Source organism: Eptesicus fuscus, chromosome 19 (assembly GCF_027574615.1).
Source record: "Eptesicus fuscus isolate TK198812 chromosome 19, DD_ASM_mEF_20220401, whole genome shotgun sequence".
Taxonomy (NCBI): domain Eukaryota; kingdom Metazoa; phylum Chordata; class Mammalia; order Chiroptera; family Vespertilionidae; genus Eptesicus; species Eptesicus fuscus.
This window is the reverse complement of record NC_072491.1, coordinates 44,295,881-44,440,059: the sequence shown is the minus strand read 5'-3', so window position 1 is coordinate 44,440,059 and position 144,179 is coordinate 44,295,881. Positions and strand designations below refer to the sequence as shown.

Here is a 144,179-nt window from a genome sequence, read left to right as displayed (position 1 = left end):
AGTATGAAAGAACATCAGATTTTGGGTCAGAGATTTAATAAATAATTCAATAAACTTGGCCAAAATCACTTCTGTCAATTTCATCTACAAAATGAATGGCTTGTGCTAAGTGACTTCTGAGGACCCATTTTGATTCCATGATCCTACCATGAAATTGGCAGTGCAGACAGAGAAAATAGTTACTCTCTTCTAACATGCGAAATACTGATACACCCCAGATGAAGAGTCACTCCAAGGAGGATCCAAGTTGATCCATGTCCTCTCTAATGTGATCGAACACCCCTCTAAGATGTGATGTCAATTGCATTGACACCGATTCACACTGAACTTCTACTAGTTAAGCTGCTTAGTGGCCCAAAGGACAGCCAGTATTTTCTCAAACGTGTCTGTGGCAGTGATACAAACTGTGCCTTCATGTAGTTCTGACATCCTATTACATAACAGAGGCCTTTCAGAAACTTGGTATCCCAGGCTATGCTCATCTTATGCCTTAGCATTAGGTAGGTTATACCTGTCTTCACCATTTTCCTGGAGAAAATCATCAGTCATTCTGAGTGAAATTGCGTTCACCTACTTATCTGTGCCCTAGAGTTCTTTTAAAAAATTTTTTTATTGATTTCAGAGAGGAAGGAAGAGGGAGAGAGAGATAGAAACACCCATGATGAGAGAGAACCATGGATCGGCTGCCTCCCGCAAGTCGCCCTCTGGAGATTGAGCCCACAACTCGGAATTGAACCCGGGACCTTTCAGTTTGCAGACCACCAAGCCAAACCCGGCTAGGGCTAGAGTTCATCTTGAAGGTTTCTTACAACTAAACCTCCAGTTCACATTCAAATGGAGATTATGGGTCATCTTTTCAGGTGCATAGCCCTGGTTAGGTTTTGGATTTCCTCCAGAGTATGGGTCTGTATTTAAATGACAGATTACAGAGCTGCATTCTATGAAGGAGTATCATCAAAGCATCAGCACAAGCATTGGTCTAAATATTTTCTTATGAAAATAATATTTAGCCCTGGCCAGTATGCTCAGTGTTTAGAGCATCAGCCCATGCACTGAAGGGTCATGGGTTCTAGCCCCAGTCAAGGGCACATACCTGGGTTCCCCAGCTGGGTTGAGGAGCGTATGGGAAGCAACCATTCAATGTGTCTCTCACATAGGCATTTCTTTCTCTCTCTCCCCCCTCCCTTTCTCCTTCCCTCCCTTCCACTTTCTCTAAAAATCAATGGAAAAAATATCCTCTGGTGAGGATTAACTACTACTACTACTACTACTACTACTATTACTACTACTACTACTACTACTACTACTACTACTACTACTACTGTTTAGTGATGTTGCTTGAAGGACATCTTAGATATCCTAAAATGTATTCCAGATTCAGTTACAGCAGCAAAACTCTATCTATTTTGAACACCATGCACTATAGCTTGATGTCATCAGCCTCTACTGAGGGACAGCACAAAAAGTCATTGTGTGTCCTGTGAGGATGCAGCTGAGTCCACTGTCCACAGTGATAGGCAGGGTCTTCTTAATGATGCAAAAGCCCAGCTGGTCTCAGCGCCAGGAGTAGCTGTACTTTTCCTGAGCACAGGGTCTGTTGTGACCTCATAGGTACGCTGAGCTGTGTGACTGGTGTCCCTTAAGCACCGATGCTAAGAAACATAGAGCAGTGTTGCTAGCATAGCCACAGCGAGGGAATAGGGCTTTCTGCTCCCCATTCTTCACCCATATCCCTGCCCAATTTTATATTTCCCAACTCGGCTTTTCCTTCTTTTACGCCTCATTTAGATTTATTATACATTCTTAAATGTTATGAATTCTTACGAGCTGCTTTAAGTTCTTTCTGGAACAAATAATACATTAGTAGATAAGTAAGTAAACCAATGGTCTTCTCTGCTTCACCCAGTGATCTGGAGGTTTGGGAAGATGCCAGGTCTGCTCAACGTTGGGCAAGACCTCCTCCTTCTTGCCTGTCTTTGTTCTGCTTCCCATTTTAGGACATGCAGGGGAAGGAACTTGTCTATATTTCAGTCAATACTTAGTACAGCAGGGGAAGCACAGTAAAAAGTGGAATATAGGAAGACTCAGGAAGCCTGTTTGTGTTTGCTGTCCAAATTAACACTCAATTTTTATAATGAAGAACCAATGAGGATTCATTTTTATGTGTACAGACACATTCATGCTGGATCAAATGCTCTTTGCTATTTCTCAATATTTGAATTTTGTCATAATCAGCAAATATGTAGGGAGGAATCTTTGGTGAACTCTGTTCTATCCAAAGGGAGCTTGATGATGAGGGTGAAAATTAATAACTCACCAAGCTTATATTTAGGGGTGAGCTGTGATTGTTAGGCTTCCGTTCGTACCCTGCTTCCTTTCAATCTTACTCTGATCTCAGATGTCTACGCCTGGATGAATTAGCTGCCGAGATGAAAGGCGGGAATGAGACAGCAATCGAGGGGATCCCAGAGAGAATGCATCCAAGATAAGATCAGGGTCTGGCAGCCAGAGCATGTTTCTGCTCTTTGCCACTGCGCCTGACAGCTGTGTGTTACCTCCTAATTCCCAGGTGAAGTGTGTTGACATGAATATCCCGCTTAAAATTTGTATGCAGCAAGAAGAATGTATGACACTGCTCTTAAATATGAGCTTCATAGTAATTATTTTGCCATTTTTTTTGTTAATTAATAATAGATAGATATTTCCACTCAAGTATAAAGCTCTTACGGACATGGATCTTCTAGTGTTCCATATTCTGAGGACACCATCATCTTGAATCCTTCCTAAGGGCAGGTTGAAATTTTATGTTCTTTTTGTTTGTTTGTTTTTCTTTCTTTCTTTCTTTTTTTTTAACTTACCTCTGAGTTTGGAGAGAGAATTGTAGTCTTCCCCCCCCCCTTCCCCATTGCAACTTCCAATTTATTACCTCTCCTTCTAATTTTGAAAATTTCAATTTATGTGACGTTCATGTTATCTTAACCACCCCTTCCTGTTCCTTGTTGCTATCCCACGGTCATAGATGATTCCAGCCCCAGCTCACTATTCTCTTCACACCTCTTGGTCATGTGGGCACCCTTCTCATATACCTGGCTCTCATTTCCAGGGCCTCTCCACCTCCAGTGATCTTTCCTTTAATTCCCCCAAGGGTTTATTCTCATGTCATACCTGAGCTTGTTGTCACGAATACCTGCAATGTCCCAGAAGTCTACATTTTAAGTATCCACCCCTTCCTGATCTCTCTCCTCTTTCACATACCATTGAAACCACCCTCAGCTCTCTTACCCCACCTTCACTCTATTGTACTCACCTGCTTATAAATTGATCCTCCTTATAGCCAACTCCCCTTCAACTCTGCACTGGCAGCCAAACAGTTAAACACTCTCCTGAAGCCACTCTCCCTTCCCTTTCTCAGTGATGGTGGCATAGAGAAACCCCCTCATCCCTCTCCTGAGAATATGCTGCCATTCCGAATCTATACATTTCCTTCACTGTGCAATGGATTTCATGCCCTTTCACTTCCTTAAGGGTTCACTCTTGTGACAATACCCTCCCTTCATTTCATCGTCTGTGCTTCTCTGGTGTATAATTCCTATGAGAACAAAATGATGTATCATTTTTAAACCAACCTTCCCCTGACCTCCATCTTTAACAACACTTATATTCCTACTAGAGGCCCAGTGCACGAATTCATGCATGGGTAGGGTCCGGCCGGCCCAACACCAATTGGGGCGAATCAGGGCCTGGCCTGTCAGGAGGAAGAGATGGCAGGAGGTTGGCTGGCGGGCCCCGCCCCCAATTGGAGGGTGTGTGTGTGGGCAATTAGGGGCAGGGCTGGCCATGGGGAGGGGCTGTGGGCAGTGGGCTGGCCGGCCCTGCCCCTGATTGAAATGGGGGGGGCAGGTCAGGGGTGGAGCTGGCTGTGGGGAGGAGCTGAAGGCTGATCAGGGTGGTGGGAGCCTATCGGGGGTAGGGCTGGGTAGGGGGAGGGGCTTCAGGAGGTTGGCCGGCTGGCCCTGCCCCCTATTGGGATGTGGGGGCGATCAGGGGTGGGGCTGGCTGGGGAAGGGCTGAGGGAGGTTGGCCGGTGGGGCCCCCTTTCCCCTCCCCCCCCAATCCTGCCAGTTCAGGATTGCTGGCTGCAGTGGGCATCATGGCGACTGACCAGTCGTTCTGGTCATTCCGGTGTTCCGGTTGCTGGCTTTTTATATATATAGACCACTCGGCTCATTGTCACAGCAACACATCTTGAAAGAGCCATCTATGGCCCAAGACTCTGCTTCCGTGCATCCGTTTTCTCATCAGTACACTATTTTATACTTACCATTTCTAAAACTGCTCTTGCCTGGCCACTATTGACTTCAAATTGCCAATTCAGTGGTTCCTTTTCTGTCCCCGATTTATTTGACTAATTGCCAGTATCTGATACAGTTGACTGCATGCTTCTTCTAAATAAACTCTTTTTTCTTCATATCTGTGATATCGTCTGCTCAGTCTCTCCTACCGACTTCTCCTCCTGTGCTTGTCCCTAAGTGTTATCTTATTCCATTGTGTGGTCCTTGGGTTCTACTGTTTCCTTTAGCTATACTCTCCCGGTGTAATCTTATCTAACCCCTTTGGCTTTAAATGCCATCTTCATGGCTACAACATCCAAATTTATATTTTCTAAACTATATTTTTCACTGAAATCCAGAATTATTCCCAATAGGTAGCTTAATTTAACATGGCCAAAAGACAACTCTTCTGTTTCCCTACCCTTACTGAAACTTGTTCCTTCCAGTTTCTCTTTGTCGTTAAATGTACTACCTACCATGAAGTTGCTCAGGCCCCCAAATAAGAGGTAATTCTTACTTCCAAAAAATTCTATCTCCAAAATTTTTTCTAAACATGATCATATTTCTCCATCTCTGCTGCTCCCCTTTTAGAACATAAGCTGCCATATAGTTGCCTGGATTATTTTCGTAGCATTTAATATATATATTTTTTAATTTTCACCCCAGAATATTTTCCCATTGAAATTTAGAGAGGTTGGAAGGGAGTGAGGGGAGAGAGAGAGAGAGAGAGAGACATCGGTGTGAGAAAGAAACATTGACCAGCTGCCTCCTGCATACTTCCTACTGGGATTTGAGCCCGCAATCCAGGCATGTGCCCTGGCTGGGAATTACTAGTAAACTGGTGACCTCTTGGTGTATGGGTTGATGCTCAACCACTGAGCAACCCTGGCTGGGCACTTTTTTAAACATCTTAAAGCCTAGGAATTTCTTTAACAACCTTTGAGAACATTTTGTTTTCTTTATCTCCTCAACATGTTACACTTTCCTTTTGTTTGCTTCTACCCTTCTTAATTATAGACTCAAAAATGAAGGCACAAAGCCTGGTCTAATTTCACATATTGATTTACTGCCAGATCTGGGCCCCAGTTCTTTCTGATTCAACATAGTGGTTAAGAGGTTAATTTCTTTGGCCAAATATTTCCTTATACAATATAAACCTCATTTTTTTGTCTCTACTATGGAGATTGTAAAATATACACCTCAGTGTTTTTGTGAGAATCAAGTGACTTAGGAAAATAAAGCACTGGGTAACTAAGTGTTAAATAGATATTAGCTATTGTTAATAATAATATGATTATTAGCCCAGGAAAAGTTTATAATGTTTCTATCCTATCTAATAATAGAGTAGTATGCAAATTAACCGTACCTCCGCGACAAAAATGGCGGCCCCCATAGCCACAAGATGGCGGCGACCAGTACGCTCATCCCCGCCGGAGTTCCCCAGTTCCAGGGAGGACTGCCGCTGAGAGCCGGGCAGCTCGGGGTGTCTGGCTGGGAGGCGTCCGCGCCCCCACGCCGCCAACCCCTCCGGGAGGCCGCCCGGGGTGTCCGGATGGGAGGCATCAGCGCCCCCACGCCGCCAACCCCTCCGGGAGGCCGCCCGGGGTGTCCGGCTGGGAGGCTTCCGCGCCCCCACGCCGCCAACCCCTCCGGGAGGCCGCCCGGGGTGTCCGGATGGGAGGCTTCCGCGCCCCCACGCCGCCATCGCCGCCCGGAGACCGCCCGGGGTGTCCGGATGGGAGGCGTCCGCGCCCCCACACCGCCATCGCCGCCCGGAGGCCGCCCGGGGTGTCCGGATGGGAGGCGTCCGCGCCCCCACACCGCCATCGCCGCCCGGAGGCCGCCCGGGGTGTCCGGATGGGAGGCGTCCGCGCCCCCACGCCGCCATCGCCCCCCGGAGACCGCCCGGGGTGTCCGGCTGGGAGGCTTCCTCGCCCCCATGCCGCCAACCCCTCCGGGAGGCCGCCCGGGGTGTCTGGATGGGAGGCTTCCGCGCCCCCACGCCGCCATCACCGCCCGGAGACCGCCCGGGGTGTCCGGATGGGAGGCGTCCGCACCCCCAAGCCGCCATCGCCCCCCGGAGACCGCCGGGGTGTCCGGATGGGAGGCGTCCGCGCCCACAAGCCGCCATCGCTGCCGGGAGACCGCCCGGGGTGTCCGGATGGGAGGCGTCCGCACCCCCACGCCGCCATCGCCCCCCGGAGACCGCCGGGGTGTCCGGATGGGAGGCATCCGCACCCCCACGCCGCCATCGCCCCCCGGAGACCGCCGGGGTGTCCGGATGGGAGGCTTCCGCGCCCCCACGCCGCCAACCCCTCCGGGAGGCCGCCGGGGTGTCCGGATGGGAGGCGTCCGCGCCCACAAGCCGCCAACCCCTCCGGGAGACCGCCCGGGGTGTCCGGATGGGAGGCATCCGCACCCCCAAGCCGCCATCGCCCCCCGGAGACCGCCGGGGTGTCCGGATGGGAGGCGTCCGCACCCCCACGCCGCCATCGCCGCCCGGAGACCGCCCGGGGTGTCCGGATGGGAGGCGTCCGCGCCCCCACGCCGCCATCGCTGCCCAGAGACCGCCCGGGGTGTCCGGCTGGGAGGCTTCCGCGCCCCCACGCCGCCAACCCCTCCGGGAGGCCGCCCGGGGTGTCCGGATGGGAGGCGTCCGCGCCCCCACGCCGCCATCGCCGCCCGGAGACCGCCCGGGGTGTCCGGATGGGAGGCGCCCAGGACCCAACGCCACCATCCCCTTCCGGAGGCAGCCCGGGGTGTCTGGCTGGGAGGCGTCCTGACCCCACACCGCCAACGCCTCCCAGAGGCAGCATGGGGTGTCTGGATAGGAGGCGCCCAGGACCCCACACTGCCATCCCCTCCCAGAGGCAGCACGGGGTGTCTGGATAGGAGGCGCCCAGGACCCCACACTGCCATCCCCTCCCAGAGGCAGCCCATGACCCCACACTGCCATCCCCTCCCAGAGGCACCCCTCAACCCCACCCCGCCAACCCCTCCCAGAGGCAGCCCTAGGTATCTGGCTGGGAGGCACCCGCGCCCCCCAGGGAGCGAGTCAAGTACTGATGATTCTTCCAAAGGAAAAGTTTAGAGAAAGAGAGGATAGAAAAGGAATAGAAGGAGAAAAGTAAGAAAGGACAAAAGATGGAACATCAAGAAAAAGAAAGAGAAGAAAAAAAGGAAGAAACAACCACAGGATATCACCTTTCCAAGTCTCATGAAATTCCTGTTTAAGGAGTTTATTTTATGATTCTTTTAGTTTGGGTTTACATTTTTACTGTTTTGTCAAGACCACAGCAGGTACACTGTCCAATATGGTTTTTTTTAAATAAATTTTATTTATTTTTTACAGAGAGGAAGGGAAAAGGATAGAAACTAGAAACATCTATGAGAGAGAAACATCGATCAGCTGCCTCCTGCAGTATGTGCCCCCAACCAAGGTACATGCCCTTGACCAGAATCGAACCCGGGACCCTGAGTCTGCAGGCCGACACTCCATCCACTGAGCCAAACCAGTTAGAGCAGTCCAATATGTTAAAGAAAAAACCCTATCTAATAAAGAGAGATTATGCAGGGGAGGGCATTTGGGGGTGACCGGGCTGTCAGGGGAGAACAGTTGGAGATGATCTGGCTGGCAGGGGAGCAGTTAGGCATCGATCAGGCTGGCAGGGGAGTGGTTATGGCAGTGATGGCGAACCTATGACACGCGTGTCAGCACTGACACACGTAGCCATTTCTGATGACATGCGGCAGCATGTAGAGGATGAAACATTTGCTGCTCCTGAGGATGAAACATTTGCGACTAGAGTCTTGGAGTTAGTTTTTTCCTCAAAGTGACACACTACCCGAGTTATGCTCAGTTTTTTGGCGAAGTTTGACACACTAAGCTCTAAAGGTTGCCCATCACTGGGTTAGGGGGTGATCAGGCTGGCAGGCAGAAGTGGTTAGGGGCAATCAGGCAGGCAGGCGAGCAGTTGGGAGCCAGCAGTCCCGGATTGTGAAAGGGATGTCTGACTGCCTCTTTAGGCCCGATCCCTGTTGGGCCTAAAGAGGCAGTCAGACATCCCCCGAGGGGTCCCAGATTGGAGACTGTGCAGGTTAGGCTGAGGGACACCCTCCCCCAGTGCACGAATTTCGTGCACCGGGCCTCTAGTTATTTTTATAACAATCTGGTAGAGCATGAAATGAAATATAGTAAACTTGACTAGTTATATGCATCCACATGCTCGAATCTCTGCTGGCTTAAAGATATGGAAGCTACCGTAACTTAGTTATTTAGCAATTAAAAAATTAAAAGTATACGGATTACTGACAGCACCAAGTGCTGGGAAGAACTCTCAGTCATTGTTGGTGAAAAAGCAAAATTGTACAACCACTTTGGAGAACAGTTTGACAGTTCCTTATAAAACTAAACATAATCTTACTATCTATTCCAGCAAATGCACTCATTGGTGTGTTTTTGTTTGTTTGTGTGTGTTTTTTTTTTAACCCCGAGGAGTTGAAAACACATCTACACAAAAATCTGCACATGGATATGTATAGCAGCCTCATTCAGAATAGTGGAAACTTGAGAGATTGGGTACTAGGTTATGTTAGGAGCTTGGATAGTGAGCAATGAGAGCTTAGAACAAGGCAGTGGAAATAAGGTTGAAAAATACAATTAAAGTAGTAAAGTTCTGTGGGTGGCTGTGGGAATGGGGAAGCACTTCAGGAGCCTGGGGGTCCTGAATGTGGTGTGGGTGGGCATGTTATCTAGAGCCAATTGGGAGCATGGAAAGACGTCAGCATGGTGAGTAGTCAATAACTCAATAGGACTAGAACTTTAAAATCTGAAATACCTGCTCAGATTGAGAAAGTTTATACTTGGGAGTCAGCCCAACGTGAGAATGAACACGTGCCCTGCCTCCTGGACCAGTGAAATGGCTGACGGAGCTCATCAACCAAACTGTGCGTTTCCACGTTGTGGAGAGCTCTTAATCACGCTGTAGGCCAGCCAGACATGAATAGTGAATGGTAAGAGACCCACCAAATCTGAGACAGCCCCCAAGACACTGAGCTTGGGGTCTAACTGGCTTTATTACCAGAATCTGAAACACTTCAAAGTAAACATTTCTCCTTAGCTCTGACAGGATGCTAGTAACTCTCTTAGGGTGCTCTGAGTCAGCAAGGCAGTCAAAACTGGAGAGAATGAATTCCCGTGTCAGATGATTCCAGCTATAACTCAGCAGATTTTAGGGAGGCAGGCTGCTAGGAAGGAAGTGTGGCCAGCATGGTGACAAATTCCACTCCAGGTACTTGTAAATTTTTAGAGTAGAGGATGTTTTTTATCTCTCTAAAAAACACACCAAGTTATGACAGTTTACTGTGTGCTAGGTAGCAATTAACTTTTAAGTTAAAAGGCTTCTAAACTTAGCTCTCAAAATCCCAAAATTAGCTAACATCCTGCTTAGTGGTGAAAGACTGAATTCTTTCCCTCTAAGATCAGGAACAAAAAAAACAACGATGTCTGTTCTTGTCAATTCCAATCCATACTGGATGTTCTAGCAAGGGCAATTAAGAAATAAAATAAAATAAAATAAAATAAAATAAAATAAAATAAAAGTCATCCAGATTGAAAGGAAGTAGTAAAACTATCTTCATTTGCAGATGACAAGATATTGCATATAGAGTTGTGTGTAGAAAATAAGGAATCCACTAGAAAACTGTTAGAGCTAATAGGTAAGTTCAAAATAAACATACAGAAATCAATTGTATTTCTATACAATAACTATGAACAAACTAAACATGAAAGTAAAAAGCAATTTTACTTGTAATGGCATCAAGAAGAATAAAATACTATGGAATAAATTTAACTAGAGAAGCATAAAACTTTGAAAACTATAAAACATTGTTGAAAGGCCTACACAAATGAAAAGATGTTCATGGATTAGAAATTTTAATATTGTAAAGATGGCAATACTAGTCAACGTGATCTAATTCAACACATTCCCTATCAAAATCTCAGCTAGTTTCTTTTTGAAAATTGACAAGCTGATCCCAAATTTTATATTAAAATTCAAGCAACCTAGAAGAGCCAAAACAATCTTGAAAAAGAACAAAGTTAGAGAACTCACACTTCCCATTTCAAAACTTACTCTAAGCCTAAAGTAATCAAGATAGTGTGGCACTGGCATAAAGATACTGGTAGGCCTATAGATTAATGAAATAAAATTGAGAGTCCAGAAGTAAATCCCCACTTCTGAGGTAAATTGATTTTCTGTAAAGATGCCAAGGCAATTCAATGAGGAAAGAATATTTTTCTCAATAGAGGCACTAGAACAACTGGATATTCATATGCAAATGAATGCAGTTGGACCCTACTTTATGTCAAATATAAAAAATTAACTGAAGGTGGATTAAGACCTAAATGTAAGAGCTAAAACTATAAAACTCTTAGAAGAAAACACAGATGTAATCTTTGTGAGCTGGTATTTGGCAGTAGTTTTTAGATATGACAACAAGCAATTGCACAAGCAGTCAAAGAAACACATAGATAAATTGGACTTCTTCAAAATTAAAAACCTTTGTGTTTTGAAGGATGAAGTCAAGAAAGCAAAAAGACACACCATACAGTGGGAGAAAACTTTTTGCAAATTATGTCTCTGATAAGGGGCTTTTATCTAGAATACATATATAAGAAATTCTTACAACTTAAGAATAAAAGACAAATAACCCAATTTAAAAAATGGCCAAAAGACCTGAATAGGCAGTTTTCAAAAAAAAAAAAGACACACAAATAACCAATAAGCACATGAAAATGCAAATCAAAACCATGAGATAGCACTTCACATGCCCTAGGACAGCCATAGTAAGAAAAGACAGTAACAAGTTTTGGTGAAAATATGGAGAAATTAGAACCCTCAAACGCTACTGATAGGAATTTAAAATGGAAAAGTTACTTTGGAAAACCATCTGGGAAGACCTCAAACAGTTAAACATAGGGCTACCAAATGGCCAAGCAATTCCACTCCTGGGTATGGACCCAAGAGAAATAAAAATATATTTTCACACAAAAACTATATATTAATATATATAGCAGCATCATTCATAGATGTCCAGCAGCTGATGAATGAATAAATAAAATATGGTATATTAAAATAAGGAAATATCCTTCAGTAATAAAGAGAAATATACTGACACATGCTATAACATGGGTGAACCTCGAACCTCGAAAATATTACGCTGAGCGAAAGAATCAAATGTTGTATGGTTATTATGGAATGTCCAAAATAGGCAAAGTCATGGAGACTAAGAGTAGATTAGTGGTTTCTGGGCCTGAAGGAGGAAATTGGCGTGGGGGAGGGGCGTGGGGGTGAATGGAGAGTGACTACTAATTGTTATGGCATCGTTTGGAGGGAGTGATACAAATGTTCTAAAATGATGGCAATGGTCGTCCAACTCTACAATATGGTGAAAATCATTGAATGGTACGTATACTTTGAATGGGTAAATAATTTGGTCATTTATATTTCAGTAAAACTTACTTTTTAAATTTCCAATGTTAGGTTTATTTCAGTGTTAATATCTATTAAAGTCACTGAAATTGATCAGGTAACTGGTCTGTCCGTTAGAAATTCATATTGCTACTACACTGTACCTGCAGCAACAACATTTGCATCTTGTGTGAATTTATTTGCATCTCGTAGTGGTATAGCTGATAGCTCGGTAAAGAGGTTCATTTAAAGAGTTGAGTTTAAGTACTATACATTCCCAGCGTGGGTATTTTCAGATTGGACACCTGCTCCCTAATTTCCCTTGCATTGGAGTATTACCTTTAAATAGCACAATAATATTTTGCACTAGGTGAATATTTTATTTACAGTGTATCGCAAAACATTGATGAATTGAGAGCCCGCATGTTAGGAAGGAAAGTGAGGCTACACACCCCCTAATGTGGGAAATGAAACTATTTTTATTATTTTATTCATTTTTAATCCTCACCCAAGGATATTTTTCCATGGATCTTTTAGAGAGAGTGGAAGAGAGAGGGAAAGACAGAGAGAAACATTATCAATTGGTTGCCTCCTGCACTCGCCCAACCAGGGCCGGGGCTGGGGAGGAGCCTGCAACCAAGGTATGTGCCCTTGACTGGAATCGAACCCAGAACCCGTCATCCCACAGAGCCAAAACGGCTAGGGCGGAAATGGAACTATTTTTTAAAGTGAGGTTTTAAAGAATTCATTATTGTACCTGATTTTAGCAAGTAGTAGAATACTTTGTTTAGATTAATATGGACTTGGAGGCTTGAGGAATGCTATCCCTGCCAGTCCCTGGAGGGAAGGTGCTAGGAAGGAAGGCTGGGGCCAAGCAGAAAAGGTGAGCAGGAGTGGGGGTGGGGAGTGAGGAAACCAGGAGTGAGGGTCAGGGGTGGGGGAGTTGCAGTGCTTCGCCTAAAGCTAAGACACTGTAAGAGAACAATGTGGGGAAAGGGTCTCAAACAAGTTATTTAGGTCGTTCTGGAAGAGAAGACAAAGATCTTTTACCTCACACCCATCATTCTGGACAGAGAGCCTATCACAGTGTCTGTGGAGAAAGGATGTGAGGAGGTGTTTTCTTTTAAAAATTTATTTTATCAGCTATTCTCTCTTAAGGCAATGAGTTCTTATTAATATCTCTCTTTTCTGTTATGGACAGAATCTAGTTTGCCCTTATGAGATGATACTGCCATGGTGTTTTTTAAAGCAATACAAAATAAGCAGACTCAAACTTTTAAAAATGTTAAAGTGGTTCACTTATATAACTTCTGGCATAGTAGTGAGAGTATTATTACTGACAAAATAAATGAAACATTATAGTTATATTTTTTAAAAAGTGGTTCAAATCTATAAACGAGCAAAAAATAAATCATTTATTTTTATTGGTTAGCATGAAAATATTTCAAAGGGTGTTTTTTTTTTCCCATTAAATTTTTATTTTATGGGGGGGGGGGGGAGAGAGAGAGAGAGAGAGAGAGAGAGAGAGAGAGAGAAAGAGAGAGAAACATCGATGTGTGAGAGACACATTGATTGGTTGCCTCCTGCAGGTGCCACAAACAGGGACCGGGCAGGGGATGGAGCCTGCATCGAGGTACACGACCTTGACTGGAATGGAACCTGGGACCCTTCAGTTCAGGGGCCAAAGCTCTATTCACCGAGCAAAACTAGTTAGGGCGAAAAGGGTGCTTTAAAAATAGTTTCCGGGGGAAGATTTGGAGACCAGATTTTTCACTCAGATTTTCATCCATACTTGTTTCACAAACGGTCCTGCTTGTTTGGGCAGTTTGATAGTCATTCTTTTATTTATTTATTTTAAAAAATATATATTTTATTGATTTTTTTACAGAGAGGAAGGAGAGGGATAGAGAGTCAGAAACATCGATGAGAGAGAAACATCGACCAGCTGCCTCCTGCACACCTCCCTACTGGGGATGTGCCCGCAACCAAGGTACCTGCCCTTGACCGGAATCGAACCCTGGGACCCTTCAGTCTACAGGCCGACGCTCTATCCACTGAGCCAAACCTGTCAGGGCTGATAGTCGTTCATTTACAATGTGAAAGGGCTTGTTGTACATTCTTAAGGATTGTTTTTCCATTATTTAATTTATTTAGTGATATTAGGAGCGAGAGCACATCGGATATCCACTTGGGGTGAGGGCTGAAGGTAGCCACAGGAAAGACATTCCCCAGTGGAAGGTCACCACCGGGGAAGAGTGAGCGGTGTGAGCTGGTGTCCAGTCCCGACCCCTAGGAAGGGGCTTGGGGCTCTGCCCTCCACGCCCTTCGCCCTGTGTGCCACTCGCAGGGAGCCCAGCGCGGGGAGGAAAGCTTCGCGAAGCTCCACCCCGACGTGTGGTCGCCTTTGTCATTTTAATTGGCCTGTGTTTGTGAAGTGGGGCCTCTATTTACTGATAGCTTGAGGCTTGTGTTTACCAAGCCTGGTGGAGGCCAAGTGACGGGGCTCCCGCTAGCTCCCCCGCTGTATCTTGAGGCACTTTTCTTTTCAGTATCTGTGCCTGTCTAATGCGTGAGCTTCTGTGAAGCAAGCACAGGAGGGTACAAGGCCTACAGGGAGGAATTACACCTAATTACTCAAATAATTGCTAGGCTGTTGCCTTCTTAGTCACTGAAAATAATTTCCAGGTCCCTGGCTTTTATAGATAGTCTTCTCGAGGCAGGAGGACACAGCCCCCTTTTTAACTCAACCCATTCACTCACAAAATCAGAACACTCGAGCCTGCAAAATTAATAAGCACCACTTCCATTACATATATTTTAGGTTGTTGTTGCCGTGGCGATAAAGTCAGGGACATTGAATCTCCTCTGTTGAGCCATTGTTATCATCCCTGGCCATCTGCTGCAGAGGAGTGATATTCCATCTCATTTGCATGATGACTGATATATGGGAGGTTTGGAAGGACATATGCCACAGCAATCATGTGATGAAAATTAAAGTGAAAGTTTTGGGCCCAGAGCCGAAAAAAAAAATCTGTGTATGCGCAAGAGGCTGTTGATGTGCAAATGTGAATTATATTGAGAAGGTCTGAATAGGGAGGTGTGACGTAAAGAGGGGACACAGACGCAGGTGCTTATCTCCACGCAGTCAAAGGCACTGGTTGTCATATCATGGGAACTACCTTTCAAAGAAGCAGCGTCAGTGTTTCCGTTCAGCACACCAGGGAGAAGAGAAATGTAAGTTTTGGAAACAAGCAAAAAAGTAAGTTTAAAACTTCCGAGCCACATATGGCTTGCGCCGATGTTAAAGTCGCTCCGTTAAGTTCTCATGTCTTCTGCCATAACGTGTAGTTCTGTTTGTGGGGGAAATCATACGTGGCTATCGGTTGAAGTTTGGAAGTGTGTGGATGGTGTTCCTGATACGTGTTTTGAACTTCTGTTTCGGGCTCGTGCTGTGATGTATACTTGGTCATTATTTTAAATGCTATTTCTGCCTCCTTTTTGTGTGTGGTAAAAATGATTATTGTATCTGCTTTGAGGAGGATTTCAGAATAAAATGTCATGGTGCAATTGCATTTATACTGCATCAGTAACGCCTTTGTTTATATACAGATTTGAAATGTGCAAATTTGCAGCAGAGGACACTTGATATGAGATGAAACTTTGTACGCTTTTTTTTCTTTGTAACAAAGTAAAGTGGAAATAATTTCTGAAAATGCAAAAATTACCAGTGAGACCCCAAATCTGACATCTCACTATAATAGAGGAGATATTTTGGAGTACAGGGCTGTCAATACAATATAAATTATTTGTATTAAGGAATAACCAATATAAAAAGATGTCTCATATTATTGTTGAAAAGTAAAATTCTGGCCTTGGCTACACATAGGGAAAGAGTTCGTGGCAAGTGGCAAAAAATTAAATTGATAAGTATTGTAATTATAATCTTATTGGTAAATATTTAGAGAATTGAGTAAGAGCAGTCTCCTAAAAAATGATACAGTTCATTTTTGATAAATGCAGATGTCAGAAGACTTTTCAGCAAGTTAAAGAGTGATATTAGAAAAAACTAAAGAATGAGAAAGACTAACCCTGAGCAAAATTTTGCAGAAGGATGAGTTCAATAAAATATTACTAAGAATAGAGAAATTTTTCAAACTTGATAAACAGTACTTCACCTCGTATTTCTCTCATCCTAACAAGGTGTTTATTAAACATGCTTGCTTGGATACATGTGGAATTAGTAGAAGTAGTCTTCTAGATGGGGGTAGTAAGCTTTTACAAAGAACAAAGCAGCTATTAGGCAAAATATGTAAAACAACTTATCCAACATTGATTTTTTAAAGAAGAAAGTGGCTTATTGTCAGAAAAAGTGATACCAACTCTCATCTTATGCCATAACTAAAGGAAAAATGATTAAAAACCTCGAATATAATTGTGTATACTACCTTTATGTTAGGAAAAAAATAAAGTTCCAGGGAATAATCAGATTCATAATCTAAAATAAAACTGAAATTAGACTTTTCCTAACTTTTCTCCCTTGCTAATATCATCTGTCTATTATTCTACTTTTATGCGAGTAACTTAAGATTACCAGTTATCTCTTTTCTTCTTCTTCTAAATATTCAATTACTCAGTGGTGATTATTATGTGGCCTTCTTGGCTTACTCTAATATTAGATTAATATAGATTTCTTGTGCCAAATTAGCGGAAATCACTGTTGAACATAAGAGTGATTCACTCTCCTTTTGGTTATATTTATGTTAAAGAAGCAGCATCATTTTAGCTTAAAAGCTTTTATATTTTAAATTTGAATATACTGTACCTTGGAGAGCATCAGGTAGTTGTATTTAAAACATTTCAAAGTACACTGGAACTTTTATGAGATTCTAATTCAGTTATGTTTAAAGGAGTCCCCCACCATTTTTTTTTGGAAGAGTGGCATTACTATTCTGTTATAAAATTAGACAGTAGGATGTGAAGTTTCCTGGATCTTCTTAAATTAGACAATTGTAAGTGCAAATTAAGTAGAATAGAAATGTTTGGAGCTGTCCATGGTAGTATGCTCTTCAAAATGTTAACTGTTATAAAATTCATATCTACATAATCTGTGTCATTGGCTTTATTACCATTTATAAAGGTCAGTATTAAATTCTTATTAGATAGATTAACCTTGTATATACAGTCGTTTTTTTTCAGGCAATGTCACAATCTTACTCTCATAACTAAATTACAAAACTTTAAATTTCCATAATGTTAATAAATGTTCCTAGTTGCAGCTTTAAAGTATTTATGAGTAAATAAACAAGAGTCACAAGCTATTAAATATATAATTCTTTAGGTTGACAATATAAAAGCACAGTGCAAATAGTTGCCATGGTAGTAGGCCAATGTGAACAAACATCAAAAAATGTAACTTGCCTGACTATTGCTCTTGAAATGAATTCTTGTCCTTATGTGACCTGCCATGTCTGCTATAGAAATCCAAAAGATCATAATTGTTTGATATGAAATGCAAAAAGAATAGTTAAATTGGAAGTTTAACATCATGAAATTCAAAATCCCAAGCGGTATATAAACATTAAAAGAAACTTTGGACTGCTAATCCTAGGAAATGAGTTTTATGGATTGAATTCAACAAGGCTTCAGAAATGGTTCCATCTGCTGCCTAGCAGCTGGTGAAAGGATAAATTTAATTCATTAATTCATTTGGAAAAAAGGATCCAAGTAGTAAAGACTTCATTGCTCATAATGCATATAGGTGAAAACACAAACTGAAATCTGGTCCAGTTGATCATCCTAGATAATGAGCTACATTTTGTCTTCCCTTTTTTGGTAAAGGTCTTAGTGATTGAGTCAATACGGTGTTGATTTTTATGACAATAACCAATCATTTCCAATCGTTTCAATGATTAAAAATAATCTCAGGGAAATTTCAACTAAGTCAGACTTTTTTAAATCTAGAGAACTGTAGGCACTAGAAATTACACCCTTTCTCAGTCTGTGTATGTATATGTGAGTAGCAGTGTGTATATTTATGCTTTATGTGTATATATATATATATATATATGTGTGTGTGTGTGTGTGTGTGTGTGTGTGTGTGTGTGTATTTATTCTGAATCACATATATTCTGACTGAGCTATCTGGGCTCTCTCACACTGAATCATATATATTCTGAGTCACATTAATGAACTACTTATATAAAGACATTTTCCCATTGGTTGACATATTCAAAATTAGCATTCAAGGTTAATAAAGCAAATTTTAGATTCAAAATTCACATTTACTCAAAAGTTTCAAGATTACAAGTAACACTCATTTTGTTTTCTCCTCTTTCGATACTTCAGGCTAGTTGCCGCAGTCTGTTTTCATTCACAGTCTGCAGAGCACCTCACAAGATAGAAACTTGTACGCAGTCTTTTCCCAACTCCTCTGCCATGTTAGTCACTTTGACATAAGACATGGAAAAAAGATTTAGTTAGCTGGCTCGCACAGGACTTTTAGTACTTGTATATAAACATAATGGAAGTTTGATGCTCAGTTTTTGGATTGTTTAAGGTTAATCAATATAATAAGGCGTTGGAAAAGTTACTGTTGAATTCCCTTTAACTTATAGTCCTATTGGTGGATTTTTTTATTTGCTAACATTTTAAGGTGAGTGAGGTCTCCCTTAAATATGCCCAGGTCACCTTTTTGGGCCAGGTAAATGTTTCCCGGTTGCCAGTTATTTGATCCACTTCAAGATAAGAACATCCTTGAAAGCAGGGCTGCTTCAGCAGCCAGCACTCAGTTTAGCAATTCTTTCTGGATGCTGGTTTCATGAATGGGTTTTTGACTTTTCTTTCTCTGTGGCCCAGAGCTCACTGTGGTGGGTTTGTTGGATTTACTATAAAGGTTCTGTTTGCACCCTGTGGGTTGGGTTAAGAATCAGGGTTTATGCATTTACTTGTACTGTTACATTGTTTATATAGCTTTGGTTTAGTTTTGATCTCTCTCTCTCTCTCTCTCTCTCTCTCTCCCCCCCTTTTTTTTTGCCTTTGAGGCTCTTCCACAGTGTCAGCTGCTGACTGATAGTAGGAAAACGGCCTCGTGGTGTGAATGAAAGGGACCTAGCGGTTGGTAAACAGAGATAAGGAATAAATAGAGCACAGGCAAAAGGAGATAGTTCTGTGGGGGCCCAGATTGCTGCCAGTCTGTTCAAGGGAGATGCAGAGCCTGTCCTTTTCCCAGATTAAATTAGTGTGCGAAGTCTCCAGCGACCTGCTCCCCTTCTCCCCACACTCTTTAGCCAAGCTGAACAGCCTCTGCTGTAAAGTATTCATTTTATCCAGGGACAAGCCGGACAATAGAACTCTCCCTGATACTTATGGACAGCTGTCGTCATTCATAGTGCTCACAGCCTTTCATTTTTCATAGGAGTTAAAAGGGTTTTTACCTTGTAACTGAAAGAGGGCATAAATGCAACTTTGCCAGTTCTGAGGTTGCTTGGGCAAGGGGTAGGACTGAGGTGGGGGTAACTTCGGAGTGAGGAGAAACTGCTAAAGGAAGCAATTCTTATTTTATTTATTTATTTTTTGCTAATATTATTAAACTAAGACAGAAATTCAATTTCAAATCTGGGTTCCTTGCAAAGAGAAAATACCATTGATTCTGAAAGTTTCCTAAAATTAAGGTCACCAGTGCAAACTAGATATTTCATCTCTGCCTTTTCTACCCTTGTTTTGGCTAAATATGCATGCGTTTTATTACCTGTGAATATCCACCCATAAATAGTAAGGCTGCAAGATACCTCTGTAGTCCCATTTTTTCTTTCTTTCTTCCTTTTTTTTTTTTTAGTGATTTACTGCAAATATATTCAGCATTTGACTGATTAAATAGACCTTCGGCAACCTTGAGGGTCACTGTGTAGAGTATGTACATAGAAAATGCATCAGCCCATTGTACCCTGGCAGCTAATGAGATTGGTCGTTAAGTAAATGACACAAAGCCTACAAAAAAAGCTTAGCAGCTCACTAGAGTATCACAGAGTGTCCCTGCACACCACACAACGACACAAACACTGGACTAACCTAGCCCACCCCTGCTTTATTCTACATCACTGCCTCCCTGATGTCAGCGTGAGAGGCAGAACAAAGGCTAGGAGGCACCGGTAAGTCAGTCTGGCAATTAAGCCCTAGGGAGAAAGTCGAACAAATCTTAGCCTAACCGTGCGTGGGGCTGAGAGTCCGGCTCTCGACAAGTAGGTCAGAATGAAGGGATTTTGCTGTCACTCTGAAAATATTGTTCCACTGCTCCGTGTTCTTATGTTGTTGTTATTGTTGTGTTGTTTTGCCGGTACATAAAAGTTTTTACCTTTCAAAAGTAAAGTGTACTCCAAAATGCAAGTGAACCTGAATTTGAGGATAGGCTATTTGTTGGAGAAACGGTACTTTCGCAATCATGCAGGTGTGTGTGTTCAGGTTTGAAAAACTTTCAGATGCATGCGGCAACTTTGATTTTAGTTAGTCCTGCTGCTTTGAAAAGAAAATGGAAACCTGGGGTATGAATGTGTGCAGTCAAGTTTATTCTTGTCAATCTAAAATGATCACATCTGCTAATATGTATTTGATATAATATATAGGATGGTCATTTTCTTGATCAATATCTTAAAAAAATCTAATAATAGAACACAACAAAATGAAAAAAAATAAAGGCTCCTCTTTTCTTTGTGTATTCTGTTCTCTTGAATCTGCAAATAAAATCATTGCAAATCTGTGGTATTGAATAGGATTAGTGGTTATTTGCTTGCTTTACTTGGGGAAAAAAAATCAAAGCTGTCTGACACTGAGCGGCATTGGCTTCCTATGTCCCTGGGAAAAATGTATTTGCAGTATTGAAGTCTAAGCTTTCAGAGAAATATGGCAACAGGAAGTTGCCAGAAAGTCTTATTTGCCTTGCTGAAATGTCTGTCTGCCTGAGACTTGTGTACTCACAGGATGTTTAGTTCAAGAGGGGATGATTTTCTTACAAGAAATTCAGGTAAATTAAACATTTTATTTTAGGAAACTGTCAGCTGAGTGGATTGTCACTGGTTTAACAAACTCTGCAATCTCACTGAGAATATTTGAAAAGTATTGTTAACGTAAGTGTGGTGTTTTAAAATAGATGGGATGCATCATATCAGTGTCAGGATTCAATTTTTAATGACACTGTCATTTAATATCAGAATGTCATGTCATAATCATCTGTTCATGAAGTAAAACTCTCCATATTTTATAAAAATCAGTTGCTAACTTGCACGGAGACATTTTTATTTATGTAAGAATACAGAAATATTATGATATGGAATAAGACACTCTTATTAGTATTTAGGAGAGAGTCATAATAGAGGTTCATAATATGATCTGGGTGATTAGAGGTCACATATTCTTTTTTTTTAAAAATCTTTAAATACTTTTCTTCTTCCAAATGTGTTCCCAACATTCATTTTATTCATCTAATTTGTTTATGTCTATATGTACATAATATATAACATGTATTATTAACTCTATTATGTTTATAGTAATAAGAATTTAAAAGAAACAGATTTTGTAAAGAAAGTGGTATAATAGTGTTTTGTTAATTTCAAGTAAAATATATATAGGGAACATGTACCTTTACTTAACTAAATTCAGATTTTTCTAATATGTAATCTCATCATGATGTCTTTAATGTAGTAGCAATCATGGGAAAAGCAAGCTATCTGAAATGGCTACAATTGCTACCTAACAATTTTAGTTTAAGGCAGAGTTATAAAACTAGTCATCCTTACAGATATATTAGATTACCATTCTATGCTGAACATTTTAAGTTTGAATTTCCTGTTTTATAGCTTATTTTTCTATAGTTACTGAATGTTCAGCATGTTAAGACAGGAGTGAAATGTTCAGAAAACGCGCAGTCATTTTGGATGGCAATGACTATTTTACCCCTGTCCTCACCAGTATAGCAAAGGGTGAGCAAACTTGACTAAAATCTGTTTACAGTGTGGATATAACTGAGTAGAATTACTCTCATAGAAATGGAATTGTCATTCTTGAAAAAATATATAGAGCTCTGTTGTAATTAAGAGGAGAGGGTACAGATCATTACTTTTGGTTTATATGAACTTGTTTCCACTAATGTTGGTCCTGAATTGGAGAGATTTAAACATTTTAAACTATGGAAAACCACTAAGGAAATGGTTATATCTAATGTATAACTTTCTTTTTAAAAGAAATTTGAGGGACTTCATTTTTGTTGACAGAAGGAAACTTTATATTTCTGCACTTTTATTTAGATTCACTTATTTGACAAATATGTATTATTTACATGACTTGGTTTAAAGGATTGTATTAGGGGCTGCGGGGACTATCGGGCCTTCATTCCTACCCCCAAGGACCCCTGATCTAAGAAGAACTAGAAAACATTTCCTAGATAAGAAGGTAGTGATTATAAGTGCCATATGAGTGACAAAAGTGACAAGAGAATCTACAACACCCCCTTCTCAAGTTGTTATGTTTGAAACCTGGTTCTTCCATTTACTAAACCGGGAGTCTAAAATAACTAATTACAAGTTATTTAACTATTCTGGCCTCGGTTTCCTGGTCTGTTAGATGGGGGCTAGGGTAGATGAATCTTGCCTTATGATCGATATGAAAATGAAATAAGATAATGTGCCTACAGCCCTGGTGTATAGTGTGTGTGTTTTTTTTTAACTTTCACGTGGAGTTTGAGACAGTAAATGGCCAATATCATGTTGTATGTTCCATCCACATTTACTTCTACCAGTATAGAACTCTTTCTCATGTTTTTACTTTCAGAGCCCTAAATTTTGTGAGATTTCTTGAAGGACTGTGGAAATTCCATTTTACATGACTGAGTGCTCAAGTCTAAGGTAACAAGTTAAAAATACTAAATGTATATGAAGTATATGTGATCAAATGGACCTAATATACATAGTTTTACTAACAGAAATCTAAAGTGTTCATTAGAATTCATTATATTTCAACTTAAACTTTCTATAAGCAGAAATATTTAATTTCATCTAATTTCAAAATGGTTTATCTATAACTTAAGTATTTATAGAAAAGGGTGTTATCTACTAAGATTGTTTAAGTTCATTCTTCATTCTTTTAAAAAAAATTAATATCTTAATTTTGTTCATTTGAGATTTATTTCAAGCTTTGGCTTAGATTAGTTCCTTTATTTGGTACTTTATATTTGGTTAAATAAAATTTCCTCTTCAAGTAAAGTATTATTTTATTTTATCACCTATTAAACCTAGTTTTTTTCTGAATATTTTAAAACTTCATTCCAGTGAGTTCTAAGAGATACCTGAATTTCTTTACAAGTATTTGAATATTGTTTGTCAAGTGTCGCATCAAATTTATAAGGTTTGAGGCAAGAATTTATTACTTTCTTGATTTAACTCTTCAGATTTTTTGTAGGAATATTTGTTCTATATCATTTGACATATACATTTAAGTTACAACTTTGCAAGAAATTTGTTGCTAAAAATTTCTGGTCTATAATTCTTATATCCTCAAGTAAATTGCATTGGCCCACAAAATTTCCAATGCCTTCAAAGTCTTATTAGTAACTTTTTTATACTATTAAGTGGTATTAATTATAATAGTATACTAGCTTTTTAGATCAGAACATTTTAATTTATTCGATTAATATAATGCAAATAGGACGATGCTAGAGATACCTGCACAAAATACATGTTCTCCAAGTATCCCTAAATATCATATTTGCTGGTTTATTGAAGTAAAATATATTTTAATAGCTATACTATTATAATGAAGATTTACATTTGGTAATTCCATGAAAAACACTTACATTATGATTTCATAAAAAATAAGTATGCAATTTTTGAGTATACAATTTTCTCCACCTTTTTCAAAACTTAAAAGTAACATAGCTAATTTAATTTAATTTTCTAAAGGCTGAAGTTTTCCTCATGAAAGAAATATGGCTAAAGGCCAGCGTGTAAACCTCACTTCATCCTTTTTTTCAGATGTATCCTATATGTACCCAATATTTAGAGTAAATTGTTGGCATGAGATGAAACTTAGTTATCTTTACTTGTCATGGTATCCAGAACCAGATCAAAATGAACTGATTAATTATTTAAGTGGAATAAATAGTATTTTCATTCATGAGATGTAAAGAAAGTAAGAAAACAAAAAAATGAACAATTTTGTTATTGAAAACCTAATTTGTAAAAGAATACTATCAGCTAGAAAGATGCATCTACTGTTCGCTTTTTTGTTTTTATAGTATATTTGGTGTGAATTAGAATGAAGGTGTTTACCTCTTTTAAATTTCCTTCTTTCAAATAGCAAACAATCATAGGAAATTAGTTTTAACATTTCTATTCTGAAGGGGGAAAATGGAGGTGAGGGTGAAATATGCTCAAGAAGAAAATAAAATCAAGAAAGATTGGGGCTGACAATATGACTACTGTAGAAAGAGGGCAAAAATCAGAGTATACAACCTTTTATGCACAGAGCTCTTGATCTTTTTGTGTGTGAGAGATACCAGTGTCTACCAAAAGGGTTAAAGAAAATGCATTCTGTTGCATCTGCTTACTAAATCCCTTACTTTAGTAGAAATTCAAATTTTGTAAAGATTATTCGTTTTATTGATGCATATAATTATAATCACAAGCCATCTGCTGATTTGGCAGGCATGGTTAAAATTCTCTAACTCTCATAACCTTTCAAGTACAGTGCCCTTGGGACTCTATTTCACTTTTATATTTTGGAAAACATGTAGGGACAAATAAGGGCGGTCATCTGCAGAATGTCAGACCTGAGGAAATGAAAGAATGGAGATCAGGGTGGCTGTTGTGGTTATTTTTAATGGTAGGAGAAATTATTTTTTTTCTCCTTTTCTCTTTTTTTGCTCATGACTTCATGAAGGATTGTTCTAGTTTCTATGATGTATTTGGGAATTTTTTTTTCCTAGGGATTAAAGCTCTGTCATTAGTCTAAACAAAACAAACAAATGAAAAAAACCCTTCCAAATATTGCTTACATTTGTTTTCACAAATAAATTAAGTGTGTTTAAGTAGATTTTTTTTTGAACAGAATATTCCACTGTTTTTATTTTTCTGAAATTTTCACACTCAACTGATAACCTTCCAGCCATAGATTTTAGGTTGTAGAAGAGTGTGTATGTTTTGATACAGGCTTTTTGGTTTAAATTTTTGGTCACATTTCCAAGTTTTTTTTTTTTTTTTTGTATGAAATTATGTACTGACCAGAATTTTTGTGTGAAATTATGTACATGGCAGGTATCTTCTTGTGGCCCTTCTTTGCTACCACCAAACATTTTGTACCTGATTTACTTCCTTGGAAATATTTCTTCCATCATCAACCTATCAACGAGGGAAGTCCAAGGATTAGGTTTTACAGGTTAGAATTGGTATATAGGCCACGTCACAGCAGACTGCAAGTAGGCTGAGGGAAATTTGAAGAAGCCACAGGATCCTAGGATTTATCTTTGTCAAATAATGGAAACATACACAACCCCCCAACCCTCACCCCCACCACCTTCCTCTCTCTCTCTCTCTCTCTCTCTCTCTCTCTCTCTCTCTCTCTCTCTCTCTCTCTCCTACTTTCCCCTCTCAAACACACACACACACACACACACACACACACACACACACACACACACCCTTAAATATTTGTCCCAAGAACAATTTCTGAGAGTTTGGCAAATAACAGAAAGAACTTTGGGTACAAACATTGGATTTTTTACAAACAATGATGATATATATGACAGTAATAATAATCTTTAACACTCACTGAGTGCTTACACTGTGCCAGGCACTGTGTTGTTTGCATGTCTATATAGTTTATTACTCATAATATTTCCATTGAACCCCCCCCCACCTTTTTTTTTTTTTTTGCAGAGGAAGCGACAGACTGAGAGACATTGAGATGTTTTTTCTTAGGTCACCAGCAGGATAGAGGCTTGAACCCAAATCTAACTGTTCCACAAACCCATGCTTTTAATCTCTCCCTATGCTACATGGCCTCTGGGCAAAAATATAAGAAAAAGAAACAGAAAAAACAAAACAAAACAAAACAGTGTCCCAAGTACACCTGGGTTCAGTCAGAGTTAAATGCCATTAAGTAGTTAAATGATCCTGCTGAAGTGACTTGATGGATCGCTTTATTTCCCTTGTAGACAACATCTGTCCCATTAAGGGGTACGGTAGGTGTGCCCCGGACTCTTTTCATTCCTCAAATTCTAAAGCTCTATGAACTTTTTGTGATTAAAACATCCCATGAATTTGAAAAATAATTCAGCGACAGCATTAGCCTTCATTCTACCTCTCTAAGATGTACATGCCAATTAATCTTGATGTCAGAAGTGGTCATTCTAGGAACCATATGAGCCTTAGCTCTATCATGTTAAAACTCAAACATCTGGCCAGACTAGCTCTGTGAGCACCAACACAGATACTTAGAAACATCTGGTAATTCAATTCTTCCTCTGAGTATCTTGCTGTAAAGCAGAATGTTTTTTTTCAATAATAATAATAATAATAATAACAATAACAACAACAACAACATAACACTGACATAGGTCCAACCACTCTTATAAGAACTTTATGTCTGTGAATTCTTTTAATTCTCACAACAACCACAACCAGAGCAGCAGCTGAGAAGACTGCCCCGAGAAGAGGCACTGCAGTGTGTGTGAGACCCCGTAGCTGCAGTGTCAGGACCCGACTGCACCTCCGCACCATGGCCTTGGTCAGTGTGCCCGAACCACGACACATTTGGCCTCTGTGGGCTCATGCTTATTTCACTTTTGTTTGAAATAATGTTTGGAAACATACACTGAGTGGCCAGATTATTATGATCACTGAACGCATAATAGTCTGGCCACTCGGTGTATATCCTATATAATAAAAGGCTAATATGCAAATTGCCCCCTTGACCAGGAGTTCGACCAGCAGGCAGGCCGGCCAACTGCCCATGTCCCCTCCCCCTGGCCAGGCTGGCCGGACCCCACCCATGCACGAATTCATGCACCGGGCCTCTAATATACACACACACCCACACACATACACACACACACACACACACACACACACTGAGTGGCCAGGTTATTATGCATTCAGAGATCGTAATAATCTGGCCACTCAGTGTTGATTACAGGTTACAAAATGTTTAGACACTTTGTAGTACTTAGTTATTTATTTTTATTTTATTTTAATTCTTACCCAAGGATATTTTTCCATTGATTTTTAGAGAGAGTGGAAGAGAGAGGGAAAATCAGAGAGAAACACTGATGTGAAAGAAACACATCGTTTGGTTGCCTCCTGCACGCTCCCTCACCAGGTTTGGGCCGGGGAGGAGCCTGCAACCGTGGTATGAGCCCTTGACCCGAATCGAACCTGGGAACCTTTGGTCCACAGGCCAATGCTCTATCCACTGAGCCAAACCTGCTAGGGCAATTTTTTAATTTTAGATCTTAATTAGGCAGTTTTAATACTCATATAGTTTCCTTAGATGATTCTAGATTAACCTGAAAGCCTTTTAAAAAATTGTTTGCAAATACCATGTTGAAAATATAATACTAAGTAAAAGGAGTCCAAGTTAATGAGGTCAGACTAAAATCCTTTAAAGAAAACTGTAATTAAAATTATCTTATTCTCAGTATCTAGCAGAGAAACTTTGAACATATTTGAGAAAAACACAAGTGTTTGTTAAAAGGAAAATTTATGTAGGAATGAAGAGTTTCAATCACAATAGATCTCTCCCTAGATACCACATCAAGTTCATAAGAAATTAAGATATTTTATTCCAGTTGGATATGATTTAAGATATGGTTGCATTTTATATCTACTAAAGTTGCCAAGAGAGTGAAGTAAAAAAAGTAACTATCAGCACTAGAAAATTGTGAAGAGGTTATTTAGATTCTGTACAATAAGTTGACTAAGAAATATATATGTTCTTAGAAGGTACCAGAAGTATAGAGAATGAATATAAGACATGGCATCTTCCCTCAGGGACTTTATGAGCCAGTGTAGAGGACCAAGGCTCTCCTAACCTTGTTTATGTGATAGGGGACGCTTGTACCATCATGGCAAAAAAAAAAAAAAAAAAGTAGAGTGTGACCACATGAAATTATACTCTGCCACTTGGCCTTAACGTATGAGGGGCCAGAGAATCTCACCAGACATAGTCAATTCTATTTTTATTCTAAAGATAGAGTTATGGCCCCCAAAATAGAATGACCACCTTTCTTTAGAGGTAGCATCTGGAAAGATTTCAGAGGAGAGGCATTTAAAGATTCATGAATCCATTCATTTAATAAACTCATTGAGAATCTATTATGTTTGAGCAACTGTGTCCAACAGTGAGAATACAGACTTAAGTACTGTATGATCTCACACTAAAGCAGGTGACACAAACAAACTGAATTTACAATAGAGTGAGACTGTGCTATGCAAAAGGCAAGCCCAGGACAATGAATTGAAAACTGGTCAAGAGTCATAAATGACAGCCATCTGGCTTGGATTACAGGATGGATGGGTAACCAAGATAAGAGATCCAGAAGGAAAAAGTTATTTAGAAGAAAAAAATGATGTATACATTGAATGCAAAAACAGCCAGGTGATGTTTGACTATACAGTTGATCAATGGATCTGAGATTCAAGAATGAGATCTGGGATGGAAAGATGGACATTGGATGTGTGGTTTCTAAGGAGAATATGTGGAGTGAGAAGAGGAACAAAATGAGGAACCCCAGGGAGTACCAATATTGAATGGAAAGGTAGGAAAGGGGGTGGGCAACAAAGAAGGAATTTAGAAAAGGCTGAAAGCCAGGATTGTCAGAGAAAACAAAGACATAGAAGATTTCTCTAGGAAACACTGAGCAATAGTGTTAACTACTCAGAAAATAGACTAAAATGCACCAGTAGATATACCAAATAGTGATTTTAGCCAGAGAAAATTCAGTGGAATTGCAGGTGGAAGCAAAAAGCCCATGAGTTGTATAGGGAAGGTAGGGTGGAAAAAAAATGACTATGGGAAGTTAAGAAATTTGACGCTGAAGAATAGAGATAGTAATAAATGGAGGAGAAATGTTTATATACTGAAGAGAAGGAACCACAAGAGATAAGAAATTTGAAAAGTTTGAAGATATATGAAAGAAAAACAAACTAAGTGAAGTAGGAAGCAAATGTATTAGAGCCTATTTTCGATAGGAGGGACCTTCTTCCACTGAAACCAGAGCAAAGATGCAGATAGAAATACATTGGTAAGTGTCAAGATGAGAGGTTAAGACCATTCAGAATTAATAGCATCAAAATTTTCTATAAAATTAGGCAGCAACTCTGTGTTGAAATGTTTTAGACTGAAAGTTCCTTTAACATGTTAGTTTTTATTAATTATTACATTTATACCAAACTATTAAAAACAAAAGGTTCTGTCTCACTCCTAAATGTTATTTGTAATTCATAATGGCATAGAGACTCAGAATATTAATGAGAACCAGAAGAGGTAGGGGTTCTCTCCTTGGATCTGCACGCATTTAGGAAGGGTGAAGGGGAAGTGCAGAACATCCTTCCTTCTGGAGCCATATGGAGGAAGGAGGGCAAAGAGTGGGAGAGGGAGGAATTGGCTTCTCTCCATAGAGGACACGTGTCAGAGAGTTGGGAGTAATGAGTTTGGATCATAGCACGAGCAGCAGATACATTTCTGCTCTTAATATCTGTTCTTTTTTGTATTTTTCCTTGTTATACTGGAGATAGAATTCCAAGCTGTTATCCTTCTCTTTACTTTTACTACCTCCTCCCCAGACAAAGCTCACCTTCTTATACCCGGATGACTTCCACCGCCTAGAAACTGATTTCTCTGCTTTCACTCCTCTGCTCAAAGCTGTCCAAGGGCATCCCATCACACTTAAAATAAAATAGCTCCACCTGTTTTTTTTATTTTTAAATATATTTTTTTATTGATTACAGAGAGGAAGGGAGAGGGAGAAAGAGATAGAAACATTAATGATGAGAGAGAATCATTGATCAGTGACCTCCTGCACTCCCCACACTGGGAATGGAGCCTGCAATCCGAGTATGTGTCCTGACCAGGAATCAAACTGTGACCTCCTGGTTCATAGGTCAGCATTCAGCTAATGAGTCACACTGGTCGGGCTCCACCTGATTTTAGAAAAAATAGCTTTAATGGTGTATAATTCACAAAATATACAATTTACCCACTTAAAGTACACCATTAGATAGTCTTTAGTATATTCATAGTTATGCACTCATCACCACCATGTTAGAACATTTTATTTCCCACAAAAGAAACTCTTATGCCCCTTAGCCAACACCCTCCAGTTCCTCCTCTGTCTCAGATTCTAGGACCCACTAATCTACTTTATGTTTCTGTAGATATGCCTATTGTAGAAATTCTATGTAAATAGAATTACACAATATGTTGGTCTTTTATAGCTGACTTCTTTTATTTAGCATACTGTTTTTAAGCCTTAGTACTTGATTCCTTTTTATTGCAGAATAATATTCCATTGATTGTATGTACCACATTTTATTTATCCACTCATTCGTTGATGGACATTTGGGTTGTTTCCGCTTTTGGGCTATTATGAATAATACTGTGAATATTCATGTACAGTTTTTATGGTGTATGTGGACATATATTTTCATTTCCCTGGGTATGTCACTAGGAGTTGAATTGCCAGATTATATAGTAATCCTATGTTTAATCATCTGAGGAACTTCCAGTCTGTTTTCCAGTGCAGCTGCACCATGTTATATTCCCACCAATCCTATCTAATAGAAGAGTAATATGCAAATTGACCATACCTCTGCCACACCCACAAACCACGCCCACAAGCCAATCAGGAGCGAATATGCAAATAAACCCAACCAAGATGGCTACAGTCACAGAGAGCAGGAGGGAGGCTTGGGTTTCCCTGGCAATGGAGGAAGCCAAGCTTTCCACCTGCCCTTGCTGGCCTAGGCCTCCACTCAAAGCTCCAAAGTTTCAATGATAGAAGATAAATAAATCCAAACAGAAATGGCGGCAGCCACAGAGCTGGAAAGAGCAAGAGGCTAGGGTTTCCCCCGGTGATGGAGGAAGCCAAGCTTCTGAAGCCCTGCTTGCCTTGGCCTCCACTCCAGGCTACAAACTTTCAATTATAGAAGATACATAAATCCCAACAGAAATGGCTGCCTGCCACGGAGCAAGCAGGAGGCTTGGCTCTGCTCCAGGCTACAAAGTTTCAATTGTAGAAGATAAATAAATCCCAGATACCAAGGCCTCTGCTTGGGTCTCCGGGGGGCGTGGCCGGCCTGCAAACCAACACAGGACCCTCGCCCAGGCCGCCCCATGCCCCAAGGGAACCCCCACCCTGATCTGGGACACCCTTCAGGGCAAACCAGCTGGCCCCCACCCATGCACCAGGCCTCTATCCTATCTAATAAAAGATTAATATGCAGATTGACCATCACTCTAACACACAAGATGGCTACCCCCATGTGGTCAAAGATCCTGCCCCCATGTGGACACAGATGGACACCACAAGATGGCCAGCAGGGAGAGGGCAGTTGGGAGGGACCAGGCCTGCAAGGGAGGGCAGTTGGGGCGATCAAGCCTGCAGGGGAGGGCAGTTAGGGGTGACCAGGCCGGCAGAGGAGGGAAGTTGGGGGTGACCGGGCCTGCAGGGGAGGGCAGTTGGGGGGGACCCAGGCCTGCAGGGGAGGGCAGTTAGGGGCAATCAGGCTGGCAGGGGAGTGGTTAGGGGGTGATCAGGCTGGTAGGCAGAAGCAGTTAGGGGCAATCAGGAAGGCAGGCAGGCAAGCAGTTGGGAGCCAGCAGTCCTGCATTGTGAGAGGGATGTCTGACTGCCCGTTTAGGCCCGATCCCACTGGGCAGTCGGACATTAGAGTGGTGACATGCTTTGTTTCAGAAACAAAGCATGTCACCACTTGGCTTCCTCCATTGTGAGAGGGATGTCTGACTGCCCAGTGGGATTGGGCCTAAACGGGCAGTCGGACATCCCTCAAGGAGTCCCAGATTGGAGAGGGTGCAGGCTGGGCTGAGGGCCAACCCCCCCTCCGTGCATGAATTTCGTGCACCAGGCCTCTAGTAATGTATAAAAGTCCACTTTCTTCACCTCTTCTCCAACACTTGTTATTGTCTCTCCCTCTCTTTTAAAATTCTAGTCATCCTTGTGGGTGTAAAGTTATATCTCACTGTGGTTTTGATTTTCATTTCCCTGGTGACTAATGATGTTGAGCATCTTTTCATGTGTTTATTGGCCATTTGTATGCCTTCTTTGGAGAAATGTTTATTTAAGTCCTTTGCCCATTTTTAACTACTGAGTTACAGTCATTCTTTATATATTTTAGATACAGTGGCTCCGTTTTCACTCTAGGCACACGGTTCTTGTACTCTTTCTTGGATGAACAAAGGTTACTCTGACCTCAAACTGAAATATACCCGCATCCTTAGCCTACATTATTTTCCATAGTACTTATCACTGTTTTAAATTGCATTGCATATTTATTATTTCCTCGCTTTGGTTCCCACACTGGAATATTATTTCTGTTTATCTATCCTTGCTTTTCCATCACCTGTCTTGTGATGTTGAGAGACTGTTGTGGTTAAACACATGGGCATTGGAGCTAGAATCCAATTCCCAGTGCTGCTCCTCATTGGCTGTGTGACCCTGGGCAAATACTTCTCCATGTTTTAATCTCCTCATTTGAAAAACAGGAATAATTAATAATCCCTGATTCATATAGTTGTGCAGATTGAGTAATATATAATATACAAAAGCATTTATAATGGTATCAGGTACAAATAAATAATAGAATTAAAGTACCAACAAGTATTTTTGAGTGAGTACTTAGCAAATTTTCCTACTAATTCCATGTTCTCTTTAAGAAAATGAACGGTTTAATCCCCAAGGATTTAACTAATCTCATCTACACATCACCATGAAGGGTTATAATTGTGTAGTGCCCATCTGTGGGCTTTGCCTAGGGACTGATCTCTTTTTGGATCATATAATTTACAGAATTTGTACTGTGTGCAATGTCTTTTATATGTGACATCACATGTAATTCTCACAGCTCTAGAGTGAGGTTCTGTTACTGTACCTTCTCTATGGATGAAGAACCTGAAGATTAGGGAGATTAAATGCAATTCTGGAATCACAGAACTAGTAAATGTGCGAGTTAGGATTCAAACTCAGCTTGGTATTAGTTCAGAAACAAAGCATGTCACCACTCTAAATCTGTGCTCACAGTCTTCAGTCGTTATCAAAGCATTTCCAGGTAATTTATCCCTGTTTCCCCTACATGCCATTTTTTATGATTTTTATCATACTTCAGTGTCCCCCACCCCCACCCCAGAGCTGTCAGCCTGCTCTCTCTCTATCCATGAGTCTGTCTCTATTTTGCTTGCTAGTTCAGTTTGTTCATTATATTCCACATATGAGTGAAATCATATGCTACTTGTCTTTCTCTGATTGGCTTATTTCACTTAGCATAATGTTCTCCAGGTCCATCCAGGCTGTCACAAAGGGTAAAATTTTCTTCTTTTTTTATGGCCCAGTAGTATTCTATTGTGTAAATTTACTATAGCTTTTTTAATCCACTCATCTACTGCTGGACACTTGGGCTGCTTCCAGACCTTGGCTATTATAAATAATGCTGCAATGAGCATATATTCTTTTGAATTAGTCTTTTGGGTTTCTTCGGAGAAAAGACCCTGAATAACAATGGTGATCTTGAGAAGGAATAATAAAGTTGGAGGAATCACACTACCTGATATCAAACTACATTACAAGGCCACAGTAATCAAAGCAGCTTGGTACTAGCATAAAAACAGACTTACAGATCAATGGAATAGAACAGAGAGCCCAGATATAAACCCAGACCTTTGTAGTCAATTAATTCTTGACAAAGGAGGCAAAAACATACGATGGACTAAAGATAGTATATTCAATAAAGTGTGGTGGGGAAATTGGACAGGTATGCACAAAAAAAAAAGAAAGAAAGAAAGAAAGAAAGAAAAGAAACTAGACCACCTTCTTACATCACACACAAGAATGAACTTAAAATGGATCAAAGACTTAAACGTTAGATTCGAAACCATAAAAATCCTAGAAGTCATGCACAATTAATTAACGACAGCTCTTGCTGAAAGCCTCACCTGGTTTTGTTTGTTTTTACCTTTTGCCTCCTTTAGACACCTAAGGCATTGCCTACTACTTTCTATTCTCCACCGCCAATGTCTAATTTGAGGTCAATAAGTCTCTTAGCACATTCATTTATACTTTCATGATAAATAACATTATGTTATTCTATTATCTTTTTATTTCCTGTTTTTTAAAAAACTTCCCAATTTAGTTTATTTAGGCTTTTGTTACATACCAGTCACTCTTCTAATTTTAACACATGATTGAACTGGCTGCAATAGCCCTTAAATTTTAATGCTCCCTCCCCTTTGCATTAAAGTCAATAGTTAGATGTGTTAACAGCAGAGCAGTATCACATGTGCTTTTTGTCCATTTTTTTAATTTTTAAAATGAGTCTCAATTTACAAGTAACTATCCATAGGATTATTTTCTACTTTATTAGTTTTCTGATAGAAAATCAATAATATAATAATTTACTTTAAGCATTACATTTATTATAATTATAAGATAATCTAAGCTGCATATTGTCACCCACATAACTTTTTGCTATATGCTATAAACATTTTTATGTTTTATCTCTAAATATTTGATGCATTGTTTTCTTAAAATTTATTATCACAGAGGCAGTAGACTCATCATATTCCTTATTTTTTTTAAAATAGTCAATAGATACTCAAATAGTCAACACTCCCATTGAGTACCTTGTCTAGGAAAGGGAAGCTAAGAGGAGCTCTTCCTTGTCCTGCAGGAATTTTCAGTCCAAAGCCGAGGATGAACATGTCAACAATTCATGATGGCGGCCAGGTGCTATTCTGGGAGTAGGTGTAGCTTCCTATGGGAACATGGAACCCAGATGTGAAACAAGAGGATTTAACAAAATAAGTTGAAACCCATTCAGATTACTCAGACAAAAATCTTCATTTCATATGCACTCCCTTTATTCACTTTGAAAAGACTGTGTAAATTAGGTCTTTGAAAGTAAGGATTCCATAGTTCTTCCAAGGCATTTTCTTTTTCTTTTTTAAAAATATATTTTTATTGATTTCAGAGAGGAAGGGTGAGGGAGAAAGAGGTAGAAACATCAATGATGAGAGAAAATCATTGATTGGCTGCCTCCTTCACACCCCCTACTAGGGGTTGAGCCCACAACCCGGGCATGTGCCCTGACTCGGAATCGAACTGTGACCTCCTGGTTCACAGATCGGTGCTCAACCACTGAGTAACACTGGCTAGGCCCAAGGCATTTTCTTCTTGCACATGCTTTTTGGGAAAAATTTGAATGTAGCTAAAAAATATTTATTCTGTCACTTCTGCTAGAAAACTAAGGTCAGATTCCCTCAGTCATGCTTATAGCTAAAATAATATTATGATATATAGAGAGAGACCAACTGACCAATGAAAGCCAATAAAAAGAATAGACTGGAATTGGTTAAGCACAGGACAAAATGCTTGATGTGAACTGTACTGACCTGTGATTAACCACAGGAGACAACTATAGAACCAGATGTTCAAATGGCCAAAGGCACTTATTTAGTCTGACTCACTGTAACTCTTAAAAATCATCCAAGGAGAGAGATCAGTTTAGGATCTCCATATTCACATGAGGTCTCAGTCCACGCTAACGAAGTGTATTTCTCATCTAAATGTGTATGGTTATGAGTGCTTGACTCAAATTACATACCCTGATGGGCATACTTCTGAAGGGGAGTTTTTAAGGAGCCCAGCAGATTGTTCTCCCCAGTTACCAAAACGTAAATGGGCACCCACATCTCCTCATAGACGTGTGTGTGTGTGTGTGTGTGTGTGTGTGTTAATCCTCACCCGAGGATATTTTTTCCATTGATTTTTAGAGAGAGTGGAAGGGAGGGGGAGAGACACAGAGAAACATTATTGATGTGTTGATTGGTTGTGCACCAGAGGCACATGCCCTTGACCTGAATCGATCCCAGGACCCTTCATTCCAGAGGCCGATGACACTCTATCCACTGAGTCAAACTGGCTAGGGCTCCTCATAGATTTTTATTTTATTGTCTCTTTGATTTCCACAACAGAAATGCCTACACTATTAGAGTGGCACACACCATACACCCCTCTCCACTTACTGAGGACTCCACTTGTTTATGTAAACAGTTTCTCCTCTTCTCCAAAAGAATAGGTGCTTAATGAAGATTTGAGTAAATAAATTATGAATTCATTAATTAATACTGCTGTGTACTGAAAGGGTGGGTTACACAGATACAATCAAATTCCTTATCTGTGACACTATCATCTCATCTTCTTCTATTTAGGTGAGATGGATGATTTTAAAGTAGCTTTGTTAATCAACGTCAGTGGGGTAGTGCAACCAAATAAGGAGCATGAGAATCCAGGAGTGGCATTTATCCCTTTAAAGTCTTCCTTATGTGCTTACTGATATTTCTTACAGTAAGCCATCTTCCTCCAGAGTTACTGCAGTCCTATTTAACAAGTTTGGGTTTCAGGACAATAAATATTTTTTCCTGGTTGGAGCAGCCCGATGCTAAAGCGCCTAATTTCTGCTCAGAGGGTAACTAGTTTGGAAACTCACCTTCCATGTTTTTTCTGAACCACACTCAGCCAGGTTTCATTCTGTAATTTATCTTATCACCAACTGGTTGCACGCTCTTCTTCCTAATACACTGAGTGGCCAGATTATTATGATCTCTGAACGCATACTAATCTGGCCACTCAGTGTATATCCTATATAATAACAGGCTAATATGCAAGTTGTCCCCTCTACCAGGAGTTCGACCAGCAGGCAGGCTGGCCAACCGCCCATGTCCCCTCCCCTTGGCCAGGCTGGCCGGACCCCACCCATGCACGAATTCATGCACTGGGCCTCTAATATATATATTACACACACACACACACACACACACACACACACACACACACACACACACATTGAGTGGCCAGATTATTATGCGTTCAGAGATCATAATAATCTGGCCACTCAGTGTATATGTATTCCTATGCATTATATTGCAAAATGCCCTTGTAAGAGGTTTATCACTGAGATATTTACACGAACAGCAATGCAAATATATCTTTAGTATTAGACTAAAAGGCTTTTCATCCTTCAAGAAGTTTTCAGGATAATATTCTTCAAAACAGCAGCAATGAAAAGGACACTTCACACAGTGTATACATATAAGACACTCACACCGTTTAGAAAATGTGAGAATTTCCTAGAGCTGGCAAAATAATGAATGCCTCGAGGAACTTTGCATCATTGCTTGACGTTGAAATTTGTGTGTATCATATAATTTTTAATGAATTCATTTTCATATTGTATTTGTTCTTGGCACGTTTAAATGTTGTGCAGCCCTAGATTTGTAATTTGTGTGCTTACATTTGTTAATGACACCTGAGATGAAGGAGTACATAATTGTTATTTCTTTCTTGACGTCAGTGGGCTCATCTGAAGGGAAGATCAAGTTCAGTAAACTATAAAGTGGTTCTCAGAATGTACTTCAATGATAGGCCAGAACATTCACTTTTTACCTGTTCCTTTCTATCATAAAGTATTAACACACAAAGCAGACAAATAGCTCTAGAATAAAGTGGAAGTGTTTCCGTTTCATGTGGATGCATTTAGCCTTTGGCGACTGAGTTGTTTCAACGCATCTAATAGTAAATATCCAAGGCAACCATTCTCAGAGTTTAGTCTCCAAACCATCAGCACCGGTGTCATCTGAAAACTTGATAGAAATGTACATCCTCAGTTCTCATCACAGACTTCCAATCAGTAACCTGTGCTTTAACAAGCCCATGGCTCTGATGCCAACAAAAGTGTATGAACCACTCCTCTGACATTGCTATTCAAAGTGTGGTCCATGGGTCAGCAGGCACACCTGGACCCTTATTAGCAATGTTGGACCTGAGGGTGCCGGAGTTAGGACCTACATTGTAACATGATGCCTAGGTGATCCAGATGCACATGAAAAACGGAGAGCCACTGATCTAAGGTTTACAGCAGGAACGTCACCAGTGGGAGAGTATCCTCGATTCAGAGGCATTTTGGAGGTTGTCAAAGTGGAACTCAATGGATACTTTACTGATTTTATATTCCTCTTAGTTCCCTCTGAAATTTAAAACAAAAGGTGGGGGAAAGAGATGTGTAAATCTCTTGGCTACAATATTAAAAAATATTTAAAGGCACATTGTCTAGATTATGAGATGCAGAGTAGAGTCATTATCTGGGTAGGAGAGCTATTATCTGGGTAATAAATCATGTGTCTATGTATATGGTATATATATTCCATAATCCCACATATAGATCATATATATATATACATACACACATATCACACAATGATCTAGACATATTAGGTGAAAGCATAGTTTCTAAGTTGAAATTTTTTCAAAAACTCAGTTTTCTAATTTACTTTGCATATACAAATAAATCCAATATGTTTTGTGTCTTTTCACATGATATTATTTTCTACCTCTGACTTTAATTTTCTGTAGTGAATCTTTTTAGAAAGTCTTTGTAACCAGTGAAGCAAGTTGCAGATTTTCCAGGCTCTGTCTTAGACAGGGTAATTGTTATGATGCTAAGGAATTAGTAAAACAAAGCATTCTGTGGAGGCAGTGCTGAAGTTTGCTTCGTCCTAAGCATTTGGCATTTTACATTTGCTAGTGGTGAATCCAGTGGAGGAAAAGAAGAGTTGACCAAGTAAAATCTGATTTGCAAAAATATTTTTAGCATGAAAACACATGAGAATTAAAGGATTAAAAAATCCTTTTGAAATTTTTGCACAACACACCCCCCCCTATGTAAATAGGACTGTCACTCGGTGTTTGTCCACAGCTAGAACTCCAGATGAACCAGTGTAGTGTGCGATGACAGGAACAGCTGACTCATTAGCAGAGAGCAGAGAAAGGTAATTAACCCTGGGAAAAGTACAGCTGCCATGCGGGCTGTTCCTTTCTGTAGGATCTGATTAGAAATTAGTGTTAAACCACTGATTCTTTTTTTTTTTTTTTTTAAGACTGTCATTGATAATTTTCACTTTCACTCTCAGGTGTGTCCCTAGAAAAGGTTCTCAAATGTACTTATATACAATAGGGCTCAAATTTAAAAAGCATTTCCTGAAAGCAGTAGACACTTATTTTGCTTGTTGGGGGAGAATTCTTTCAAAGGAATATTTTGCTTGACTATTGAAGATTGGTCGTACCCCAACCCATACATGAATAGTCAGTGTGTAAATTACTTGAAAGGATTGTTTTATATAGTCAATAAGCTGTACTTAATTACCACTTAATTAAGTTTTTGCTTTTTTTTTTTTCATTTTTCCTCTGATGATGCTTCTCATCAGTAGCAATGGAAACTCTCCAGTTCAAATCCAATGGGTGTGAGTGAAGGTAAGTGAAGACTATTTAAAACTAGAGTTTCCCCCCCAAAGAAAAGTAATCCCTCACTTTCAATGCCCGTCATAAACTTGAGATATTGAGGAACTTGTGTTTAGGGGACAACCAAAAATCTTTGACTTTATTACTGTTTGTATCACCCATGGTAATTTGAGCTACATTCTTATATTTTTGAGGAGTGTGTACACCTGTTCATCTTGATTTATGACTTCACTTGTCTCATATAAGGAGCATTAACACTTTAACACAGTCAAAATTCACATACGTAGCTAAGGAATGTGGTAGGCAGAATAATGCCTCCCCCGCCCCCGCCCAAATGTCTGTCTTAATTCCTGAAACCTGTGAATAGGTTACCTCACCAGGCAGGGTGATTAAATTAAGAACATTGAGATGGAGAGATTACCCTGGGGTTAGCCAATAGGCCCAACTAATCACACGGTTCTTAAGAAAAAGGCAGAAGAATGGGTCAGAGAGATGCCAACTTGAGAAGAACTCAACTCACCAATTGTGGCATGGAAGATGGAGACAGGGAGCTATGAATCAAGGAATGCGGAGACCTCTAGAGTCTAAAAATAGCTCTTAGAGTACCGCCAGCAAGAAAATAGGGGCCTCAGTCCTAGAATGTGAAACTGGAGGCTGCCAGCAGCCCAGATGAGCAAGGAAATGAACTCTTGCCCGGGGCCTCCAGAAGAGATGTAGTCCGACTTTAAAGTTCGGCCTGGTGCGACCGTACCAGACTTCGGACTTCCACAGCTGTACAATAACATATCTGTGTTGGTTTAAGCCTTTACGTTTGTGAAGATGTGTTACAACAGCAAAAGAAAACTAATATGGAAGATTAATAAGCCAGCCAATAGATGGGATGTATTTTGCCATTGGCCATATACATTCTAGGAAGAGTTTCCAGTGTTTGAGTGAAGAGTGAGAGCTTCGCTTAGTAGATGCTAATGGTATTGTCACCAAATCTGGGATTTCTGTCTTCTGCTTTGCTATTCCCCTCCCCACACCAAAAATAATTCTCCACGTGATATTTGTGTGAACACAATGCCGATCATCCAAAGTGCAAATGAGCACATGCTTTATTGGAACACCTAGCCACCCGTGGGGACAGTGGGTAAGGCAGTGAGCTTACTTTGTTCCCTTTCTTCATACGGGAGATTGATAGTACCTTCCCCATAGGAAGGCCATTCGGACTAAGGAGAAAGTGCATGTAAATACTTACAAAATGCGTCTTGTTAAGAGTTTAGTCAAGGTGAGCTATCGTTAGTTAGAAAATACTGTCATTTACTATTTTGAGAAAAATAATAGATTACTTTTGTCTTTCCTCATGATTAGTGCTACTTTATCTCCAGTACAAATGTCATTAGTTTGAAATAAAATGTAAGTGCGTAATAGTCAGGACATTCTGACACAGTGTGTGTAGGAAAAGTGAGATATAAAAACTGGGAACTTGGGTATAGGTTGAGTGAGTTGGAGATCTTTTAGATTATTTTCATGCCAAATTGGGAAAAATAAGCTATACCTGGACTTTTCCTTTGGATTTTATTCTCACAAAAGAACCAAATCAAATCACAGACTGTGCTTCTTATATAAATTAAGTAATAGTAGACATTAGGTAAAAGCTGACCACGAAATGGTCATGTTTGCTCTTCTTTGCATTTGGGAGCTGACATCTTCAACAATAAGGGAGGACAAAAAGGCAAATTCTCTTTAGCTGGCAGAGAAATAAAACAGTCGAACTCTATAGAATCCTAGATGCTGTGTACCTGGGATGTTTTGTATTGAACTACAATTAATAAAGTATCTCAGGCATCTGAAGAGGGCTATTTTTTGTTTGTTTCAATTCAGTTCACCTACTCTGGTTGCAACCGTTATGTCTCAGTAAAAGGTCAACAGGACATAGCCTCTCAGTTCCACGAGCTTATACTGGGCACAGAGAACAGGAAGTGGACAGGAGTGAGTATGAAATCAGGCCAAGCATAATCATCAAGATGAAGGTGCCATCCAAACACTTTTGGAACACAGCATTTCTGTGAAATACTGTCCCTTGAACCCCAACATGAGCGATAAATCACATTTCAGCAGATAGATTTCGCGGTTCTGGCTCTGGAGGGAAAAACTTTCTTTGAAAGTGACAAATGAAATGGACAAGTTCTAAACATTTAATTTCAGACATTTCATTTTACCGTCTACTCTCCTTTGACCCTTTTGTAACTCTCTGGCTTAATATATTGTGTAACCGAGCCAAGCACAATGTTGACTCTTTGCATCTTTCCGATTGGTCTTGGAGGACATTTATTTATTTTAGTTAAAGTTCTCTGAATCTCTCTAGGGATGAATTCTTCAGTAATCATCATTTTCTGGAAGCTTTTCCTCCAGTCTGGTCTAAGCCTGCGCTTCCATTTCCCCCTCTGCCTCTCTTCATGGCCATACTTCCCACTTATTGGAATCATCAATTTGCTGGTCTGTACTCGTGAGGACAAGAGTTGAGGTTTATATATCTTTTACTGCCCGCTTTCTAGCATAGAGCAATCTATGCTAGACAAATGTGTATTGAGCCAACAAGTACATTTTTTTAGGAGAAAGGTACTTGTATTAAAATAATGCATATTAAGTTAAACACTGGAGTGAGATTAAAATGCTGCAAAAATCCAGTGCCCATTGCCCTCATCAACTGAGAGTCACGTCATTTTCCTTGTAAATTTCAGTAGGTTCTCCCATTCCACATTTCCTAGTCACATAATGAAGATAAATGACTTTATTATGATTATTTTTTATCTTCATGAAAAACAAACAGCTACTGTTGGGAAAAACAGCAGACTTGTTGAAAAAAAAATTTCTAAAATACCTCATAAAATGGATAAAGGAAAATAGAAAGCACCTAAGGTTATAAAGCATATTTTGTTACAATCTATATAACAAAAATAGCTTAAAAAGAGAAAATTCCCTTTACATAATAAAAAGCCTCATTTTTGAAGCAACAAGTGCTCTTTGAACTTTATTCAAAGTGTTTTGACATTATACGCATGCGTAGTATAGATTTACTCAAAATAGCACATTTAATGGCAACACAAGCCTGGAAGTTAAGTGCTTAGTTTAATAGAACAGAGTTTCCATAGTTACCATAGAGAACAGAGGATAACTTTTATTTCCTTGGAAGCCAGGAAGGGGCTTTAGGGAAAGAATTAAACAAACAGAACCAAGCAGGTCCTGTATTATGTATATGGCTGCACACCTGGTTGGCTTTTTAGAAGAGGGAACTCTTGATATTACCGGAAATGAAAGTTTCCTCCCCCCCACTGAAATCTATAGCAGCACCTTAAGAAATGTGAGCATTCTTTCCTCTGGGCGTTTCAAACTAGCTTCTGAGTCAGAGGGAAAGCCAGCTTAATACGATTATCTCCGTGAGGTGCATTTTTGCTCAGAGTGTTTGGTTCATAAACCACATCATAAACAAGCAGTAAAGACAGCGGTGCCCTGAGTCCATGGCGAATCACGCAGCCTCGGGTCTGACTTGACGGCTCCTGGTCAACATGGTGTTGAAAGTCCTGAGGGAAGGGGAATGGACACCCATGGCTGGCGAAGGCGTCTCCTTGGGCCAGCTTTGTTGCTTCTCTGAGTGCTGATGGAGGTCACTTTCAGCGTTGTTTCTCGCTGAGTCTAATCCAAGGAGTTCTTCCAGGTCGACTTGAGACACAACACGATGTGGTTTCCAGTATCTCACCTTCGCTCCCCAGCCTTTAAAGCAGCAGTGATTAACAGGACTTTTACAAAGTTTCGGTGTAGTTACAAGGACAGTTTCAATCTTCTGTCATTTTTTTGCATTAGCTATGATTATGCTTTTACCACCAAAATGCATTTGTTTTAAAGGTAACAATGCAGACTAGGAGAATAGCTTATGTTTCATCTATATTTATCAGCACTCACTGTACATTTGTGTCTTCATTACCAGGAAATATTAAGGGACATTGTGCCATCTATTCCTGTTTACAGTTTATTATGCAGAGATAGGAAACACTTAGCATGTAAAATGAATGTAGAAATTATTCCTGGATAGAAACACGGACATTTCCCACTCGTTGGCTCTTTCTCCTCCATCACCGGATCAGAGTGTAATTGTCAGTAATCAGGCCTGCTTGCTGCTGATAAAACCACTCTGAATGCTAGCAGCCTTCTTTGTGTGATGACTCAATTATTCCAGAAGTGCCTCATCAAATCTGCCCCATCAGCTGGGCTAATAAATAAGGAGAAGAAACTGGCCCCCCAAAGCAAATTATAAATCCATTTGCATTAACCATTTCACTGGTCCATGATCTAGGCAGAAATAAGCATGGCAGATTGTGCTAAGCTTATTTGAATATGTTTATAATGTTTACAGCATGCAACTTTCCCCCCCACAAGGTGTTGGAATTATCCCTCATGAATGGCATCTAAATGCAGTTATGTTAATGGCAGCAAGGCTGGAGGTATCTGTGAGGGCTATTTTGTTACTTAAATAAGGTGAAAGTCAAATCCTCTTGCCATGAGAAATACAGGTCTTGCACAAGTTACTGGTGTTGCTTCAGAGTTTAGGGAGAAGAGGCCGTGTTCTCGTTTTCCAGGTGCTGGAAGGACAAACACAAACACTCTAATGCCTGCTAGGACAAGGACAATTACTTCACAGATAGTGAAGGCGGAACAGGAGTTGTTTTGAAGCTCGGGCGCCCGGTAGGACTTCCGCAATTTGCAAAACAAAAATTGCGTTTTCTGGGAGAGCAGAGTTGCCTTAGCACTCCTTGTACTTAGAATTCCTTGAAAAAAAATACTGCAGGGCAGAGAATTTCATAAACCTGAGCGAGCCGGTAAAAACCAATGAAATCCATCCGTGGAAATTTTGTACATGGACCAATCTTAGTTTTGTTCTTTTCAAAGTACAAACTAGACTGAATAGCAAGAAGTTTTATTGACATTTGAACTTCCGTGGCCACTTGGGGAAGCCAAAAAAAATGTTCAAAATGGATCGTGAAAAGCAACTTGATTGCTAATATCAAAGACTTAATCTGGTTGACTATGTAGTGATTTAAAACCCAAACATCCTCCCTGAGAGTAAGGGGTACCACTGGCTCACTCTACAACGTGAGCAGTTTCTCCTGCAGAGCGGTTCATGCCCAGGAAGCTCTTTTTCTGCTCCTAGTGGGATCAGGGGCCTGATGATGGGCTGATGGTAAAAGGAAAGCTTGTGGCCCATCAGTGTTTTACTCCCTCTCCTCCCCTCCCCTCCCCTCCCCTCCACTTTCCTCCCCCTCCCCTCTCTGTTTTCCTCTCTCCTTTCCTTTTTGATTTCAGAGAGGAAGGGAGAGGGAGAGAGAGATAGAAACATCAATGATGAGAGAGAATCATTGACTGGATGCCTCCTGCACGCCCCCTACTGGAGATTGAGCCCACAACCTGGGGCATGTGCCCTTGACCTGAATAGAACCTGGGACCCTTCAGTCCGCAGGCCGATGCTCTATCCACTGAGCAAAACCAGCTAGGGCCACAGTATTTTTCTTTGCCTAAAGCAACTTAATGAAACTCACCACTTCCCTTCATCTGCTCCAGCCAATGCAGCATATGCCGAATACCGACCTGGAGAGCTAAGTAGAATGTCATCTGTGAGGCATCAGTATAAAGTGGCAACAGGCTTACAGAATTTTTATGAATCAATTTCTAAATGTCTCTTGCTATAATGGGAAAAAAAACAACTATAGCTCATTGATCAGAAACTCTGAAGTAAGGGGCTTACATGTTCATGGGAAATTTAATACAGCAAAATGGGAAATGGAAAACTGAAGAATTTGATTGTCTGGGCAAAGATATCATTAAAGTTTATACGAAATTGAACTCTAACTTAAAATATCACACTGATGAATATAAAAATAAACCTGGACACTTAGAGCTGCAAAGGACTTGCTATGCCATTCGCAAAAATGAACAAGTGATAAGAACTCCTCCCCCGCCCTCCATCATTTCAACTAATGAGTGGTTGGTAAAGATGTTAAGGCTAGAAGAGTGATTAAGAGACTAAAACTACTAGAAGTTGTGGAGATGGAGGTAGCAATGCTAAGGTAAACATGCTGGCAAGCTGCTGCTTTTATTTTACTTCTTAAGACACTAATTCTGGGCGGGCGTGGTCTTTGGAGCTTGTATTAACTTTCCAGATTTCTGAGGGGACCCTGCTGTGCCTTTGCAACCTGACTGAAATAGACCAGCAAATCCCAGGAACAAGTGGGTGGCTGTGGTGAGCTCATCTTAGTTATATTACAGGGCGCCAAGTGCTACATGCATTTCACATTACATTTATTTGTCTTCTCATCCCATTTTTCACTTTAAGTCTAGTTGGAGGATTTTTTAAATGTTGCAGTTTTTTTTTTTTTTTTTTGGTTTGGAAAGACAGGTAAATCTATGATTCTCTGCTTTAAGGATACAACTGACATATACATCATCTCACTTTAGGTCATTCACCGCCTCCCAATCAAATATAATATGATATGCCTTTTTTTCTCTTAATAGCACAGCAGATTCATTACATTGTGTCATAGGTTTAAAAAGCTTTTTCAGAAGCAGGGACTCACCCAGGAAGCAGCTGTAAAGAACTGAGTCCCTAATTATTGGCATATAGTAAAGCCGACAAATGGAGTACTTAGTGATGACTCCATTAAACAAGTAAAGCCGTGCCTTTGTTTTGTTAATCCTCCCGAGGATATTTTTTCTATTAATTTTTAGAGAGAGTTGAAGGGAGGGAGGGAGGAAGAGAGAGAGGGGGGAGAGAAAGAGAGAGAAACATTGATGTGTAAGAGACACATGGAGCGGTTGCCTCCCGCACCCACCCTAACCAGGGCTAGGGATCAAATCTGCAACCCAGGTACGTGCCCTTGACCGGAAGTCGAACCTGAGATCCTTCAGTTCATGGGGCAAGGCTCTAACCACTGAGAAACACTGCCCAGGGCCGTAGAGACATGTTTTAACAGTGCACACTTAAAGATTTGGTAGCCCATTAGATTACGAACACCTTAGTTGTCATGCAGTTTTATCTCTTACGATTGCTGTTTTATAAAAATACGAGCTTCAGTGTGTAGCTAGAACTAACTCTGTTGCCAGGTGTGGGAAGCTTGGTCAAGATCCCAGGTCTTGACCAGGTTAGCTGTCTTCCAAAATGCGTATTTCCCATAAATATTTTAGTAAGACCTTAAGTGTTATAAAGTGGTTTAAGATTAGCAAAAGAGATTAAAGCCTGGCAATTAATAAAAATGGGGTTCTAAGGGATTGCCTTCAAAATATTATAATAATAGGGCCCATGCAGGGGATGGAGGGAACCAGCCCAGAGGATGGGTGGGGTGTGTGATGATGGACACAGGGAATGAGGAGCCCCTGAGGGGCTTGCACTTTCCCTATGTATTTTGTGTACTTGGACTTTTCGAGCCTGTGTGTGTGTCAAATCATGTTTCTAAAGTCGCATTTTGTCCCAGCCCTCTGCCCGCGTCTCCGAGTCGATCTCAGCTGTGCAGCCTTAGCTCTCGTCCCCGGGGAGGGGAGCGGCAGCAGATGGGGTCAGGGCAGAGGCCTGGTGCGCCTGACAGCAAACGGCCGGGCTGTGGAGTGGAAGCTGCGAGCATCAGGAAGCTGCTTCTCCCCTGAGAACCAACTAACCACTGAAGAAAGTTGGAAATGAGCCCTTGGAGGAACGCTATTAAAAGTAGTAAAAAAATTGCAATTGTGCAGATGATATGCTGCTGTGTGCTTATTCGGATGCTAATGACTTTGACATTAGGGAACTCGGAGGGTTTACAGCTACTCCCTTATGCGATTCCGTTCTTTATTGGCAATCTTTGAGAAAATAAATGGAAAACGTATTGCTAATAAATACATAACACGATAGGGTATTAGACAAAAAGCCATTACTTTTAGGATTTAGAAAGAGCTTTGCTCGCCAGTGGGACTGTTTTCCAGGATCTTTTGTTTTAGGTTCGAGTCTGGCAGACAAAGGGGAATGGGCAGGTGGGAAGCTTCAGAACTCTTTCTGAACTGAGGGCGAAGCAGAATAAGCCAAACACATATGTAGAGAAAGTCTTTTTGTGTATTTTTGGCTGCCATCGACCACAGACTAAGAATTCCCCAACTCCCATGCTACTTTTCAATTCTTGCATCCTGGCAGTAGTCTACTCTAGCACTTGAGAGAGTTTCATCCCTCTTCTTCCCAGGAGCCACAGTTGCTGACTGGCGTTGAAGAAGCAACTGCTTAATGTGTGGTCAAACCTTGCAAGTCACAGAGAAATCTATGGTTCATAATAAGCCGGTCACTTCAATCCACTGCAAAGGGTAAAACACGGGACGAGAGAAATCGGCAAGGAAGGTTGGTGGTGGTGTGTGTGTGTGTTAAAATACCAGAACTGCCAGAGAGAAACATGTTCAGTCTGTGTGATATACATGATGTTTGTATGAACAGCCCCTCTAATATGCTGAGTTGTACTGCCCCGAATTTCAAAGTTTTCTCTCTCAAGGGCCACATGGCCTGCAGACAGATTCTGTTCTTATCCCCGAGACCAAATAGGAGTGCTACAGCTCCGTGCGTTCTGAGTGCAAAGCAAACCAAGGGCAAATTGCTTCCTGGAAAACAGGTTAACTCAGTGGCAAGAAGAATTAGTTGTGTTTTATGACAGCCTCGTCCAAGAGAGCCCTGAATACCAGCAGGCTGCATTTCCATCTGTCTTACAGAAAGGAAGGGAGAGGGATAGAGAGTTGGAAACATCGATGAGAGAGAAACATCGATCAGCTGCCTCCTGCACACTCCCCACTGGGGATGTGCCAGCAACCAAGGTACATGCCCTTGACCGGAATCGAACCTGGGACCCTTCAGTCCACAGGCCGACGCTCTATCCACTGGGCCAAACCAGTCAGGACCATTTCCATCTGTCTTTTGTGACTTGAGGGTAGCACATCCCAAAGCTTGTCTGAACTTTCTCTTTTGGTGGTTGGAAGTAAAATAACAGTGCGAATCGAGGGTCTTTCGTGCCCAGTTTCCCTGGTAAGTTGAAGACATCTATATATATATATATAAAAGCCTAATATGCAAAGTGTCCCCCTCGGGAGTTTGACCGACCGAGAGTTGACATGCACTGACCACCAGGCGGCAGCGCGGGATGAAGGAAGGCCCCAGCTGGCAGCCGCTAGGGACCCTACCGGTGCACAAATGTTGTGCACTGGGCCTCTAGTAATATATATATATATATATATATATATATATTTTGATAATAAAGACAAAAATGAATTTGGCTTACCTCTGAAAAAGTAAAAATGTTTTTACACTGATATGTAGTGTACATTTTTTCATAGTATAGTCCAACTGAATTATAAGTAAAAGCGTCAGCACATCATTTATTGTGCACTTCAGTGTTTATTACTGATCTATGTAACTTGCCCTACCTGATAGACTTCCCTTCTTTTTATCTTAATAGAATGAATTTTAGGATTTCTCACTGAAGTGGGCAGAGACATTTAGTCACTTGAACGAAGCAGGGCAAACCAAGTTGGCATACAAGTTACCTGGAGAAACAGAGAGGTAAGGCAACCTTTTTATGAAAAAGTATCATCTATTGAAAGAAAATGAATCCAATCAAAGCATGCATGTAAAGGCTCTCCTGGGTAGCAGCGCTTTATCTCTGTGAATTTGCTTTGAAACAAAATGTTTTGTTAGTGCTGAATTTAGAAGTGTGATTTTTTTGGTCAGAAACATGGTCACTTTGATATTTAAAAATGTTAAGCAGGCGAAGAAGTCCTCTGAGCCTAAGAACCTTTTACATACCAATTGGGATATGTTATTTGTCCACAGATTTGCCCTTAAAGAAAGGTTCAGTGTTAAAATAGCTTTAAAAATTCAATTTAAATTCATTTGTATTAGAAAATTAGTACTTAAGGATTAAAAGTAAGTGATATGTTTTTAAAGCATGTTTTAAAAAGCACTATATAATGCTATAGATTTAATTCCTATAAACACTGAAAAGTAAGGAATTGGGTTGTCCTTGGGAAAAAAATCTATTTAAAATAATTAATCCATATATGAAGGCACTTGTTTGCTAGCATTTACCTATTTTGCAACATATGCATCTCAAAATATCAATAAGAAAAAAAATTAAGGCCCTTTTAAGGTGTTACTAACTCTGAGTTATTTTTAAATAGGGCCCACTAAAAAAAATACAACAAAAAAATGTCTCCTAAAACATAAAGCCAGCAATTACCCCCTTATGTTACAAAGCTGTGACTCAGAGGCCACTACAGCAACTAATAGAAAACCTTGGCACACGTTGGCTACCTAAGGGAATAATAGAACTATTTGCTGGAGTCGTTTGGCAAAAGGACACAAACATATGGCTTCGGTTTATGTTCAGCATTGCCAGTTGTGCAAAGTTGCAGGATGAAGTCCACAACAGCAGTGACAACTCAGAAATGAGAAGTGAGACTCAAAATAGATCAGCCTCCTTACAATGCTCACCAGCTGGCCTCAGGTTTAAGGTTTCTTTAGTGCCGTGCATGTCCGGAGTGACTCCAGAAAATCAGCTTGTCTCTGGGAAACGTGCATGCACTTGGCCCTGGGGAAGAGCTGTTCTCAGGGAACTGTGCTGACTCTGGTAGCAGACCAGATCTGCCCCTTCCTTTCAGTGTGGTGTTTGCTGGGCGTCAGAGGGGTCCGCGGAGACAAGGAGCGGTATCATACATGTACAGGGTAGACATTATGCAGTTCTTCGGCTTTCTACACAGAGTCGGACAGTACAACAAGAGACAGATAGGAGCAGAGAGTTGAAATCAGGGTCGGTGTGCCCTAAACGAAAGATTCAGAAAATATTTATTTTATTTAGGATAAAGACTTCAGAAAAGATTTAAAAGATTATACATATGTTGTCACAAATGATATAAAAACCCTGTTTTATTAGGTTAGGCTCTTGAATGTTTATTTTCTGAATTACTCTTCCTGAGTTATTAGTAAGTGTATGAAAAAAAAACAACAATCCAGAAAAGTAAGCAGAGGGTACAGAGAAAAACATACTTGAACATTCTGTCTTAGTGTTCCTCTTGGTAAGTCAACTATTCTTTTAGAATCACAACTTATTTCCTTCCATGTTGCCCAGTGTATCAGGGAAACAAACGTCTTTTCCTGCCATTTTGGGCTGATCCAAAGCTGTGTTCAAACAAAGCGATGGCAGAATTACCCAAAGAAAGGGCACTCACGGTAGGGTTCCTGGTTCTTCAACCTTGCCAAGTTTTATTCCAAGGTACTGGCATCATCTAGTTGTTTCATTTTGGGGGGTTTTCCAACTCCCTGAGTCTCTCTTCGTCATTTTTTAAAAAATTGATCCTTATAAAGAAAGGACATCACACAGATGAATGTGACACAGCATATAAAACTACATCATCGGTTCAAAAATATCAGGAGAGGAACACAATGCAATCTGGTTAAACATGGAAGTTATTACAAGTTGAATGTATGTGAAGGACTTTTCAAATGTAAAGTAGCTCCCTGCATAAGACTATATATACCTAGACAGTAATATGATTAATTGTATAAGGATTTTGAGAAAGTGTCCTTAAAACCTTATGATCATCATGACTTTTTATATTAAGACTAGAGGCCTGGTGCACAGATTCGTGCACTGGTGGGGGTCCCTTGGCCTTGCCTGCAGGGATTGGGCTGAAACTGGCTCTCCGATATCCCCTGAGGGGTCCCAGATTGCGAGAGGGTGTAGGCCAGGCCAAGGGACCCCACCGGTGCCCGATTGGGGCCGGGGAGGAACCGTGGGAGGGCTCCAGGGCATGTCTAGCCCATCTTGCCCAGTCCTGATCGGCCGGACCTCAGCAGCAAGCTAACCTACTGTTCGGAGCGTCTGCCCCCTGGTGGTCAGTATGCACATAGTGACTGGATGAACGGTCGGACACTTAGCATATTAGGCTTTCATTCTATAGGATTAAGAAACACAAGACTACTTATAAGCTAGTCTGTGTCTAGAGTTCTGTTGAAGGAGACATAAAACTTAAACATGACCCAAAGATTTGTTTTATATAGTTTTTAAGAAGTAAGTAAATCATGGGAAATATACGAAATAATACTGTGATAACTATGTAGGGTGCCAGTTGGGGTACTGGAAATATCAAGGGGAACACAATGTAAAGTAAATGATTGTCTAACCACTAAGCTGTACACCTAAAACAAAAGCAACATAAAATTGGAAGAAAATAAATTGGAGAAGCAGAAAATTAAAAAATATATATATACTTGAATATTTTTTACCATTAGGTTAAAATAAGATTATAAGTGAAAAATAAAATCAAACTAAATATACTCACATACCAGTAATTTACTTGTGTGAATAAAAGCAAAATTGAGTTTATGAAGGATGTGTACTGCTTCTTGAGTCTCTCTACCCCCCCCAAAATGGTAATTTCAGGGCTCCCTCATTAGCGCAAAGGAAGGTACCAGATCTGTGCACTGGGGTGCTGTGGACAGATCAGGTGATTGTCCCTGATGTAAGCACTAAGCACTAGTGAGAAAAGATGCTCGAGTACCAGTAACTAGAAAATGACTGTGTGTACCTGTATATAGGTTTATAAGTATATAAAGATGTTAAATGAGAACTTCCCAAATTCAACTAAGTAGTTACATTTTATCTTGTGGTCACTTTTCTTCTTCATTGCCTATCTACTTATTTCCATTGTTTGTTCTTGCATGTCCTTCCTCCAACTTTTGCTTCTTTGCTTTCTTTATTTTATAATTTTTTCCCTCTTCTCATTTCTCCTTGCATTAACTCCTAGAGAACTGGGAAATAAAATGTTCTTCAAGATTTCTTCATGCCTTTATCATGATTCAGATACCAAGCAATAACCACTTTTTTCTCCTTTCTATATAAATATTATATTATATATACTAATAAAAGGGTAATATGCTAATTAGACAGGGTCAACCGGGCATCTTCTGGTCATCCTGCTTTCCTTCTGGACAAAGCCACAGTGGCAGGGGCCAAGGCAGAGGTGGTTAGGGGAGATCAGGCCAGAAGGGGAGAGCAGTTAGGGGTGATCAGGCCGGCAGGGGAGGGTAGTTAGGGGTGATCAGGCCAGCAGGGAGGGCAGTTAGGGGCGATCAGGCAGGCAGGTAGTCGGATATCTCCTGAGGGGTTCAGGATTGGAGAGGGTGCAGGCCAGGCTGAGGGACCCTCCCCCCCCATGCACGAATTTTGTGCACCGGGCCTCTAGTTATTTAATATTATACGTATATTAAACATATCCATGCTTATAAGTTAAATAAACTTTTTAAAAAGTAGTTTCAGATCAATGAAAAGAGTGGCAAAGCCTGCCTTTAATATTATTACTTTATTGAGAAGTAGACTGCAAAGCCAGGAGGAATCATAGGAATCTCAGAAAATATCTTGTCTTGTCCTCTATAAACAATGGAATGAGATAGATGAACGCCCTAAGAAACTGAGAGAAAGACAGCTTTTTAGAAAATCACATTTCTGTTTTGAACAAAGAAGTGACTCATTAAATTTTACAAAATTAATTGCAGACTTTCCAATAACATTTGGGACTTAAGTAGTAAAAATGATCAAGTCTCCTTTTCCAATGAAAAACAACTATGTTCCCAATGGGAAAAGTCATTTTAAGATTGCAGCACATGTTATTTAGGTCAGTGTCTTGATTCATACCATAATCACATGCCTCTTCTATAAATCTGAGAGGATTTGGAAGATGATGATCCTCACCACACCCACCTAGGTCTCAGCACATGCACCGAGATACAAGTCTCTTTCTGCCTTTCATCAACCATTACCTGAATGAGGTACCCACTAAATATCAGGTTTGATTTTATAAAAATTAAGGCTATTCATTGGAAATTTATTAAAGTTCCTGATAATAATTCAAATGAAGAACACTTAGAAATTTTTACTCCCATATTTAAGATTTTATTTTTTTAAAAATATGTCTTTATTGACTTTTTTGGTGGACTTTTTTTCTCATATTCAAGATTTTAGAGAACAAAGACTTGTTTTCAAACTAGAGGCCTGGTGCATGATATTCATGCACTGAGGTGGGGGGTCCCCTCAGTCCAGCCCCTACCCTCTCATAGTCCAGGATCCCCGAGGGGTCCCTAGCGCTACTGCAGAGGCGAGATAAGCCCCCACCACTGCCGCTGCACTCACCAGCTTTGAGCCTGGATCCCTGTGGGAGCGCACTGACCACCAGAGGGCAGCTCCTGCTTTGAGCTTCTGCCCCCTGGTGGTCAGTGCTCATCATAGCGACCGGTTGTTCCACTGTTCGGTCGATTTGCATATTAGCCTTTTATTGTATAGGATTGAGATGTATGAGGAGAGCGAGCCATCTCATAAATGGTAGAAACGTCCACTCCCAGCCCAAAGGAAAAGCACATGCTTTAGATTTCTGATATTTTTACTCCCTGACAAACTATAAGACAAGACTGGACACTGATTTTCATACTTTTATTATTCTTCAGGTGTGAGGGAAAGAAAGAAGGTGAAATAGATAGGCTGTATATTATGGCCTTGGTCCACTTTGTTCCTACAACTTGGCCCACAGGTTAAATCTGAAAACGTAGTTGTGTCAATGAGTATCAGTTTTTACAATATTTATATAGGACATACATGCTACACCAACAAGAGGACAGTAGCTCCACAAAATGCAATTATAAACCTGCATGCTAAGCCCAACCAAGCAGAGGGCCATGCGTATTTACATATCCCTTCCAACGACCTTAATGGGGAGGTGGCTGCGTGGGATGATGAAAAAAACAGTTAGGTCCTTGGATAGCCAAGTTGCAAAATGGAAGTAGTCTTGCCCTGGCTGGTGTGGTCAGTGTGGTTCAGTGGTTAGAGCATCAGCGTGCACACTGGAGGGTCACGGGTTTGATTCTTGGTCAAGGGTACATACCTAGGTTGTCGGATCATTCCCTGTCCCTGGTTGGGGCGCATGTAGGAGGCAACAAATAGACGTCTCTCTCTCCCCTCTCCTCTCTGCCTTGCTCCCCCCTCCCTTCCACTCTCTCTAAATATCAATGGGAAAAATATCCTCCCTCCTCAGGTGATGATTAAAAATAGATAAATAAATAAATAAATAAATACATAAACACAGATAGATAGATAGATAGATAGATTGATAGGTAGATAGAACTAGTCTTAAAGCTGTTATAAAGAAGGTTACATTTAAGGAGGTTTCAGAAACTTTTATTTGTGCCCACGGGTACTCTTTGCAGCCTATGCTTCATTTTGGGAAAGAAACTCATGGAGTTCAACCTTCACTTGCCGTTTGGGGAAAATTTTCAGTGGCTGGGGAGAGCTAATACCACCTGTGTGGCAGAATAGCATTTCACCTGAGTTGAGTAGCTTTTTCAGAAAGAGTAGATGGTTTTCATCATTTCAACCCCCATGCTACCATTCTCTCTTAATCTAGTTATTCGCTTAGCACATGGAGGGGAGTTTGCATGAGTTGAGCCACTTTATATGCAACAGAGATACTCACAGAGGAGGAGGATTTTACAACACAGTGCTCACCATCCTGAGTAAACCAAGCCATTGTAATCCTAGTCAGTGTCACATCTGTCATAAATCCATGTGGTTTTAAGAGGGGGGGAAATCTACAGAAAAAAACACCACCTTTGTTTTATCGTTGTTTTGTCTTATTATGTAATTTAAAATATTCATAACAATGAACCATTTTATGCTGTTCAGCAAAAGCAGTGTGCACTTCTTGTTTGCTAATTTAAAAAAGCAGTTCAATGATCGGTGTGGTGTTTATTATGAAATGATGACAAAAGAGTGCTGGTGGTTTTAATAGTTTTAGCTGACGAGAGCTGCTGTTAATTTTGTCTGTAGTGTTGCAGGTGAAAAAATGCACAATGGATAAATAGTCTATATTGGTTTAACTGAACATAATATATAGTGTGTTCTGGAGTTGTTTGTCTCAATAGACTATAGTAATCAAAAGTAATGAACCTATTATGTGCAGGACCTTGGAGAGCGTCAAATGGCAGTAAAAGTGTGGCACATAAAAGGTTTATTAAAGGAAATTAAAGTCCATCATTGCCACACCTGCTCCCCTATTATAAGTCTATGGCAGGTCAGTGCCTTCAATCACAACTCAGCCTCGGAGAGCAGAGATGTGTCTCCCATTACCATCGCAGGCAGTGGCTTCCACGCTCGTGTCAGGATTTAGGGATGGGAGCCACACAGAGCACCTTCTGCCCGTGTCTGATTTTCAACAAGCAAAGCAACTTCTTTCTATTTAAGAAATCCTTCTGACAATGTGTAAAAGTGAATTAAGCTAAGAAATTACTAGGGGAATCTACTGAAACGGATGTATGTACCCAGGTCAGAATCTATCTCCATGTGGACAAAAGCTATAGGCTTCTAGAATTTTTGCATCCCTTTGAGAATGTATTTGATTATATTTAAAATGTTTAGTGGTGGTGTTTTAGGATATTTATGGCCACACCCAACACTCAAATTTCACCTTCTTTATAGATTGGGATGATTATAACCAGTGTTTATTCTGGCATTCTTAAAGTAAATGTATGCCATTTTTGCGAATCAACATTTCCAATGGTATTTTGAAGTAGGGACATTTCAAGGGGTTGCCTTCATGTTGCTTTTTTTTTACAGGGGGAATAATTTTTTTCTGACTTGGCAGGAGGTATGTATCAGAAAAGATCTAAAAATGCAAAGGACTCAAGTTTTAGGAAATCAGTCTGAAACCTTTAGGTTTGGCATTTGTCTCCTTCACAACCACTGTGAATCAGACAATCCTTTTTTCCCCTCTTTCTGTCCTTGTAATGCCAACAGTGTTTGAATCACTAGCAAACACTTATGGACAAGGACATCTGCCCTCTTGTCACTGTTTCCTGTGGCTCCAGCATCTATAGAAGTATTTCCAAAACTCAGGGCGTGTGAGGGCAGCCACCGTTCTGTCCCTGCAGGGTCAGAATGCTATTCAAGAACATGGAAGTCTACTCTGTTTTTCATCGCGACCTTAAGAACTTCTAATGACATGTTTTCACATTTTGGTCAATGTCGAAGGAATGACCTCAGGACTTGTGCTCCTGTTACAGATGGATGCAGAGGCTGAAGATAAAACGCTGCGTACCCGCTCTAAAGGAACGAAGGGTGAGTTAGCAAGCAGGCTCCAGGACACCGTGCCCACCACACCATGAAATATGGGTGTTCGGGTGCTCAGCCCCTGCCATGCAGAATGATGACAACTTCCTCAGAGCTGCTGCCGCTGCTGCAGCCTCCTCCTCCTCCTCCTCCTCCTCCTCCTCCTCCTCCTCCTCCTCCTCCTCCTCCTCCCTTCTTCTTCTTCTTCTTCTTCTTCTTCTTCTTCTTCTTCTTCTTTGTAAGTCAAGCTAGAACACTGGGTCATGGTATTGAGAGGCAGAATATTCCGAACCAGGAGGTAAAGGACTCAGAAAAGCCCCAATGATATAGGATGCTAATTTTTGTGAAGTGCAGTCACGAGTAGACTCGAACATCTTGCAAAGCAATATCAGGGTCCGAGAGGGGAGCATGCTGCTTGGAGACCTTCCATAATTGAGGCGACCTTTAATGGCCCAGGGAAAAGACCAAATTGTTCGTTTATTGCCAAAACGGGTTTTGATTTTTATGTTATCTGGCTTCGTGGCTCCCAATCTAAACTTAGTTCAAGTAAAATGATGATGTTTATCTTTTGACTGCCCCTGCTGGGAATTTCCCACAGCTCCGCAAAGAAATGTGTGAAAGGTTTAACTTAATGGTTCTCCCTCCCTTTTTGTAACCAACAGATGGTAATGTAACATTGAAACAGAAACAGGCCCTTGATGATAAAAACATCTGGAAAACGGGATTGACGTGCAATAATACACCTTAAGGAAAATAACTTTTATTATAATTAGCTGTATTTTTGCGACCCTTAATTTTAAATGGACATCTGTAGGTTCATCATGGCGTCTGAGCAGGCTCTGGGTAGCCGTTCCCCACCCAGTCTTCTCACGGTCGGCCTTGCTGAGAAGGCCTGAGTCAGGTAGCAATGGAGCGATATTTTGGAAGCATTTAGAAATTTATCATTGAAAGTGGCTAATCCAATGGAATGCTTTTGTTAGCTATGCTTACATATGTAGTCAAGGTCAATAATTCCTGTTTGAGAAAAGTTCAGATTCCAAAATTTTAAATAAATACCAGGATGATTTTTTTTCCAGTTAAAATGTAATTATGTTTATCATTAGCCATGATGACCAAAATACAGACTAATGCTATATGAGCTATGGGGCTTTACCTAAACAGAAATTTGACACTGTATTATTTTCCAGTTTTAGTTTTAAGTTACCTTTAAAGTAATTGCATCATATAGTCTAATATTTACTAGTAGAATGCAGTATTTCTAAACATTAAGTTTTTATGTAGCAAACTTCCCCATAAAATATAAATTTAAGAAAAAGAGTTTGCATCATTATTTAGTATAAGCTCATGTCTGCCATAAATATCAGAGTTCTAGGGACTGTATTTGGATTATTTGGATCTCTTGCTTAGACTCCTAAAAGCACACTACTCTAGCGTACTTGGAAATTGTGGCTGTTTTAATTTGCAATTTTTTTTTAACTTCAAATTCCTTTGGCACATACATATACATTCTTAAATAGAGCCAAAATGTTCTTCGAGAAATGAGACAACTGTTTCTCGTGCAGCATGAGTAATCTTTCAAACCACCTGTTGTCTCTCTCAGTATGCTGCTTATCCTTGTGTAGGCAGGTATTTATAAACATGGACCTCTTTAGTTCCCATCATCCCAGTAAGAAAAAGCAAAGCTCTTTTTTCCTATAAATTGCTTATTTTGAAAGATGTTGATATTTAACATGGCCGATGCGTATCCTCCTCTCTCCATGTATAAAATGTATGAAACAATTCTTGGGACATATTCTTTATTTATTTATTTATTTTATTTTTATTTTATTTATTTATTTATTTATTTTTTAAATATATTTTATTGATTTTTTTACAGAGAGGAAGGGAGAGGGATAGAGAGCTAGAAACATCGATGAGAGAGAAACATCCATCAGCTGCCTCCTGCACACCCCCTACTGGGGATGTGCCCGCAACCAAGGTACGTGCCCTTGACCGGAATCGAACCTGGGACCTTTCAGTCCACAGGCCGACGCTCTATCCACTGAGCCAAACTGGTTAGGGCGGGACATATTCTTTAGTGAATCTTTTGCCAGTTTTATTTATATACTTGTTTAATGTCAATTAAAATGTAAATAGGGGTGGGTTGTTTTTCTTTTTTTTTTGGAAAAATTCTCCATAAACAATAAAATGGGTTAAATTGATTTAAAAAGTAATTCAAGTCCTTCATGCCCCTGTGATTTTTGAATGCATCTCTAAAGACACATATTCAGAAAGTCCAACCCATGACATCAAGTTCCCAGGGTCACCCTAGGCACTAAACCTAGAGTCATCTGTTCTGGGCCATAGTCATTTGTCCTCTGTCTCCAAGGAACCAGAACCAGAAAAGATCAACCCACCAGTGGGAACTTGAGTGGGGCCTATCCTAGCCATCTGCTGGTCAGTATGTCTAGGTGGGTGAATAATTTCAGTTGCACAGTTTTCAAAATTAGTAACTGATTTTTTTTTTTTTTTCAACAGTGCCAATGAATTCTCTAATCCAGGAGCTCAGGTAAGGTTTGTCCTACGTTACTTTTTCTAATATTGATTTGCTTTAATTATTAGAATGTCTTATATTCAGAATCCCTGTTTTAGCATGAGGAATAAGCCAATGGGTTTACTCCACGTAGCCTCTGTCTATACACCAAAAAAAGGGAAAAGCTATTGATAATTAACCTAAAACAATTCAAACTACTCGTGTGATAACAAAACCCCACAGCATTTTGCTGTAATGTGAGTAATTTTCCACTTTTCTCCGTAGAGTGTGTGCTGCCTCTGTGTACACACCTCACATGTGGTTTGTTTGTGCACTGATGGTAAGTGAAGAACTTGATTAATGGATAACCCACGTCCTAAATTCTCTACTCTTTTTTTTTTAATACTCAGATAATTCTATCAGGTAACCACATGACTTTTTCTACTGTGACTGATAGGGATTGGGGTGGGTCCAAGCATTTCCACCTTGTACACTGTAAATGCACCTCAGGTAATATTCTGAAAAGTCCACCTTAATAGGTTTTGCAGAATAAACTCCAATCAGATTTTTCTTTCACGGTATCATTGTGAAGTACAGTGTGGTTTTAAAAAAAGTATTTATTTTAAATATATTTTTTATTGATTTCAGAGAGCAAGGGAGAGGGAGAGAGAGACAGAAACATCAGTGATGAGAGAGAATCATTGATCGTCAGCCTTCGGCAGGCCCCCTACTGGGGATCGAGCCCACAACCTGGGCAGGTGCCCTGATTGGGAATGGAACCATGACCTCCTGGTTCATAGGTTGATGCTCGACCACTGAGCCACACCAGCCAGGCTAGTGTGGTTGTTTTAAGTACCTATTTGAAAATAAACACATACTGACAATGTGTTTCCTGTACTGGTGATACTTTGTAGTGAAATTGTGTCAGGAACAGGATTAGAACCTTGTCTCTCCTCTAGGTTTACTGTGGCAATCCCAGAAAGTCCCAGACCCACTAACAAATCCACTTTTGTGAAAACAACAGTGGTCTGTATGTGTTCCTCAGGGAAATGTTTGGAAACTGAAGGATATGTAACAGTGTCTGATCCACATTGAAATTGATCATGTATGCATTAACAATTCACATAGTGATTTTTCCAGGCACCTGTGCTCTGTGGTTTCCCGAAGCAAGGGCCGAGTTACTTCTGTTGTCCCAGGATTCATTCTGTCAGTTTTGGTTCACCCATTTAGTGGGACACAAATCCATCAGAACTGAGTACATGCTTTCACACTAACGCTCTTCGCTGTGGAAATATTTTAGTAGGGAATCCATGTCCCTGCCTCCATTATCAATTTAATCATTGAGAATTTTACATGATAAGCTACTTTTTATGAGAGCAAAACATATAGCATATCCCACATTGAGACAGAATGAAAAGATTGAGTTTTCTGGCTCACTTAAATTTTTGCTTTTAAAATCTGTTCTCATTTAAAAGTCCTGTCTGTTTGGAGACTTTATGTTCCCTGTAGAATGATCAAAAGATGGTTACGTGATCAAAGGCTCCAAGTGGGTGGTGAGATGTTTGCCATCACAGGGAACGGTTTCCTCTTGGTCTGCCACAGAAACTGGGTGCCCAGGAGCCCATGGCCCACTGGCCTGTGGAAGTGGTTGTGTTTTCAGCCAGAGTCTTTTTTAGAGACTCCAATTATTCGGAGGGGAGGGGAGAGACCTTTTGAGTGACGTGTCTTGTATGATAACATGAAAAAGAAAAGAGAATATTGAACAAATGAGTGTGTGCTTTGGCCAAGGAGAAATATATAATTCATAGAGAAAAAGGAAGGAATTCATAGAGAGAAGCAACTTTGTGGGGGAGGGGGAAACATGTTTAATAGAACTTTCTGGAGAAATAGGAATTACTATTTAAGTTACTTTATTAGCATTTATTATAATAACTAGAGGCCCGGTGCATGAAATTCGTGCACGGAAGAGGGGGTGTCCCTCAGCCCAGCCTGCACCCTCTCCAATCTGGGACCCCTCGAGGAATGTCCGACTGCCCGTTTAAACGGGCAGTCGGACATCCCTCTCACAATCCAGGACTGCTGGCTCCCAACTGCTCGCTTGCCTGCCTTCCTGATTGCCCCTAACCACTTCTGCCTGCCAGCCTGATCACCCCCTAACCACTCCCCTGCCAGCCTGAGTGATGCCTAACTGCTCCCCTGCCAGCCTGATTGCTCCTAACTGCCCTCCCCTGCAGGCCTGGTCACTCCCAACTGCCCTCCCCTGCAGGCCTGGTCACCCCCAACTGCTCTCCACTGCAGGCCTGGGTCCTCCCCAACTGTCCTTCCCTGCAGGCCTGGTCACCCACAACTTCCCTCCTCTGCCAGCCTGGTCACCCCTAACTGCCCTCCCCTGCAGGCCTGGTCCCTCCCAACTGCCCTCCCCTGCTGACCATCTTGTGGTGGCCATCTTGTGTCCATATGGGGGCAGGATCTTTGACCACATGGGAGCAGCCATCTTGTGTGTTGGAGTGATGGTCAATTTGCATATTACTCTTTTATTAGATAGGATAGAACTAATATTTATTGTGATCTTATTGTATGCCAGACATTCTTGAGCATTGTCATTTAATCCTCACAACAACATTATAAGGGAAAAAAAAGATGAGAGTTCCAATTTTCAGATGAAAAAAGTGAAACTAAATAGCTTATGTAAATAGTTCAAGATTTCACCACTAGTAAGTAATCCAGACTTCTGACTTAGAGACCAGCTTCTCAACTCCAAACCATGCTTTCGGTCCTACACAATTAATAGTACCTGCCTAGAATATAAATAAAAAAAAAGAAATGGTTCAGCTGGATTTTGAAATTCGATGCTTTAACACTTATGGTGTGTTTCTCAAAGCTTAATTTTCTGAAATTCAAACAAAGAATATGTTTTAATTAAAAATAATAAAACAATAAAATAATAAATTGTTCTAATTCCCTAAAAATTATTTTTATCAAATATTTAATGTTACCTAATTTGTCATTAGACCAACTCAGAAAGCTGGTGATAATTGCTGATAAAATTTAGAAACCAAATTAATTCACCCTTTTTTCTTGAATAAGAACCAGTTTGTAAAAATTACTGATTACTGTTAATTTTATAATTGCTTGTTTTCAACAGAATTGATCATGCTTAGGCTGAGTAGGTCCCAAGTTGCTGCTGAAATGGTTTAAATTGACCCCAGATACAGACCCTAATGATCATTCTATGTAAATTCTTGAAAAAAAGTTCTAGTTTACTTGCTAGGTTATATTTTTAGTGTCTTTTTAATTTTGTACAACTTCATTGGCTACACTTGCTCCTCCATTTTTTTCCCTCAGGTTTGTGGTGATTTAGAATCCAGAATTTCTTTTTGCGTCTGAAATTTGAGTATCTTAGGCAATGTAACATATTTTCCTCGGTATGAAAGTTAAGGCTACTTTGTAGAGAATATTGGCAACTTTATTTAGTTTTCCTTTTTAGACTGCATTGAGCATGCTATTGCTTCTAGAGATACCGCTTACAAAAATACTAAACCAAAAGAAGCTAATTTAAATACACTATATTATTCATGACGCTAATAAAAATTGATACTGACATTCTCATCTTCTTATTATCCTCTGTGTCAGCTACTACCATCACCATTAGAAAAGCAATCTATAACCACAGGCCCACCTTTAATCATATTTCTTATTAGCATTCCCCAGTCTTTCCTCCAACCCAATCCAGGTTACAGGTGGTGTTTAGAAGGCTCTCTTGGCATCTTTCTACATCGTGACCGTTGTATTATCTTTGCGTTTGCTACCGTTATCCTTAATCTGATCCCCACGCTATTGCACCTACTAGCATCGGTCATGGTCTCATGCATCGGAAGAAGGTCCTTGCACCAGTCCAGCCCCTTTGTTCTGATTAGAAGATACATTCCAGCTCCTGAACGGCTTTCCCGTGCTTCTGCCGCAGGGGCTACGGAAAGGCATGGGGCAACCACAGACGACCCAGTGCTGCCTCTGGTTCAGTCACGTGGTTAAAAACCATGTAGAAAGCCCCAAACCGCCCCGAACGTGGCTCATGAGTTAAATGTGGATAATATCATTTGTCCTGACGATCCTGTGAGCTTTGATGGATCCAATTAGACACAGTGCGTATTATGTCAACGGGTCACTCAGTAGGCACATACTGCAGGCCCACTCGATAGCAGACTCAGTGCTAAATGCTATAACAGGCGATGTCACACTACAAATGTGTGAGAGCATTGTAGTTAATGGAATGCACTTATTAAAGAACAAACACTTTTTATTTATTTTCATTCTTGTCAAAAGCCTCCCCAATACATTTTTAAGACACTTTCTTACCCTAGTAAATACAGTACAATAAACAAAACGATCTCTCTGGAATGATTAAGTCATCTTAGACCTCCAAGTTGCACTCCCTGTATGTTCCCTATGTTTTAAAGTGTGTCTTAAAGTATATTTTAGAAAAAAATACTATGAGGCTTATGAATAAAAATTCAGAATGGCATTTCTCAGAAAAGAATCAGAACAATATGCTTTATTTACTTTACCTTTTTCCTGTGATCAAATACTATCACGAGGATATTAACCAATGAGTTATAGGAGTCTAAGGCACTAATATTTCTGGAAATCAGACATTTTCTAATACTGACAAAATGCCACCACTGCAGGTTGCTCACAAAAATTTACTTCACTGTGGCGTTCATGTTTGCAGAGTTCACTCGTAGAGATAATTTTTTTCACCCATCTAGCTTTTATTTTTTGTAACATAAATCTTTTTACATAGCAGAATTGGCCACTCTTGATTGAGGAATGAATATTTCCTTCAATGTTTGTTCACTCAACCCTTCTTCTATAGAGTGTAGTACTAGGTGTTGCAGTGGGGATGAAATTAAAGGTGTCCATGTAATAAACCCAAGGAATTATATAATAGCATCACTGTGGGTGTTATGAGCATTCAGAGGGAGAGATCACTTCCAACTTGAGGATCAAATATAACTCCGGAGCCTGACTACTCAGAGTATCAGCTGGTCGGCATTCCGTGGGAGCTTATTAGAAATGAAGACTTTTGGGCCGCACCAGACCTATTGAACCTGCATTTTAACAGATCTGTAGGCTATTGACATGTGTATACAAGTTTGAGAAGTGCTAGTTTTTTAGTACTTACTTGGGAAAGCTAACTTTCAATGGTGTTTCTTTGGAATTTTCTTGATTTCTGAATTCTTGTTAATGATTGCTTGCATTTCTATTTGATGAAGAGTAGCAGGATCCCAAACAAACAGTTTTGACGGTGGCATAGCAAAAAGCACAAGCCTTGGTCTTTTTCAAGTCTTGGATTTGACCTCTTGGAAGTGTTTGAAATCAATGAAATCTTTCTTAAATACTTTTCAAAGTTCATTAGAAAGAGAATTTATGTAAGGACACCTTTAAACACCATTTTATATGCATCCATAGATGACTAGCCATGTGTGTGTTCTCAGAAAAGTTGTTTTCTCAAACAAAATCCAAAATCTGTCAACTTCCATACGACACATGACTGTCTTGCTACTTTGATGCATTGGTAACCAATATGCGGAGGTTTCTTTCAACCTGCTGAGCACTTCACAGTGTTGTTTTGGTTGGTATCTTCTCATCCTAATGTGCTCTTTGAAAATCTCTGACTCAACACAAAATTATTTAACACTATTTCTTGTTTCTCATCAACCCTCCTTGAAGGAATGCATTAATTTTAATTCTCAAGCAAAACACTTCATTTCTTATTATTGTTTAAGTAAACTATAATCATTTGAAGTCCCATTTCACTTACATGATATGTTTGTGAACAGTATTTCTGATATATTATAATATTGTTCTTGCTTAAAGTGTGAACTGAAATAAATGTCCCACAATATTGACAAATCAACTCCCTACAACCAAGTCATGGAGTGCTTTAGCTTCTAATATTTTCTTAAAATGGGTTACTTTCACAATTCTAAATGCAAACCCTCACTTAGACTTTGACTGGTTCATGTGGTGGAGTGAACAATGGGGTAATAGCAGGCCTGGGTTCTGGGGCTCTATCAGTGACTAGCTGAGTGACCTTGGAGAAGTGTTCAAAAGTCAAGTCTTGCTACCTTCTTGACTAATGAAACTTTTTTTCTAGAAAGCACCTTCAGTTCTGGCCTCTAAATTCACCTCCCTGTCCCATGCCCCATCCCCTTCCCCCATCTCAAAGCATAGCTCAATGTAACCTCTTGCTTTATTCAAACACTAGAGGCCCGATGCATGAAATTCGTGCAAGAGTACGAATTTCCCCCGGCTGTCAGCACTGGCTTCCCTCTGGCACCCAGAACACAGGCTTCCCTCACAGCCCGGGCTTCGTCCAGAAGATCGTCCAGAGGATGTCCGGTCTAATTAGCATATTATGCTTTTACTAGAGGCCCGGTGCACGAAATTTGTGCACTGGGGAGGGTGTCCCTCAATCCAGCTTGCACCCTCTCTAATATGGGACCCCTCGGTGGATGTCCAACTGCAGGTTTAGGCCCGATCGGGCCTAAACCTGCAGTTGGACATCCCTCTCACAATCCGGGACCGCTGGCTCCTAACCGCTCACCACCTGCCTGATTGCCCCCTAACTGCTCCCTTGCTGGCCTGATTGCCCCCTAACTGCTCCTCTGCAGGCCTGATTGCCCCCAAATACTCTCCCCTGCTGGCCTGATCACCCCCAAGGCTTTATTAGTATAGATATGACCCTGCACAGAAAATTTTACTAACCCTGTTTTACAATAAGGGCTTGACGATTGAATCATTAGGACCAGACATCAAGATTTCCTTTCTTTGAATAGTGGAGGGAATAATTATCTTGTCTTTAAGTTGCCCGGAAATTAAAATAAGATAATGACTTAGAAAAGTATAAAAGCAACATATAAAGACAACTGTCTTTTTAATGAAGTGGTAAAATGAAAAACACTATTTTTATTCTCTCCTTCCTTCCTTTACAGCTTTTATTTAAAATTTGAAATTTATAAAAATCTCACTCCAATTTTCATTTCTTTACATTCAACATTATTTTGTATTGGTTTCAGGTTTTATATTAGTTACAGAATAGTGGTTAGACAATCATATACTTTACAAAATGTTCCCCGATATTTCTAGTACCCACCTGGCATCATACCATCATTACAACACTATTGACTATATTCCCTATTTAAGTGACAATGGGTTTACAGGTTCCTTTCAGTCTTTCTTTTGTGTTGCTCGTCCTTCCTTTTCTTTCTCACTTCTTCCCTCATTTTCTCTATATAGTATCTCAATTGGCCATCAAAGCTCAGTGAAGGCACTGGGACACGCTTCATCCATTTTACAGACCAGGAAACTGAGGCCAGTTCCAGTTGGCTGTGGAACTTGACTCAGAAAGCCCTCAGAGCACACAGGAAGCCCTCAGAGCCATGCTCTTTGCACTTCCTAAAGGGCAGCGGCCCAGCAAACAGAACAAACCTTCCAGTCAGGCTTCTGAGCCTCTTTCTCAAGCACCTCTTCATTGGGGATGCTCCACATTCTTTCCTCTTCCCATCTCCTGCCCCCCATTCTTTACTGCCCCCCCCCTTCTCCGGAGCAGGTGGAAGGCTTCGCACTCACTGCCTAGGCATGCTCTGCCATGGGGCAGGGCACCCCGGGCTTGCTTTTGGGTCAAGGCAGGAGCAGGAGTCACTGCCTCTGAAGTGTGAAGGGCGCCTGAGCGAGGCCCGTTAGCACTGAGAGCTTCTCTGAATCACATCAGTCAGTCCAGTACCCTGCAGTGCAGCACCCCTCCACTGAGGTGGCACCACCCCTCAACCCCCGCCTCAGGGGTGAGGGTCCTTGCCCCTCTGCCAGGAGTCCTTCCATGCCCCTTGATCCCTGGCTGGCCCACCCACATCTTGGGGGCACTGCAGAACCTCTGTCTCTCTGTAGATGAGGCAGATCCCTGCCCTAGGTCTCTGCGAAGCTATGAATCTGTGGCCAAAGGCCTGGTCTGGGTCTCAGCAACCCCATGCATGCAATGTTCCCAGGGACCCCGGGAGCGGCTGGGCAGGTCCTGCCTCACCTCCCTGGGGTGCCGATCGCCCCAGGGACCCCCAGGAGCGGCTGGGCGGTCCGGCCATGGCCCCCCGCCCCGGGTTGCTGATCTCCCCAGGGACCCCCGGGAGCCGCTGGGCAGCTGGCCTCGCCTCCCCTGGGTGGCGATCTCCCCAGGGACCCCCGAACTAAGAGCACTGGGCGCCGCCATCTTGATCTTCTCAACGGCCGGATAGGCCACCCCAAGTCCCGCCCCCCAGCCTCCCACCAGCCCAATCGTGGGCGTATCGGAGTGATGGTTATTTGCATATTACCCTTTTATTAGGTAGGATTATTATAAATACCTCCTGAGTTTATCTTTGCCTTTGAGCCTCTCTTTCGCTACCTTTCACTTGTTTTTTTTCTTTGCATATTTTCTCTCATTTATATTCTTCTCCTTGAAAGAGAAAGTATTTTTTTTTTTCCTACGCAACCCCCTCCCCCCAAATTTTGTTCTTCCAATCTCATCACCATACTATTTTCTTCAGGAAATCCATACATAAGGATATTTCATATTTTTCATTTTATAAAATGCTCTTTCCATCTCAACTCTGTTACAGGCTATACTGGCAAAATTCTTTCCTTCATCTTTCCCCATTTGGAATTTGTTCTCATACTTCAAGGCTGATGATTAATGTCATCTCCTCCACGCGTTCTCCCCATGACCTCCCAGCCTGATGGATACTTTTCTCCGTTGTGTACCCAAAGCTCTCCTTTTCCTGTCTGTCATCAAGCACTTACTGCATTTAATCATAGCTATTTTATTATTCATTTCGTCCATCTGTCCACTCATGCAAAGAAAGCAGGTCCCTGCCTTTAAGTTTACAGTTTAGTTGAGAAAACAATAAAAAAAGAGCAAACTATTAAAAAAACAAACCCCACACTTTAAACATATATAATTCTTCCTTTTTTGACACAGTCAACATTTTAAGAGTAAGAAATCTATTTATTCAGTTGTGGCCCTAGTACATGATGCTCCTTGAGAAATATTTTACTTTATATTGTCTATCAGTGTTTGTTTTGAGAATAAATAATGCAATTAGTAGTTCATTGTAAAGGAATTTCTCATATATCGATTTTCTATAACATCTTTAAAGGGACTGCAAGTTTTTGCTTCTAAATTCTTAGATTATTTCGCTAGTTCTGTCCCTTTAAAGTCAAGACGGTTTGCTAACAGAGCTTCCACTGGCCCCTTAACTACAAAACAGCCTCCTCTAGCTACAATCATTTCTAACTCATTTTCCTACTGCCAATAAGTGTTTTCCTCTACAAATATATTTCCTGAAAGTATCAAGTAGAAAAGTGAGGTTCTCTTAATTTTGTTAACCGCTCCCTTGATCTCATTTGGTCATTTTCGGTCCCGAAAAGAAAACAAAACTGGAATAGAAATGCATCACGCCCTTCCTGGGTTTGCTTGTATGAAGGGATCAGCCACGTAAGTCTGTGGACAGGAGTGGCCGATGCCACAAGATGAGAAAGTAAAGCCACGGCTGGATATGTGAGCACAGAAGAAACTGGAGGTGGAGACAGCAAAATACAGAGACTGTAGATAGGAAAGAATACTTTGGGGGCTTTATTTAAAGATCCTCACAGTGGTTCTCAGCCTGAGGCATGGGAGCTCACTCCATCTGTGTGGCTGGTTCTTCCACAGGCACACGTGGGTTTTTTTCTCAGAGTTGGAGTAGACAGTGTGTCTCTAGGGACTCACTCAAACTCAGGGCCAGGGAGTGAAGCGTGGGGAGGGAAATGATTGCAAATGCCCCTGGGGGCTGCTCTTCATCTCTCTCCCCCGTGTGAGTAGAGAGGCTTGAGACACCTGGGCACCCAAAGTGTTCATGGTCATTGCTGCAGAGCCTCCAAGGCCCCTGTGTCCTTGGGGGTGAAAGCCGACACAAAGCCTTCTTTCTTTCTGTCCTGCGGGATCACGGCTCTGAGTTTCTGAAAGGCAAGTCGGGCAGGCTCGCTCTCTGTGGTCATTTTCAAAGAAATGTGGCCTCCCAACACAACATGCTCCCCAATTTCCTTTCACCACACGGACTGTACCTTCTTAGTGTTCATTGCTAGTTCCCCCTCAACACCCCAAACACCCACCACACTCACACTTTTTCCTAATCTCCCTGCCTTCCTCCATTCTGACCCCTTCCACCTCAGACACTTCCTCCCTCTCTTACCTTCCCCTCTTTTTGTATTACCTGTCCTCCTCCTGCAAATTGCTACTCTAACTGTTCATAATAGATCCGCCTTTCTTCAAGCTGGGGAAAACATTCTTTTGAACATTGAGAAATATCTATACTGAAAATAACAGAAATCATCAGAAAAAGAAACTGGAGAATAATGAAAAGGTCAACATTAATAGAATCTGTTCTAGATGACAAATATAATATGACTCTCCTCACTAAGAAATAATACAAATATGAATAACACCCGATAAAAACTATTTATACACGAATTTCACTTACAAGCAGCAAATGTCAAAGAGAAAGAAGCCACCATATTATATTCTAATATGCAAGGTAGTGTTATCTATTGCATGAAAAAGACATTTAATTCTTACATCAAAAGTTTAAACTTAGGTTAAGCTCCAATCTCTGTCATTCTCAATAACCCCCCAGAGCCTTCTCCTTAGGAAGAGTTCATGTCTGTACATCTTGGGGAAAAGAAAAAAACATGTTCATACTAGAGAACAGAAGGACACCTATACTTCATTCATTACGCTACTAATTAGACCTTTGTGCTTCCTGATGTTGATTTCAAGCCCTACTACATTAACTCAGTGGTACTTATGTGGCCCTGGTTTGAGTGTTTCTGGGAGGGATTGACCCACAGTAACAAAGAAGGGCCAACCCCCATCATTAATTAGTTAATGATTTTTACTGTGTGAATAGATGAGATCATTTTCCTTAATAAAGATGTGTCTGCATCATACACATAACCAGAACTTGATATTTGATAGATTTGGATATGGCAGGATAGAGATAATGCCCTTATCGGTTGATCACAATAAACCTTTCCCCCTCGGAGTTCTCTAACTCAGACGATCTGGAGCTTATTCACATGATCACAAATTAAATATTAACCACCTTTGTCATTTTTGTTCAGAAATAATTTAGAGCAGTCCCTTTTCTATGTGTGCTTTACAATCACGATCACTTACTCGATTCTGATGTCCCCATTCAAAAACGAGGGCTGAAATCGAGTTTTTGAAATGGAATTTCGCCAGCGCCTGGATAGTGGTTCTGCATTCTCTCCAACAGCCTTACAGTTCTCGTCCCCGTTAGTAAGTGGCTGCAATTCACTCTGACCTCTAAGTTTTATGAGGAAGTTCGCTGTTTCTTCTTTCGTTAGGAGTGTGCACGAAAGGGTCCTGCTTCTCCCACTGCACAAAACGCTTGCACAGGGCCGAGGTGACCCCCCCAGACTCTCCATGACCTCTAGCAAGCCCTCGCACTGCGCTAAACACAACTCTAGAAAGTCTAGACCAGGTGCAAACTTAGGGAGAGGACATACTGGTATTATTATTCGCCAGGCAAAATAAACTAGGATGTTGACTGACTAAATGGCAGGGTGAATGACGGTTTTCTGTGTCGTTCCTGAAGATACTTGTATTTAAGATTTATTTTTTCCTTTCAAGTTTGAGGTTTGGGGCTTAAAACCCCTTTTCCGACGGGAAAAAGCTGAGCCCATGTGGCTGGTTCTTCCATAGGAAGCAGGAGGGACTCTGGCAGACTGTGCAGTCCTGTAGACCCAGCCCAGGGAGGAGGGAGGGGAGGGGGAGCACCTTCCAATCCCCCCACTTAAGCAGTACCTTGATCTTTTGCTTTTAAAAATGTAACCATTTTTGCAAGCATAATATGCCAACAAAGTTTCTGCTGGCAGCACAATCTATAATAATAAAAGGGTAATATGCTAATTAGACCGGACATCTTCCAGACGTCATTCCAGATGTCCTTCCTGATGAAGCTGGGCTGGAGGGAAGCCAGCCTGGGTCCCAGGTATCTGCAGGCAGCTGGAGGAGGGAAGCCTGGGTCCCGGGTGCCAGAGGGAAGCTGGTGCCAGAAGCTGGGGAAAGGAAGGCCTATGCTTGCATAAATTTTCATGCATCGGGCCTCTAGTTTCTATATAAAATTCTATAAAATACTGTGCAAGAGAAATTAAAGGGGGGTACATTTTATTTTCTTCTAAATCTAGGTATTTGTGAATGTATATGGGCTTATCATATGCTAACAAAAATACAGTATTTTTATCTTCATTATTATAAAAATTTCACAGCTGTCATTCTTATTTTATTGTTAGGAATACAAGTTCAGGTAAAAAATAGTACTCAGATGATTGACTAATTAATTAAAGAAAAAGAGTCACTTTAAACTTGATTTTATAATTGCATTTAACCTGCGTTGTCAAGATGCTGTTCTTATTCAACCACATTTAATTTTTAGCAAATCCAATCTGTAATAGGTCAACTAAGATGCTGTCATCAACATAATTTGCCGATGATGTTTTGTGGGATGTCCTGCTCTCCAGGTCCCTGTGGACTGTGTTATGACGGAGAGCAGTAGAATTTGCACAGTCCTCAGTAAGGCTATAGATCTCCACTCTTTTTTCTTATTATTGGAGTGTTAACTGCTCCTGATTCTGCTCTCTGCGAGCGATGGGAAAGAACGTATTTGTCCTGTTAGTGACTACAAAACACATACTTGAGTCTGTTAATCTGCTGAAGTAAACATCACATATTTTGGTCTAGCAGAAAGGACTATTATTTGTTTGAGTTTGTGGCAGTCCACTGTTAATCACCAGGATCAATCTCATTGGGGTCCACACTTGTAAATTTAGTGGAAAAATGATAGGGACCACCCACCAAGCATTTTCTAAGTTTTAATGGTGGCACTAACCTTTGCCATTCCTTCTAGAATATGATGTTGTAGATTTAATATTTTGGTGCTGGGAAGGGAGAAGTTTTAAAGGGTCCCACTTAGGATTCCTACTTTATTAGCCAAGAAGCCAATGCATATATATATATATATATATATATATATATATATATATGTTTTGTTTTTTTTTTGCGTTTCCCTGGAGATGAAAGAGCCTGAGCACCTCATCATTTGCGTATCAGTTCTTTTGTGATGTGCCTGCCCATGGCTTTTGCTACTTTTTAAGTTGATTGTCATTTTCTTAATTATCCGGAAGATTTTTAAAGTATTCTGTATATATGAGTTAGAAGAAACTTTTCCCACTCGGCAGCTTACTTTTTTACTCTTACTAGTCTTTAAAATGCTGTTTGTTTTTTTTTTTAATATATTTTATTGATTTCTTACAGAGAGGAAGGGAGAGGGATAGAGAGCTAGAAACATCGATGAGAGAGAAACATCGACCAGCTGCCTCCTGCACACCCCCCACCGGGGATGTGCCCGCAACCAAGGTACATGCCCTTGACCGGAATCGAACCCGGGACCCTTCAGTCCGCAGGTCGACGCTCTATCCACTGAGCCAAACCGGTTTCGGCTAAAATGCTGTTTTGAAGGGTATAATGGAAGGAGGTACATATGCTAAGAGTAGAGCTCAATGAATCTTCACAATGTAAACATGCTTGTGTCAACAGATCAAGAATCAGAATATTGATAGGAAGCACTGCTTACTGGTATCATTTGGTGAATGACAGTTTTTAATTTTAATCCATTCTAATTAGTCTTTTCCTTGAAATTAGTGCTTTTTATAATCTTCGCTAAGGTAATGAGGATATTGTTGCACATTTTTTTTTAACAGCTTTAAATCCATACTTTTTCTGGAATTATTTCTTATATCTGCTATACTGTAGAAGTCAAGGCTTTTTTCAGATAGATATCCTATTGACCTGGTGCTATTCATTAAAGTAACAACTCTTTCCCAAATGACACCGTTGTCTTAAATTGACCACATAACGTGTGAGGCTATTTCTGGACCCAATAGATGGAACATCTATCTCTTTGGTCTCATTGGTCTATTTGTTGATGCTTGCTGCAATAACACCCCATCTTAAGTACTACAGATTTATGACAAACTTTGACGTCCAAGACTACAAGTCTTTCAACTTTGGTCTTATTCTTCTTTGAGATGATCTTTGCTATTCGTGGGGCTTTTCATTTTCATACAAATTTTAGAATTAACTTGTTAATTTCTAAATTCTTCTTGAGATTTTTTCTGGGGACTGTATTAAATCTAAAAGATAAGTTTAGGGAGAATTCAAATTGTACAATACTGGGTCTTTTATTCCATGAATATTTTATATTTCTCTATTTGTCTTTAATTTTCTCAAAATGTTATTTGTTTTCTATTCACTTTATACATATGTTGTTATATTTATTCCTAGGTGTTTATTTCTATATAGTATAAATGGTTTTATTTTTTAAATTATTATTTCTAATGTTTATTGCTTCTTTATAGAAATGCAAATAATTTTCTAAAGTGACCTTACTAAATTCACCTCCTTATTTTAGTGTTTTATCTATAGATTCTTTTGGGTTTTCCTCAAACATAATCATGCCTCTGAAAAAATAATAGTTTAAGTTTTTCTTTTTCTATCACCATACACCTTTTTATTTTCTTTTTAATTCAAGTTTATACTTTCTGGTACCTCTCCATGAGTCTGTAGTATTCTGCCTAGATAGAAGAAATCAGTAGGAATACCCACTATGAAATTTCCATGGAAATGTTGGAGCATGTAAATCATTTCTTTGGACTCAGGGATTAATAACTTCCAAATTATTTTTGTTATATTCTTTTGGGGAAATGTTGTTAGAATATATCTATTGCTGAAGCTACATTTTTTAACGTGTTACATATTTTCTGGTAACTTGCATTGAGAATTGATTACTGTGGAAAATAAACTAGAAAACTGTTCTGGAGCCCAGAGCTTAATGGACAAATGTTGGGGGTTACAGTTCCCTAATTTGTTGTACTCTTTTCTGAATCTGAAAAGTTAATGAATTTGATTTCTAAATATATTTCCAGCACTGACTTTTTCATTCATGTTATCTAATTATTGTTTTCCTCAGTCATTTGTTAAATAAAAATTCAGTCATATGTTGTCATCAGAGGGAATACGATTTCAAATTAGAATTTGAGTTTCTAAATGGAAGCATTTATTAAATATGTAACCAAACACTTCCTTTGGGTAAAAATGCAGATATGTTAAAGATATTTTAATAAAATCAAAACCATAGATTTGAAATGTGGCATTGAAAGGTATTTGGTGCGTTGATAAAGTTCCCTGGAGGACTCTGGATGTTTAAAGCAACAGTTTGATTGAATAGAACAATAAATGCAGGGGTATTTTTTCTCTTTCTTTCTCATCTACTAGAAAAATATAGATAATAGAGCTCATTTATTTCCTTAACATTTCAGAGCTCTGCAGATGGGAAAACACAACCCAGTGGAAATTATTTCTGGCAACCTTGAGAAGATATGTTAGCATTTTGTGGCATTTCTTTCAGTGACATGTAAAGCATGGCTTTCCCTCATTGCAGTGTCACAGTGAAGTGTCACAATAAAGCCAAAATAGTGTGCCCTCGGGGAAAACTAGGGAAAGGGACCATTTTCCATGCGCACACAAAGGGTAATATTGATTATAAAGCCTTTTCATTTTAACTCCAAATGCTGTCGGGGGCCATGGCTACTTTGCAGTGGAGAAGTGCACAGAGTGTGAGATTTAAAGCAAATGTTATGTATAAATCTAATGTAATTTATGTAAATATAAATTATATGTAAAAAGAGGAAAGTGCCTTTATGGACAGGCAAACACGCATAAATCCGCACAGTGTGTCGGGGGGAGAGTGTGCGTTGTTGCCGAGTGGGAACATCAGCCTGATGTTGATGGAGTCCAAGAGCACGGATCGGGGAGTCAGACCAGCTCTGATTTGTCCTATTTTTGTTCTTACCAGCCCAGATGTTACCTTCCACCTACAACATGTGATGTAAAAATTGTTACCCTTGTTCTACGGATAAGGAATTTGGTTTTCCAAAAGATTCAAAGATATGTTACAGATTGCACAGCGAATATTACTTAAAGGGACGTCATACACAGTGTATCAAATACCATAGCGTTATTTTCAGTTCAATGTGTACTTTTGCTAAAACCTTGTATTTCCTCTTCGTCCTTGACACAGTTATTATTTGGATCCAAAATACTGATCTTGAGTTTTATTGCCGTTAAATGTCACCTCGTTAGTTTCATTCCACTGCTCCATCTCTGGATACTTTGGGGGTCTTAATTACATTTCGCAACATGCTTTTCATTGCTGCAAGTCAGTAGCACCCCGAGAGCTCATGGACATCAGAGACATCTGCACCCTAAGCATGGGGCAATGCCCGGGGGCAGGCAGCTTCCTTCTGGTTAGAGGGGTGGCCGGTTTATCCAGGCACCACTTCACCCAACTGTCACATGCATATGGAAATCACCCAAGTTCATTGTTCTGATTTGGCAACACGCAGGAGGGAGCCTGAGCTTTGGGGCCCGCAGACTGGGATTTAAACATCAGCACCACCATTTACCGGATGTGTGATTTGGGGAATGTAATTTGTCTTTCTAAGCACGTGTAGGTAACAATGTCAGCAAGACCACGTTTGTAAGGGTGTTACAGGTAGTAGATGTGTAGTCCCATTCATCACCCCAACCATCGAAGAAAAACGACATTTTCCTGACTGACCAGTTCTTCTTAACCATCCCGACCACCGCATGTCTCCTTGATCCGTATTTCCAGGACTGACATGTCTTCATCTTCATAAGCTTTCTCAGCCTCTTTCCATTGTTATGCTTAAATTGGTTTTAAGAATCTACTTTTCCCCCCGCTTTAATATCTGAGTGACATTTTTTAGGACTCTTTCATTTTCTATAAAGCTTCTTAGGTTGAGATAATGGTTTAGTGGTCTTGTATTTCTTCTGAGTATCTTTGATGGAAATTCACTTGATGTAGGAGACTTGTTTAGGGAACTTCTTGAACTCTTTTTTTTTTTATCTAACTAGGAAATTTATTCCCTTTGATTTGTTTTTTTCTGTCCCTCCTTCTTTAAAGGTCAATCTCCTTGACAAAGAAGGCAAGGGGCAGGGTAGTTCTGTGTCTCTGGGCTTGGTCTCATTCTATCATAACCACATCTGTAGGCTGTTTTCTTTGACAAATTGGTAGGTCCCGGCCCGTAAGTTTCTGTTTGCTGCAGTCTTCTTAGAAAGGCGCGTGTTTGCTCTCTGGTTATATTCTCTTTTGCTCCATCTTCTGTACATGGTCAATTTAAATTTGAGCTCCTAAGAGAAATTTTACACAAGCACATTAGCTTATTTAGGCGCTATACCCTTCTCTTCCTCTCTTCCTCAGAATAATTTTAAATTCTTCTATTTTAATCTATTTTTGAGAGATTTCTAACCCTTTTAAGTGATCTTTCCTTCCAGAATCTTTTTTCCCCCTAGAAGAAATAGTATTTTTTCTCCTGGCGTGTTTTTTTTTTTTAAATCTACTCTTTGAAATCCAAGGGTTCATGTATAACTATAATCAAGTAATCCTCATGAATGGGCCACCATCTTTGCATTGATGTTTCTGAGAGAACAACTTAAGGCCTTTGTCTGTTTAGTAATATTACTGAGCATTTCATCAGCTTTTTAGTGATGGAGTAAAGAATAACATATTACTTTGAGACTCACTGTTGCCTGAACCCTCTGGTCTTCTTGTATCTTGCCAAGAGAATGCTTATCTTAACTTCAATGCGTAGAGTGAGCTACATTAAATTTGAGTGAGCTGTATGCAGGAAATCTATTTGAAAGGGCCACCCTCAGGAGCATTTTCAAATAAAATGGTATGAGATTAGGAGTAAGAATAAATTGTCCATTTTTGTGAAATCCAATCTTATTTCTCCTCCTTTTATGTGTTTGTTCTGTGTGCTAAAAGGGTGAGAATTAAAAAATAGAATGCCATATAGCATCTTTTCACTTTTTTGGGGTGAGGGGTCTTCTGGAGATGGGCTAGTTAAATGTTCATAATGTCCCCTCCTTTCATTCTCCTTTCTTTCGAGTCAAAGCTCAAGATGTGGCATCCCAAGTTTGATGTGCAACTGTGGCAGAGATAAGCAGTTTGGGTAGCAAACAACTATTGAAAAACCTTGCAATTTATCCATATTGGACATGTGGGTTTTTTTTTGTATCCAGTGGTAATTTTTCACATTAGCTGTTTCTTAGGATTAGCAAACCAGTGCAAATCTTGTTTCATCCTTCCCTGGGTATTTAGTGTAGTGCCAAGCAAAGCACAGATTAACATACGCTTACTCAGGATTAAGGATGATTTTTAAAAAACTCTTTTGATAGGCAGTAAAATAGAATCCACAATCGATTCAGTGGATGGGCTGTTTTCTTTCATGCCAACAACAAACTCTAAATTTTTAGTCCCAAGTTCCCACAGACTTGGAGTCATACGCATGAACGTCAAAAGGCAAATAGCAGTAAACTCTTTTACCATGTTCTTCATTTGCCTCAATCACTGCAGTGTGGCATATGATTGCTCCATGGCAAAGAAGAGGAGAGCTGAAGAGCAGGCCTCGGGGGTCCCTGTCAATAAGAGAAAGTCCCTGCTGATGAAGCCCAGACATTACAGCCCAAACATGAACGGCCAGGAGGGGCTTGATACTAGGACGGAGGCGGAGGAGGACAACGGCCTGCTGGGGACCAACGCTCACCCGACCACAGGTAGCAAGGAGGGGCCCAAACTCTATATTTGCTCTCAGGCACCGAAGACTCAGTCTTAGCTTCTGTAGAATACATACAGCTTGTGTGTTTGAATTTGGAAGCAAGATTAAATATTTATTTCACGTAGGATCCATTTGTTGAGGGCTGATTTTTATCTGTGACTGTGGGATGTCTAAAGATAAGCATTGGGGAGGCCTTGCCCTGAGTTCGTTTTCAAAATTGAGGATTGGACTGTGCCTCTTTTTGAAGAATATAAAAGATACTAAGCCTGAAAGCTGATGAATACCTTGACTCCCAAATAGGGTAGATGTCTAATGCCTGAAAAAACCTTTCAAAATAAAAGGACAGATTTAATCTTGAGGATATTTAAGATTTGATATACATGAATAAAACATATTTTTGTTTTGTAAATATGTATATAGTATTATTTAGCCCTCAAAATATAATTGGTGATAACAACATGGACCAATGAAGGTGGAATGCAACGTTAATATTTTCAACATTAAAAAAATAAATATTTATAGCAATGGACTGCAGAAGGATATAAAGTTGGCTGTCTAGCATTTCCATCTAGAAAAATGATATAGAAAATTTACTACTGTGCCCAATATTTCCAAATTATTTCCAAACTAAAATCATTTTAATTTGCCTATAAGCACACATTATGATTCATGAATTCAATTCTTCACTCCTTAAATGCTGTGTGCATTACAAGTTATATGTGGTTACAATTTCAGAATTTTAGGATGTTTGTCCCCAGTTCACAGTTACTCCCAGTGGTCTCTGGTAGTCACAGTGCCTCCAGGAGTCAGAATACCACCAACCACATTGTGCATGAGGCTGAAGTTAAAGGACATGCAAAATATCTCAAAAATTATATTTAAAAAAAGGAATCTAAAGCTTGACTTATTAGAAAATGAAATTAGGTGTTCTAAATCAAATACACGTTTTTTTTCTAAATGTGACTTTATAGGAATCAAAATATACCAAATGAGTTGTTATATAAAAAAAAAAGTATCTTATATAATAAAGAGCTAATATGCTAATTAGACCGAACAGTGGAATGACATTCTGGACGTCCTTCCGGACGAAGCCAGGGCTGAATTTCATGCATCAGGCCTCTAGTATATTATACAAACCAAAGGCAATGAGAGTGTTAGATCATAAATATCTATTATATGTAGAAATATAGTAATAGCAATAGGTGTCAACAGAAAAGATGTAAAAGCATATGAAAGATGAGTGTGCACAAATCTCAGATCACAATCAATAGATCCCCAGTAATCTTGGCTTACAAGTAGTTTGAGATTCTGTATTTAAAAAAAATTATATTCAGATTTGATGATGGTTAAGTAAATTTTCTGACTTTCCTATGTTTAACATATGGCTTAAAGCCTCATGGATCATCTGTAAATTATAATCATCTTTGACTTTTTGTTTGTTTGTTTCCTTGAGTTGGTTAGATTTTTGTTGATTCATGAAAATTGCAGATAGAATTTAGAAAGTCCTTGAATCAGTGTGGTTGGACTTGGACTGTATCTGCCCACTAATGGTGTAACCATTGTAGATGCTTAGTATTTACCAAGAAAATATATTGTCAAAATGTACTCAGTTAAAATTTCAGTTATAAGTGTTGAGGGACATCTATTTGCAGGTTCACAAATACTACCTATTTTTTATATTTAGTACTAGAATCACGACTAATAACAATGAATATGCTGAAATTCCAGAAGTAGTGGCCATTATTGTTGAATTTTTAATATATTCTTTTTTTAGGAGAAATTTTTTTTAAAATTTCTTTATTGATTAAGGTATTACATATGTGTCCTTATCCCCACATTACCCCCTCAAAACCGCCTCCCCCCTTGCATGACCTCACCCCCCATGTCTGTGTCCATTTATATTCTTGGAAAATAAGTTATATCACTTAACCAACCCAACAATGACATGTGTATGATTATGGACAGAATTTTACAGACATGATGATTAAGGACCAAGGAGATTTAATACTTAAGATAATGCAGCTTGTCAATGTTTAAAAGGACATAATTAGGAAACAATTGAAGAATAAGCAAAATAGCCAGCTAGCCATGCTTCAGCATCTAATTCTCCCCAAGCTCTGACCACCTTCAGAAAGCAGACTGCGCAAAGTTTCTGCAACATTAGATCAACATTTCCAGAAATGACAGGTCACAGATGCTCCTATCTCTGGTCAAAAGAGCGAAACTCTAAGTTTTCTTCAGTCCTTTGAGCAAGTTATCCACTACCCTCAGCAGGAAAGAGAGCTAAGTTGGTCCCCAGGCCCAGTGTAAGGGCTTCTCATCTCTCGTCTCCTTGACTGCTGGTGCTCCAAGGTTTTCACCTGGCCAGGTGTGCGCCTCGTTGTGTCTTCGGGAGGGCAGTCCAGGTGCTGAAAGAGAGGGAGAAGTGCTCCTGGAAGTTCAGATAACGAGCTTGCATCCATTTAATGGCAAAACTACACCCTGTACCCTCCATGTGCTAAACAAGCTCCACCTCACTTCTGTGGAGGGCCCCTATACTATCATCTAAAATGGTACCCAGTGAAGGGGGAAGAGAGCCATCCTTACTGAGTACCTGTGGGGTGTCACCTGCTTTCCACGCGCTCCCCCGTGATGTCTACCGGTGCCTCACTGTGTGAGTGAGCACGCCAGGATCAGAAAGGTTAGGGACCTGTCAGAGTTTGAACAGAGATACACGCCAGGCCCATAATCAGACCTAGGTTCCTCTGATATTAAAGGCAGAAATCGCCTAGTTATTTCAGTGGCAAAAGCACAAAATAAGTCACTAGGCCGCCCTGGGAAATAGAAACACACTAGCATAAAGAGGCAGGCAGCCCGTGACAAAGCTAGGAGAAACAAGTGTCTCGTCACAGATCTGTAGGGTTCAAAGGCTCGCTCAACGTCCCCCCCCCCCCCCCCGCCTTATAATGACAGTGAGAGCCAGGGAGAGAGGGATTCAAGGAAAGCTGGATTGCAGGTTTTCAGGCCATCCCTGGAAACCTTCGTGCGCAATGCGCACAGGCATGGCTGCCGGCAGGACTCCTCTCTTTCTGAAGAATAATTAATAAATATTTTCTTTTAGCATATAACAAACAGTTGAACCAAGCAATTATGTAAACTGGAAATGACCCAAAATGCTAGCGGTTGGCAGCAGCACAGCGAAGTGCATTGTCGTGCACATGTGCATTTTTGTCACTCCCGCCTCTCTGGTGATCTGCACTTAATAGGAATATTTTAAACTATGTAGCTAAGCAACAGAGGTAATTGTTGCTTTCTAGAGCTTTTGTTAGCACTCTACCACAGCCCAAATATGCATAATTAGGTATAATGTCTATAAATCATTATTGTACACATGTGGGTAGTTAAGTGGAGTGAGAGAATAGTTCAATGAATTGAGCATATTCACTGAAAATGCTTTTTATTTGTTTTCTGTAGTTCATAATACTTTAAAATTATCATAACCCTTTACACTTTCTCTTAATCACCAACCGTGATATTGAGAAAAACTTCATTTGCATTTTAGACTATGTTTAATATATTATTTAAACCTGGAGTTCCTCTGATATGAATTCAGGAGAGGATAGACCATCCTATCAAACATTATGTTCTTGTTTATCCAGTCTCTTTTCTAGGAAGTAAAATGTTAAATTTTTCAGTTTATGTTGAATAGATCCCAACAAAAGACTGCACCCTATAATCAGCATTATTTAAAGGGGCTAGTGTTGTGACTAAATTCTTCCCTTCATCCAAAAATGCTTTTAGTTACTATGGCAATATTTACTTGATCCTGGCAGTCCAGTGTTGATTTAGGGAGATAATTACCAGAAAGGAAGATGATGGAGATGTATTTTTGAGTGTCCTTGTCAGAGACAATGTTTATAAAAAAAAATTAAATGAGACAAAAAAGGCTCATTGTCTTCTGCTCAGACACCCTCGCCCACAGCCCTCACATTGGATGGCTGTGCTTTTCTTCCCTCCAAAGATGCTTATTAACACAGAATGCACTTCACTTGGTGTCTTTATCAGTCTTTAAGGTAGCTGATTATTGTGTGTTGCCCGTCCCCCACTCCCCTCCTGTTCCTCCTTCTTCTCTTCCTCCTCCTCCTCCTCCTCCTCTTTTTTGTCATAGTATTCACTAAAGGAAGCATTGCTGGATTGTCTGGTCATTTCACAGCCTGGTATGTGCTGGGTGCTGTGCTCGCTGGAGTACAGCTTGAGCTGGGCAAGGGTTAGGTCACCAGATAATCTGGACCCTTCATTGGTGTGTTTGGACTGGGACACACGCACACACACACACACACACACACACACACACACACACACTCACACCCCTCCCTCCCCCCCAAATTCCCACTGGGCCATTGCTGAGAAGGAAAGGGGGTGATGCTAACAGTTACCCTGGGACAAGAGGAATCGGTGGACTGTCCTAGGCAGACCAGCACTGGGGCCTGTTCTCAGTCATGGGCTCCGTGACTGTCAGACTCTAGCTGGTCCTGCACCAAGAACAACCAGCTAACATTCAACATCCTCCAAACATCCCCATCTCTCGTCTCATTTCCTTTTCACACAAATGCACGAAGCACCAGACCAGAAACTGTGTTACTATGTGAGATGTTATTTGATCATGCTGATTTTCCCACTTGCTTGTATTTCCTTCCACATGAAACTTTTGGGTGACAGTTATGAAAGTAGTCAGGAAATCTAGAAAGCTTTCAGAACTTGTTTAGTTATCATCATGTAGATGAATTTCTTATTTTAGCAAAAATCCCATAAAATCGGAAAGTATGTTTGAAAAACTATGAAGGCAGAAAACTGAAACCAAATAAGCTTTGAAGTTATATTGCCATGCTAACAGAGAAATCTGATAACTATTTCCTTTGTAATGCATAGCATTATATATGTTTGATTTCCTTTTAGGTGGCTAAGATTTGCAAATATAAGAGGTAAAGTAACAATAATTTCACGTTCAGCATTTGTTACTATTATGTATGGACTTCAGTACCCTAGAAGTTCTTAGTTCTTAATATACTGAAAATTCTAATAGCTCATTTCTTTAAAGTTAATTCTCAGAATATGAAGGTCTTCTAAGTTTTGTTTTAAGAAGATATATATTTTCTCCCTAATGCTTTAAAAATTAATAGAGCCTACATATTCACATATTTCACATATTATATATACATGTTTCTGTATATATTATGCATATTTGAAGTATTTTTGAAAATATTTCTTAAATAATTTTTGATTATTAAACAAATTTAAATAATTTTCTTAGAATAATTTCCATAAACTATTTTTGTTCTTGTCTTTCAAATATTGGTGTGTGTGTGGTTTTTTTTTCCCATAGAAGAAATCATGACAAAACCTATGGATGAGAATGTTCATTCAACTGCACAAGAAAACTCTCATGGGAAGGAAGACAGATATGGTTGCTACCAAGAGCTCGTGGTCAAATCTTTAATGCACCTGGGGACATTTGAAAAAAGTGCACCTGTTCAGACCGCAAATGAAAACTTAAATGACAGTGGCATCCAGTCTCTCAAAGCAGAGAGTGACGAAGTAGATGAGTGCTTTCTGATTCATTCCGATGATGGAAAAGACAAAACCAGCGACTCCCAGCTGAGATTCTGCTCCTCCGACGACAATGAAAGCAACTCGGAAAGTACAGAGAACGGTTGGGACAGTGGCTCCAACTTCTCAGAAGAAACCAAACCACGTAGAGTTCCAAAGTACATTTTAGTGGACAACAGGAAAGACATACTGGATGTTACCGAGATAAAAACCGAAGGTGACAAATTTATCTCGTGTGAAAATAGGTGTGATTCTGACCTAGAAAGGAGAGACCCGCAGCATGCTCACGCGGAAGCATTGGATGGCAAAGCGCAGGCCTCCTTCCCTGGGGTCGAGGAAGATGACAACCAGTGCCTGGCAGCGATGACCGAAGAGTCTGTGGACCTGGAGAAAGCGAAGGGGAATTTAAGTTTGCTGGAGCAGGCAATCGCCCTGCAGGCCGAGCGAGGCTGTGTTTTCCATAACACCTACAAAGAGCTGGACCGGTTTCTGCTGGAGCACCTCGCAGGGGAAAGGAGACAAACCAAAGTTCTTGACCTGGGTGGAAGACAAATCTTTAACAATAAACGTAAGACACGTCTTTGAATTTACTTTAGAAATAAAATTGCGTTAGGGTTGGAACAAAGATTAGTTAAGACTTGATTACTTCTTCCAGGTAGCTGTTTTGACAACTTAACACAATTTGAAAAGTAGCTTATATTTTATATTATAAAATAAATATATATATTTTTTGTTTCCTTACTCTCTAAATTGTTCTCAGGTCAAGCTCAGTCAGTTTGTGTGTTTGTGGTCAGCGTTTTGACACACGATAAAAGGATCATTGCCTCTAATTCTTTTAATTTGATTGCTTTTAAAAAGTATATAGTACTTTTTAAAAAGGACTTTATTGCACATTAGAAGTACATTAGTACTTATTGGATTTTAAATCATCATATTAATCAAGTCAATTCCAGAAATTTATTATTTCTTTCCCACCCTCTTTCTGGGATCATCTGACTGTCTTTAAGCTTCAAAATAGCCCTGCCAGTGTGGCTTAGTGGTTGAGCATCAACCTATGAACCATGAGGTCACGGTTCAATTCCTGGTCAGGGCATATGCCCAGGTTGTGGGCTCCATCCCCAGTGGGGGACATGCAGGAAGCAGCCGATTAATGATTCTCTCTCATCATTGATGTTTCTATCTCTCTCTCCTTCTCCCTTCCTTTGAAATTAATAATAATAATAAAAAATAATGTTAATCTACTTGTAAGTCAAGCAGATGATCTATCTGATCCTTCTTAGGATAAAACTGGCTGTTAATGTTTTTATAAGCCTATGCTTTTTACAAGCTCTCTAGCTCAGGGTCCATAAAAATCTGGGCCAAGCTTGAATGAGAGAGTAAATAAGCTTAAAATTGTTCCTCAGACTTTAGGGAAATTGTGTTTTCTCTCCCATAAAGATAATCCCTTCCCCCACTCTACCCCCAGCCTTGCACAAGGTGGGCCTGATGATGATTTTTACAGCTAAGCCGAGTTTCCCAAATGGTGGTGTGTAAGTGCCTGGAAAGCTTGTATAAGATGGGTATTTCTAGGATCTCATGAGACTCACTTCTCCAGAACTTGACATTTTTAAAGCAAGTTTGTCAAGTGATTCTTGGACACCCTGAAGGCTGGTAACCACAGAAACAGGGCAAATCAAGGTGGTGGCCCAAGCTTGTGCTTATTAGAAGATTTAGATGTTCGGTTGCTATTTATGCATAAATGAATGATATGTTCTGTCATTTTAAGTCCATTTTAGTACTCACCTGCAATCTTGTTAGGCATTGCCTTGCAGCTCAGAGCTGAGAAAGCAGAAAATAAGATGATGTCATGTAGTGAGGAACAAGATAATGCTACGCAAACACACTGCCAGGATTGGGATGGGACAGAATATAAATGACGTGTGTGTGGTTTGGGACAGGACACTGTATTTAGCTCTGTGTACTCCACTAATATGCAACTGTTGGATTTATCTGCATGTTTTTTTTTTATTTGTTTGTTTGATTTTTGTTTTTTAATAAACTACAAGCCAGAAAAAAAAGAAATTTACTTCCAATTCCCCCAACTCATGATATCTAACATATTACATTTCATTCATCTTAAGATAGTTTCCCAGTTCAATATCTTTGAAATCAAAGAATGTGCCATAATTTAATTTTAATAGTTTTTTTCTTTCTTACTAGCACACAAATTACGTTTCATCTTACAATTGATGAAATCTTCCAGCCAATGAAATCCAGCATTTGGAGAAATTTTAATTATTTGTGCTACCGCTTAAAATACTTGATGATCCTTGGGTCAATTTTTTAGATCTTTTGAAACTATTTTTTTTTCTGTTTTCAAAAATTAACAAGGCATTGGAATCTGTGCTTGTAGACTTGGGTCATGTTGGAGATTTACTGAATTATGAATGCTGCTGCATGAGTCAATAGTATATCTTATTACGTAGAGCCTTGTCCTGCCTTGGGGTGTAAACAGCCTATGCAAGGAAGATCCAGACAAGATTAGTATATAGCAGAGAGGGAAAAAGAAGTGGAACTCAGGGAAATTGTAGGTTTGGTCCAGAGAATGCCTACAGAGTCCAAATTAAGTATTAATTTTCCTGTTCCTCTTTTTAGATTTGGGAGCCAGCAGCGTTAGAGGTGCTTTTTTCTCTGGCATAAATTTCATGATTTTAAGTCAACACTTTTCCCAGATGATAGCCACGCTCTTCAAAACATCATCCTCATTTTCCATAGACTGTGGGCATGTGACAGCTGTTAAGGAGAGAACAGTAGAATTTAAAAATATCATTTTACCCAAGACTTCAGATGAGTCAGCAATTCTAAAATAAAGTTTGACTAAGCATCCGGTGAGACTTTAAGTCGAAATACAAGTAGAGTCATCGTATAATGTATGATTCAGCCTCGTAGAGTGAAGGGGAGTGATGTGAACAACCGCACAGGTGTATCAGGTGTGAATTAGGACAGTCCCAGACAAACCAGGATGTAAAGTCACCAGGGGAGAGGGTCATTATGCAGCATTTCACACAGAAAATAGAGGCGCCAGGCCTGAGATCACAGGAGCTCTGGCTTCTCAGCCCGCACACGGGTTCTGCCCTATAGAGCGTTTCATTAGCATCTCGTTTCACCCACAGAAAAGAGCTTGCAGACAAAGGTGCACGACGGACGTCAGGGGACCGCACCTGGTCAGGAGCCAGCCTGCCTTATCTCCCACACCCTCTCTGGCTTCCTGTACACGGAAAGCGTGGCAAAGAGGAGGCACACTCGACGCCAAACCTTTCAGTGTGGTTTAGAAATGTGGCCTCACCTGGGTGAGAGCCAAGAGAGGAAAGGCACCGAATGACCCATTGTTTCTCCTTTTCTCTAATTCACTCTCCTGTGCTGTCAACCCTCCGAGTTTCGCTATCAGCAAACTTCAAGGAATTTGACGAGCGGTCTACTGGAGAGTCCATGCCCAACTCGGACTGAAAGTGGGCAACATTTTTGGATTTAATAAAATCTATCGCCATAAAAATCATAGAACCTGGCGAAGCTCTTAATAGGACCCTTTTGTCTCGTACAGAAAAGTGTATATTCTCCACATGATGGCATTTAAACCCTGTCTCTCTTTAAGCAAAATGCCTGCGCCTCAAGGCATCCCTGTCTTTCCTCTGTTCATTTCTCACTTAACGTAGAGCTTTCTTTGGGCTCCCCTACCCCCGGCCCCTGAGTGACAACTTGAAGGATCCTTGCCTCCTCCCCCTTTGCTGAAACCATGCCCCCAAATAATTGCATTACATACAACCTGCTGTGCCCATCTGCCAGGACCGCCTGTACTCCAACCACTGGGGTGGCATGCTATCACACAGGCACGTCTGCTCTCACTGTCTTCTGCCTGGAGACGCTGCCACATCCCGCGACACTGCCCTCCTCCTCGGGCCACGCTTGGGGCGGCAGCATATGTGCCCTCCGCCTCCGCCAGGCAGGACTCTGCCCCCCACACCCACGCACCCCCATCCCATTGCCGGCAGCTTATTTATTTCCATTATTATTTTTCATTCCATGCACTAGTGAGGGGGGCAGTTTGGGCTATAAGAATGCATTTGTGTTTGAAGTTCATCTGCCATCTCAGCCACAAATATGAAAATTCTATAGAAGGCCTCGCTGTTGGTTCTAACCTCCTTAGTAGTCCTGTTAGCTCTCATTCATTTTATATATGTAGCTAACCCTTTAGCTAACGCTCAGCCATGTGTGTGCCAGAAGATTAAAACCCAGGGCTTGTCTTCAGCCCTTCTCTTGACCAAGGTGTCCCTGGTCCCTGCCTGGCTGTGCCTGGGACCCCCACCCCCACCCCTGCTCTTGGCAGCACACCCCAGGCCATGCACGGCGGCCTCCGCTCTTCGTACTTCCATTCTCTCTAAGTCTCCCGCAAGAATGGTGCTTTGCCAGACCTTCTTCCTATGGCCTCTGCTTTTACCTTTTGCGTTCAGAGTAAAACTAGCAGCCGCTTTTCTGTAGCCACTGCATACAGATCCCGAATGGCAAGCCGTTGGTGTTTTGGAACCCTGGGCCTCTGCAGCACTGGGCATGCGCCAGGCGGCCGGATGGCATCCTCGTCCTAACTCTTGCAGAAGCAGGTTCCACACGTGTCTGGGAGCAGCCGCCGGGCTGCTGGGCCCTGAAGCCTGGGGCCGCCGGCTTTGTGAGTGACAAGGCCAGAGATGTCTTTCTCAGATATGGTGGCTTCTTTGTTTTGTCATTTTGGGCCCGGCTTTTTCCAGATGCCTTCAATTAGGAGACAGGTTTTGGTTTAAATAAAGTCTTTCTTCTCTCTCACGTCTTTTCTTTTCCTTTTCAGGAGCCTGTGTATCCTGTGGTGTGGACTTGCTTTCTCACAAGGAGGCTCTAACTGCAATCTTTGGCATGACAACTTAAAGCCACCTTGTGTTTTAACCCTCCTTTGCCCTGGGTCAGCCTTTGCTTAGGAAACCAAGGACATTGAAAACCTTTTTTTGTGTGTCCTCAGGTCTTAGTTGAGGGTCTCACTCAAGGCAATGTGAGAGGCGTGTTTGTGATGAGTAAAGTGAGAAGGTCGCCTTGCAAGGCCATTCTATTGAAAGCGAAGGCAAAGAAGAATAACCAAAAGAATCTGCATCTTATTTCTCTGCAGACTCACCGCGGCCTGAGAAGAGGGAGACCAAGTGCCCCATCCCCGGGTGCGATGGCACAGGCCATGTGACAGGGCTCTACCCCCACCACCGCAGCCTTTCGGGGTGCCCCCACAAAGTGCGGGTTCCCCTCGAAAGTGAGTACTGCTTAGCCCTAAGAAAAGTAGATGCCTTGTTGTACATCCCACAGCATCACAGTGTGATCCTCTTTCTCCTCTAATTTGGAATTAGGAATGGAGATATAAAGTTTTTAAACATTTCATCAAGGTAATTTTCATCTGGCCTGGTGTTTAAAATACAGTGGAGAGATAGAAAACGTGGGAACAGCCAGGCCCATAGGTCATGCAGTGACTGATATTGAGAAGATAATTTGTTACTCATAGTTCCCAAGAGGAGGGGGCAGGCCTCACCAGGCAGGACCACCCTGGGAAGTCCCAGGGCCAGTCAGAGGGCAGAGTGGTGGTGGGGGGGAGGTGTGGGCAACAGCCTTTATTGTGGTTTCCTGGGAAGGAACAGAGTGAGCAGGTTTAGGATTGGCTAGTTTGACTCCTTTCAGTGGGTTCTGGCCCTCGGAGGTTGGGGCAGGTGAGAGCAGTTCCTCACACTGATTGCCTCAAAAATATACTGTAGTTTTGACTATATATTAGGATGTAGTTTTGACTATATATTAGGATGAAGCTAAACATTATTACATTTCATGGAGATTCATCTCATTGCCAGAACCTGATGAAAGAGGCAGTGGGGTGAGGGCTCAGAAGTGATTGGTTTGCCATTGAAAAGTGTTTACTGTCTCTAAGAATTAGGTAGCCGTGGGAGGGGCAGTCTCCTCAAGGTTAGCAAGGCCCCAGGTATCAAAGCATCAAAGAACAAAAAGTGAAAGGCATGGCCGATACACTGTGTGACCGCACAGTCCTTTCTTGGAGGCATGGTTTCCTTATGCCCACAAGGAGCGTTAGCCTCGGTGCATCATTGAAATGTGGGAAGTGCATCACTTCACCAAAGCCCTCTGGACCGCCTCTGCCCTGAGGGCCACGGAATGTCTGGGATGCTGTCCCAGGACATCCTACAGCAGCTGAGGGCCCTGGGCAAGAGCAAACCTGAGTTGGTCTCCCCACCCACCTGCCCACTGTGAACTAGGAAACGAAAGGAAAAGGAAAGGACTGCCTCCTAAGTTTTCAAGTATCTCTGTGTTACATCCTCTACTTTTTGAACCTACTTATTGAAACACCTCTTGGGTCATAAAAACCACAGTGATGGGAAGGTTTTTTGTTTGTTTGTTTGTTTGTTTTTGCAAATCACTGAAACTAATCAGCTCATCACTGCCCCACTGGGTTAGCAGTTCCTCACATGGATTGCCTCAACCATATTCTTTCACCAATAATTGAATGGCAGTGAGAGTGAGGCGTGGGACGGGTGTGATGGACAAAGAATCAAAATAATGTCTCTTAGGAAATAAAAAAGACCATATTCATAACTTCACACTGTGGGGAAACGATAGAAAGAACAACTATTTGATAAATAATGTTTTCCATTCACTCCAAGGAAAAGCATCTTACCTTATAATAGACAAATATGCAAATTGACCGCACAGTCGCTACGCCCAAGCCACGCCCACCAACAAAGCCACGCCCACCAACCACGCCCACCAGGAAACCGTTGCAGGGACGCTGGGGTGTGGTGGAGCACCAGCAGGGAGCCTGCACCGATCGCAGGAAACCACTGGGGGTCGGCTCCTTCGATCCCTAGCAGGGACGCTGGGTGCGGCCGAGCCCAAGGCTGGGAAAGCCTCAGGCGGAGGCTTTCCCGGCCTTGGGCACCAGCGGGGAGCCTGCACGGATCGCAGGAAACCACTGCGGGTCGGCTCCTGTGATCCTTAGCAGGGATGTTGGGTGCGGCCGAGCCCAAGGCCACTGCCCGGGGCCAAGCCCCGACCCTGAAAGAAGGCAGAAGGCGGTGGCCACAGCCAAGGCCTGGGTCCCCGGTGCCGGCAGAAAACTTGCAGGCAGCCAGGTGAATGAAGGTCTATTGCACGAATCTTCGTGCAAACAGGCTACTAGTATAAATATAAAAGGAAGAATATAAGCTTTTCAGTTTAAGTTAAATATAAGCAGAATCGTCTCATTTAAGTCTAGCGTTAACCATAATGTGAAGTTTAGAAGACCTGACACTTGGGCCAGCTTGCTGAATTTAATTGTTGAAGTCCTTAAGTGCTGATTTACTTCAACCCCAATACCTAAGGGGAGGGAGCAGAGGGGGTTATGTAACTGAATTCATTTGAATGCAGACTTGAGAAGTCCTCTTGTTCCTGTGTTGTGTGCTGATGGCATGTTATTTTCTCCTTTTATGTGACATCTTGTGCTTAGTTCTTGCCATGCATGAAAATGTGCTCAAGTGCCCCACCCCGGGCTGCACAGGAAGAGGGCATGTGAACAGCAACCGGAACACCCACAGGAGGTAATAGTGATGTGTTGCTAACCTGTTACATCCCAGAAAGGAAGTGAGAGGCACTTTCCACCAGGAAAATGAGAAACTAGCCATGTGCTATCCAAATCACTGCATCAGTATCAGATACCTGACCACTGGGAGTAGATAAGAAGTATTCTCAATTTGTGCAGACTGGAAAAAAAAGACCTCATTATTTACTGTCCTAGAAATGTTCATTTAGCAGTCAATGATGCTAACACCAATGTGAAATTGGAAGACCAGGATTACACATTCACATAGTCATACAAGTAGAACATGTTTTCTTTTGCTGTGAACCCATAGCTGTTTTGATATTGAAAAGACTTGTTTAGGAGTTACCTTGAACCCCATTCTAAGAGGTACCCAAAGGGCTTCAATATACTGTGGTTTTGACTATATATTAGGATGAAGCTAAACATTATTACATTTCAGGGAGATTCATCTCATTGCGATCTCACCTACCTTAAAACACATATGTGCATTTATATACAAATATATCGTGTATATGTAAATATTTTTGGTGAAAATGCTCATTGTTTTATGTGTATTTTGTATTATGTATAGACTATGTGGTCTGGAGATACTGTTTGATTCATAAGCGTATTGCCAGACACCTTCATATTCTATTTTAACTAAGACATCCAATGAAGTCACTAACATTTCCCTAAAGATCCGAAGATAAATCATGGAGTTATCATGCTAACATCTGTAGTTGGATACATTGCAATTAGAGTGAGCACTTCCCACTTAAAATATTATAGAAGTTTCAGGATAATTTAGTTATTTCTTCCTTAGGTAATATTTTGATTTTTAATATGAGTTTGTTTATCTACCACCTCTGAGATGTGGTTGAGGGATATATGTTGACACTATAGTTTTTAAACCCATTTACTGTGGTAAGTGAGCTATTAATGTGACTTCATATTTAGTGTGTGCCAGGTATGATGTGAGGTACATGCCAAAGCAAATTATGTTATCGTTTTCTAACTAAAATCCTCACCTTTTTATTTTTGACAGTCTTTCAGGTTGTCCAATCGCTGCGGCTGAAAAATTGGCAATGTCCCAGGACAAAAGTCAGTTTGATTCTTCCCAAACTGGGCAGTGTTCTGACCAGGTTCACAGGTATGATCCTCCCATGACACGCCTGGTACTGTATTCATGCCATGCTCCTACACAATGGGTCTGTCACCTCTAGTGTGCTAGTTCACACTCTGGTCCAACCTCCGTTCTCAGCTACCAATATCTGCTGGAGGGGCTGGTCCAGTTGATCATACTGTCACTTAAATGAACTTCTAGGCCCTCCAGAAGTTTCACTTGAAATTAATCTGTATGCAAAGGTAACATAATGTGGATGAATCTAAAAGAACTAAAGTATATGATAACATATATTAATAAAAAATTTGCATCACTAAAGGCAACCCATCCCACTGGTCAGCTATGGTCTTCCTAATGATTGACTTAACCTTTCTCCCCAGAGAAAATGCCACCATAAACCACTCATATCACTCAAACTACGCGATGCTATATATTCTTCCTTCTCTTCCACATGTACATATAGCTTTTTTAAAACAAAGATTTAATTGAGTAAGTTGATAACTATTAATAAAATATATCTAATTGGTCCTAGGTGCATCACAATCTCTGGTAGTTTAGAAGAAAATAGACAATATTTATACCTAAGTAGTAAACTTAGACAATATTTATACCTAAGTAGTAAACTATATATGATGCCAATATTTATACCTAAGTAGTAAACTATATATGATGCCACTTAATGTGATGTTATACATTTAGTAATACAAAAATTATATATCTAAGAAAAGTGATTTCAGGATGAAAACAGATAATCAGATCTTCATTGTTACTGAGACACTGAAATGCAAAATAGATAGTAGGAATATTATTTTTTTTAGATTTGGCTTCTATTAATATGTGATCCTATAGATTTAATTAAAAGATTCAAAATAGGCATTCAAATCCCATGAGTGAAGAATGTATGTCAAATGAAGTACATGGATTACTGAATAACTAGCAATTTAATACTTTATAACAAGCTTCTTAGTTAGTATTACTGTATTCTTTAGTTTCTCCCTAAGTAGTTTATTTATTAAATATAGAAATAACATTAAGTTTTAATTTGCTAATTTCTTAAAAAAATATATTGTTTTAGACTGGCACACATGCACCATTAGGGGTATAAACCAAGTTATATATACAATAGCAAAATTAATTCATCACTCAAATATTTTTATATTTCAGCAAATAAGTTTTTTACAAATCCAGGAAATATCATCAAAACTTTGACATTCTGATGAGTCAGGCATGTTTTGGTAGGAGACACACACGTATAAATATACATAGGTATCCCCCAGAAATGTATACACACTTTGAATGATAATAAGGTCAGTGTTTATTAACATACAGTTCATTTTCAAGATTTAAAAGAATCTACAGAAATGAATAATTTTTTTTGGTCAACACCTGTTTTCAAACTGATTACTGTTCTGGTCCAGGCAGTGCTGATAATGCAAAGCACTAGAATCCCAAGCATCAAGAATCATTTCCTTTGGGATTTGTGCACCCTCAATTTGTCAACTATTGCCAGTTTTGTACTGTAAACTTTATCTTTTATGTATCCCCATAAAAAAGTCTAGTGGATAAACTTTCTTTGTTCAAAGCTTAGTCTGGTTTCACCTATTATTTCAAATCAGTTAAACCTGAAAAAGAGTGAAAATTAAGTGAGTTACCAGCTGTTAAAGTGTATACATGTTTTTGGGACACCTTGTATATCTATATATCTATGTATCTATCTATATCTATCTATATACATATCTATATATATGTATGTGTGTGTGTATATATATACATATACATATATGTATATGTATATATATATTTTTTTTTCCTAAAAGGTATATTTGTTTAAATTCTTTTACCATTAGACCATAGCACAACGATATTTGTGTTTTCATTGGCTGGAATTGGTACTCCATAAATATGATGCCCTTGTTTAATCCAAACACAATAATTCTAAAGGAATAGTTAATTCACATTTAGCTTAGATTGGGGTAATTTTGTTGAAAACTGTGATAGCTGTGATAACACAGTAATTTAGATTCATATTGAAACGATGGCAATTTAATAGCTAAAATGTTGAAATGCTATTTAAACTATTTGTAAATTAGCAAAAACATTCAGACTGCAGCTAGCAAGAAAGGTGAAAAGCCTGAGAAGAAACTCACACCTCAGGAGTCAGTTTCCCGGTGCCTTTGCCGCCCCTGTTAGTGCTAGGCTCCTGCCCGTTCTGCTGAGCATGCCAGAGAGGCCAGCACCGCTTCTCCTGAACAGAATACAGCGGCTTTTCCTCACTAGTTGTAAGTTACGATCATGACTTTTCACCGCTAATCTGATGAACAGTCCTCGCAAGCAGAATGTGCACACCTTGTCAGTCAGTGCCCTACCAATAGTTCTAAGGCACTTTTCTCTAAGGAGCTCTAAGTACTAACATCCATCAAATACTTGCTCCTTGTGGCACCTGCATAAGATGAATGGGAGATTGTACATTGTTCCTTTACCGGCGGGAGACTCGGACACACAGAATGAAGCCTCGCCTTCGCCACCCAGAGCCCAAAGCGCCTCCCTATCTCTTACTCCGGGTGCGGAGCTGTGACCAGAGGCCTTTCCCACAGTGCAGTGTCGCTAAGGGTACCCACCCGCAGGCATGCCACCTCTGATCTGCTTTAATTCTTTTTTTTTTAAATATATATATTTTATTGATTTTTTACAGAGAGGAAAGAAGAGGGATAGAGAGTTAGAAACATCGATGAGAGAGAAACATGGATCAGCTGCTTCCTGCACACCCCCTACTGGGGATGTGCCCGCAACCAAGGTACATGCCCTTGACCGGAATCGAACCTGGGACCATTTCAGTCCGCAAGCCAACGCTCTATCCGCTGAGCCAAACCAGCCAGGGCATGATCTGCTTTAATTCTGAGGCTGATGTGTTCACCAACAGTTTTACCATATGTCTTTCAATCTCTTCAGGACAAGCGTGGTGAAGCAAATAGAATTCAATTTCCGATCACAAGCCATTGCCTCCCCCAGAGCCACGGTGTCAAAAGAACAAGAGAAATTTGGAAAAGTACCATTTGATTATGCCAGCTTCGATGCACAGGTTTTTGGTAAACGCCCCCTAATACAAACAGGTCAAGGACAAAAACCTCCACCGTTTCCTGAATGTAAGCTTTGAATTCTAATGCTTATTCCAAAAAATGTGTATGGTGTGTGTGTGTGTGTGTGTGTGTGTGTGTGTGTGTGTGTGTGTGTTTTGGGGGGTGTACTTAAATATGCTCCTCACTGCTGGGAGGAGAGAAACTATATTGTACATCAAAATAACAGAAACAATGATAAGTTGATGAGTGTTGCTGATTTTATATGAAGTTACACTGAATATGGTGATTAATGAATGAATGAATTACTCTATAAATGTAGTACTATTATTGAGTCTGAATACAATTTTCTAAAGAAATACTTAATTCACATTTGGCTGAGATTAGGATTTATATATTGAAAATGGTAATAGCTATTATAAGAGAGTAAATTTGACTGAGAGTGAAATTTTGAAAATTTAATAGGTAAAATATTGAAATACTACTTAAAACATTACTTAATTAGCAAAAGTGTTCAGACTGAAAGTAGGAGAAAAAGAGAAAAGTCTAAGAAGAAACACAATTTACTGGGGAAAAAATGTGTGGCTATGGAGATATTTACTCATAAATTTAAGAATTTATATGGAAACATTTAAAATGGGTTAATACTCTAATGCTAACACATCCACATGGAAGATGTGTTCATAACTCAAAGATGCTCTAACACAGTGGTTCTCAACCTTTCTAATGCCGTGACCCTTTAATACAGTTCCTCATGTTGTGGTGACCCCCAACCATAAAGTTATTTTTGTTGCTACTTCATAACTGTAATTTTGCTACTGTTAATGAATCGTAATGTAAATATCTGTGTGTTCCGATGGTCTTACGCAACCCACAGGTTGAGAACCGCTGCTGTAGAGCCTAAGACCATCGGAAAACACAGATATTTACATTACGATTCATTAACAGTAGCAAAATTACAGTTATGAAGTAGCAACGAAAATAATTTTATGGTTGGGGGTCACCACAACATGAGGAACTGTATTAAAGGGTCCGCGGCATTAGAAAGGTTGAGAACCACTGCTCTAACATATAAAACTTGATGGTTTTCCTACCACATTATTTTTCAAGTTGTTTAGAGTCTCTGAATATTTTAATGAAAAGGAGAGAAAGTGATGTTGGTAATAAAGCCAGGAATGATTTTTTCATTATAGCAACTTAATCATAAGGGAAGAAGAAACTAATTTCCCACTTTGAGTCCTCCGTAGACCATGAGTTATATACAACATTCCACAAGTCTCTGAAATCCTTTCATCTCACACCTCTTCACCAAGACTGAGTGCTCCTAGAACACAGAATCTTTGCTCATTCTGTGATATTAACCTCCTCTTTCAAAGAACTAGGATGCTGCATAAAACCCAACCGTGGATAAAACCAGGCTTGAAATGAGTCTGCTATCAATGAGAAGGAGATTAGACTCCAAAATATGCTTTGCCTATTCTTACCAAAAATAGGTACCAGACACCATAAATAACCACTGAAAACCTGTTAGAGTAAGGAAAAAATATCACACACACATGGGCGCGCACACACGCACAGAGTATGTTTTGTATCTATCTATGTAATTTTATGTATAGTTTCATTAAAAATATGCAAAACACACACATGTGCATATATGTTTAATTCTGGTAAAGCTAGTTACTAAGAGCTATCTGTATACTCATATAATATCAATATTGGTTTAGAAATGTGAAATATCCAGTGATATTTTCATATTTTTATGTAAGGATAACATTTGGTAAATTTTCAAATTTTGTTTTATACAAATAATGATAAAACATTTAAAATAAACAATATGCACAGCAAAATGAATAACTAAATGCTTTTATATAATCCCCAATTAAATCTTGGGTGTGTCTCCTGTAATCTTGAGTGATGTTTACAAACACCCAGTGAAGAGAAGTATGTATAATTCTATCTCTCAGCAATGCCTTGCTACCCACAACAGAAACATAAAACAGAAACTCCGCCTTGATATCTAAGTTGCTTTTCTGTTCACCTTGAGGACATTTTCTCTGTCCTTTGCTCATCATGTGCTACCAGAATATGCAAAATGCCAGCTCATTAAAGACTCTGCCACCTAGTTAGTTCCATCTAGTTGGAGGAAGAACAACTTCTACTGGTTTAAGCACAAAGCAAACCTGGGTATCAAATAAACAAAAATGCAATTCCATATCTAAATATAACCTGTTATTGTGAAAGCAAATATTGAAAGGATGTATATTTTCTCTACTGGAATTACTGGTCCGTACACACACAGTTTACAGATGTACAAGCCTTAACCCTCTGCAGGCCCTGATGTGTTTTTGCTGGAGTGGTTTTTAATATACAACCTTTGCTCCGAATGCTTCCAGTGCACCTGCCCCATAACATTAGCTGTGGAGTTTTTGCCATAAGGTGTATAAATACAAAAAATATTAAGAGAATAGGCCTTCTTTTTCTTCTCCAGCCATCACACCATTTGATCTGTGAACTTCTGTGAAAACCAATCTGAATGACCTTCCTTGAATGTACCAGTGCATAATGGATCCTGCTCTAATTTATTCTTCACATATTTTAATGCAAGAAGTTATATCTTTAAAACAAATCTGTTTAATGACCGGCACCGCGTACATGCAATTGCTAATCAAATCTCTTTTCAGCAGCGAAGCATTTCTCAAATCCAGGGAAATTTCCTAATGGACTGCCGAGTGCAGGCGCCCACACACAGAGCCCTTGCCGTGCCAGCTCTTACAGCTACGGTCAGTGCAGCGAAGACACCCACATAGCAGCAGCTGCTGCCATCCTGAACCTTTCCACCCGCTGCAGGGAGGCTGCAGACATCCTCTCCAACAAACCACACAGCCTGCATGCCAAGGTAGGCCGGTCCAAGAGCCTGGAGGGGGGGCCGGCGACTGAGCCGTGAGAATAAACTGCCTTTCATGTTCCTAACCACGTGCACTGCCCTGCCGCTCCCACCCCTAAAGCACACCCCCTCCTTGTCTTAAGAAGAGGGTCAGGGGCACAGGGACAGGGACGAGCGTGGCCGGTTCCAGGAGGCATGAAAGAGGGGCTGTTCTGGAAGCTGGTGCCCCCAAGTTGGGGGAGATGTGAGCTATAGAGACTGGTTGGAGAGATGTGTAGCTTTCAAAGTTATGTTGTTGTTGTTTTTGTTTGTTTGAGGAGTTTGGCACACAAGCAAAGAGGGTTGCCATTAAAATCCGTCTGAACAAGGGAAGCTTTTTGCTGTGTGCAAACCAGCGATGGTAGGAACTGTATGATTCAACAGTGACTCGTAAAACCTTCGCAACATTGACTCAGGACAGCTAGCCCAAGGTGCTGTAGTGTTCTCCAAGGACATGTAGTAAAACCTGGACACATGAAATCCACCAGCGATAGTTCAGGGGGACTTGAGGACTGAGGGCATGCAAATCCAAAATCTAATTCTAGGAGGTTCATGAAGATGCCACATTTCTGACGCCTCAGAAGGTAATTGTATTTCTCTAATGACCTCGCCTTGCTAACCAACAACGAGAAGTCCACGTGCGTGTTTATGATACCTCGATGACAACTAGAAACAGAGGCCTCCATGTCCTGCCTTTTGAGAAGGAGGGGTTGATGGGCTGCGAGTAACCGTGATCCTCCCCAGAGGGCGGGCAGGACTGAGCCTGCCATCAGCCTCAGCCGGAGCCAGGAAGTCCTACCTACACAAAGCGCTCCGTTAAAATAAATCAGTTCCTAACCAGATGACTGAAGGCAACCGAAATAGAGTGTGGGCTTATTTGGAGAAGAGATTTTACTCCCACTTTCAGTGAAAGAACCTTGGGTTAAACGCTAACCCCAAGATTCAGGCGATCAAAGGATATTGGTCTCCTTGCCAATTAAGCGCAGCCCCATCCCCAGTGTGGTCAGCTGCTCACCTGTGCCTGCCAGGCCTTCAGGAGAGCGGGGACGCGGTGCTATGGAGCATTTGACAGAAGAATCGGAATTAGCTTCTGGACAAATCTGAGCCAAGTAAACCCCAGGAAGAGTTGGTGGCCAAGAATCACTCAAAAACAATTTTTAAACAAATGAGATTCTTAAACAAAGAAAAATACATCCTCTAAAAATATAAAGAAAATACCAAGTTATCCAAATTCAAAGGATGCCAAGTGAGAAATGGTTTACTTAAATAAATGATCTAGGATATTTTAAAATGCGACTTTAGTTATTTTAAAATTTATTTTTAAATATGAATAATTTTTTTTTCTTTTTCAATATGCAGGTAATTGGAAAAATACTAAACTATCGTCCTTCTTAGTGCTTTATTATTTCTTTGTATCAGCTGTTCTATGAAAATAAAGGACCAATATTATAATGATTAGTGCTGCTAAATCACTTGAGTAAAAGATTCTAGGTTGAATGCTTTCCACGTGCACATGTAGATATTTTTTTTTGTTCCTCAGAATTCTGACTTTAATCTTAATACACTCCTGTGTTCTATTAATTGATGAAGCCAAACAATGAATCAAAAATGACTAAAATCTGAGAGCATCTTCCCTTATCAATATGTGTCCTCTTTTAAAAACACATTTCTGGTCAGAAAAGTGACTGTTAAGTTGGCTTATTTCGAAAATGCAAATGATGGACTTCCTGTGTACGTTCTTCGGCTCCTACTGGGCGCACGCCGAGTGCCAGTGCTGCCCAGTGGAGCAGAGGCGCCTGCCCAGGGGACAGGGGCTCACCTGCTGGTCTCAGCCTCCCAGCTGCCAGCCCAGACTTTACTGCAGAAGCCAAATCTGCGACGTGATGATGAAGAGGGAAGAGACAGGAAGTGCTTAGATACATAGACTTTTAGAAGGAGTTTGCTCTTCTGGAAGCTTTCTAAACCATTCCCCCATGAAAATGACCTTGTTTGACATAGTGGTTGTTAAAACAGGCTGAAGATGGCACCTCAAAAATGTCACTTTGTAAGGAATCCTTCTCCCAGGCACACATTTGCACACAACTGTAGCAATGGGTAGAATTCTGTCCTTGTCGGATCCTGTTTTCTGAATAAAGAAGAGAACCTCATAAATTTCTAAAACCACAAAATACAATTTTTGTAGCAAAAAAGAAAACAGAGAGAGAGGAAGAGAGAGAGAGAGAGGGAGAGAGAGAGAGAGAGAGAGAGAGAGAGAGAGAGAGAGAGAAAGCCAAAGTAATTAATCCTGAAAAATGGCCTCTGACCAACAGTACCCATTGTGGACCGTTTGTGTCGTCAGCATTGCACTTCGCTCTGAGCCTTTTACTTAACGTTGGATTAACCATCTTCCCCTGCACATTGAGTACTAGACTGCGTCTCTTCCCACTAGATTTGCCTTTTCCTCCAGGGCAGATTGTTAGCATGTTTATTTCGGATAGCAAACAGCCATCGATCTATTGAGTTCCCGATTCAGAACCAAGGATGCAGACATGTGGAGTTTTCCCCTCCTCTTGACTTCTATAGCCAAGCATTAAGATGGACTAGAGAGACAGTTTGGCGGATGGACTCTTAACTATATGGACCAAAGGTGTTGAAGTGCGGGCCTGCGCAAGCCCAGGTTGATTCCATCACAGGCCCTGCCTTCCAGAAGCTCACAGACACAGCGGGCACAATGGTTGTTCCAGGCCGAGGGCTAGGTTTTCAGAGGCCATGATCCTCGTGTCCGGGTGCGGATGGGTGGCTTTGCAGATAATTTGATCAGAACTTGGGCAGGAGCTGATTTCTCATTTTCCTTCTCCATCCAGTCTTTTTTTTTTTTTTTTTTTTTACATAAGCAGCTTCTCTGAAGTCACTTAAGGAGCCCAATGAGAGAACAAAATTATAGATCATGATGTCACCCAGGCACAACCTTCTTAACATCAAGCCTAAGGACAGTAACTTTGACATTGCCTTCCTATTCACCTGTTGAGGTGAATATAGATATTTTTTTTTCATGCTATTTGCAAGCTCTCAACTGATTCCAAGTTTAGTGGGAGATCTGGATTCTTGATTTGCAAAATCCCTACTCTAATGGAAGATAGAAGCAGAGGCTGTTTTCAGAGTGGCAGGAGAGCTTTGAGTTCTTAACACTAAAAACAATGAAGAGTGGGCGTTATGGATATTCTAAAACCTTCTCTTTCTGAAGTTCCTCAGCCCCGAGCAGCTCTCCACCCAACACTGAGACACTGTCTTCATCAGCCCCTTCCCAACACTGCGCTGAGGATGTCAGCACTAACACCCCTGCCCAAACTCAAGTCCATGGTATCGGAATATAACTTTTAAAGGGATTATTCATTAAAATACAACCTGGCATGAATGTAACACAGCCACACTGCCAAAAACTACCCGTATATGTTTTAAGCATCCCTTTGAAGAATCAAGTCAAGAGAAACAATAATATCAATACTTAGTGGATAGCATAATAGTTAGAGGTAATTTTGTGTGAGGTCTGAGCCCTCTTTTGATTCTAGTTCTTACATGTGTTCTAAGATTTATAGAATGTCCTCTATTTTAATTTGGAATTCATATGCGTTTGTAAAGCATCCGTGGACCACAGCCTCAGACACTCTCCCTTTAGTCTGGTGACTGTTGCTGCTGATATTAGCAGAGAAATCAGTCGAATGGGCAGCGGGCACGGAGTGAGCACCCTGGGTGTGTGGAGTTTGCTGAGTGCTTTCCTCCTGCCCCATAATAGCATGTGCCAGCCCGGGTCAGAGGCAACCCCATCTTCCTTCCTCCCGCCCACTCTCACCAGCAGAGGTAGAAACACGCTTCACAGTCTATCTTTATCCCGGTCGCTGCTGCTTGCCAAGCGTTCTGTTGTTTGTTTTGGTGTCTCCCCCACCTGTTTAGACAAAGTGGCATATGCACAGTGTGCCTTCAAAGAAAACAAAAAATTGACACTTGCTTGAAATGTTTAAAGTTCAAAGTCTGTTTTGTGCTTGAACAAGGCCGAGAAACAACATGATATCACATCGCCGTTCTTGCTGCCTGATATCAGAAATAGCCTGGCGGCTCTCTGAAAATCCGAAAGCGGCCTTTTCAGTAACTTTACACCATGTACTGTGTGTAAAATGCTGTAAGGGACTCAGGTCAAGGAACCGATTAATACACGTGTAGGGAAAATAGATATTTAATAACTGGCGCTTTACCTCTGTGCACAGTAGCATAGAATCATGTCTCTTTGGTATTCAAAAACCCAAATTATTATTATTACTAGAGGCCCAGTGCACGAATTCTTGCATGGGTGGAGTCCGGCCGGCCTGCCCCTATCGAGGCTGATTGGGCCAGGCCGGCCGGGGGCAGGGGTTGGAGGTGCTGCTTGGGGGCGGGGCTGGCTGGTGGGGAGGGGCCACGGGTGGTTGGTTGGCTGGCTGGCCTGGTCAAATTCCTGGTTGAACCCCCAAACTCCTGGTCGAGGGGACAATTTGCATATTAGCCTTTTATTATATAGGATTAGTTGTCATTCACTGAATACCTATTATGTACCAGGAACTATAAACTAGCACTTTGCCCACATTAATCCTTTTTAATCTTTCTAGAAATTCCATAAAGCAGATATTATCATCTCATTTTGCAGATGAAGAAGCAGTGGTACAGAGATATTAAATAATTTTCTCCTAGTGGCACAGCTATGAATGTTGGAGCTGCAATTTGAACTCACACCCGTTCCACTTCTCAACTTTTTAGAGAGCTTGTCATTGTGTGGTATTCAGACTGCTGGCCCACCAACAATTTCCACTGACTATGATTCCAAGTCCCAGACAAAGATTTTTGGGAAATTCCATTTTAATTTTATGTATTTTCAGACAAAGACTTGGGGGAAATTCATTTTAATTTTATACCCTATGGCAGACACCTATTTTTCCTCTGAATTCCATCATTCTATTTATATTGAGTACATTTCACTAGTTTATACTCTTAGTTTAGGAGTTTTAATACTCACTATTTAGTAAGAATTAGATATTTATTTTTCCCCTTATTTTTAATAATCTGCCTGCTTTGAAAGCAGATTTCAGATAGCTTTCAATTATGAAAAGATACTCCCCAAACACTGTGAAGCTGGCATGAAAGAATATAGGCCAAGAGATGAAAATGAGGGAGGGGCTAATTCCCGCAGAAACCTAGGCTGAGGGACACTTCATTTTGCCCGCCCTTTTAGCCAAGTCAAAAAGGAAAAGGTGATGGGCGACCTACCTGTATTAATAGAAAATTTTGCTAAATACAGAAAACAAATGGCTTATCCTACCAATATTTGGAATATTAATAATTTCTATAATCAGAACATTTAAAGCAAAAATTATGATTTTGCTTCTTTAACTGTATCATCATCTTTAATGTATGGTGAACGTTTTAATTGTTGAAACAATGCCCTATTTTCATTTGCCTGGAAAATATTGGAGGGAATAGCCACAAGTCCATCCTCTAAATATAAGGGCCATACTTCATGCAGTTTTCTTTTTTGTTCTTCTGGAAACAAATTCCTATTTATTTTTTTCCTACTTGTAAGCATAGTAGAAATGCCAGGTTGTTACCTGCTTTTGGTGGTAGGTGATATGTCTTTTCCATGTTGCTACAAAGTCCTCATAATTATTATTTTACAGGTAGCATAATGTGTCATTAAATAGATGTAGCATAATTTCAGTAATCATTTCTCTGTTGGTGTACAACTGAGACACTTCTTATTTTATAGTGCAGATAACAATTACAATGAATAATTATCTCCATTTTCAGTTTAATTATTTATAACATTTATTAAATCACCTTTTACTACAAATTTCTTATACACATAAAATAAGCTCCTCGGAGGCAGGAACAATGTATTTCTTTTTTCAATTTTCTTTTCCCCCAAATATAGTAGCTTGAAAATATTAAATGCTTTATCAGCAATTTAATGAATGAATAAATAAATCGCAGGTAACATCTTTAACTTGAAAGTGGTTGAAATGGGTAAGATGGTGTTTGATAGGCTCCCAAATTGGAAAGAACATGAGTAGTAACAGACTTATGCCTACCTCAAGAAATCTTAAAATTTAAAGTTAAAATAAAGATCCCAAGTAGCACTTTGAGAAATTAGAATATTAGAAGTCTGGGGGTAGGGCTCCATATCAGCTGAAGGGCTGTTTTCTCCTCCTACAGTCCCCCCGCCTCCCCCCCCCCCCCCAAACTTCTTCCCCCTTTTATCCTGCCATTTGGAGTTTCAGACTCTGGAGAGAAGTGATGTCCCTAGTTACAGCTCTGAATGAAAACCCACGCAGTAAACGTGTGACCCAGCCATCGGTGGGCAGAAAGGGGCCCTTCCCGGGGACTGTGTGTAATTGGTGAGTGCATCTGTGTGCTCGCTCAAAGCCCATCTGCACCCTGGTGCCCAAACCTGCTCTCTCCCAGTCAAGTCAGGTGCTCAGAGCAGCCGGCTGGAGCTTGGGCTGCAGAAAAGTGCCTCTTTTAAACATTAGGAGTGGTTTTTTTCCCCCCAATCAGCACACGATTACTTAAGATATATACTCATAACAACTCTATTTTTAAAAAATTTACTATTTGGAACTTTTTTCCCCCCTGTGAAAACTAAAATACATACTAGCGTTGCCTTGGGATAATTGATATTTTTCAGTGAGCTCAAATCTGCACTATTTGTGGGTTTTGTACTATAAAATTCTGCAGCCCAGTCACATGGCTCCTTTTCCCTAAGCCATCTGTCACAGAGGTCTGGAATTTCATGTGAATGTTAGTTGTGCAGTCTTAACCCAAGTTTTTTTTTCTTTTTAATGAAAAAATGCCAGCAACTATGGCATTTAGCACTTTACGTTGGTTATTAAACTTGATTACTATAGATCTGTTTTATTGCTATCATTACATAGCAGCTATGAAGCCAATAATTGCCTTGATATGCTCATGACAGAATGCATTGTCGTATCCTGGAGAGAGCACATGGCACTGATATGGTTAATATCTTGGATTTTTGTAACTAAGGTTTATTAATGCTGGTATAAAAATGTATTTGATGTTATACAGATGGCATAAGATATTGTGGTTACTAAGTTATTATCCCGGATAAGCTGTGCTGTCAAATTCAGGGCTTAAAACTATCACAGGAGATTAAACTACTTACTAAAAAGGACAGAAAGATATGGCCAAAGCATCTTAATACAAACATGTTAGAAGTGTATTTACCTCCCACAAATACAATAAAGCGTATCTGTCTCTCCGACTGAGAGCCTGAAAATAGGAACTTTACAGGTAGAACAAACACACCAAAGAGGTGATTTTAAAATATATTTGTATCGATTTCAGAGAGGAAGGGAGAGGGAGGGAGAGATGGAAACATCAACAATGAAAGAGAATCATTGATGGGCTGCCTCCTGCAGGCCCCCCACTGGGGACAGAGCCCACAACCCGGGTGTGGGCCCTGACCCGGAATCTACCGTGACCTCCTGGTTCATAGGTCAGTGCTCAACCCCTGAGCCACGCCGGCCGGGCTTCATTTTCTAAATCAGGGGCAAGCCAGGAGCCCAGCTACCTTGCGTGGCCCACACCTGAGTGGCAGCTGTTGGGGCGGGTGAGGCTGTAGGGGAGGTGCAGGCACAGTGTAAATGGGGAGTTAAAGTCAATCCCCTGGGAAGTGACTGGCCACCACACGTTAGGGGTCCTGCTAACATATTCAAGGACGCCTCCTGCTTTGCCAGCCTAAAGGAAAGAGTAGAGGAGTCATTCAAAAATTAACCGTGAATTGACGGATGATGGTGAAAACTCCAGAAAGATACTCACCGGACCCACTTAGGAAGAGGACAGGCATGCTCTTCCCAACATCTGGCCGTGCTCCCGGTTTATGCCATGGAAAACCTGCCTGAGCAGGGACCTTGCAGAATATTCAGAACGCACGGGCACGTGGACCTCAAAAACAAAACAAGAAAACCTTAGCCAAAGGTGTCCCCAACATAAATGCTGTGAGGAGGTTAGTTTTAAGTCTTTTCCTAAGTGTCTGGAAAGTACTCACCTTTCTTCTGGAGATTTGACTGCAGACCTGAAACCGTGAGCGGCCACCCTGGCAGCTGCTACCCAAAGGCCCCCAGAGGGGATCATGGTTTGCACGTCTGCCTCCCCCACTCTGCCTACCCACAATTTAACAAAGATTTTCCGGTTCCAGTAACCCAGGGTAACATGTTACTTTCATGTTAATCTAATATTCCAATAAAAATTCTCTTCCGGTTGGTTATTTTTCCATATTTCTCATGTTAGATTAATATTGTGATTTGGGCGGTAGGGCGGGGGAGGGGGAGGGACACAGTTGTACTTTTTAATGAAGTCCAGTATTAACGCTTTAAATGATGGACTGCGAGTGAGAATTCTGCAAACTAGGAAAGAAGATTGAGAGCCAGACTTTAAAAAAACACCTACCAGGTGTAGCCAATGCATTTAGTATTTGGAACATCTTATTGATATTAGGCTCACTTTGTTGAAACCCAGAAACACGAAGCTCACTCATGGGGCTGCTCTGAAAAGTCTGCCTAAGAATCGAACATTAACCAAAGCAAACCAGAAAGCGAGGTTTAAAATCAGATGTACTTACATAGAAGCTTGCATTTAAAATGATCCCTTAAAAGCTCCACGTGGCTAAGCTATAACAGCAAACAGCTTAAATGTTGTTTGTTTGTTTTTCTGTTTCCTACGTATACCAGGGAGCCGAGATAGAAGTGGATGAAAATGGCACATTGGACTTGAGCATGAAAAAAAATCGAACCCCGGACAAAACTGCACCCCTCACTGCCTCTAACACGTCTATTCCGACTCCTTCCTCTTCCCCATTCAAAACAAGCAGCATCTTGGTCAATGCAGCATTCTACCAGGCCCTGTGTGTCCAAGAGGGCTGGGATGCGCCTATCAACTACAGCAAAGCTCCTGGGAAGACGGAGGAGGAGAAAGAGGTATTGTTTCAGTATGTCGATAAGTTTAAGAAAGCATGATTGAGGAGTATTATTGGCTTTTTTTCTCCTAAATTATTTTTCAGAGTCCTGTTTAGATGATACATCGTTCTGTACCTTGTTTTAGATTTTGGTAGAGTGTTAACTTTAAATTTCAAAGGAAATTTATAAATAAACCCAACTTTTCCTGTTACTTGCCTAAAATAATACGTTATTATTGTGGGGGGAAAAAATCGTTTTTGGTTAATCCTCACCGGAGGATATATATTTTTTTATTTATATATATTTATATTTATTTATTTATATTTATTTATTTATTTATTTTTATTGATTTTTTACAGAGAGGAAGAGAGAGGGATAGAGAGTTAGAAACATCCATGAGAGAGAAACATCGATCAGCTGCCTCTTGCACACCCCCTACTGGGGATGTGCCCGCAACCAAGGTACATGCCCTTGACCGGAATCGAACCTGGGACCCTTGAGTCCGAAGGCCGACGCTCTATCCATTGAGCCAAACCGGTTTCGGCCGGAGGATATTTTTCCATTGATTTTTAGAGAGTGGAAGGGAGAGGGAGAGACACAGAGAGAGAAACATCAATTTGAGAGCGACACATCGATTGGTTGCCTCCCACACTGGGGAATGAGCCTGCAATCAGGTATGTGCCCTTGACCAAATTCGAACCTGAGACCCTTCAATCCACAGGCCAGCGCTCTATCCACTGAGCCAAACAAGCTGGGGCTATTATTGTGAATTTTATCTCCATTATGGCTACAATTGCGTGAACTGGGCCAGAGATTACATTATCTTTCCCTTCAGATACAGCCGCCTGTATTATGAATTCTTTCTGAGCCAGGAAATAGAAGATGAAACCAATTCAGGGACAAATAAGAATCATGTTAAATGTATTTCCTTGGTTTTGTGAAGGAACTGTGTTAGCAAAACTATGTGCTGTCGGCCTTGTAGATTCACCCAACTACAGATAGAAAATATTCAGAAAAAAGTTACGTTGTTGCTGACATGTGCTATGTAGTTAAACCAATGATTGAATGTGTGCTGAACATGTAGAGACATTTTTTCCTTGTCATTATTCCCTAAACAATATAGTATCACAACTATGAACATTGCACTTACATTGTGTTAGATATGATAAATAATCTAGAGATGATTTAAAGTATACAGGAGGATATGTGTAGGTTCTATGCAAATTCCTCAAGTACCCATGGATTTTGGTATTTGAGGGGGTCCTGGAACCAATACCCGAAGACCCCGTGGGACAGCTGTATGGAGTCATTGGGTCACATGCTGGGTGACTGAGTTGTCTCAATCCCAAAGTCAAGAAGATGCATTCACGTACTTGGTTATCTTAGAGGCGCTTTTACTCCTGCAAGCCAGATGTCGTGACCGTGCAGGAGTTCCTGTAGCCTTCATCTCCCTACTTTGAGCCACCTGGCTTGGCCTAATTAGCATGACTTAGTGTCGTTCAAAAGAATTCATGGCCAGAGCCCTCTGTGGTTTAGACTCTCCATCACTGCAAATGTGACCCTCATTGCTACAGTAAGTGATTCTCTTCCGCTTGTTTGTCAAGAAAGTTACAGATACTTGCCAGTTTACATGTTTCAAGAACCGAAATAGCCATTCTCTTGGGAAGTGTGCACCGCCTTTTTCAGGTTTTTGAAGTCCAGAGACTTTTGGGGAAGAGTGATTTCATTCTAGCATATGCTTTAGCATCTCAGAGCATAAGTCAACATAAACAGCAGTGATCTCAGATGGGGTTGTTTGCAATTCCCCTCTCCCCGCCCTCCTTCGTTCCCTCTTCCCCTCCTTCCCTCTCTCTCTCTCCCTCCCTCCCTTCTTTCCTTCCTGGAGCACCTGTTCACTGGCAGTATTATCTCCTGTCCAGTCAGTAAGGTAGGCCCTGAGGATGCAGTCCCATTCTCCCACCACATGTGCGCTCAATCCAGCAGGAGGACTGACATAACAAATCCCGCAGATACGTGGAGCAAGAGCAGGCACCCAAAGTAGAAAGGAAAGGCCAACCCTATGTGTCGTGGCTGGGGACGGGTTCCTGGGAGTCCCCAGGACCCAAGGCCTGTTCTGTGTCACCAGCACACTCACCATCCCAGGAATGGAGAGGGAGGTTGATACAGCAGCTGCTTCCGATTAGATTCTGTCCTGCTGGACTCAGTCACTTCATTATGCCTGGCTTTTAAGAATGTATCTAGAGTGTTGAGGGATGGTCTTAGTTAATCTATCCTAATTGTATTTTAGAAGAACAGTTTCTTGAAATAAAGTATATTTGACTTTAATAAATATAAAACTGACACATACAAAGTATAAAAAGCTGGTTACCGTAAGCGATGACCACAAACTGACAAACATGTGTTCCTCCCACCACATCCCACCCACCCCCTGCCCCTGCCCCTGCAGGCTCCTGTCTATTGTTATAACCCAGAAATCTGCTGAAATTCATAGTAACTGATCAAGCGTAGTCATGATGAGATCAAGATTGTTGATTCAATCCCACTTCATACAAGTCAGCTTTAGAAAAGGGGTGGGGGGGTAACCTCCAATTCACAAGTCTTCCGAGTCTCCAGCCAGCCCATTGCGGATGGGATGGTGGTCTATCCCACCCGTGCCACTGATGGGAATCCTAATCCAAGTGATGAGACCTGTGGCTGGGGGTTCAGTAAAAGTCGTATGTCACGTGAAGGACGGTGCTTTGCCAAGTCAGCATAACTGCATGCTTATTCTTGGCTGGATCCTGCTGGGGTAAAACCCACCATGTTTGAAAGTGTCTCAAGGCCATGTGCAAGGTGGGACTCAGGCTTTCTGGCTTCATCCTTGTGACCGTGCTGTGATGGGCCATGGTCAATGTTCGCCGAGCATCCTTCTATTCCTAAAGTTAGACAAACGGATCCACTCCTGTGTTAATGAAGCAAATTTCAGACAAGTGGGCACTCATTTCCATTTAGGGTCTTGTGTTTGACATTGGTTATAATTCTGTGCCCTCCGCAACAATGCCAACACTGTACCTTTTATATGCTGAGAAACTCCTCCCGTTTGGGGGTCTAATTAGTGCCTAAGAGACCTCCTTGGCTACACTTTTTTTATCACTCAGCCAGAAAGTGAGGTCTTATAACAACAAATAGTTTGTTTACTTTCTAATCTCATATTTTGCATAATTCCAAAAAAAATATGGATTCACCTTGGCAGCTTTTATAATTCAATGGAAGTATGTTCTTATCTAATGCTTATATCTATGAGCATGTTTTATTTTCTGGCAAATTCATGGGGAAAAATGGATTTGTTTATATTCCTGCTCTTTTCGAATGGCTTACTTACTTCAGGTCTGATAGTACAGACTTTTACTTCTACAGTTTGCAACCTAAATAATCTAAAATCTGGAATTTAGAAAGTATGTGGAGATTCAGTGTCCTTAAGAAGAACAAAAAGGAATTTGAAGATGCTAAGTGAGTTCTTGGAGTCAAAGTGCTCGCCCTAGGTTTGAGTTGACAAAGTAGTTTTTAAGCTTCATGCTTCTGACCACAGTTATCTGACATGGGTGAGCCATTGCCTGGGGAAGCTACAGCGGTGGGACAGGCACAGAAAGAGTGCTTCTGGGTCACCTTGGCCCCCAGGACATGTTCTCACCTTTTGTTCTTTGTTCCTTCATCTGTGACAAGGTAATTGACTGATAGAGAGTACTTTTCACATCGTTCTGAATCTTGAAAATGAGAAGTGAGATGCTTCATAGGTATTATTTTGAAAAAGTAGATTGCATTCAATGCCCTCCTTGGGAAGTTATCAGAGGGATACCTTGTTCAGAAAAATAAAGATAAGGGATCTTTATACTGAGATCTATAGATCGAGAAGCAGGATTATCATCCATGTTTTTAGAGGAGAAAATTGAAGCTCAAGGAGGGAAAGGTGTTGATCCTGGGTCATGTAGAAATTAGGTAATGGGCTGGGCTTCCCTATCATGAAGGAAAGGGAGAAGAGAGAAAATAGAGAGAAACAAAAGAAAAAAAAATACACCAAAAAAATGGAGACAACTAGGGAATATTGAAAAAAACTAGAAAGGAAAGAAAAAAGAGAATAAAGAAGAAACAGTATGTGGCAAGGTTGGTGGAGGCAACCGTGGTCTACAGTGCTTCTCAGAGTAGCAGGATCCAGAACTATAGGATGTGATGACACAAGTTACAAGGACTGGTCCACGCTTGTCATTTTCAATGAGCTTTACTGGGATGGCTGCCCATGGCCCAGCGATATATTGAAGACTACCTTGTGGTCTGTTCCTGCTCCCCTACCCCCATCCTTCCTGTTGCCACCTCCGCCATCTCCCCACCCCACCTCACATGAAGCACATACATCTACACACAGGCAACCAGAAATTGAGCGATTATTTCTAATTCATTGTTATCTAGCTCATATGCACAACAGTTGCTTAATTTTGGTGGCAATTTTCAGAAAATATTGTCTGTCTCTCTCAGTGAAATAGCCTGTCCAGATGCCCCCTAAAAAATTCCTGAATCTGGAAAAAACTCAAAATATCTCAGAAGGAAAGTGCTGAGAAATAACTACGGCTGTCAGTTTCATTCAACTGTCAGTTCTCCAACAATTTCAGGGCTTAAAATGTTAAAAGTGCCAGATGCTATTATCTGTTATTCATGCTACCATTATGTTCTGGTCTTTACTAAAATCCATATAAACTTCCATCTGTACATTAAAGGAATCTCATTGCATCCATGTCCTCTCTAAACACACACATAATGCCACATTCTTTCTTACATAGCCATAGTATAAAAATATTAACTTCAAAATATTCATTTAAAAATAATATTATTTTATTTAATGATATTTTATATAATGAAAAAATTCTTATATATTCTTATAACTTACTGTTTTACTCAGTCCTGTTTATGAATTTATCCAATATAAAAGGCTTCTGTAACAAATGAAGAATTTTCTTATTGATGGCCATCTGTATTTGAATATCTATGTTCTCTGCAAGTGTTTTAAGGGCAATATGCTGAGCAAAGAAAAGGAAGAAAACAATTATTTTCTGCACCAGAGGCCTAGTGCACAAGATTCGTGCACATAGGGGGAGGGTCCCTCAGCCTGGTCTGTACCCTCTCACAGTCTGGGAGCCCTTGGGGGATGTCTGACTAACTGCTTAGGCCTGCTCCCCCCAGAGAGTGGGCCTAAGCCATCAGTTGGACATCCGTAGCGCTGCTGCGGAGGCGGGAGAGGCTCCTGCCACCACCGCTGCACTTGCCAGCTGTGAGCCCAGCTCTGGCTGAGCAGCACTCTCCCTGTGAGAACACACTGACCACCAGGGGGCAGCTCTTGTGTTGAGCGTCCGCCTGCTGGTGGTCAGTGTGCATGATGGCGAATTGTCGTTCCGCCATTTGGTCGATTTGCATATTAGCCTTTTATTATATAGGATTGCATATATAAGAGTCCACAGTTTTTAAAAGAAGTTTTTGAAATATTTAAAAAGTCATACCCAATAAAATTGTCTTATTAAAGCATTACCACATATTATTATACCAAACAAAATATTATATATTCTGCAAGCATTATTTTGTATGCATTTTAGTCAAATAACTTAAACTTTCATAACTGGTCATTTCTTTCAAAGGCCCCTATTTCCTTGCTTTTATAATGCACAGATTCAGCAGTTGAACAGCTGATAAGCTTTACATGTTCATCTATAACTGTTCATACCTTCTTAGAAATTCTTTGTTCTTTATCATAAAAAAAATAATGAGATGGTTTTTTACTTTATGCCATTTTTGTGAGAACTTCAATATCTATACAGAAAAACAAAGACTGTTGTACATTGAGACTTATTACTGGACTTAACATTTGTATCTGCTTTCCAAAAGCCAAGACATTTATAAATTATAGTAGAAAATACTAGCTAGGCTGAATCCAGATAATACTAAATGGAATGGATGGTGGTATTATTAGGTTTTACATCTTATAATTAGGAATTGCTTCACTTTAGGCATTCACACTATAAAACTTGAAAAGTATAAGCATCATTCATCTATTTTGCTTCCATGAAAGCATCCACTAAAATAGCACTTCTCGTTGTATCTTAGTGGGCAAGTATTATCAAGTAACTATTACTCTTTAATTTTCAAGGGTATATTATTCTCTGCTGCTATTTTTAAACATTTATCAATAAAATAAGATGGGCCCTGGTGGGTTTGGCTCAGTGGATAGAGCGTTGGCCTATGGACTGCAGGGTCCTGGCTTCAATTCAAATCAAGGGCACATGCCCAGGTTGCGGGCTCGATCCCCAGTGTGGGGTGTGCAGGAGGCAGCCGATCAATGGTTCTCTCACATCAGTGATGTTTCTATCTCTCTCTCCCTCTCCTTTCCTCTCTGAAATCAATAAAAATATATTAAAAAATAAAATAAGATGGAATACTTAACACTATAAATAATATGTAGAAAAATTACATCAAGACAGTTTTTATTAATTTTGTCTGATGATAATATAACGAGATAGTTTACCAATGTATTTACACTATATGGTCTTGTGTTAAATAATTGATTGAATTGTTATCTAAGAAATTAATGAAATAAATTGCATTTGCCTTTATAACTGAGATCAAGGTTTAGTATTTTTCTTTAGTTAGAAATATTCAGGGATGTTGTTTTCCCATTGCTTTTTAATGTAGACTCAGGTTATTACAATTATATTTTACCATTGCATTTTTATATCCATTTGATTTAAATGAGATTTACCTTAAAAATTTAAAATTGTTTTATCACCTTATTTAGATCAGTACTTTTGAGAATTAGAATACAGTTTTCTATATTAGTTCATCTGAATTTAATATTAAATCCAGAAAATATTTACCAGATATCAACTAAATGATAAACTAATTATGTGATTGAGGAAAATGATCATTAGTTTCCTGTAACCTAATATATCAGATGGTAAATAAGTGATTTGAAAGGATTAATGAGCCTTATGAAATAAAGATCAGTATTAAGCTTAAAAGAAGGCCATGAAAATTAGTGATAACCCAACAAGAAATTCTACTCAATAAGTAAAAGCATACCAATTTAGCAAAAAAAACCTCCGTAACAGCCCTAACTGGTTTGGCTCAGTGGATAGAGCGTCAGCCTGCGGACTGAAAGGTCCCAGGTTCAATTCCAGTCAAGGGCATGTACCTTGGTTGTGGGCACATCCCCAGTAGTGGATGTGCAGGAGGCAGCTGATCGATGTCTCTCTCATCGATGTTTCTAACTCTATCCCTCTCCCTTTCTCTCTGTAAAAAATCAATAAAATAAAATAAAAAACACCTCCACAACAATTAATGAAGGTAACTTAAGAAAAAACAGGAAGTGCTGCAATAATTAAAGCGATTATCCAGAAAAAACAAACTAAATACCTAAATATTGTAGACTCAGTTATTATTTATTTATTTTATTATTTATTTATTTGTTAATCCTCACCCGAGGATATTTTTCCATTGACTTTTAGGGAGGGTAGGAGAGGGAAAGATAGAGAGAAACATTGATGTGAGAGAAACACATCGATTGGTTGCCTCCTGCACAAGCCCCAACCAGGGCCCTAACTGGTTGGGACCTACAACTGAGGTATGTGCCCCTGACTGGAATTGAACCTGGGACCCTTTGGTCTGAAGGCCAACTCTCTATCCACTGAGCCAAACCAACTAGGGCAGTTATTATATAGTTAAACAAATAATTTAAATCTTAGTTATTTGTATATTAGAAAGAACATTCTGTTAACTTAAATTTACTTACTCCTTTTCAGATTTAAACTTTTTGTGATTTACTTTTGCAATATTTCTTCTGTTTTACCAATGACTTCTGTGTACATAAAGAACTAGTCCTATGTTCTCTAGGAAATGTTCATCATACCATGAAACCTGAACTCTACTAGAATAGTAACTTAATTATATGGCTCAACAAATGCCTCTGTAATTATATTTGCCAAAATGTGAAAATTTTAAAGATGTCCCCATGAATTAAAATTTCTCATGCCTTATACTCATTATCTTATTTATTTTGTGTACAAATCCTAGAGGAATTTCAGCTAAGTCTTTAAGCCAGAACTCACATTTGACCCTGAGGACGTCAAAATACAGCTGTCTTTCCAGGGTTCCCTAATGCCTTCTGTGCTTCTGTTTTTTATCTTTTTTTTTTCCCCCAGAAAGACCCAGTGAACTCTCTAGAAAATTTAGAGGAAAAAAAGTTTCCTGGCGAGGCCTCTATGCCAAGCCCTAAACCCAAGCTCCATGCAAGAGATCTCAAAAAAGAACTAATCACGTAAGTGATCCAAAATGGCATATTCTGTGAGACTCCGGAAATAAGGTACTCAAGGTCGTATATTTTGAGTAATAGTATCTTGGCTTATATAGTTGATTTTAGGAATGTTTTAGGGCAATTTCAACCATTCACTCATTAGATATTCTATATGGACCTAAACCTATGCACAGAACTAAGGGTTATGAAGAAAAAAGAAACACCAACAATCAAAAAACAACCCATTTACTTGACATGATCCTATGCTAAAAGAATGAAAAGTCTAACTGTTTAAAAAAACAACACCATAAAGCCAATAGAAATGTTTATGTTTTGATCAGAAATTCTTAATCTGACATCCATCGACTCGTCAGAGCTTCAGGTGTCTACAAACCTTTTCGCACTTAATGCAAATTGCTGTTTGGGGCAGACAGTTCATCGTTTTCATCACATTCTCTAAGGACAGAAAAAGGAAGTGTGATTATCTTCTAATGGGCGCTTCTTACTGGTACAAAAGTAAGCCGACGAGGAAGGGTTTTTAAACGATTTGAACAACTTTTGGAATATATTTATGAGTTCCTAGAAAATGATCTCTAGAGACCTCATGGGTCTCACCACACTTTACATACCGGTGAGTGCGTTAGTGGATACCCCTTATATTTATGGGTTGACATTCTGGTTTTGTGAAAGTCTCACTACTTTACAGTTTCACCCTGGACTCTTTATGTTTTATGTTTCTAGCACATAAATAAATGTACCTCAATTACTTCCCAAAAGTTGTTTGAAATAGGATTTTTTGGTGTTGTTGATTAGCATCAATTTGCTTTGAGTTGGAATGCCACTTATCGAGGGAACTAGCTAGTTTCTGCTCTCTAATTTTGATACTTTCACTTGAAAACCTTCTCAGCATACTGGCAAATGTTATTGTGTAGTATTTTTCAATGAAGATTTGCAATTAAAGCCAGCTGTCAGAATCTGAAACATAAGCGTTTCCCTACAACCCTGCCCCCAATTCTTTTTGTTTGTTTGTTTAACCTCTTCATACCACCAAACATGAAAATTAATCAGTAGATCAGTGCACAACTTATTATTATATTTACTAAGTATTTATAGCTGATTTGTTTAAAAATTATTAGTACTTCTTTACCTATCCTCGGCAGTGTTAACAGTAGTAACTTAAAAATAGAAATAAGAAATAAAGTAAATGCAATGCTGTTTTGAACACTAGGTGGCGATGTATTTCCAAAGTGGGAATTAACAGATCATTATAACTCACCTTTCACTCTCTAATATACCATTTATATAATGTTCAGAAAAGATTGTTTCTCCATTTGGGGGGAGAATGTCACTTGCAAGATAACTCAGCTCAAATGTTAGTCATAGTTCATTTTTTTCTTTACTTGTTTACATATGCTATAGCTGGACACAAAACTGCTCAGAATAATGCACCTGTTAGCTTATTTTTAAAACACACAGAAGAGGCCCAGAATGTGACTAGCTTCTGAGATAAAATCAAGACTCTGATCTTTTCCAGATGCACGGAGAGCCTATTGCTTAGGTTTATTTTTAATTAGCAATTGCTTTGTTGGGTTCAAGATTTGAATAAAAGTCTTACCTATTTCTGAACTGTCAGCAACTTTGTCCACTATTAATGTCAGTTTATATTTCAGTCACATGTAGTATTTTCAAAGATTTTTTCTTTTTCAGATGATTTAAAAAATGTTTATGAAATAACTATGTTGCCTGGCCTCTTAAAAACTTACAAAAATTCCTTTCTGAAATCTGTTATATAACTGGTGGTGGTATTCCTAAGAGCCGCTATCATTGCAAAGCATGGGTTTACAATATTTATTTTTATAACCTATATTTTCAAATAAATAAAACATCATTGATTGTTGACTCACAACATCACTACAACATATATTTTAGCATCACTTTCCTACATTATTTGAATCAGAGAATTGGATGTGATGTTGAGAGCTGATAAGAGCATGCCAGTTTTCTTTTTGCTAGTCTACTCGTTCTTCTGTAGCATAGATCCTTAGTTCACTAGCTTCTGCAGGTCCTATATACTGTGTTAACTGACCTTGAAAAGAGAAGCTACCTTATAACGAACCAGACAAAGCAAATGAAGCAATAAAATGCACTTGACGCTAATTATATATTTTTGGTTGGTCCAGCTGTCCAACCCCAGGATGTGATGGAAGTGGCCACGTCACCGGAAACTATGCATCCCATCGCAGGTACCTCGTTTTATCATCTGGTTCTGGCTTAAATATTAATTCTCGCCCATTCTAGAACGATATCGTGATCATGAATTAGAGAATAAGTTAGATGGTTTGTGTGTATGTGTGTGTGTGTGTGTGTGGGGGGTGGTGGTGGTGGTGGTAGTGGTGGTGGTTTGTTTTTCATAAATAAAACTAAGTTAAATCTTTAGTCTTTTCACTTATGTAGTATAGATATCATGATTTTGGTTAAAAATGGTTTTCTGCTCCTGTAGTCCAGGCTACAAAGTTAGAGTTTATGTCAGGGCTTTGGTTGTATCTGGCTTTAGGATTCAGGTAAAACAAAGGTAAGACAACAGAGTGACTGGGGTTGCCCACTTACCTGTGGATGTGGCATCCCCAGTCCTGGGCATATTACAAGTCAAGGTGTTAAAGAGGTTAAGCAGTGACAAAAGGCTCTGCTTAATCTTTGCACTTAACTTCTTCATTGATTTGCTTGCCCTTTGGGTGCTGATTTAAACCCGTGAGCCACCATCCTTTGGTGATGCCGTGGGAACGGACTCCTTGTCAGTAATGACTGTATCACTGCATTCTAGAATTGCGGAGTGGCCCTGGGTCAATGCCCTTCATTGGATAAATAGCAAACCCAAGTCTATCGGGAATAATGGAGGTGTCCATGAGCCCAACCTGGTTAGAGTAACAAAGCCAGATTCAAACCTAGTTATTTTTTTTCCAATCCCCAGGCACCAGAAAATTTAACAGATATTCACAGACTCAGGATGCCATTTGAGTCAGATTTGTGTAATTCAGTGTTCTGTGTTTTGTTTTTGTTTTTTCTCACCCCTTTTTAGTGTTTCTGGATGTCCTTTAGCAGATAAGACGCTCAAGTCCCTCATGGCTGCTAACTCTCAGGAGCTTAAGTAAGTGTGGGAAGCATGACCTCCGTGCCCTGTGCCCACGGTGTTGGGACTCGGCTCACTCAGGACCAGTGTGGTCACTAACAAGTAGTGAATCGTGTCTCAGGGAATTATAACCAGCACACTCTTTCACCAAAATGTTCAAATGACCAAACCCAAATCACTAGCAGTTAATTATTTTGCTTGCTTTGGGAGTTTTGATTTTTATAATATTTTTTTAAAGCAGTGATGTAATAGTATAAAAATACCCTTTTTCCCACTGTTAACTTCAGAATTTATATAATAAATCAGACTTCTGAAGGTGTGGCAAACAATTTCCATCATCTGATTTTAAGAAAACTGCATAATATTTTTCTTTATGGGCATTTTGAATCATCTGACTGCCTTCCACTTTTGGGTGCTAGATACATGTGGCTCATTTTTACCTAGTTTACAGAATCTCAGTCATATGTATATTAACTTTTAATTGTTGATTTTATTTTCTCCGTTCTTATCTTCTTTTTTTAAAAATATATTTTTATTGGTTTCAGAGAGGAAGGGAGAGGGAGAGAGAGATAGAAACATCAATTATGAGAGAATCATTGATTGGCTGCCTCCTGCACGCCCCTTACTGGGGATTGAGCTTGCAACCCTGGGCATGTGCCCTGATTGGGAGTCAACCAGTGACCTCCTGGTTCATAGGTCAACACTCAACCACTGAGCCACTTGGTTAGACTCTTATCTTCTTTTATTCCAAACTTCTCACTTGTTTATTTTCATACCTTGTTATATTACATGTAGAATAATTAAAAGTGATGATCCACCTTATACCCTTTAAAAATAAAATAAGGCATACATTTTTAAAAGACAAAGGAATAATATTAAACAAAATTAATGAACTTTACATGAAAATAATAATATTTTAGGAAAAATGAGTGTTACTAAGCTTAATGATAAAACACTATTTATATAAATAGTAGAATCAACATTTGGTATCTAAACCACAGGTAAAATTTCAGGTATTAAATGTTCTTAATTTTTGTTAGTATTTCCATTTTCTAATTTGTTTTAAATTTTTATCTAAAAATTATAGAAAATAAGTCTGTGAAAAAAGATGGAATATTAAATAGATATAACATTCGGAATTTTAGTAACAGAAATAGTAAAGGGAACTGTACAATATACAACTTTTCTCATTTTCAAAGTGTAAACTACAATTGATTGTGTTGGTGTAGATTCTGGAAATTGTTTTATTGACTACCACTTTCACAGACTGAAAAATAAGAATGCTAACTAAAAACTAATAAGAGATTGAAAAGAGAGAAGTGCTAGGCATACTTACTCTTATTTCATCTTACTCAGTACTTAATTATTCAATCTTATAGAATTACTGTAAACTTCCACATTGCCGTGCCTTCATAGTAATTGTCGGTTCTCTTAAGTATTTTCTCTAAACATTATTTCTAGGGAAAAAATGTTGGTAGTAAATTTAAAACATGTAGGTTGACAGGTCTTATAGCAATCTCCAGTACTTAGGTTTTATACAGTCATCTAATAAGTAACAACTTTGGATCTTCTCTGTACATAGAAGAAAAAGAGACATTTCATTAACCTCTTCTTTAGAGACACAAGAAGAACTCCAAAGCAAGGTCACTTGACACAGATTTTTCTATAATTGCCATATGCTACTAAGCCAGTAAAATCTACACTAATAAAAGAGTAAGATGCAAATTGACTGTACCTTTGTGACGCCCACCAGCCAATCAGGAGTGAGTATGCAAGTTAACCCAACAAAGATGGTGGGTTAATTTGCATACATAGGCACCAAGCGGCTGGAGGCGGGGTGGGATGCAGGCATTCCGCACCACCCCAGCCGCTCTGGGCCTCTGGGCAGTGTGGGAAGGCAGAAAGGTGGCTCTGGGCTGGAGCGAAAAGGTGGCTCCAGCAGAAGCCAAGGCAGTGCCGGCAGCCAGGGTAAGGAAGGCCCATTCTTGTACAAATCTTCGTGCATCAGGCCTCTAGTATTAATAGAAAAAGACTAGTATTTAACCCTTTCCTACAAAATAGAATACATATTATATCTGAAAATGGTTGATTGAAGATTCAATGCATAAATATGATTTCACTCATATGCAGGCTATAAAACTGAAACCAACAAATGAACAAACAAGACAAACAAATAAAAATTTATAGACACAGAGAACAATAAGGTGGCTACCAGAAGGAAGGGAGGCTGAGAAGGGTAGGAAGAGGAAAATATGTGGTGATGGGAGGAGATTTGCCTTTGGGTGGTAAACACACAATGCAATATACAGATGATGTATTATAGAACTGTACACTTGAAACCAATATAATTTTATTAATCAAGGTCATGCCAATAAATTCAATTAAAATAATTAAAAAATAAAAAACTCAATGCAGGTTTCTCTGGTTGGCTTAAAAAGATGTATGCTAATTTTATATTTCATTTGGAAAAAGCATTTACTCCTATTTTCTGCCTCAGGATTGAATATAAAAGCATTTTCATGAAAGTTCAGTGGGTTCAAGTTTAAAAAAAGGGGAAGTATTCACATTTTCCTTTTGGTTATTATTTTTCTCAGACTTGTGTTTGGGTAGAAATCTGAACCATTGTGAGCATATAACTGAAATAATAATTTATTCAAGAAAATTTTAAAAATCAAGCATTTTATGTCAGTCGGTGTGTATCTATTAGGATTTGGGATTTTTTAAAAAGGCAAAAGAGAGAGAAGCAGTATAAACTGTATTCAAGTGTATTTTGAAACCGAATTCTAATTAGCCTTCAAAGCAGAATTGGGTTTTTCCCCCTCTTTCACCCTCCTCATTCCAAATTTAATGGTTGATTGTCAGTAATAGTTATTGGTAGATTTTCCAAAAGGCCATTTAAGTTGGACCATGAGGCAGAACAGACCAGGTGCAAATGACTTAGCTCCTTTGGCAACCGTATTAATGTGCCAAATCTCTGGAATTCACATAGAACACTGTTGTTCACCTGAACTCAATGGATTATTATGGTAGTGGAGCGTATCAAAGAAAATAAATTATGCTCTAAACCAATTTGGAAAACTGTTTTTCTTAAGTGAAAGATAAGAACTTTGCATGATGTAGACAGAAGCCCAGCACTAAGATGTGGGTCAAATTTTAGGTTCCTTCCCAAACAAGTTAAAAAAAAAAAAAAAGAATGTAGGCCCTGGCTGTTTTGGCTCAGTGGATAGAGCATCGGCCTGCGGACTGAAGGGTCCCAGGTTCGATTTCGATCAAGGGCACATGCCCGGGTTGTGGGCTCGATCCCCAGTGGGGTTGTGCGGGAGGCAGCCGATCGATGATTCCCTCTCATCATTGATGTTTCTGTCTATCCTTCCCTCTCCCTTCCTCTCTGAAATCAATACAAATAATTAAAAAAAAAGAATGTAGGATAACTAATACAGTCTATCAAGCCTAACACAGAGTCACATTGCTTAACAAATTTATAAAATGGATTCTTGGCCAAAAACTAATTTTATTTAAGCAACATGGGCCACACCCAAAGCAGCTCCTTCTGTTGAGTTCTATTTGCCTGTGTCAGGATCCCCCTCCCTCCACCACAGCCACGTGGCCAGAGCTCTGTTCCTGTGTTTTCCAGGTGTCCAACCCCAGGTTGTGATGGTTCGGGGCACGTGACTGGAAACTATGCTTCCCACAGAAGGTAGGATGGACCCATTTCTGAGAAATGAAATCGGTGGCAGCAGCAGTGGCCATGGAGATGACCTGGTTTGTTCTCTGTTGGGTGCATATTTTAGTTTGTCCGGCTGCCCTCGTGCCAGGAAAGGTGGCGTCAAAATGACTGCTACGAAGGAAGAGAAGGAAGAACCTGAACTCAAGTAAGTGAGACAGCTGAGGCAGCAAAGTAGCTCGTGGGTCCAGTGGGCGGGACCTCAGCTGTGGTGCCCGTGGGCGCTGATTGCATCTCACACACGGGGATCCCTGAGGCAGCTCTCAGAGTTTGGATTGCTTGAGAAAAATTTTCCATTCGTAGCCGTGTTTCCACAGATGATTGATACTGTAAAGTTAGAAGGTGGGGGACCATACTTGCAATTGTTTTAAAGGAAAGCAGCATCGTGGAGGCACTACAGAACAGCAAATCGGCAGCATTCCCCCCCCTCCGTCCACCCCCCCCCCAACTTTAATTTTGCTTAAGGCAAACTTTTATATAAATTAAATTCCCTCCTCTGAGACATATGTTACCAAGGCTAGGATGACATATAAAAATATAGATGTAGAAATTAAAAAAAAATTTTAATTGATTTCAGAGAGGAAGGGAGAGGGAGAGAGAGATATAGAAACATCAGTGATGAGAGAAATCATTGATCGGCTGCCTTCTACATGTTGCACATTGTGGATCAAGCCCGTAACCTGGGGCAGGTGCCCTGACCAGGAATCGAATCATGACCTCCTGGTTCCTAGGTCGACGCTCAACCACCGAGCCACACCAGCTGGGCTAGATGTAGAATTTTAAATTGCTTGCTCTACAGCGTTTCTAAGTATAATATTTAGGTATTTGGACACCAGAGTTCCAGTTCTATGAGCAGTGTGCTATGTAATGTAGGACAAAGGTAGTTAACATTTTGCAGGGGTGGTCTTTGCAGGCAGTGTAACACAGGGCTTACCTGGTTGGTTAGGGCTAAAAAGTGTGCGTCTGAACTTGACTCCACTTCTTGTAAAATGGATGACAAGTTTCCGAAGCTTTATAAGCCTCATTTTCCCCACCTGTAAAATGGGATAATTACACTCTCTGCCCATGAGATTTGCAGTGAAGATCTCAGGAGATAATGTGTGAAAATTGCTGAGCCCAGAGCCCGTGGGCCATTAGTACCGCTAGAACTATGCTGTTTTGCTAGTTGTATCGGCATCTTTTAAAGTCTATAACCTCCCCATTTGCCTTCTGGATAGTGAGGAACCGCCACTACCTTCTTGTTCACTCAGTTACTGCATGTCATGTGAGTTGTCCGTTCTCTCCCAGCTGGTAACATCTCTGCTGTGTCCCTCTAGATGTCCTGTGATAGGGTGTGACGGCCAAGGTCACATATCAGGTAAATACACATCCCATCGCACAGCTTCTGGCTGTCCCCTGGCTGCCAAGAGACAGAAGGAGAACCCTCTCCATGGGGCCCCCCTCTCCTGGAAACTGAACAAACAAGAACTTCCACACTGTCCCCTGCCAGGCTGCAATGGGCTGGGCCATGTAAATAATGTGTTTGTCACCCACAGAAGGTAACCTTTATTCTCTTTTTGTTGTGTTGTTGTGATTATTTGTCACCTGGGGGGGGGGGCTTTGGGGGGGTGGGTGGAGCCCTCCTCAGGGTCACAGGTTAGAGCATTTCAGATGTGATGACAATGAGTGTTGCAGAGAGTTGACTAGTTTGAAGAATCAAACCTGTTTTCCCTGTTTCTGAAAATTTACTACACGATTTACAAGTGTCCTAGAAATGGTGCCTTTGTCCTTTGTATACAGAAATATTGCTTATGCTGCTATTTTTTAAAATGGTTCAGTCTTTTAATGGTTCGCTTTAGTTCCAAGAGGTAATATCTACTCGATTATGTTGCGTCATTGTAAACTTTCACTTTCCATATTTATGCCATTCCCTGCCTCTCGTGAACTGGTGCAATTTCAGGCCAAATTGTAGTTATTTTTCTGCTGGGAAGATGTGACTCACCCCCAGCAGCCAGAAAGAGAAGAACACAGTGACGACTAAGTGTGTGACAGGATGAGAGAGATTTGGAAAACCCTTTATAGTTTCACAATGATGTCATTCCTTTGTCACCGAGTGTCACGCATTAAACAGAGTCCTCTGCGGGCACAGTGCTCACACTCTGCCTAAAGGAAGATTCCCTGCACGCTCCTCCCATAGCGAGGGCCCCTCCAGCCTCGCAGCCGGTGCATGGGATGCGGGTTTCTTATCAAACGAAGCTTCAGTGAGCCCGCTGCTTTGCTTAGGAGCAGACTGTGGATTGAGCAAAGCCAGGGTATTTTAACATTTTGTTCCATTTTAAGGCTGCATATCAATGGAATCAGAAAAGGGAAACCTTCCAGGAATTGCTGATTTAAGTGGATATGCAGTGACACCTGCTTATGGAGAAAACCTAAACTTTTTAAGTCATTTAGTTTTTGATGGTTTTCAAATGCCTGGTCTCTTCCCCAGTAGTACAAATTGTTTTATCCTGAGTTGGAATCACCATCCCATAGTTAGAAATGACAGTGGCAAATCAAGTGTGCCTAATGTCACAATTACTGCAGAGTAGCTTAACTTTCTTATCACGGACTGAGCAATGGCCACGTTAACACTGATAATGAAATGTTACTGCTATGCTATGGTGAGCGCACCCCTCAGTCAGCAACAACAGAGGTAGCTTTTTAAAAAAATATTATTTTTATTGATTTCAGAGAGGAAAGGAGAGGAAGAGAGAGAGAGAGAGAGAAAAACATCAATGATGAGAGTGGATCATTGATCGGCTGCCTCCTGCACGCCCCCACTGGGGATCAAGCCCATAACCCAGGCACGCGCCCTTGACCGGAATCGAACCTGGACCCTTTAGTCCGCAGGCCGACACTCTATCTACTGAGCCAAACTGGCTAGGGCAACAGAGGTAGCTTTAAAACCATGAAGAAGCTTTAGTTGATGACACCAAGGTGAGCTGAGGCCCACGGGATTCTCGTACAGCTGCAGGTGGAAGAGTAGTGGGGAAAGCCACGCCAGGAAGTGAGTTGCCTTCAGGAGTCAAGTTGAAAAAGGGCAGACGAACAGGCCTGCTGCCCAGCCTCTGAGCTGTTGGGCTGATGCCCCAGAAGGCCCCTGCACGGTGGAGCTCAGAGACACGTCTGAGAATGTCTGCCATGGCATTGCTCCACTAACTCCAAGCCGGAGGCCACCTGCCTGCCCACTGGCCACCGAGGGCATAGGGATCAGGGTCGGTACTAGCACACAGGGACTGCCATGCAGCGGTGAACATGAAGGCACAGCGCGGGGGGCTTTGAGAGCCCAATGCCGAGTGGAAAAAAATGGCTGCTGGAGAACATGTTCAGTATGATTCTAATTACAAAGAGTTAAAAATGTACCAACATTACATTGTAAAAACGAGGTAATTATTCCCCCACCATTCCAGTTAATGGTTTTCTCTGGGGGGCAGGAGACCGCAATGGTGGAGGGGCTCAAGGAGCTTCTAATAAGGCACGCGCTCCGCGGGAAGGAAAACCGTGTTCGTTTTAGGAGTATTCCTTACACTGCAGGAATACTTACATCGTGTCTGTGTCTGTGCACACATGATGTATTTCATAATATGAAAATCAAAATGACGAGTTCAAAGAAAATAGAGGCTGCAAAATTAATGACCAGATAGTGTTTTTCTAGGAGAAGGAAAGCAATTAAGAATTTAGACAATTGAGTAACTCAGATCTCACTGCTCTTCACTGGAGCTCTCCCTTGTTCCTCACAAGATCCAAGAGACTGCATTTCATTTGCGTGGTTCTCTTTAATGCGGAATGCTTTTCTTCCTTATATATGTGTCTATGAGCATATTATTTTGCATATTGTTTAATGGAATAACATAACAAAAATGCCCAGCTTCTCCTGGCACACCCACAGATGTTCGATACAGACTATCTTCTTTCTCTTTTATAAAAATTACATTAACACACAAACGACACAATAATTTTTTAAAGTGAGAATGACTGAAACTGGAATAGCACATTCTGACCTACCATAGACATTTACATGCAATGTATTCTGAACTTAAAGTTCAGGCCTCTTTCCAGTCACCAATGACAGCTGACAATCACCTGCTCGGGGCTCTCTCTGTTCCGGCAGAAAGCACTGTGCTAAGTAACGTTCATGGTTTATTCTCTCAAACCTTCACACATCCCTGCGAGCTACAGAGTATTGTAACGATCGTCCATGGGCAGGAAAGGATGTAAGCACAGGGATGTTCCATATTATTTTGCATATTATTTAATGGAATAACATAACAAAAATGCCCAGCTTTTTTGCAGACAGCATTGGGATGCCAGCCCCCTAGGGTGAGCGCTGCCTTGTACAATAGTTAAAAAACATTCAGTCTCTATGTTAAATCAGCATTGTATTTACATACCAATTGCTTTAAAAGCTTGCTTTAAATCTTTACATTATAAGCTTCCATTTGAGAAATAGCAACCTGGCCCTGGCTGGTTTAGTTCAATGGATAGAGCGTCGGTCTGCAAAGGGTCCCGGGTTCGATTCCGGTACAAGGGCACGTACCTTGGTTGAAGGCTCCTCCCTGGCCTGGCCCTGGTCAGGGCTCGTGCAGGAGGCAACCAATCAATGTGTTTCTCTCACATCAATGTTTCTCTCTGTCTTTCCCCCTCTCTTCCACTCTCCCTAAGAATCAATGGGAAAATATCCTTGGGTGAGGATAAACAACAACAACAAAAGAAATAATATTTAAAATCTTTTTTTCTTGAAATATTAATGTTTATTGCATGTAATATTATTATATTTAAAATCATTTTTCTCGAATTAAAAAAAAGAAATAGCAATCTGAAGACAAATATGACATTAAAATACCAAGACACAAACACACATGCACATGATTGTGGTTGTATGTAGCTTTTAAAACAGAATTTCTGTGACTAATAGAACTCAGTGCTATGCCACAACTGTAATTTTATGAGGTTCATTAATCTATTAGAAACAGCGATGTCCACTACATAAATTTTATCACTTGCCATTTTATTTTAACAAGGCAGATGAAGATATGATGGTTCAAAATTGCCTTGATATGTCTTAATAGAATTTAAAATTTGATCCAAACCATGTAAGGCACACTTTCCCAGCCATTTGCATTATGGAGCCCAAATCCTGACAGGGACATATCCCAGCCAACTGCCACCTTTTCTCAACCAGTGACATGGAACCGCGTGGAGGGCATCCTCAAAAGAAGAAGGAGTTTTAAAATATTTTTCCACCCCAATTTTTTAAATGTAGGATCTGCTTTATATTCTAAAAGGTGAACTGCATTGGAAGATACAAAATATCAAGCAGCTATTTTGAAATCAAAGCCCCCCTTTCATATCGTAAATATACTCTTTGGTTCCAAGTCATGTAGTTGGGAAAACTGCTGGCACTTTCCACCCCGGTGAGTTACAACTGGACATTCACTGCCGGGCTGTCCGAGCCACGCAGATCCTTTAGGGGACACAGAGATGGGAATGAGCTGTTAATGTCCATTACTTCACACACGGACTCTGACAGGTCACTTTAAAAACCGAACTTAGCAACAAGGTATTAGTCCTCTTCATGACCGTTTTCTGAGAACAATATGTGCCATGAAACAAGACAGATTTGTGCAAACGTTCCAGAAAAACAAATAAGGAAGCTTAAGTGGGCCGCACTTTACAATGAGAAACTTCTAAAATAGAAAAATCGGGTGCAAATTCAGTTTGTGCTTTTTCATTATTTTACATAATTTATCAATTTTTGGCAAATCACATGACCCTTTTTATGTATAATATTACATACTTAACTTTTATATTTTATATAATTTTTGCATACAATAATGTAGAGTTCTTTAAAAATACACTCATTCAGCAAACATTTACTTTGCTTCAGTCATAATATTTTTTCACTTGGCCAAGTATCCTAACCTTTGGATTTAAAAGAATTGTTTCATACATGGATATAGTCACATTTCTGTGGGAAAATATTTTAAATGACTGTGATCATCTTTAATTTTATTTAAAGATTGTATCTCCAAAAATACAACAAAATTACAAAAGAATTAATAGGTGTTTAAAACAACAAAATCATCTAATTATGTACCATGGAACACAAGCTTTGTTCAATGTTATTATCCTCTTGGTGCAATTTAAATACAACAGATCCATGAATGAAAGGACTGCTGAATAATAAAAATAAGGAACAGAGTGTAAACACCACTATAGGCGATATGTTGCCTGGGCAGTGATTGTGTCTGAATATATTTATAGTGGTTCCTTTTATTTTCCTTTCAAGGTAGGGCTTTTTTTGAATGACAAATAATGGTTTAAAAGTTAAAGAATAAGTTAGAACCTTTCCCATACCCAACTGCCTGGGGAAGGAGGGTTATTATTTTGTAATAATTGGAATCATTCAGGCTATATAGTATGTATAAAGATGGAAAGAACTAGATCTGCTTTATTATTCATGGAAGTTTGACTAATTTGGGACAATTCTTATTAATAATGTATGTACCATTTCATGTTTACAGGAAATAAAGTAACCACTACTAAAGAAAGGCACTTACATGAATGCAGAATAGAAATAATTTGATAACATTAATTAAATGGTATCAGCAGTAGCTATTTGTATTTTTATTGGGAAAAAAACCACACAAAACATTTTACATCTTTTCAGGGCATTTTGCTTTTATTTTTATAGATATTATTACTTTCTACAAAGGGACTGCATGTTATAATGTCATTAATAGGCAGGCAAACACTTAAATAGTAAGTAGTGAATAAAAATTTTAATTTTATATGAAATAATATGTTTCACACATTAGCATATTCATATTTTCACAGCTTATCTGGATGTCCTTTAAATGCACAAGCTATCAAAAAGGGCAAGGTCTCGGAAGAACTAATGACTATCAAGCTCAAAGCAACTGGAGGTAAGAGTTCATGGCCAGGTTCAACATCTCCATGGAGGTCCAGGTAGTAGTTTCTCACAGGGTTCTGCATGCCAAATTATACTTTATTTGGGAATTGTAATTTTAATATACACTAAGGAAGCTTTTCTCACATTTGAACTAAAAGTATAATGTTTGTCTCAAAACAATAGCTTAGTTTTTTCCTTACTTTTTAAAAAATATGTTTTTATTGATTTTAGAGAGAGAGGAAGGGAGAGGGATAGAGATAGAAAAATCAATGAGAAAGAAACATCAATCAGCTGCCTCCTGCACATCCCCTCCTGGGGATCGAGCCCACTACCTGGGCATGTGCCCTGACCCGGAATTGAACCGGTGACCTCTTGCTTCATGGGTCAACGCTCAACCACTGAGCTACACCAATCGAAAATGCCATTCCTTGAAAAGGAAGTTGACTCCAAAGAGACATAAAGAAAAAACACAATATACTGTATATAAAAGAAATATAGCAATAGAAGTTTTCATTTGCTCAAAGTACTTGTTTAATTGAAAATCTATGCTCCATAAAGTTGTTGAAAACAAATATTTTAATCCCTGTGGCCTGGGAAAAGATTCCTCTACCAGCAAATCAGCCAATAAGATATGGTGCTGACGGTGCAATACAATTCTCCAGATGCAGCAGCCAGTGCGGAATGAGCCCGTGTCCCAGATAGTGCCGTTAGTGAGGTCGTGGGTAATTGTTTAATCGTTTCTTAATGACTGCGTCGTCCTGTTACTCACATTCAAGTTCATTCAGATACTAAAATACTGAGATCTGAGTTGGTGAGTTTGCTTTTCTTCTTTATTGAATCTCTGAGCCCAGTATTAGGCATTTATCACACTCTCTGCATTGGTCCATGCATGGCCCATTTTGTTTAGGTAGTTAGTTACTTATAATAAAGCAATAAGTACCTACAAAACAGCCACCCGATTTATCATGCTGCATGTAAATTTTCCAAGCTTATATTTTCTCTCGTAACATTACATTAGTTAGTAAGAGTCATCCATATTGTTTTTGGTGGGCATGTGGCTCATTTCCAGGTCGTACCTTTGTAAACAGTATGTTACGTACACCTTGTGCCACCTCCCATCGGACATATGCAGCTGTTTGTCTCTGGTGTGTACCTAGGGCTGAAATTGCTGGTTCACAGCGTATGTAAAGTTCACCTAAAGCAGATAATGAACTGTGTTCCACAGCAGTAACCCCAGGAAAGTGTAAGAGCCTGCATCTCCTTCAAACAAATTGTCAAGTCCCCATCCTGCTCTCATGAAATTGGTCTTATTAAATCTAAAGTGAAAGTTTACATGTATCTCTCTTAATTGCCATCTGTTTGGTTTAGATTCATCACTATGGACTGTTGAGATGACCTTAAATCCTGCTTCCAGCTTCCTTACTATTAACTACCTATCCCACCTTTTAAAAACTTTTACAATACATTCATATTCCTTCTATAAAATAGTGATGGGAAAGTGATGCCTGTTCATTGAGAGTTTACTCTGTGTTCAGCACTTTATATTTTCTTGCATTAACTCTCACAACATAGATTTTATGGCTCTTTTACAGACAAGGAAATGGAAGCATAAAGAAGTAAGTTTCCCAAGTTCAAGAACAAGAGTCATGGGCAAAGCACATGTTTCTTCTAGGTTGCATTTGCTCCCCCTCACCCAGGCCCATGTCGAGAACCCAAATTACGTGTCCCTGGACTCGCACCCACCTGCCCACCTGCCAGCACCCAGCTCCACCTGTGTAATGGGGCATTAATTAATCAGCATAATTTGGGTCTTCATAGCCTTTACAGTGCTGTGCATGAGAGGACGCATGACCTTTGGAATTCAGTCCCACCTCTGCCTGACTTTGGACTTGGGCAGATTGTTCTTCTTCTTCTTCTTCTGTTTCTTCTTCTTCTTCTTCTTCTTCTGTTTCTTCTTCTTCTTCTTCTTCTTCTTCTTCTTCTTCTTCTTCTAAATATATTTTATTGATTTTTTACAGAGAGGAAGGGAGAAGGATAGTTAGAAACATCAATGAGAGAGAAACATCTATCTGCTGCCTCCTGCACACCCGCAACTGGGGATGTGCCCACAACCCAGGTAACAAGCCCTTGACTGGAATGGAACCTGGGACCCTTGAGTCCACAGGCCGACGCTCTATCCACTGAGCCAAACCGGTCAGGGCTTGGGCAGGTTCTCTCTCCTATCAGTGATGAGCATGGCCTCACTTATCTTAAGGCTCAACGTCTTCATGTATGAGAAAGGTACAATGGAACATGACTCCTAGTGCGCAGTGAAGCTGAAATGAAAAAACACTTACGAACACCAACGTGTCTCGCAGCACACCTGTGGCGTAATGGACAACATTAAACGGTGGCACTTTTATACGCCCTTCTTTTTCTTACAAGGGATTTAAATCCTTCAACTCCTTTTACCTATCATTTTAGAATCCTGAACATGGATGTGGAGACAAATTCAACATTTCAAACTGAAGTCTACTTTCCACTTCACAAACCACAAACTAAATGTAAAGTGACTGAGATTTATCCGTCTCATAATTTTAGTGTGAATTAAGAGAGTCTAATTCTTTGCAGGTATAGAGAGTGATGAAGAAATTAGGCATTTGGATGAAGAGATAAAGGAACTGAACGAATCCAACCTTAAAATTGAAGCAGATATGATGAAACTTCAGACGCAGGTAAAGAATCAGAAAGGTATCTTCATGGTAATCATACTCTTTAGTGGAGGCAAAACATGGAACTGCTAAACTTTGTGATAAACCCCCCCCACACACTGATATCTTATAATGAATATGCTAATCATGTCTAATCATTGCAAGATTACATAATTATTGTAAATACGTGAGTAGGTGGGTCACCTGGGCCATCATTGATTTGGTAGCTGAAGGCAAAGGTATTCATGTTTCTGCTTTGGAGGCATCAAAGGCTTTATAAACAGGTCATCCTGTAGTTGTAGAGTCCTTTAGAGAACATGGAGCTTTAGAGAAATTGTATTTGAGAAGATATGAGTACTTAGTTTTATTCAAAAATTTAAGTAAAACAGGGCAACTTTTCACATTCAATTTTTCTACGACACCTCTGAATGTGTCCGTTTTTGTTAAAAACAGATCTTTCTGGAGAGTTTCCTGCATAGCTTCTTTACCAGAAATTGCAAGCAATGTCTTAACTCCGCATTCTCCTTTGTAATGTCTGCCCCATCCCTGCCTAAATTTATCCAAATGGAAATTAAAAATGTAGTCCAGGATTTTTTTTAGCACACTAAATAACAACTCTATTGCAAAAAGTACAGTATCTTTCTCCCTTCTCTCCTCTCCTGCAATGAGGGATTTTTAGACCACTGTGGTTACTGACTCCCAGAAGTCATTGCCAGCAGTTTAAGACTGAAGGTTTAAGTCCATCTGAAACGTAGGTTTGGTTTCCTGACCCAGCGTAACGTGAACAATGCCACGATCTTCCATTGAATAATGATCGGTCTATAAAAGAGCTCGGTTTACAACTCCTCTTATAACCATTAGCAAAGACAGCAAAGGCCTCTGCCCTCATGGAGCTTCAAGTCTAGAAGGGGGAGGCTGACAATAACATAAAATATCATAAATAAAAAATTGTTTGACCTGGCTGGCATGGCTCAGTGGTTGAGCACTGACCTATGAGCCAGGAGGTCACGGTTCCATTCTTGGTCAGGGCACATGCCCAGGCTGTGGGCTTGATCCCCAGCGTGGGGCATGCAGGAGGCAGCCGATCAATGATTCTCTCTCATCATTGATGTTTCTATCTCCCTCTCCTTCTCTCTTCCTCTCTGGAAGCAATAATAAGAGAAAGAGAGAGAGAGAGAGAGAGAGAGAGAGAGAGAGAGAGAGAGAGAGAAGAAAGGAAGGAAGGAAGGAAGGAAGGAAGGAAAGAAGGAAGGAAGGAAGGAAGGAAGGAAGGAAGGAAGGAAGAAAGAAAGAAAGAAAGAAAGAAAGAAAGGAAGGAAGGAAAGAAGGAAGGAAGGAAGAAATTGTATGGGAGAAGGGGGTGGGGATAGGCAACCGGAATCTATACTAATAAAAGGTTAATATGCTAATTAGACTGGGAGACCTTCCAGACATTCTTCTGGACAAAGCCACGGTGGCAGGGCCGAGGTAGAAGCGGTTAGGGGCCAAGAGGGGAGGGCAGTTGTGGGTGATCAGGCCAGGATGGGACAGCAGTTGTGGGTGATCAGGCCAGTGGTGGGGGGCAGTTGGGGGTGAGCAGGTCAGCAGGCAGAGTGGTTAGGGGCAATCAGGCAGGCAGGCAGGTAAGTGGTTAGGAGCCAGCAGTCCTGGATTGCAACAGGGATCAGGCCTAAACCAGCAGTCGGACATCCTTCGAGGGGTCCCAGATTGGAGTGGGTGCAGGCTGGGCTGAGGCACACCCCCCCATGCATGAATTTCGTGCACTGGGCCACTAGTTCAATATAAAACAGGATAGCCAGGCTAGGCATCAAGAAGAATCATTTTAGCAAAGACTTCAGGAATTGCGGGAGTTTGCCAAACAAGTATGGGAGGGGAAGTGTTTCAAAGAGTGAAAGCACCGTACAAAAACACTACATCTAGAGAAAGCACAGAGTTTTGAAAACTAGCAGGTGAGTGATGTGGGAGATCAAAGGAGACGAGCCCCAGGGGTAGCACACGAGCGTCCTAGGCCATTCTAAGGACTTGGTTTTTATTCTGAATGAACACAGAACATTTTAGGGTTTTGAGCCAAAAGTTAATGTGATCATATTTGACCTACATGGGATCTGCATTTTAAGAAACTTGTCTTGGTAGCTGTGTGGAAGATGGACCAGAAGAATAGATTGCAGGGGGCAAGGCCACACCCAGGGCCACCCGTGAGAAGGCAGCCAGTCGCTCTGGTGGCTGGGCCCAGGGGACAGCAGGGAAGATGGGGACTGTCGTCCCATCCTGGGTATCCTGAAGGAGGAGCCAGGGAATTTAAAGGGAGAGAGGAAGAGAGCCATCAGGGATAACGTGAAGGCCTGAGCAACGGTCTAGTTGCTACTAACTGGGAAGGAGAAGACTGTAGTATATGGAGCAGGCTTGGGGAAACAGAGCTTGAGATATCCATCATATAGCCACGTGGAGGTGTGGGGGAAGTCTGGGCAGAAGACATACATTTGGGAATGCAATTTCAAACTTGAGCGTCGTTGATGGGGTTGCTATTTTGTGAAGAGAAGTTACAGGGGAGGCATTCCTGGGCATTGAGGTTCAGCCGATGCATTCCCTTCAAAGAGAAACATTTTGTACTCCTTCCAAACGCCACTTCTTTTATTTTCAAGTCATTTCCATTGCAGATCACATCTATGGAGAGCAATTTAAAGACAATAGAGGCGGAGAACAAGCTTATAGAACAGAGTAACGAAAGCCTGCTGAAGGAGCTGGCAGGTCTAAGCCAAGCTCTCATTTCAAGCCTTGCCGACATCCAGCTCCCACAGATGGTAAGTCCAAGGCCAGGACGTGGCCGCCCCGTTCCAGGGGTTTGCAGGGTCAGTGTCAGTCACCAACAGGGCAGCCAGACAGAAGTACCGAGCTTTGAGGAGACCTGTCAGCAGTCACCGAGGTATCATGCTTCATCTTGTATGATTTGCAATGACCTCCTTCATTCGGAGATTCATACACTTAAATTACATTAAGGCCAAGGGTTTTTGATACTGTAGAAGTCATTGAAAGATGAAGGTTTATTTGAAACTTGTTTTATAATGTAATATGAAAGTTGGAGGCCAAAACTCTCTGGCTAAAATTGTTTCTCCAAATAAAAAGCTTACAAGCTTACACAATCTGAGACACAGCCATTTGTGTCATCCACCCAATTTAAGAATCGTAGGAAAGAATTTAACCTGATGGTTTCTTTGTCCTAAGCATGAAGGCCATACTTAAGTCATCTTCATATAGAACAGAAAACACAAAAGTGATATTTCCCAAATCTAAACACATATTTGAAGCATGGCAACTATTTAAAATTTATAGAAAATTAGTTTCCTTTACATTTTCATAAATATAATAAACATTTGAAAGGGGGGCTGCATTGTTGAATGCTTTTAATTTTCTCACGGTGTCTATTTTTAGAACAAGTTTTCTAATGCTGCAAACTTTATATATATAGAATGTTTTAAAGAAGCAGCAATTTAATAAAAGAAATATGATTGACTTTCTGAAAACAATTAAGTCCCTCAAGTTACCCAGCTTTCCAGCATGGAGCCCTCATCTTAACCAATTCCAAATCTGTCCCTTGAAAATTAAAAAAAAAAATCAATAATGTAATATTATAAAACACAAAGAAAAACAAATGATTACTTTGTGGTCAGTCTTGAGGTAATTATTGAACATTATTTAATATTATTTATTAATGTTGTTTAACTCATACTTCAAACATATTCCTTAATATTTTTTCCTTACCAGTGCCACTAAAATAATCATCACCCTACAAGATAACTTATACTTTGTATAGTTATCATATAAGGTACTCTAGTGGTGAGTTTTAGGGTTAGTCACATTAAATTTCACAAAAGCACCAAAGACATTCTTATTCTGTAGTTGAGGAAGTAGAGGCTCAGAAAATTTACATAATTTGACCAAGAGCAGGCCTGGTTTTAGTGCGGGCTTTGTTCACTCTGCCAACGGGGTCCTTGTTCAGTTCTGTGACTCCAAGAAGCATGTGACACCACAAATGCAGAAGCTAAAAGGGAACAGAAAACCACGGTTAAGTCAACACTAATAATTTAGATCAGTACTTGGCTGAGCAAAACAAAATAATCTTCAAATACAGGAAGCTCCCCTTCTAAATAGCAACATCAATAATATTCTTTATACCTAAAGTATTTAGACCTTGTAAAAGTCTTCTCTTCTAACCGTCTTGTGAAGTAAGTAAGGCACAAAAAGATGGGGCCGTGGGGGTACCAAAGAATGGTTGGGTAGGATTGCTTTGTGTCATTTATTTCCTTGCACACAGTGTGCAATTTCTACATGTCAAGTGTCTGTTCCCTCTGAAGCACCACATTGGGCCAAAGAGCTACCGAAATACACAAAAATGTGAGCTGAGCAGTCCCTGACTTTGTGGATCTCACATTCTACCTGGAAAAACGGGGAGAGAAATAAAGCACATTACACTGAGGCTGCAAGGGGGGGAAATGCACAGAGAGGTGTCTGAGAACGAAAGAGGAACATTTTCCACCCGACACCTGATCAGGGTCCAGCTTGCTCAAATCTCAGATTCCTTAACCCAGCCCAGTGCTGTCAAGGAAACATCTGGTGCAACAAGCCTTTTCTCCCCAGTCTTGCTGACATTCCCCTTCCACAAATAGGAGGCCTGAGACTGCATCTCAAGAGATGCAGGGCAGCTTTGAGGGCCCACCTCAGCAGCCAGACAGCTACCTTATGCAGCTCCACACGGACCACAAAACACAGTCCAATCACATTAATCCTATAAACTGAGGAAAGAATGAGCAGATGAATCCCAATGCGCCCTTCCTCTCTCTCTCTCTCCATCTCCCCAAACTCCAGCAACCTTACCTTCCTTCCCGGACTCGGTGTCCCTGATAGGCTTCATCCTTACCTTCCTTCCCGGACTCGGTGTCCCTGATAGGCTTCATCCTTACCTTCCTTCCCGGACTCAGTGTCCCTGACAGGCTTCCGTGCCCTTTGGTCCTCGTTTTGCCTCAGCCTGAACCCCTGTGATTGGTTCCATGTGTTTTGTCTTCATTCAGGGGCCTATCAGTGAGCAGAATTTCGAAGCATATGTAAATACACTCACAGACATGTACAGCAACCTGGAACGGGACTATTCCCCAGAATGCAAAGCTCTGCTAGAAAGTATCAAACAGGCAGTGAAGGGCATCCACGTGTAGGACGCAGCGCGGCGGGCATCAGAAATCACCCACAGCAGCCACACCAGTGCATGGGCGCCTGCGCTGCTGAGGCACGCAGGTGCCGCACTGCATTTACAACTGCAACATTGCACTAATTTCCTCCCCAGCTGACATAAAAAGGAAAGAAAGAAAGAAAAAAACTATAATAGACTCTATGGATTAAAAGCAATGCTGTCAAATATTAGATTGTATTTATTTTCATATGTTTTTCTTTTATTTCCTCATTGCACTCTTTGGAATTTTTTTCTTTGTAAAGTATATGTAAAGTAATGTGACATTTTAATATTTTATTCATTTCTAATCGAAGAGTTTTTTATCTTTTAACTGCATTTTGAAGTCTGCCATATTTTTTACAAGTGCGTTTCTTTTTTCCAATAGAATTTAAATAGAAATGCTAGTCTCAAATCACATATCTTGCTGGGCTTCAATGAGAAAACAAACAAACAAAAAAGTCTGAAGGAAATCTTTGTCTAAGGACTGCATTATGCCCCAGTTTGGTTTTTATTGCACCCTTTCCCCCGCCTTTCACTGGCTTTTGCATTTGTCAGTGGGCTTGTGGTATGGTGAGACGCATGGAAGGAAGAAGATAAATGGCGCCCACTAGCGGGCAATGCGCTCTCACAGAAGCACAGGTACTGGAGAAGCCTGTTCAGAATTGGTTAGCAATAATTAAATATAGAAATCAGCAAATTACTCGACTTGGCTGTATGGTTTTGGTAAACATGAATTATTTATTTGAAATGTTTTAAAGAAACATAAGCTTTTTTTAGTGGTGCAGATTTGTCTGTTTGTTTTTCAAGTCATATCAGATAGTTGGCAACTCTTATCCCAAGACGAGAAATAAGACTTGATGTGACCAGCCAGGCTTCCCTGCCATATGTTGGTACAATATACAAGTGACAATATTGATGTAGATTTGTACTTAGCAAATACAAACACATCCAAATGGAAAATTTTGTAGATACCGTATCCCCTGAAATAGCATTTATCTTACTTGGTTGACTGAAAGGAATGGAAAACTATAGTAACACATGGAAAAAAAAATGTTACTCCGATCTGAGCAATTACTTTAGGCAACAATAAAACTTTCAATTTGATCACTATCTTTCTGAAGAACTACAAGTGCTGCAGAGTAAACACACTCAACACACAGGCACACACCCACATAAACACACTCACATACACCCAGACACACACAAAATTGAGCCCGAAATCTTGAATTTCTGCATAGATCAGAGTTTAGTAGTTGCTATAGTAAAGGCAATGTCTATTTCAGGGATTGTAAAGTAGTTAAGCATTGTTTCAAAAGTTTTTTTATATTTATTTTTTTTAAGAAAAGGTATAGACAACCAGCTAAACTGCCTTTTTGGTGTGCACACACACCTCGTGTGCAATGTGCCTCCGTGTAAATGGACACTTGAACTTAGTGTGGGCTTAATTTTCTGTTCTATAACAAAAGTGTTTATTTTCTATTAGCCTCATGGATATGTAGATTGAATGTGATGGCACTCACAGGCTTGATATAATCCACTGTTATTACTGTTACCTGCACAAATTAAGAGTAATATCAACAGTAATTCCACTTCCATGCCACTGTGGTCATTGTTATGTATTAAATGGGGCTTATCTTTGGTTTGGGGTTCATTTGAACTCTTGAATTTAGTTTAGTGACAATGAGATGTCTGTTCTTAGGTAGGAATGGTGTTTATTTAAAAATCAATTTATAAAGAAAAAGAGCTACCATATGTGCTGTCTATTATAAATGGGACACCAAACAAAATTTTCTATTAAAGTTATGTACTGCAAACAGTTTGCTCTAGAGTACTTGATAGATGCATACAAATGAGTTCACTTATTACAAAGACAAATCTTAATTTGCTAAATATTTTAACAACTTTGTTATATATTTTATTTAATTTAAAAGAAATTTCTTACCAGCCTATGTATTTATTACTATAATTTACTATGACTTCGGGTTAATAATTTATTTGTGTTTGCATAGTTTGAGCAGTATGTTTTATGAAGTATATTTGTATTTATTTGCCTCCTTTGTACTTGACGTGTTTTGTAATTTGCACTGAATTATTTTCCTTTCAACTATGTTGATCGATACTGTAAATTGGGTCTTTTGTAAACAACAAAAGGACAATGATGTATGCATTTTTTTAATTTCAAGTAGTTTGTATACCGTTTCTTCAAACAATTAATATTTCTTACATCAAAGCAACAAAATTGTGTTCAGTGCTGTACATTTGGTGTATGGTAGGAAATAAAAATTGATAATGAGTTTTGCTGTGATCTTTCTCAAGCTACCATGTAGAGCAAGCATGTCAAACTCAAAGGCTAACACGGGCCAAATAAACGGGACGTGCAACCTGCGGGCCACGAGCTTGATATGCTTGATGTAGAGACTATTGTCGCCATCACATGGAAAGCATGGAGCTCGGCTGCGGTCAAGTACCCCTGAGTCCTCCAGTAGTTCTGATGTATTTTGATTCTGTCAACCCATCTGCTTGGTTTGTTTTTGCACCACAAGTAGGAAGGATTTTTGCCCATTGGCAAGTCGTCACAGCCTTTGGTTCAGTACACATTATGGAAAAGTGGGCGCCTTTGATGTAAGAAACACCTTTGCTAGCACTAGCGGGAATGCACCTGTTTCTAGTGAGCAAGACTATAGGCCTCACCCTGCTGACTCCAAAACTGCTGTGGGCATATCTGCATATTCATACAAGTTTGTTGAACTCAAATTAAAGAAAACTAGTTATCAATTCTTTTTTAAAAGTGTTTTTTGTTCATTTAAAAAATATATTTCTTTATTGATTTCAGAGAGGAAGGAAGAGGGAGAGAGAGATAGAAACATCAATGATGAGAGAGAATCATTGATTGGCTGCCTCCTGCACGCCCCCTACTGGGGATCGAGCCCGCAACCCAGGCATATGCCCTTGGCCAGAATCGAACTGGGACCCTTCAGTCCGCAGGCCTACGCTCTATCCACTGGGCCAAGCTGGCTAGGCCATTTGTTTTTTATTGATTTCAGAAAGAGGAAAGGAGAGGGAGAGAGAGAGAAAGATAGCAACATTATCGATGAGAGGGAATCATTGATCCGATGTCTTTTGCACACTCCCTACTGGGGTTGAGCCTGCAACCCGGTCATGTGACTGGCCTGGAATCCAACTGTGACCTCCTGGTTCATAGGTTGACGCTCAACACTGAGCAACAGTGGCTGGGCTAATTATTAATTCTTGACAGCACTTCTTTACTTATGTGTTTTTCTCATATAATATCAATCAGCTTAATTTAGTTTTCCAGTTTCTGAAATAAGTCAGGCGGAAAGGTCAAGAACCGTATAATTTCACTCACAAATGGGATATAAAGCAAAAAAGCAAAAAATGAACAAACAAACAAAAACTGAGGTCATGGATACAGATGAAAGAATGGTGGTTATCAGAGGGCAAGTGGGTTTGGGGGAGGATGGGGAGGGTAAAGGGGGGTCAAATTCATGGTGACAGAAGGAGACTAGACTTCAGGGGGTGAAGACACAATAGAATATGCAGATGTCATATTATAAAGTTGTACACGTGAAATTTATATAATGTTACTAGCTCATGTAACCCCATTACATTTAATTTAAAAAAGTCCCATTTCTGCTCAGATTTACACATCTCTAGGATTGGATGCCATTTATACTCAATGTGGTAAAACCCATGTGATCCATGTATTGAAGCAAAATTGGCTAAAGGGAAGCCTGGGTCCCCAGAGGAAAGCAGGGTACTTGGGTAGACCTTTATGCAACGGGTTGACACATGGCGGTCCATGCACAATAGAGCTTGCTTTTCGTCACCAAATTTATTTGTCCGAGATGTGCATACAACACATCCTGTGAAAATGGGTCATAAGATGCAAATCTGCTCAGCCAGCTTCTTACTCTTTGCAAAATATGTGTATCTTGCCCTGACTGGGATTTTACATCAATGAGTAGTGTCTGCATTCTTGTCACCCAACATGTCAGAACAGTACCAGTCCTATTGGAAATAAGAAGACAGTGAAGAGTGAGTATCATACATTCATACAACGGAAGTTTAATTAGAAGATAGTTATGTCAGGTGCACTTCCTGACTACCCTGAAAGTTCAGCCTAGGGGTGATGATGAAATGAGTGGTAAGATGATGACTGAGGTACACACAGGCTCCTGTGGAAACAGTGTGGAGGGCTATTTATATAAATAACTGATTTCCTGGGCAAAGTGCTGGTTACAGATGAGCTCGGCACGTTTGAGGAAAGGCATTGCAGGTAGGAACATCATGGTGATGAGACAAATGCAAGCAGCTTAAAGTAATAAAAATACAAAAAACTAGTGAGAAGCAAAAAGCCCAGGTAAGTGGGAGAACAAGTTACATTCTAAACAGCCATCTTAAAGAGTTCTAATTTCCACAGGCAGACTTTGGAATGCCAAAGAAAGATTTAAAACCAGAATGATGGGATCCGATTTCCATTAAAGATAATGTATTCTAGCAGTTCAAACAATATTTCTTTCTTACACTAAAGCAACAAAAGTGTATTCAGGGATGTGCCTTTGCTATATGGTAGGAAATAAAAATTGATAATGAGTTTTGCTGTGATCATTTTCAGCTACTCCATAGAAACGATTGTCAGCCTCCCATGAAAAGTGTTGAAGCTTTTGGACAAAAAACTAAAATACTTCTACTTGAACCAATTGTCTGATTGAAAAGAAGAGGTGAATGATTTTTGATTTGTCTCATTAGAAAAAGTTTTAAAAATTAATTTGTTATGATACATAAATATTTTATCAATATGCATAAAGCTAATGTTCTCTGTGTCTCTACACATGATGTGATTTTATTTATTTATTTTTTAAATATATATTTTATTGATTTTTTACAGAGAGGAAGGGAGAAGGATAGAGAGTTAGAAACATCGATGAGAGAGAAACATCCATCAGCTGCCTCCTGCACACCTCCTATGGGGGATGAGCCCATAACCAAGGTACATGCCCTTGACCAGAATCGAATCTGGGACCTTTCAGTCTGCAGGCCGATGCTCTATCCACTGAGCCAAACCGGTTAGGGCTACATGATGTCCATTTTTTTGTGGCCTGGGAATAGGACCCTGCTCTTTCCTTACATCATTCAGCAGATAATTCTATAGTAAGCAGATTTAACTGGCTAATAACTGTCTATACTGTTAGACACAATCAATGATGCCTTGTATTCTTTATCTCATGAAATCCTCAAAAAATTTAGGGAGCAAATGCCACCGTGCCCAGTTACACCGATGAGGAAACTGATGCTCAGAAAAGTCAGTAACTGGTCCAAGACTGGAGGACTCAGATGCAGAGAACAAACTGATGTTTGCCAAAAAGGAGGGGAGAAGGGGGCTGGGTGAAAACAGATAAAGGGATTGAAACGTACAAACTGGTAGTTACGGAGCAGTCCTGGGGATGTAAAGCACAGGATAGGGAATATAGTCAATAACATTGTAATAACTATGTACGGTACCAGGTGGGTGCTTGAAATATCGTGGGGACCACTTTGTAAATATACGATAGTCTAATCACTATGCATACACCTGAAACCAGTACAAAATATTATTGAATGTAAACTATAATTTAAAATTAAAAAAAAACCTAGGAAAAGGTATAGCCTAGAGTTGACATATTTTCACTATTTTTAAGGTGTAATCCATGGGGATCTGTCAGAAAGAAAGAAAACCTGGAAGGACGAAAGCAGGAATTAATTAAGATTCAGATACAGACTAGGGCCCAGACATATCCAATATTCTTAAATCCTAACACAATAATAGTGCCTAGCTGCCATTCCTGAGTGCCTCATGTGCCCCTTGAGCCCCTGAATTGGCTCTCATAAGCTTGACTGACACACCAAAATGTATTATGATCAGCCTTATACTGACAGGAACCGGAGGCTTAGAGAGAATAAAGAATTTGCTTGAGCCTCAGAATTCAGTACCAGGGTCAGGATTCAACCCAGTTCTGACTTGGAGTGGAACTCCTGTCCCTGCTGCAAGCCATTGGTACTGTCTCTGGCCAACCCCTAACTTGCTGACCATCCTCCTAACCTGCCTCAAGCCATAGTCACTGGGCAAGTGGTGGTCAGTTTAATCCCACTCCAGACAAAGCTGTTTAAAGAAGCATTATTTTCACATTTAAACCACACTATTATGATATATTTCTCTTGTAAAAGCATATCATAAAAATGTGACACCTTAATAATTTATTTGACAAATTGGGATTGAAAATCTTAATATGGTTATAATAGCCAAACAGTCAGAAAAATGTGAACAACACATTTTCTTTGTTGCTTCTAGAGCAAAACAGCACAATTATTGTGTTCTGTCATGAGCTGCGGTTTTGGATTGGCCTCTAACAAATAAAAGGACACTTTGTACTGACCTTTATCAGCCCTTAAAAACTTAAAAACATAAAGAGAACATAAAGTTCCCTACTCTTAAGAAACAGCTGCTGTTTTAGACTTTTCCACTTAAATATATATTCTCACCCATAAATGCAGTCACTTTCATTCTGTAATGATTACCTGATGCAGTCTGAAATGAAATCCAGGATTAGATGGGTGGGCCAGATATTTTGAACTCAGAATGGCTCTTTGGGGATATGACACCCTGATAATAGTTGAAAGGATCAAACTTTTAACCACTGGAAATGCTTGTAAATACTTATCCCCAATGGTAGTGTACTTGAGAGAACTCTCCAGTATTGTGCCTCATCAAAACCCTGAGGACCGCCCGGCTGGTGTGGCTCAGTGGTTGAGTGTTGACTATGAACCACGAGGTCTTGGTTTGATTCCCGGCCAGGACACATGCCCAGGTTGCAGGCTCAATCCCCAGTAGGGGGCATGCAGGAGGCAGTCAACCAATGATTCTCTCTCATCAGTGATGTTTCTATCTCTTCCTCTCCCTTCCTCTCTGAAAAAAAATAAAAAAAATAAATAATAATAAAATGAAAAACCCTGAGAACCAAAACCCTCCATACCCACACAG

General features: G+C 40.4%; 1 protein-coding gene and 1 long non-coding RNA gene across 5 annotated transcripts; one reads left to right on the top strand and one right to left on the bottom strand.

Moving 5' to 3' along the window:
• Positions 1 to 77,657: 77,657 nt before the first annotated feature.
• ST18 (ST18 C2H2C-type zinc finger transcription factor) lies at positions 77,658 to 137,282 on the top strand. 4 transcript variants are annotated; one of them, XM_054708380.1, is made up of 19 exons: positions 77,661 to 77,853; positions 83,218 to 83,599; positions 83,687 to 84,009; positions 88,609 to 88,743; positions 90,970 to 91,060; positions 92,087 to 92,191; positions 95,114 to 95,307; positions 97,923 to 98,134; positions 106,915 to 107,160; positions 115,356 to 115,471; positions 117,628 to 117,690; positions 118,524 to 118,592; positions 122,209 to 122,271; positions 122,366 to 122,446; positions 123,615 to 123,836; positions 129,154 to 129,242; positions 131,840 to 131,943; positions 134,577 to 134,720; positions 136,986 to 137,282. In XM_054708380.1, exons 1-19 carry the CDS (start codon positions 77,673 to 77,675, stop codon positions 137,124 to 137,126), a joined length of 2,961 nt encoding a protein of 986 aa, XP_054564355.1. In that variant the 5' UTR covers positions 77,661 to 77,672; the 3' UTR covers positions 137,127 to 137,282. The 4 variants fall into 4 exon arrangements, with proteins under 4 accessions (XP_054564354.1, XP_054564355.1, XP_054564356.1 ...); XM_054708379.1 differs by having other exon boundaries at positions 77,658 to 77,853; positions 83,218 to 84,009; XM_054708381.1 differs by lacking the exon at positions 106,915 to 107,160 and having other exon boundaries at positions 83,218 to 84,009.
• LOC114234692 (uncharacterized) lies at positions 83,484 to 106,125 on the bottom strand. The gene is made up of 3 exons (XR_003620878.2): positions 106,004 to 106,125; positions 83,700 to 83,825; positions 83,484 to 83,563 (listed from the first exon to the last, which is right to left on the bottom strand). It is a non-coding gene; the product is annotated as an uncharacterized LOC114234692 (long non-coding RNA).
• Positions 137,283 to 144,179: the final 6,897 nt, after the last annotated feature.

What these genes read in the sequence shown, in the direction of transcription:
- ST18 (XM_054708379.1), top strand. Translation starts at nt 77,673, where the DNA reads ATGGCAAAGAAGAGGAGAGCTGAAGAGCAGGCCTCGGGGGTCCCTGTC. An exon ending in CACACAGCCTGCATGCCAAG is followed by an intron (nt 98,135 to 106,914) that starts GTAGGCCGGTCC and finishes TACGTATACCAG; the next exon opens with GGAGCCGAGATAGAAGTGGA. An exon ending in ACATCCAGCTCCCACAGATG is followed by an intron (nt 134,721 to 136,985) that starts GTAAGTCCAAGG and finishes GTCTTCATTCAG; the next exon opens with GGGCCTATCAGTGAGCAGAA.